The sequence below is a fragment of the Sus scrofa genome, chromosome X, assembly GCF_054392235.1.
Source record: "Sus scrofa isolate SSC_HxYL_T2T_F1_AM1 chromosome X, Sscrofa_HxYL_maternal_Yorkshire_Landrace_v2.0, whole genome shotgun sequence".
Taxonomy (NCBI): domain Eukaryota; kingdom Metazoa; phylum Chordata; class Mammalia; order Artiodactyla; family Suidae; genus Sus; species Sus scrofa.
In genome coordinates, this window is record NC_139401.1 from 117,115,499 (window position 1) to 117,259,677 (window position 144,179).

At 39.9% G+C, this 144,179-nt stretch overlaps 1 protein-coding gene across 3 annotated transcripts; it reads right to left on the reverse strand.

The window, feature by feature from the left end:
• Window positions 1-11,668: 11,668 nt before the first annotated feature.
• On the reverse strand, window positions 11,669-82,981 carry FSIP2L (fibrous sheath interacting protein 2 like). 3 transcript variants are annotated; one of them, XM_085006513.1, is made up of 23 exons: window positions 82,676-82,981; window positions 82,146-82,271; window positions 79,516-79,677; window positions 78,425-78,514; window positions 77,918-78,057; window positions 76,682-76,823; window positions 75,681-75,791; window positions 75,132-75,252; window positions 68,283-68,351; window positions 64,633-64,736; window positions 63,018-63,063; window positions 61,455-61,546; window positions 59,692-59,752; window positions 55,311-55,350; window positions 53,065-53,098; window positions 40,095-48,825; window positions 29,285-38,658; window positions 26,056-26,337; window positions 24,481-24,581; window positions 23,363-23,409; window positions 17,058-17,101; window positions 14,783-14,849; window positions 11,669-11,876 (listed from the first exon to the last, which is right to left on the reverse strand). In XM_085006513.1, exons 1-23 carry the CDS (start codon window positions 82,769-82,771, stop codon window positions 11,737-11,739), a joined length of 20,220 nt encoding a protein of 6,739 aa, XP_084862639.1. In that variant the 5' UTR covers window positions 82,772-82,981; the 3' UTR covers window positions 11,669-11,736. The 3 variants fall into 3 exon arrangements, with proteins under 3 accessions (XP_084862639.1, XP_084862638.1, XP_084862640.1); XM_085006512.1 differs by having other exon boundaries at window positions 25,852-26,337; XM_085006514.1 differs by lacking the exon at window positions 68,283-68,351 and having other exon boundaries at window positions 25,852-26,337; window positions 29,285-31,704; window positions 48,621-48,825.
• Window positions 82,982-144,179: the final 61,198 nt, after the last annotated feature.

Genomic DNA, 144,179 nt, shown 5'->3' on the forward strand with positions numbered 1-144,179 from the left:
TACTAGTCAGGTTCATTTCTGCTGAGCCATGACGGGAACTCCCAAGAGCTGTAGTTTTAACAGCTAAATGTCCTGGATTTTTGAGCCCAATCCATTGTCCCTGGGAATATGCTTAGTACTTTGGGTACTTGCCAGAGCATGTATCCTAAATTTGGATTCATAAATAGGGCCCTTGAATTTGTGACCCCAGTTTATGATGAAATGGCCAGGAAAGGGGAAATGCCAGGCAGTTCTAGAATTCCAGTCTTTGTGCTAGATATTTAGTACCTTTGCAGTGACCTTTCCAATTGGCAGGTATAACCCTAGAGTAGAGAAGCGTGGCTTAACTAGATTCAGACAGCTTGACATGAATGTGATAAGGATTCTTAACATCAGCCTTCTCCCTCTCTACCTCCCCTGTCTTTTAAACATTTTTTTCTTAGATATCTTTTTCGGTTTTGTTTTTGTTTTGGTTGGTACATTTCTACATTTCCCCCTTACAACGTATTTATTTATTTATTTATTTTGAGGTGAAATTCACATAAAGTTAACCATTTTAAAGGGAACATTCAGTGACATTTCACAGTGTTGTAAAACTACCACCCCTATCTGGTTCCAAAACATTTTCATCACCCCAAAATGAAGCCCTGTACCCATTAAGCAGCCACTCCTCCTCCTTGCCCCTGGCAACCACCAGTCTGTTTTCCGTGCTTATGGATTTACCTCTTCTGGACATTTCCTGTAAGTGGAATCGTACGTGTCACCTTTTGTGTTTGGTGCCTTTGACTTTGTATAACGTGTCTGAGGTTCACCCATATTGTAGCACATATCAGTACTTCATTCCTCTTTATGGATAATGGCCCATTTTATGGATATTCCATATTTTGTTTACTGATTCTTCAGTGGAGAGACATGTGGGTTGTTTCCGCCTTTTGGCTAACCAGCTCCCTTTTGATGTTCCAGACATACAAGGCTGCTTCTGGGCTTAGTCTTCTTTTCAAGCATCTGCTCTTGCTGAGATGGGTATACTTTGTCAGCTCCATGGTGTGTCTATCTGGTCTGCTTGGTCATTCTTTTTCATTTTGAGAGTCTTTTTTAATCAATCAATCCCTTGTGAGTTTGATAGGAACTAGTTAACAGGCCCCTAATCCCCCTGCTGAATTATTACAATGGAATTTCTGACCCTTTAAGATAGAGGACTAGAACATTAATGGTGAATGCGTTAAGCTAGATTACCTGGTGTGTTAGTATGGGTCCTAGGTTAGGTGTGCAAGAAATTTGTTGGCGGGGGGAGGATTGGGGTATTCCTATTAAAGAAAATGGACAGTGAGCTGTAAGAGTCTGGGAAAGCTGTCAGTATATGATGTAGGTCTAACTTCTGGAAGAGAAAGAGAAGGAAAAGAAGAAAGTTGGGTAGGAAAAGTCTTAGACTACTGTGCGTTCTAAGAAGATTTCAGCAAGACCAATGGTGAGTCCTTGAGGCTAAGTCACCTGTCCTAGGGGTCCTGCTAGATGAGCCTTGGTAAGCAGGAATCCTTGCTTTGGGCCTCTGCTTATGTGTCCATCATGCCACTTGTGTGGTAACCACTAATGAAGGCACATGTACATTGGCCTGGCTGAGTCATTGTGTCTGTTTGGTGTTTCAGTGCCTCTTCCATGGTAGATGCTTTCTAATGGGTGTCAACGTGTGATGCAGAAATCTTCCCACTTTGCCTACTCCCATGTGTCACACCACAGCCTTTGCACCACACCTCTTTGTCTCTGATCTTCCAGATTTTTTCCCTCTAGGCTTCCAACTGGACGGCCAGGCTGTTGGCTGCCGTCCAGGAGTCTGTAGGTATTTAATAAACATTCTCACTTCAGGCCACTTCTTCCCCATCAAGTCAAATGTCCTGCTTGGTGTTCCACCCACTGGAAAAATTTTCCATCTCTACCCTTGAATGTATCTTCAAATGCAGATACCACCCGTTTTCATTTTGTACTTACATACTCAGCTGCTGACCCATCTGTGAACTAAGCTCAAGCTGTTTCCTCCTCCTTCAGCTGGTTATACAGGAATCCCCATATGGCTCTAGGTGTAGAGATATGATAGGGGCGACCACTCTGCATCATTCAGGTGCTTAATAGTGGCACTGATCTCCATCTCCCTGGGATATAATTTTTTAATGTTTTTAACTAAACTATAATTGATTGACAGTGTTGTGCCGATTTCTGCTGTATAGCAAGGTGACCCAGCCATACACACACACACACACACACACACACACACACACGTATTCCTTTTCTTATATTCCATCATGGTCTAGGGGATATAATATTTTTGTTTCATGTATCAATTAGGGTTTTATCAGAACCAACAGGGTATACTTACATGTATGTATCCACATATGCCATATATATTGTAGAGTTGGCTTATGTAGTTGCAGGGATTGGTTAGGTAAGTCTGAAATGCATAGGGCAGGCTGGAAGCCTGGAAGCCCTTGGGCAGAACCTATACTGCAGTCTACAGTTGGAATTTCATCTTCAGGGAAAAATCAGTTTTGCTCTTCAGGCCTTCAACTGATCAGATGAGGCCCACCCAGATAATGCAGAATAATCTCCTTTACTTAAAATCAACTGATTGTGGATGGTAACCACATCTGCAAAATACCTTCACAGCAACACCTAGGTTAGTGTTTAATTGACTAATTGGGTCAGCTGGACACAGAAAAGGAAGCACTACAGTTTACTCTCTTGTCTTTGGTGGGGTGGGGGCATTTTCAGAAGTTTCCACTTGGCTTTCCTCCCTGTGACAGCTCCTGCCCTGCAGCCAAGCACGCACATGAGAGATTGCTCACAACCACTAGTTCAATTCCAGTTACACACTTGAGGACTAGGAAGTGAGCACTGAGTAGGTCTGCAGGCCATCTGTATGTCCTGTTTTAGCCAGAACTTCAGTTATTACTTGGCCCTGGAAGCCCCCAGACTAATGGGCCGTGATGGTGCATCGGGTCTCTAAGTATCAGTGTCGATTTTGATCTTGAGTTCAGTATTCCTCAAATATCTGGCTATTTGTTCCCAGTGTGCACACACCCAAGTAAGTGGCTCTAGGTTCCATTGTGGGAAGTACTGGGGGAATTGTCACATACTTGCCATTGTTCTGCCTTCTAGGGTCCCAGCTACCTCCTTCAGATCTGAAGACAGGCTGACAGATACCTGGAAATTGAGCAAGGAATTTGGACATTTTACTGGGGAAACCTCCCTCAACCCCCTGTACCTCCACTCTTTTCCAGCGTGTAGATCTTGAGTGATACCCTTGGCTCTCTGTCTGTATTGCCTCTTAGGACACCATGGTCCATTCACCATCCTGTACACCAGCTGTACCTGTGGGTACAGCTCTCTTGGTTGTCCTTCAGACTGGTTTGTTTTTATATTCATGGCCTGGCTTCTGGTGGATAAACTACTGGGCCCCAGCTCTGCGATGGTGTCTACTGCCATCCCTGGCCTGCAGAGAAGGCCACCTGTGAACCTAGCGAGGCTGGTGCTCCTTTCACAGTGCCTTCCTGATGGCCTTGGTGAATGGGGTGTCCTCTGGGCCCCCCTGAGGAACACTACTCCCGTAGGGTTTTCCACCCTGTGTAACCTCTCCACTCCAGGATGCCTACTTCCCTAGGCCTTTTTCTTTCCTCTCGCCTTTGCCAGGACAGCTCAGGTGTTTCTACTTTGTTTAGTGGTTGCCATCACTTTCTCCAGTCATCTTAAGAGCCACTTTAGTAGAGGAGTCCCCACTGTGGTGCAATGGGTTAATGATCCAGCTTGTCTCTGTGGCAATGCTGGTTCAGCCCCTGGCCTGTTGCAATGGGTTAATGATCCAGTGTTGCTGTAGCTGTAGCGTCGGTTGCAGCTCTGGCAGATTCGATCCCTGGCCCAGGAACTTCCATATGCTGTGGGTATGGCCAAAAAAGAAAAAGAAGCCACCTTAGTAGAGACTTCTTACCTGCTGTTCTATTTGCCAGGGGCTTAAGTCCTCTGTACTGAGAAAGTGCTCCCAAGTCTGAATTCTTGCTTTTCTGGTCCCCTTGATATAGCACCTTTGAAAGCCAAACCCAGCGTTTCCTTGTGCGTCTCAGTACCTACCAGTTAGTTCTTGCTGTTTTTTGGTGTTTACTCTCTTCCTTCATCAGGCCTGGCACTTCCCCAGCCAGGTAGTGCTAGAATTTAATCATTTAATCCTAGTTATCAGTTTGCTAAGTGGGGGTGGGTGAGAAGGAGGGGGGTTGGTGCGTCAGTGGCCTGGTTGGGGGAGCAGTGCAAGCTCTTATTTGGGAAGGGTGGCCCCCATTGCAGTCTGAGGGCTGGTGGCGGGTAGGGTGTCTGGCTAGATGTTCTACCCCATGTTTCAGGGTTCCGGGGTTTTCTAACCATATGAAGTCATGTGGCCTGGACAGCAGCAAAGCAGACTTGCCACATGTTAAATATTGAATATTTGATCTCCCTTGAGTTGTGCAACTGTTATGGCCTCTTTGTTGCTGCGCCGTGTCTGCTCCTGCACTGTGGGAACTAAGGGCCTCTTTGGAAGCTCCGCAGGAGCCCTCAGCTCTCACACTAAGTCTTTAGCTATTTATTAACTGTCATCCATTTCTCATTACCCTGCTGCAGGGTGTCGGTACAACCTAACAGTATCCAGCCATTTCTACTGTCTCTGTCGACCTTGTTCCTCCCTTGTTTTCAAATTACCACACCTGTAAGGCCATTCTCTGTTTTCCCAGGTCACCTCCAGAGAAATCTGTGGCAGTTGGACACACCATGCCCCCCCTGCCCCCCCGCCAGGACAGTGTCCCTTTTGCCCACCAAGCAGTGACTGGAGAGTCTGGGCCCCATTTTACACAGCCTGTCTTCCTGGACCACCCCTGGCATCGTTCGTCATAGTTTGGGTTCTCTGAGAAACAGGTACCAAGATTGGATTAAATACAGAAGATATTTCTCAGGGTGCACACCTGTGGGGGAGAAGGGGAGGGAGAGGAGAGCTGTGGGACTCGATGGTGCAGGAGAGTGAAGGAGGGTGGGTAGAACATTCTTAGGCTTTGTGGTGCAGTTCTAAGGACATTTTGCAGGGCGGATGTGTTTTTTAAGAGAAACAGTCCACCGTGAGCCCTGAGCATGCCTGCCCGTTCTCAGTGAGCATCTTTAAAGCAAAGCTTATCTGTGTCTCTGGATACTGCGCCATTTCTGTAGGGCAAGGTGATCACAGTGTCACTGCCATTTAACTGCTCGCTTCCTGAGGGAGGAGCACGAGTTTGTTTGTTCATTGCTCAAAAAGTCCAGGCCCTTGCCTGTGGTTTCCTCAGCAGTGAGACAACCCCCTGCAGGGGCAGCATCCCTCTGAGCCTGTTGCATTGCCCCGTGGGACTTGGGGACAGGAGAACTGGCAGAACTGAGCTGATACTCAGGCTGTTTGCCATGTGGTCATAAGCTGTCTTGTTCTCCCCCCTGAACGCTCACTGTCTACTTTCTGCAACTGTGAAGTAGTGTCAGGTCTGTTATCCTTTGTGAGGGTGGGCTTGTCCCCCCACCACCCAACAGCATTCTTGACCCAAACAAAGCCTATTAGGGAAGTCCTGTGTCTCGCAGGAATGACCTGTCTTAATATCTCTGCCATACTCTGTGGTTGGCTGAGAGCAGACCATTGGAAGTTTGGCCTTGGTGACAGTTAAGTGATAGTGGGAAATGCAGTAGCGTTGGATTTCAGAGCTCAGCAGCTGTGGCCATCAGTCACTCGTGCTCCCTGCAGTCAGAGATCTGAGAGGCACAAATACACCCTGCACTATGCCCAGCCTGAAACAACCAGCTTACCATTCGTTTAGTTGATCTTTGGCAACAGTGAATGTTTACTTGTTCCTTTCATGGGTTTACTTCACAGAAGACAGTTGCAACTTGGTGGTGGAAAAATCCCCAGTGACCTCAAAGCGAAACAGCCACAGTGAATGAAACGCTCATTAAGAATGCTTTTTAGTTCTTGGCATATCACTATTTCTTTCATGTGGCCTAATTAACACCCTAGTCTGCGAGTCTCTTTTTGCTTTCTCCAACCTATTGGAACATGTATCTAGTAAGTAGCTGTCTTGGCAGTTTATGGACTCATTGAATCCTAAATTGGAAATAATCCTTATCTGGCACAGGACCCGTGAACATGTTTTGAAGCTCTTTGAAAGGAATAACCTGGTCATTGTCTAAACGGTACGCTAGTGAAATGTAAAGTGCTCTGCGCTGTGCTGTTAGGACCAAAGAATAAAGTAAACATTTACTAATGTCTTTTATCTGAAAATGTAAACTTAGAAGACATAATTTGGGTGTGATTATTTGCACTGGAAGGATTTAACCTACCATCCTTCCTTCACTAAATAGGTGGCCCCTGATTTTTGCAAGTGTTACTGGAAACTGTGTCATAAAATCTATGATAAGAACAGCTCATGTTTTTTAGTAGGAAATAATTAATAGTTACATTTGTGATAAGCATTTGGTATTCTATATAAAGTATGACCAATAGCATGTCATCAAAGATACATTGGTTCCAGAGTTCCCGTCGTGGCGCAGTGGTTAACAAATCCGACTAGGAACCATGAGGTGGCGGGTTCGGTCCCTCCCCTTGCTCAGTGGGTTAAGGATCCGGTGTTGCCGTGAGCTGTGGTGTAGGTTGCAGACGCGGCTTGGATCCCAAGTTGCTGTGGCTCTGGTGTAGGCCAGTGGCTACAGCTCCGATTTGACCCCTAGACTGGGAACCTCCATATGCCGCAGGAAGCGGCCCTAGAAAAGGCAAAAAGACAAAAAAAAAAAAAAAAAAAAAAAAAAGATACATTGTTTCCTAGATGATTTTTTTTTTTTTTTGTCTTTCTAGGGCTGCACCTGCGGCATATGGAGCTTCCCAGGCTAGGGGTCTAATCAGAGTTATAGCTGCTGGCCTACGCTAGAGCCACAGCAACGTGGGGTCTGAGCCACAACTGCGACCTATGCCACAGCTCATGGCAACGCTGGATCCTTAACCCACTGAGCGAGGTCAGGGATCAAACACACAACCTCATGGTTCCTAGTCAGATTTGTTTCCACTGTGCCATGATGGGAACTCCAGTATTTTTAATAATTCATCTAGGGGAGTTCCCGTTGTGGCACAGCGGAAACAAGTCCATGAGATTGTGGATTCGATCCCCGGCCTCCCTCAGTGGGTTAAGGATCTGGCGTTGCCATGAGCCTCTGGTATAGGTTGCAGATGTGGCTTGTATCCCGAGTTGCTGTGGCTGTGGTGTAGGCCAGAGCTATAGCTCCAATTGGACCCCTAGCCTGGAAACCTCCACATGCTAGGGGTGCAGCCCTAAAAAAAAAAAAAAAAAAGCACAAACCCCCCAAAACTGGAATTATGTGCCAGGTTCTATAAAGGGGCAAAACCATATGACATGTGTTAAGTTACTCTGAGGTGTATGGTTGTTTCCCAGCTATATAGCTATTATAATTCTATGTTTAAGGCCAACGTACTCTCTATAATGAACATCAGTCCAAAATTTGGCTACCTTTTGCCAGCTTAGAATTTAGAAGAGTATCTTGGGGATAATTGGAGATGACCTACCATCGTTAAAGAAGCTGTTCAAAAAAGTGTAAACTGGGAGTTCCCGTTGTGGCTCAGCAATAACGAACCTGACTAGTGTCTATGAGGATGCGGGTTTGATCCCTGGCCTTGCTCAGTGGGTTAAGGATCCAGCGTTGCTGTGAGCTGCGGTGTAGGTTGCAGACGCGATTCGGATCTGGCATAGCAGTGGCTGTAGTATAGGCCAGCGGCTAACAGCTCCAATTTGACTCCTAGCCTGGGAACCTCCATGTGCCACAGGTGTGGCCCTTACAAAAAAAAAAAAGTCTAAATGAATGCTTTCTTTTTTCTCATGCCTCATAAGAAGTTGAGGCTTTTGATATCATTCCATTCACCTTAGGTTATGGTTAGAATTGGTTTAGGCTTTGATGTTGGTGAGGATTGTGATGATGTTTTGCCAAGAGAAAGGCATTTATTGAACTTATCTATGGAACAGAATCAGACTCACAGATTAAAAAGAACAGACTTGTGGTTCCCAAGGGGGAGGGGTGGGGGAGGGCTGGACTGGGAGTTTGGAATTAGCAGATGCAAACTATTATATGTTGAACAGATAAATAAACAACAGGATCCTACTGTATAGCACAGGGAAGTATATACAATATCCTATAATCAACCATAATGGAAAAGTGTATGAAAGGGGATATATATTATATATATTATATAATATATAATATATATAACTGAATCATTTTGCTGTACACCAGAAACTAACACATTGAAAATCAACTATACTTCAATAAAAAATTAAAAAATACATTCTTTCCCAAAGGACCTTGTAACAAAAAAAGCATTTATTAGTAAGCAGCTAACAACAGCAAAAAATTTTCATCATTATTAATTTTATCATTATTAATCTCTAAATTCTCTTTGAATTTTTGTTAGTATACCATATTATAGATAAATCATAAAGTATACTGTTTAATTATTAGAGCACACATCTTATTTGTGTTGATTTTACTTATTTTATATGTGCAGTTCTGTGTGTTTATATTGTCACTATCCTTGACATTTCCAGTGGCTGTATAGCATGGTTTCTTGACAGTACACCATGCTGGTGGCCCACTTGGGTTGTTTAAATTTTTCATCATAATTAGTAATAGTTAATTTTTCATCATAATTCATAGTACTACTATGAACATTTTTATGTAAAGTCTTTTTAACTTTTTTCGTTTTCTATTATTTCCTTGAACCGCATTCCCCAAGGTGGAGTTACCAAGTCCAAAAGTACAGATAGAACCATAGCTTGTCTTACTTATTGTTAGATTACTTTTCAGAAAGATCAAATTTGTGAGACCATCAAGCACCATAAAGTTCAAGTATAATTTTCTCCCTGTATCCTGGGAGACACTGGATTTTTATCACTTTATTCCTTTTTTTTTTCCTGCTCTGAAATGTTATTGTGATACCTTCAGGTTACTATAATTTGCATTTTCTTTCATTGCAAGTGAGGCTGTGCATTTTTACTTTTTAGTGCTTTCATCTTTTCCTTTATATTTAAATGGTTTCATCTCCAAGGACTGTTGACACCAGCTCATACCTCATATATTATTTTTTTTTTCAGCTCATATAGTCTTAATGTGTTTTGGCCAGTGCTCTTTGAACAGCTATGGCAAGTGCCTTTCCTCCCATTCTGGTGCTCACCTTTTGACATTTAGTTCAATAGACAGAAAAATTTTTAAAATAAGGACTGACTTAATTTGAAGCTACAAATGCAGCCATAGAAACAGACCCAAGAATTGACATCAGGATATAGCAGCTGTCAAACAGCATGCTTGCATTCTCTCTGTCCTATTCTCACTTCCCTCCATCTATTCCTCACTCTCTGTTTTCTTTTTGAGGGAGGATGTTCAATTAGACTTCTTTCTAAAGTCATATGATATTACCCTTGTTATCCATAGACTATCTTGGGAAGGATATTTGAGCCATTAGTAATAGAAGAGAGCGCTTCTGGAGAGTAGAGCTGGGTAGCCGCTGAGAGAGGAGGGGGAAGGAGCCTTATTTTGTACCTTTTGTTACTTTTGAATTGCAAACTGAGATTTGTGTTAATTTTTAATAAAATCAATTAAAGCCATATGTAAGATTGGCATTTCTCATTATTGTGGACCTTTAAAAAATAACTTTAAAATTTATACTGTTGCATGTGATAAACTTAAGTATGTAAAGGCAGAAATGAGTGAGTAGATGATGGCAGCCAAATCTGGGTGTATGTGATATTGGGGCAGAACTGCCTGCCATTCTATTCACTAAAGTTCAGTTAACATAACATCTATGGACTGTAGGTATATCATAAAGGAAACTTACTTACTTGCCTAGGAATATTTCCCTTGGCATTTTGGATAAGGCTGAGACCTTCCACTGACCTAAATTCCTCCATAAAGCTGGGGTATGAGAATGACTAGTTGAGTGATCTTCATGTGTGCTGAGTGGAGAGGAGGAGGCCAGACTGGTGGTTTCAGCACCAGAGTGGTATTTCAGTCCCTTAGAAGTACTTTCTAGCCAAGAACTGTTTGAGGCCAGATGGCAGGTGCATGTTCTGATTTGCTGTTTGTTATTCTTTGACTTTGGTGTTCTTGGTGGGGCTTATCCTTTCTCCATTGATTGAGTTTTGGTACGTGCAGGGGCACAGGTGTGACTGGAAACCCTGAGCATCCCTCTGGCCACATTGGTGATTCATGTCTCTCTCTCTCTCTTTTTTTTTTTTTTTTTGCTTTTTAGGTCTGTACCTATGGCAGCATATGGAAGTTTCCAGGGTAAGGGTTGAACTGGAGCTGCAGTTGCTGGCCTACGCCACAGCCATAGCAACACTGGATCCAAGCTGCATCTGTGACCTATACCACAGCTCATGGCAATACCGGACCCTTAACCCACTGAGTGAGGCCAAGGATCAAACCCATATCCTCATGGATATACTAGTTAGGTTCTTAACCCACTGAGCCACAATGGAAACTCCTGATTCATGTCTCTTAAAGGGGCCAGGAGGATGTCTAGAGGCTTCAGAGCCCCCCTCCCCGCCCAAGGAGTCAGATGTCTACAGTGCTCTAGGTGTTTGGGGATGGACTTTGGAAATGAACTTCCTGGGAATCCCTCAACATAATATGAAATGGGTGGTGTCCCTGAGGCCATGTACCAATTTGACTTACACTGTCCAATAAGGGAACATGAGGCACTAGCTCCATGTGGCTATTGAAATTAAAATAAATCAATATGAAAAATTGAATTCCTCAATCGTATTAGTGACAATAGCCACATGGGGCTAGTGCCTCCTGTACCAGACTGAGCATTTTCATCATCGTAGAACATGCTATGGGACAGTGCTAGGCTAAATCCTTCAGGCATGGCAGCATTGTACACAGCTGTGTGACCTGAGGGGCAAGGCTTCCTGGTGCTTCCTAGGCCTACCTAATCCTACCAGTCCTTTGAGGATTGCCTCAATTTCAGTTCCTCCAGGAAACTACCCTGACCACCCTGCTCACAGCAATGACTCCTTTCTTTGAATCTGTAGGGTACCTGAAATAAGGGATGGCACGCTATTTTATTGATGTCATACTTTTGCTTCTAAGTTAGTCTCATCTTCCCAGCAAGGCTGCAGGGAGCAGAACTTAAACCCCACACTGCCTGCAAGATGCATCTACACGTGAGGCTCGGCTTCTCTTTTCACCCCAAAATGCTTATCGAAAGCATCTATCAAACCCTCCTTTCCTCCAGCTGCCCATTTTGTGCTTTCTTGGCTCTTATTTTCAGTATTTATAAGGATCAGTGCGTAGCAGTGGTTAACGAATCCGACTAGGAACCATGAGGTTGCGGGTTTGGTCCCTCCCCTTGCTCAGTGGGTTAAGGATCTGGCGTTGCCGTGAGCTGTGGTGTAGGTTGCAGACGCGGCCCGGATCTGGCGTTGCTGTGGCTCTGGCGTAGGCCGGCAGCTACAGCTCCGATTCAACCCCTAGTCTGGGAACCTCCATATGCCGCAGGAAGCGGCCCTAGAAAAGGCAAAAAGACAAAAACAAACAAACAAACAAACAAAAAAAACCAAAAAAAAAAACCAAAAAAGAAAGAATCAGTGCGTAGGACACAATGTCATATTTCAAAAACCATTTATTTTTTGAGGAAGGTCAACATGCTTATTGATGTCAGGTGTAGCAGCCTCAGCTTCTATCTCCATGAGGGGGTGAGGGTGAGGAAGACTTGGGAACATGAGCAGATCTTGAAAACATTTTGGACAGAGCCGATGATACCTTCCTCATCATTTCAGACCCCTGTTTGGATGTATTGGGCTTATCAGAGTCTGTGAACAAACCAAAGAGAAATGTGGTTATTTACCGGGCTTTCTAGTTAAGGCTGTCGGGCTAGGGGATTGATAATTTAGGATTCAGGAAGAAGCATTTATATAATACAGTTTGGTTTTTAAAGTGCTTTCACAGAGTGTCTTTATTTTGCTCCTTCTTTCACCCCTGGGAAGGAAGCAGGAGAAATTCGGTAAGGTCAGATGCTTCGTCTAAGGTCACGTGGGTAGAAAGTGGCCAAATCTGCACTAGGAGCCAGGCTTTTGGATGTGCAGGACAGTGCTGCACCCCCTGCACCATGATGCTTTTTGAGCCTGCTAGGCAGTGCCTTGCCTCCCTCATGCTAGCAGATAACTATCCAAAAATCCTATGAACTAATTCCCCGTGAAAAAGTAACTTTCACCTCTCAACAGTACAAGTGTCCATTTCAAATTGTTCAGTCAAAAGCAGCAGTGCATTAACAAAGGCTATAATTTCTCCCTCACTTTGGGTAAATTTTCAGTTGACTGACCCCAAGTGATCTGTTTGTTGTGTGAGCTATAAAGGACTTGTGTGGTCAGTAAGAGTCTCCATTTAGACCCATTTTTCTGCACCACTTGTTTTGTGCAAAGGGCTCTTAAAGCATATCACAGTTTATGTTAACAAAATGATTGCTGTATCTGCAAGGACAGAAATGAGCATTTATCTATGTTGCTGATGCATCATGACAGATGTCATGAAAAGACACAGGGCAATAAAACGCATACCTTCTTATTTCCAATAAAAGACAAAGTTCTCCTATATCTCTTGCAGTTACCTAGTTTTTATCTTCTCTAGCAGTATAGCCTTGGAAACCTCAAATATCTATGATGAGAACTAAGGTAGCAGATAGCAAATGTACCCCCCAGTAAGGGGGAAAATAGTTTAGCTTTTCAGATTAATAAGGTAGTATTGCAAACGTGCTGATAGTTTAAACGAAATAAGAACAACCTAGAAATAAGTAAGGAAAAAGCCAAAATCTGCAGAGGCAAAGATAAAGACTTGAGAGATCTCATATGAAAAAGCAAGACAAAGACTTAGTTACCGGATTGAGGCATGTACTGTAAGACCATATTCTGAAACTCTCAAGGGGAAAAATAAAGTTTTGCTTTTACAATTTGTGGGATCTTGTTTAAAATGCAGATGCCTGGACACCATTTCCGTGAGACACTGACCGTACAGGCCTGCAAATAACCATCCCGGTGATCCTGGTGCAAGTGGTACCTGAATGACCCTTTGAGATGCTGTCCCTGGTTTGTGGTCCCTAACAGATTCTGCATATGGTTCAAGATTGGTGCTGCCTAGAATAACAGCACACACGAAGCTCATCCCTAGGGGCACAGGGAACCCTTTGGCTAACAAGTCGTACTCCTTTCAAATCAAAACTGCTGAAAAGAAAAATCAAGTCGTAGGTGTGGCATTCACAGTGTATTGGAAGTAGGGGTAGATACTATGTCAAAATGAAGCCAGGTTGGTGAGACCAGCTCTCCTTCAAGACACCCTGATGATGCTTTGATCAGCTTGTGGGCAGCACTGTGGGGTTCACCTGGCTGGCACTGGTCACTCTGAACAGAGAGATCTGCTCAGGGTGTTTATGGCCAAAGTGAATGGGTCATGATGCGTGCCAAATGCTATAGAATGACACTTCACACCATGAACTGATTTAGATTCCCAATAAAACCCTATTTGTAAAAAGCACACTATAAGCTGTAATGGGTATGTCTTGGTCTTGGTCCAGATGTCCTCCTTTCCTTGTGGGTTTTCATAAACAGGCATCAGAGATTTCTAATGAATTATTCTCTATGGGGCTTTTTTTTTTTTTTTTTTTACCACTTTGAGCATCTTAGCACAAGGTGAGCCATTTGTGCATTTCTTCCTCCATAAGTTCTTACTGGAGCAAAAACATGTTATCTGAATTTACACCTACTACCCAGTGAGTTCCTGTAACGTGCAGAATGCAGGGGTAGGGAGGAGATGTCCCTGTGTCAAACTGTAAGTTAAAGAAAAAGGGGAGTTTCTTCTTCAATTGGACATGCTAGCTGGAAACCTAGGTGGATCTTTTCTATTGCCAATGAACTCTGCAGGCTGTCCTTGGTCACTGGCCAGTTCAGAGATGCAGTTCTGAGATGTAGCCCCTGGCTGGCAGGAGAAGGAATGTGGGTTGAAGCCACAAGACCTTTGAGGTTTGAGCCCTGGCTCAGCCACTTGCTGGCTGCACAGCGTGAGGCAAGTCATTCGCTTCCATTTTCTTCTCTGTGATAAATGGGACTTAAGACTTGCCAAGGGAGCATGGGGTGATAAGCTCTTTCACCTTAGTGACTATTACCTTGTCAATACAATGGAGAGGAGGCTTCATAGGGTACATATGAGAATGCCTGGTACAGCTGATACCTAATAAACACTACTTGCAGTACCTGTCACCCCTCTGCTGTGAGGTTCAAGTCAGAGAACTGCAGTCTCTATACATAGTAATATTATTCCAACCTAATACTGGTGGTGGGTGGGGGTGCTGCAAGGCAGGAGCCACTCACTGCAGGGGGGTGAATGATCAAAATTCCTATATTCAAAATGACATAATTGAGGAGTTCCTGTCATGGCTCAGTGGTTAGCGAACCCGACTAGCATCCATGAGGATGCGGGTTCGATCCCTGGCCTCGCTCAGTGGGTTAAGGATCTGGTGTTGCTGTGAGCTGTGGTGTAGGTCGCAGACGTGGCTCAGATCCTGTGTTGCTGTGGCTCTGGTGTAGGCTGGTGGCTACAGCTTCGATTCAACTCCCCTAGCCTGGGAACTTCCATATGCCACCGGTGCGGCCCTAAAAGACAAAAAAAAAAAAAAAAAAAAAAAAGACATAATTCAGAACTTTATTATAAAATGGCAAATATGCTGTACCTGAAATGCCATCATTTGAAGAATGTAGGCTGGCCAGGGCACTTTCGCGTTGATAGAGGGTGACAAACTGCCAAGACAAAGATGAAATACTAGCTTAAGCCTCTGCCCTTGGACAGTGAACATGAGAAACACCTGGAAACCTCAAGGGATGGAGTGCAACCATTGTAGCACCGTACACAGTAATCTCAGTGCTCTGCAGTCTCAAGGAGTTATTTTCTGGGACTTGGCTCTTCTCAGACATGACTTCTCATAATCCTTGCCAATTATGACACCCAAGATTGGCCCCAGACTTGGACAAGAGCTGCTCTTGTAGGATAATTTCAGGGGCTCAAGTGTCCTGGGTCACAAAACATGCTAGCCATGCTGCACCCTCCCTCCTGGAGCTGGGAGTAAACAAAACATTTTAGACCCTTCTCTGAGTGAAGATAATGGCCTTAGGGAGAGAAGGATGAAGGGGAGGTCCATTTTACTCTCCCAATCTCCTTTTAAATAATTCTTAACAATTGGGAGATGTGGAGCAAGAAAGTGATGGCTAGGGTTGCAGGAGACTGGACATGGTAGGGCAGAGAAGGTGGCTCGGATGCTGGCTTTGCTGTGTGGACTTCCCATCACCTCCTGGAATGAAGAGGCAGCGTGATCGCTGAAGGGCCCCAAATAGGCTGGGGGAGGTGGCTGAAGGGTAGCTATTCCTTGCTGGTGGCAGTTAAAAAGGAAGTGGCAATGAAGCAAGGCCCCTATGCATGCCGCCTGAGAGAAGCCTGCTTCATCCTGATGGTGCGCAGAGCAGAGTCATTATCATGAAAGTTTTGGATTTGAGGCAGTTTATGGATGAAGACACTGCAAAATAGGATACTTAAAGGGATAACTTAGGGCAAGGACAGTCCAAGGAACTGGTTCTCAACCCTGGCTGCACAACAGAACCATCTGGAGAAATATTAAAAATAAGCATGCTTGGACTCCGTCCCAGTTGGACAGGAATCCCAGGGGGTGGGCAAGCATTGGCCTCTTCGGAGTTGCCCAGGTGACTTCGGCACAGCCAGCTTGAGAATTCCTTTTCTAAAGGAAGGAGGAGGACAAGCAGGTGCTACTAAATAGCCAGACACGGTAGTTTAAGTCAGTAGCCCTTAACACTGGCTTACAGTGTTAAGGGTCACTGGCTTAAAATCAGCCAGGAAGCTTTTAGGCCCAGGCTGCAACTCAGGCCAACTGAATCAGAATCTTTGGGGGTGGGCCCCGGGCATCGGTGGTTGTTAAAAGCTTGCCAGATGATTCTGAGGTGCAGCCAGCATTGAGAGCCTCTGCTCTGTAGTAGATCCCAAATAGGGCTGTCCATCAGATTCATGATAAGAGGTGCTGGGGGACTCCTGACAGAGATGAAATCGGGTTCTGATGGCTAAGGCTGTTAGTTCAACAAAGTTTGCTGGGCATCTACTTTATTTCAGTCCTGCGTTAGGTGCTGAGCATACAGCTATGAACAAAACAGACAAAACACTTGCCATCATGAAGCTTATGTTCAAGGGAACATAGAGTCTGCTGGAGGATGAAGGCAGGGATATCTGTCTGCTTTGTTCACTGCGGAACCTCCAGCTCCTGGCACATAGTAGGCACTTGATAAATATTTGATAAATAAATGATTAAATGGTGACCCGAGCCCTGTGAAGAAAAATAAAGCAGGATAGGGGGATTGTGTGTGTGTGTGTATGTGTGTGTACACATGTTGGGGCAGTTAAAGTGAACGAAGAGGAAAGCAATGGTGATAGAAAACAGAGAGGAGGACCTAGTTGGGGGTTCCCTAGGAGGGCCGGAGGGGAAAGGTATTTCCTGGGATCACACTAAGGAGTTGGCCAGGTTTCTGGAAAGCTGCCTACAAAGGGTAGCTTGCAAAGAAGTTGGAAGCAGCACTCATTGCCCTCAAGCAGTGCCCCTTTCTCTTGGAAGCTTCTGTTCCCTCACTGCCCTCATCAGGCCCTTCGCCTGGGCCTACCTGGGCGTGCGCTGGGACTCACTCCTCTTCAGCCCTTCTCCAGAGGCTGCCAGAACAGAGCTAATTGTCTTGAGATACTGACTGAGGGGCTTATTCTGTGCACTTCCACAAGGACAGTGATTTAAACCAGGGCTCAGCCTGGCTGGGAGAGATTTGGATGTGGGGCAGTGTGAAGGAGGGAGTCCTTGCTGATGCCTCTCAGAGCATACCACAGCCCCACCGAAGGCAGCCCCTCATGTCTCTCAGGGTGCTGCCAGCTCACGCCGAGGGGGGCCAGTGAAACATACTTACCTTAACACTGCTTGATTTCTCCAGATCCAGACAGTCAAAACTTTCTGGGATCAAAACACAACATTAGAAAACAGTTATTTCAGAGACATGCACACATTTTGGCACAAAAATAATGTCAACAATTTCATCAGAGAATCACAGAAACTAGGCAGACTGGAAAAGCTGAAAGAGGTGAGATCCCCCAATTCTGGGCTCAGGCCTCATCTCTCCTCAGAAACAGGGATGATGGAGTGTGCCGTGTGGGAGGGGCACCGGCCAGGACAGGAGAGGCAGGCGCTGCAACTGGCACAACCAGCCAAACTCTGTGGGCCTCTTTGCCCATCTGTAAAATGAGAAACTAGACTGTGGGTGATTTCTGAGGACCCCACCAGCTCTCTGCTTGAAGATCGTTTTTTAAAAAATGTTGAATGACAAAAAGACAAAAAAAAAAAAAAAAAAGGGAGTTCCCGTCGTGGCGCAGTGGTTAACCAATCCGACTAGGAACCATGAGGTTGCGGGTTCGGTCCCTGCCCTTGCTCAGTGGGTTAACAATCCGGCATTGCCGTGAGCTGTGGTGTAGGTTGCAGACGCGGCTCGGATCCCGCGTTGCGGTGGCTCTGGCGTAGGCCGGTGGCTGCAGCTCCGATTCAGCCCCTAGCCTGGGAACCTCCATATGCTGCGGGAGCGGCCCAAGAAATAGCAACAACAACAACAACAACAACAACAACAAAAAGACGAAAAAAAAATGTTGAATGAGGATGCCAGCTAAAGGAATGCTAGATGAAGTCAGCCATACAATGAGACACCAACATCCAATGCTTTCACTGACATGTGGAATCTGAAAAAAGGACAGACGGAACTTCTTTGCAGAACAGATGCTGACTCACAGACATTGAAAAACTTATGGTCTCCAGAGGAGACAGTTTGGGGGGTGGGGGGATGTGCTTGGGCTATGGGATGGAAATCCTGTGAAATTGGGTTGTGATGATCATTATACAACTACAGATGTGATAAATTCATTTGAGTAATTAAAAAAAAAAAAGGAATGCTAGAAAGGAAGGTGCCGGTCTCAGGAAATAGTTACTTCCTGTGAAAATCAGGAGAGGGTGAGGTCCCACCTTGAGTTCCAGGAGACCTCAGTGATTGAATTTGGCCCAAGGAAGTAGAAGTGGTCCCAAGAGAGAAGTTTCAGAAAGACCCATAGCTAGGGAGGCAGCTAGCAGTTAAAAGAGCATTGGACTTGTGTGGAGTCAGAAAAAGTGAATTTGAGTCTGACCTTCACTACTTAGAGCTCAATGAACACTAGCAAGTTACTTCTAACTTCTGTTTCCTCATATATACGTACAGTGGAGATGTGACTACTTTCTTACAAGAGGACCAAATGAAATACATGTATGTATTTGCTATGCATTTTATATGTATATAATCATAAAGGACCAAGGGAGTTCCCATTATGGCTCAGCGGAAACAAATCTGACTAGTATCCATGAGGACACAGGTTGGTTCCCTGGCCTCGCTCAGTGGATTAAGGATCTGGCATTGCCGTGAACTGTGGTGTAGGTTGCAGATGTGGTTCAGATCCCCCATTGTTATGGCTGTGGTGTAGGTCGGCAGCTGCAGCTCCGATTAGACCCCTGGCCTGGGAACCTTCATATGTCATGGGTGTAGCCCTAAAAAGACAAAAAAAAAAATTATAAAGGACCAAGATGAGAGGACTCTCTCTGGATTACCCTTTGGGCCAGGGGTTCTAGAAGGAAATATAGTAAAACCACAGTTACCTTGAATGTGTAGGAGATACCATTGGTTGAATTATCTGATGAAATTGGTTAAGCAACATCCGGTACATTTTATTCCTGGTTGCTAGCTGTTCTAAAGTGTCTGAATGTACTTCCCTCCCTTAGGAAGTCTTGTGGTACTGCACATATTTGAATTGATTTTTTTATTGGGGAATGTGTGCCCACAGTATGCAGATGTTCCCAGGCCAGGGGTCAAACCAAAGCCACAGCAGTGACAACACCAAATCCTTAACCACTAGGCCACCAGAGCACTCTTTGAATTGATTTTTTAAAAATTATTGGGGCATTTGGGTTTATCAGGGCCATCACTACAAATATCAATTTTTAAGTTCTGGGCTAAATGCACAGCAACCCTTCTGGATATATCTAGGACATTGTTTTGATAAAAAAGGCACAGAAAAAACTCCAGGTATTTGAGAGTTCTAGATAATCAGAATCAAGTTGAGATTATTGTTCATTCTGTGAAACTAATAATTTATATCACCAGCTCTGAACTCCCCACTGAATTCTAGACCTAAGTATCCAACTGCTTATGTAATTTATTCCATTCAATATCCAATGGCCTCTCAACCTCACATGCCTGAAGAGAATTCTTATCCCCAGTCCCCTCCCTGCCTTTGTTCTTCTCCGAGTCTTTCCTGTTTCACCAAATGACACCACAAGCCACTTGGTTGCTCAAACCAAAACTGTAGGAATCATCCTTGTTCTTCTATTTTCCTCACTCCCAATATCCAGTCCATCAGTAGGTCCTGCTAACTTTACCTTCAAAATATATTCTGGGAGTTCCCGTCATGGTGCAGCAGAAAGGAATCCGACTAGGAACCATGAGGTTGTAGGTTCGATCCCTGGCCTCGCTCAGTGGGTTAAGGATCCAGTGTTGCCGTGAGCTGTGGTGTAGGTTGCAGACATGGCTTGGATCCTGCATTGATGTGGCTGTGACGTAGGCTGGCAGCTATACCTCCGATTAGACCCATAGCCTGGGAACCTCCATATGCTGTGGAAGCGGCCCTAAAAAGCAAAAAAAAAAAAAAAAAAAAAAAAAAGCAAAATATATTCTGAATCTGTTCACTGCTTACCACCTGCTCTTCTCCTAGTCTAAGTCTCAATCATTTCTGGGTCGGATTATTGTGAGAGCCTCCTAACTGGTCTCCCTGCTTTAACCCTATCATTACTCAGTTCATTCTCTGAGCAGTAGCTACAGGGATTTTAAAAATTCATAATTTAGAATATGTCATTTCTTTGCTTAAAAATCCTCCATAGGGAGTTCCCGTCGTGGCGCAGTGGTTAACGAATCCGACTAGGAACCATGAGGTTGCGGGTTCGGTCCCTGCCCTTGCTCAGTGGGTTAACGATCCGGCGTTGCCGTGAGCTGTGGTGTAGATTACAGACGCGGCTCGGATCCCGAGTTGCTGTGGCTCTGGCGTAGGCCGGTGGCTACAGCTCCGATTCAACCCCTAGCCTGGGAACCTCCATATGCCGCGGGAGCGGCCCAAGAAATAGCAACAATAACAACAACAACAACCAAAAAGACAAAAGACAAAAAAAAAAAAAAAATCCTCCATAGGAGTTCCCGCTGTGGGGCAGTGGGTTAAGAGTCTGACTGCAGCAGCTTGGGTCACTGTGAAGGTGTGAGTCTGATCCCTGGCCCAGCACAGTGGGTTAAAGAATATGGTGTTGCCGCAGCTGTGGTGTAGGTCACAGCTGTGGCTCAGATTCAATCCTGGGCCCACTAATTTCCATATGCTGCAAGTGTGGCCATTAAAAAAAAAAAAATCCCCCACAGGCGTCCCACTACAACCGGAAAAGTGATCTATGCTCCTTTCCGTAGGCTGTGTTGGACACTAACATGATCTAACCCCTAGCTATCTGTCTGACATCATCTCATACCACTTTTTTTTGCCCAGCAGACCCCAGGAACTGGCTGTATTCCTTTTCTAATATGCCAAGCTCATCCCATCCTAGGGTTTTCGCACTTACTGTACCCTGTGTGTGGGATCCCTGCTTCCATATCTTCTTGTGGCTGCTTCCTTCTTGTCATTAAGGTCTGATGTTTCTAGACTTCTTGAACTGAAGTAATCTAGCCAGTCACTCTCTATCATGTGGGCTCTTTTAAAGTTTTTTTTTTTTCATATTCATTCATGAATTCCACAAATATTTACTGAGTATCCACTACATTCCTCTTTTCTGGGTATGTGGGTACACAGTGAACATACAAAAATCCCTGCCCTCATAGAACTCACTTCTAGGAGAGGGAAATAGTCAATAAGAAAAAAATATTTAATCTTTTAGTTGGTATAAGTACTAGGTAGAAAACTAAAACAGGGAGTTCTGGGTGGCACTGGGGTTGTAATTTTTTTTCTTTTTAGGGCCACACCCATGGCATATAGAAGTTCCCAGGTTAGGGGTTGAATTGGAGCTACAGCTGCTGGCCTAGACCACAGCCACAGCAATGCCGGATCCTTAACCCACTGAGCAGAGCCAGGGATCAAACCTGTATCTTCATGTATACTAGTCGGATTCATTATCGCTGAGCCCCAATAGGGTTGCAATTTTAAAGAAGGTGTTCAGGGAACGTTTGACTTAGAAGATGATATTTGATAAAAGACGTGAAGAAGGTAAGGAGTGAGCTACATCTGGGAGAAGAATGTAGTGGGCAACCCAGCAAGTGCAAAAGCCCTGAGAAAGGAGAACGCCTCCCGTGTTCATGTGGCTGGAGTGGCGTGATTAAGAGGGATCAAAAGGAAGAGAGGTCAGGGCAGGGGAAAGTGGTATCCAGACCACATAGGGCCTTGTAAGCCATTGTAAAGACCCTGGCTTTTATCTTAAGTGAGATGGGAAGTACTTATTTCTATCTAGAATTATTGTCTTTATACCACCCTCTCAATTAGAATCAAGGTGAGAACTTTGTCTCTTACTCACAGCTGTTATGTCCAGAACTTAGAATAGTATCTAGCACAAAGAACATGCTCAGTGAATCTTTGTTGAATGTGAATGAATGAATGAACTGGACAGGTGCCTTATTACCAAAGGATGTAGAAACTAAGTGTCTCAGTGCAATGAAATGGAAGAAAACAATGATACTGAATTCAGGTTTAGGAGACTTGGGATCTATATTCTGACTCACTGTAGGACCTTGGACAAATCACTTCCCTACCCTGAATCTCAGTCTCTTCAGCTTCAAAATGAAGTTATACTAGCTGTTTTATAGCTCTAATAGCTTATGATTCCATATTACAGGAAACACACCAGTGCTATATCATCCTATGACTATATCCTGTTTATGGAATTCTGGCAAACTTACCTCCATTATGTGGTTCATCTTTTAATGAATGTTATTTCCACTTACAAGTGGAGAGGATAGCTTTCTTGAGTAACTTCTTGAGTGGGTGCAGGCTTGAAATAATCAAGGCCAACTCTAGCTCTGTGGTTTTAAGTTTTAAGGCCATATTTATAGTAAACATGATACTCCTACCTCTAGGCCAGTGTTGTTATTGTTAGAACCACATTGATCCTTTGAGGTATAAAAGAATAAACCCAAAGCTTTTTAATAGGTAGTTCCTGTTGTGGCTCAGTGGTAAAAAAGCCAACTAGTATCCATGAGGATGTGGGTTCAATCCCTGCCTCACTCGGTGGGTTAAGTATCCCGCATTGCCGTGAGCTGTGGTATAGGTTGCAGACACGGCTTGGCTCTTGTGTTGCCATGGCTGTGGTGTAGGCTGGTGGCTACAGCTCTGATTTGACCCCTAGCCTGGGAACTTCCACATGCTGCGGGTGCAAAAAAAAAAAAAAAAAAAAAAAAAAAAAAAAAAAAAAAAAGACAAAAGACAAAAAAAAAAAAAGGTTTTTAATATATTTTACTAGGGCTAAGAATTGTTATACAAAGCAAGCATACACTCTTAAAGAGATGATTAAATCCTAGTAGCATGGGCTCAGTCCACAAATAAATATGATTAACCCTTATTTCCTGGATATTTCCTACAGGAGCATGGTAAATTGTGAACTCATAATTACATCATATACTTTACACCAAAATTATTATTATTATTATTATTTCTTGTCTTTTGTTGTTGTTTTTGCTATTTCTTGGGCCGCTCCGAGGCATATGGAGGTTCCCAGGCTAGGGGTTGAATCGGAGCTGTAGCCACCGGCCTACGCCAGAGCCACAGCAACGCGGGATCCGAGCCGCGTCTGCAACCTACACCACAGCTCACGGCAACGCCGGATCGTTAACCCACTGAGCAAGGGCAGGGACCGAACCCGCAACCTCATGGTTCCTGGTTGGATTCGTTAACCACTGCGCCACGACAGGAACTCCACACCAAAATTATTAATGACTCTTCTTAGTGTTTCAGAAAAAGCAAACTAGTTAGCTCATGTTAACTAGTTAACTGACCCAGTACTCTACCGATGTAGATCAACCAACTAGAAAACCCAGTATTAACTTCAGGTTTGACAACAGGAAAATTCATCAATGCAATGAAAAAGTGTCTTTTAAAACACTACAGAAATTAAGAAAAAAATTAATCCAACCTTCTGTAATTTTGGCACTTGGATCTGAGGGATGCTCTTCATTGCCACTAAAAAAAGATAAAAGACATTTCATTTTCTTTGTTTTATATGCATGAATACTAGTTAAAGGACAGTCTGTCAGTCATTATTCATATAGATGCAAACCTGGAATGGTGTGTTTCTGAGTTCTCAAATCAAATAAAATTACTACTGCATTGACTTTATTTGGTTTCATATGTTCCTCCTCTTATGCAAGGATACAAGTAATTGAGATTTGCCTGCATTACTAATTATGTATGTTAAAACAATCAGAGGGGAGATAGGGTTGGCCACTCCTAGTGGGCCAGGAGTGGATGTTCTAAAATGGCATTGGGTCAGAAAAACACCTTAATTTCAAAGTGTCAGGTGGAAAGGAATATAGTTATAACAAGGTGGATTTTTCTCCATATATCCTCTTTCTCTCATGACACAAAGTGCTACTGTTTCTAGACTGAATATTCTTATAAACACAAGAACAATTTTAGACATGTTTTGGCTATTCTAGAAAAAGTGTTAATCAGACTTCAAGCCTGCAGTGTACTTTGTTCCTCTCTGTCCCCTATAGATACCGCATAGTCCACCCTTTCTCTTATAATCTTCTCCAACCTGGATGGTCTTATTTAAATCTTATCCATCCTTTAAGGTCCAACTCAAACTCCACTGCTTTTGAGACTTCTTCCTTGAATATTCCAACTTTTATACTCTTCTCTCCATTCTTGGGATCCTTCTGACAGTGCCACACTGTTGAGCCCTAGAAACTCCTTTAGGCAGGCCTAATAATTAGTGTGGGGATTACTGACACAGGACCCATCTCCCAGGTTCCAGAACCTAACACATTAGTTAAATCTCACCATATTACAGATCACCATACCAGAAAGCAGGTCCCAGGAGAAGGAACTAGAGGCCAGATAAATAGGAATAGAGAGAAGATGGGAAGGGCCATTTGTGGGAAGTAACCACAGAGGGAAAGAAGTAAGGGAAAGCTGAAGGGCTAAACACTGGTTTCCTCACAGATTTACTTGAGAGGCCCATTCCCCCATCACCATAATCATTCAGGTGTCTATTTCCTTAGCCAACTAGTATTGCTTCAACTAACTTACCTAGAAAATGAAGGGAGATCCTCTTCATTGTATGAGCATGAACTCATAACTCTGTGTATGAAGTAATGTGTTGGTTCAGTGCTAGATTTCATTTCTATTCCCTGGAAAAGTACAAGTCAGGTAATATACAAAAGAGAATCTACAATAAATCAAGTGAAATATACTATACTGTTTCTTTAGTTATCCAGATAGCTAGCATTTCTGACCAGGCACACTTTGGTCATGAAATTTCACATGGCTTCCCAGTAAAGAAATAGATCCCAATAAATAGATCAGAGTTTGCATTAAGGCTGTTGACCTAATGAGCTCCCGAACTGGCCAGAGTTGTATCTCTCTGTTTTTTTTTCTCTGGTTCACTGCAGCTTCTTGGGTTGGGAAGTCACTGCAAATGGATAATCCAGGGAATTGTCTTACTAGGAAATTCTAAATCATACAATTTGGGGCAGGGGTAGGGCCAACCCAAGAGGTCACTGAAGCCCAGATCATCACTACAACCAGGGCAAGAACTTTCCGTCAAAGTGATAGTGGAGTTTATGGGACAGGAGGAATATTCAACATGTTCTGCTATGTTTTAATAGGCTGGATAAGTAATTTTTAAGGAAAGAGTTGGTTAAGTAACTTGCCCAAAGGTCACATAGCTACTAAGTGGCAAAGCCAGAATTCAAACCCAGATAGTTATTTGTATGAATCTTTTTACTCTCCTCCAGCCCAACTTCTGGTTCTGCCTGCTGGCATGGGTTTGTGTGCACAAATTTCCAATGAGTATTTATAGGTCAGAGTACAAAAAAGAACGGAATCCATCATTTTAAATAATTAGCTTACATTTCTCCTAACTGGATTCCATTTTCTACTTTTGTTTTCCTTATAACTAGCCTAGGACTCTTGCCACGATCTGTTTTTCTTCAACTGAGGCCCCTGGTTTCATCTGTTCATCATTTCCCCTTTGTTGTAAATATCATTAGAGTTGGAAGAGGCTGCCTGGATCCAGTTTATGCCCTTTGTTTCCTACCCAATGTATATTAGTTGGACTAAATTGGTTAAACTCTCTCCCTTTTTTGGAGTTCCCATCGTGGCACATCGGAAACGAATCTGACTAGGAACCATGAGGTTGGCAGTTCAATCCCTGGCCTCGCTCGGTGGGTTAAGGATCCAGCGTTGCCATGAACTGTGGTGTAGGTTGCAGATGCAGCTTGGATCTGGTGTTGCTGTGGCTCTGGCGCAGGCCTGTGGCTACAGCCCCGATTAGACCCCTAGCCTGGGAACTTCCACATGCCGTGGACCAAAAAACAAACAAACAAAACCAAAAAACAAACAAAACTTATCTCCCTTTTCTATAGAAACCCAATCACTGAAAGTACATCTCTCACTTACACTCAGTTGTGTCTTTGTCTCCCAAGAGGAAGAGTTTGTATTGGTCAAGAATGTTGAGGTAGTTAAATCATTAGAAACAGTTCTTAACTGTGTCTGTTCAGATTTTATCTGTTGAATTGGTGATGCCTCAGTAATTGCTGTTACACCGGGTTTGGGCTGACATTTTCCTAGTGACAGAAATTTTTTCAGATTGCTCTTGCTCACCAGAGGCTTGGGGAAAGCCAGTGTGCTTGCAGTGGGCTTCACATCTTCTTTTACTTGATCTTCAAGTGGGCCTTCTGGTAATTCTTTTACAACCTCTCCTAAAACAACTTCATCTTCATCAGAAGTTAAAATTTCTTCTGCTTTCTTTTCTAAAACTTCTTGATTAATATCATGAATTACCAACCGGATGATGAGGTCTTTTTTGGTTTGGACATCTTTTAAAAGCTCTACTTTGGTTATGTCAGGTTTTATTAAACTCTGAAATGAATTTCTGCTAGCAGTCTGGAATTAAAGAGAATGAATATTAAAAACAATTGCCTTAGTCATTTTTTTTTGCTGTGGTTTTCTATTGTAATAAGGCAATTTTAATATGGTTTTTGGATTCAATTTAGTAAAGTTATTTATCTTCAGGTATCTTTAACTTATATACTAGTGAAATATTTAAAAGAAGCCATAAGTGAAAATCACAAGTAATATTTGCTCATTTCTACACCTTTTTTGCATTCAAGAATGTCACTCCAGTCCAAAGAAGAGACCCTAAGGTTCTTTCTTTTGCTTCACATTTTACTTTTTACTTGCCAAGAAATGCAAAATGTATATATCTTTAATTACATTGTTTTCATCATTTGCTTTGAAAATTTTGTAACAGATTTAGATACAATAACATATTTTTCTAAACTTCTTAGTAGGGAACTAACAGGCCAATCTAAATACAGAACTGTTCATGAAAAAATACAAAGTGTTGGTTGGCCTGGATTTTTCAAAATGATTAATTAAATAGCCAAAATTGTGAAGGCCTTTGAATGTTCACTCCTCATCCCTCCACACGCTATAATCCTTTGAACATATTTTCTAAAGGAAGCTTCAAAGAGTAAATCTTTCTCCTCACCTCTCTAGTCAGATGTCACTGTCCATTTTGCAATGTTAAAGAGAGATCAAGGAAGAGACAGTTATAATCACATAAATGACTGTTCCCATTTCTGTAGCCTTTGATGATGCCACAGAAATTTTAAGTCAACTTGGGTTGTTAATCTCAGATCTCTCTGTAACACTGCAAACCAGATTTTCAGATAAACGTTCCTTAAAGAAATATCTTTTGTGCCAAACAAAGAATTTCTGTAAGAAATGGAAAAACAATCAATTTTGATTATCTGTGCTGGTGGAGGGAAAATGTTTCAAAAAATCAAAAATCATTCTTTATGGCTTTGGGATGTGACACTGTGTGAGCCTTTAATCGGCATATGTCTGGCATGTTGGGAATTTTTGGTTCCTCACAATAGCAGATAAAGCCCTGCTTGTGACTTTCTGACTGAGGAATAGCCTGGGAGTTGTCTGGGTTCCCTAAACTTATCTGTTCTTTCTGCAACCCCCATCCTCATGCTGAGGATGGATGGCACTGCTATCCAGATAGCTGTAAAGTATCAAAACAGATAACTAAAACATACTGTGCTGTTTATGTCTACTTTCCTTAAGATAGCTTTTGCGCCCCTTAAGGTTGCCAGGTGTAGTTGTTTTGGGTTAGCTATTCTCTTCCAACTTCCTCTGGGCTATAAAGAGATAAAGGACTGACAAAAGATGTAAGAGAAGAAAGCAGGTAACCAAGAAGAACTACTGATGGCTATTTCTGCAGATGGTTAAGAAGTAATGAATGACTTGGGGGAGTTCCCGTTGTGGCGCGGTGGTTAACAAATCCGACTAGAAACCATGAGGTTGCAGGTTTGATCCCTGGCCTCGCTCAGTGGGTTAAGGATCCGGCATTGCCGTGAGCTGTGGTGTAGGTCGCAGGCACGGCTCAGATCCCGCATTGCTGTGGCTCTGGTGTAGGCCGGTGGATACAGCTCCGATTCGACCCCTAGCCTGGGAACCTCCATATGCCACGGGTGCAGCCCTAGAAAAGACAAAAAAAGACCAAAAAAAAAAAAAAAAAAGGAAGTAAAGACTTGGGGATAATGTTCTAATGTTCTATAGTTTAGACACACAGACTTGTGCCTAAGAAATTGTTTACATACAAATGAAGACCACTAAGTAAATGCTAGTGTAATTTTGAGAACTCAGAGAGAAAAGGGCATTTTAGAAAGGACCTTCATCTAGTCCAAGAAACTAAGGACCAAGGACATTCCATCAGTGTCTACGACAGTCTCAGTATTTGAGACAAAAGAATTACACATCAATGTATTCACCAACTCGGAGACTTAGTTCAGTGAGTTGGAAAATAATGCGGAGGAAAACATGCTCCTAGGCAAATGCTCTAGGCAGGCCGCTTCTACAGAACTTTGCTCCATTTGCAAGCCACAGGTGTGTGATTGTGTGAGTGCACACCATCTGTGCAAGAGGCTCATTCATAGCTAGGGGCTTTGGTGTTAAATGAGAGAATGGGGCTAGATCAGTGTAACTCCATCTCCTGGCAACATCATCCCTAAGATCAGCAAACAGAACTACTTTTTCAATAGTTGAATTGTACCAAGGACAGCATTTTGATATTTCAAGTCCCTGCTACTGAAGTGTGTTTGGAGCCCAAATATGGCACTGCAGAGAAACTAGTTCATAAAAATAGCAGCACGAAGACACTGGCTCTAGGACAAGGGCAGAATGGGAAAGAAACTGAGTATGTTCTGAGGATGTAAGAATATGGAAACCTGGGAAAGTGTTATGTAATGAAAGTGAAGTAAGAAGAAACTAATTTGAAAGAACCTGCAGGCTAATGTTGGTTGGTGAATGTCGTGAAGTGAAAACAATATTACTGTGGAGCCTTAAGTTTGAGGATTTCAATCTCTAATTGAGGCTAGTTTAGTTGATATTCTAACTGGTCCTTTGGGACCCATATAGTACTGTGATATCCATTAAAAAGAACTGTGGTGACTGTAGAAACTGCATTTCTTCTGAGTTGCCAGATGAGGACTACAATTCCAGTCAACCCTGTTTGCTGTAAAGGGCATTACTCTGTATTCTCATTCCTCAGGAAATGGCAGTTCAGTCTGACTAGCTAATGCAACCTAGCCTGCCACTTTTACACTGAGCCACACCGCTGATGGATGGGGTTGTTAGTCCCAGAAAAGCAGAGGACCGTATTGGAGGAATCAGAGTCCCCATTTCTACTGGGCTGGGCAAGAGAAAATTGACCATGTTTTACAAATGCATTCCCGAAGACTTACCTGAGGAAGGAAATCGCAGAGCAGCCAGCGATTTCACTAACTGCTCATTTCTTTCCACCACTGCCTTTTGCACTTACCTCTAATGGCTGCACATCCAGTCGTCCCGCCTGATCCAAAGAGACTCGTCTTTCTTTCTTTTTCGAATAAGGTGCATCAGTTGAGTAACTCCTCCCACTTATTGACACTCTTCTCAGTGTTTCGATGCTATGTCCAGTTCTAGCTACGCACTCCCTCTGCAGCTTCTCAATCGATTGTGTTTTTATAGAAAGGACCCCTAAGTGTTCTGCAACAATGTCTGGATCAATATTGATTGGCTGTTTCCCACGGTGAGGAATTATCCTAACTGAAAGCTCTTCTTCCCTTAACTCTTGATCGAACCCTTTTGGCTCTGGCTCAGGTTCAGTTCTCAACACATGCTCCTGCACCTTTTCAACAATTTGACCAACATCCAGATCACCAAAGAGATTAGCACATGAAGCTTTTGGGCTAATTGTTTCTAATGCACAATTAGAAACTTTCCTGATAATGAAAGAAGCCACCTCTTTAGGAAAGATGTGGTTTGTACCTTTCATATCATAATAAAGTTCTTCATGTGTTCCAGATTGTTGTAGTACATGATTATACACAGAATCGACCATCTGAGAAATAATTTCCATATTTTCTGGATTTAAAAAGTTTTCTTCAGGATTACCAGCTATAATACTAATGTTTTTTCTGGAAATCTCAGCTGTCACGGATTTTGTCAATTGAGATGCAATTTTATTTAACTCAGGCTTTGATAAGTTTTTAGGATCTCCGCTTGAGGCACTTGGAAACTTTACTAGTTTAGCCAAAAACAAGGCAAGTGTTTCTTCTAAAAATCTGGCATCTATTACAGCCTCTTTTTTGGATGAAGGCTTTTTCTTCGACTTAAGGTCATCAATAATCTTAACCACCTTTTCCATAATCTTGACAGCTTCCAGAACTAACTCTGAACTTGATGTTTCTTCCTCTACTTGAGGATGAAATTCTGAATTGGAAATTTCCCTCACCATTAAATACCCTATTATATCTGAGAGGACACTGCTCTTACCCATTAAATCTTTATATACTGAAATATGAGATCCGGAGTGCTTTAAAACAATGTTATAAACAGAAGTAACTACTTTTTCAATAGTTGCACTGTCTGCTAAAGATACAGTGGATGATTCTTTGACCTGGGGTACTACTATAATCTGACTTTTAGAGATATATTCTTGGAATGAACTTAAGATTTTTGAGGTTATTTTTTGCATTTCAGCATATAGGGAATTATTTTGCTTCTTAACCGCTTTTGGAAACATAGATAAAAGCTTTGACAAAAAATTTACAGCAATTTCTTCTATTATGTTAAAAGGCAGTTTGTAAGCCCGTGATGGCCGAGGCTGGAGAACTTTAGTGGGCTGGATAATATCTTTAAGGATATTTTCAACAATGCAGTCAACTTCTGTACACTGATTTGGTGTTAGTTCTCCAGAAAAATAGTTCTGTAACTGATTTCCAGTCACTTCCTGTACTACTAAATTAACTATGGCTTCTGAAAGGATTTTGCAACCACTGCTGAGACACTTTTGTATGCTCTCCTGAGATCCAAATTGTGGCAAGAGATTATTATAAATAGTCTGAACCACTAATTGAATAATTTCATCATCATTAGGATATAAGGAGTCTACAAATTGGATAATCATATCTTCATCTTTGGAGATCTCTGTTATAACTGTACTTGCTAACTTCATTTGAAGGAAATCCAATTCTGTGTACAAATTATCCTCAGATATTTCTGCTTTAGCATTGGCTACTACTGAGAAAACTTTTGATAGAAGAGAAGAAATTATCCTTTCTAAAAATTCATGAGGCAGCATTACCGTATATGGCGATGATGTCTGACATTCTTTGCAGGCTGTCTGAGCCACCTTCTGGACCTTTTTCATAACCTCCTTAGATTCTAGAGGTAAACATACTGAATCTGGAACCTCATCATAAAGTAGCAAGTTTAGCCGATGCTGAAAAATTCCTTCTATTACTGCATTAGCTAGCCTTCTTGCTAGTTTTTCAACATTACTATTTATGTCCTCACAAATCAAGTCTCGAGATTGATATTCCTGCAAAATATTGCATATAGAGGAGTGAACAATCTTATTGACCAACATTTTATCCATTGTTGGTGTTTTAGCCTTATCTGAAGAAGGTATTTTAGTGGCAGGTGCATTTTTATGCATGACTGGTATATTATCCACAATTATTTTTTTCTTGGGAGGAGTTTTATCCACATATAGTTGTTTTTGCCTGAGAGGTACTTTATGAACTAATGAAACTGTATCTTCAGATGGGAAGAACTTACTTCCTTGATCTGGGTTTAATACTTTAATTTGAGCATCTGAAAACACCTTTAACAAAGAATCAATCAGTTTCATAGCCATGTCATAGAGATCAGCTTGATTTCCATCTTTGGTTACATTTTGGCATGTATCATCTATATCTGATGAGGAAGAAAAAATCAATTTGTTAACTATTTCAGAGACAACATCTTCTAAAAAGTTAGCAGGGAAAATAACTGGCTTATTTTCTGGTGGGTCCTGAGAATTGTCCTGTTTACTAGGTTTACTTGTAATCCCTTTACTTTTCTCATTCTCTTCCTCTTTTGCAGGAGCATTTTGTTTAGTTGAATTCATTGAAGCAGGCTGTGCAAAATCCTTGGCATCCGCTTGAGTTACATATGCTGCTTTATCACCTAGGGGATCTGGGGATTTTGAATCATCTACTGGTCCTTGCAAAGAAGTTATTTCTAAAACATTTCTGTAAATGATTTCAGTGACATTTTGGGCATGTTTAAGATGCAAGATCTGTCTGTCATCTGTAACCTTGTAGGCCAGAGAATCTCTCCACGTCTGGCTCTCTCTATTTCTCACCTTGGATATCAGAGATGGTAATTCAAAGGGTTTATCCCCTTTCCCTAATGCATGTTTTTTCTTGTTACTCTTCTTCTTATCATCTATTTTAAAATCTGGTTCCAGGACAACCTTCTTGTTTTCTGTATCATTGGTAGCTGGTGAAAGATGTTGGTACACCTCATCAGCTTGCCCTTTCTCATCTTTTCTAGCCAAACGGTCTTTCTTCTTGATTTCATTTTTTGTAAGTGCTCCACCCAAATCTGGCCCCTGAATATCTTTACTTTCCACACTAGTTGCTGGGGAAGTAACTTTTGATACCTTCTCATTATCTTTTCCAATTGAACTTTCCTTTTTCTTTTCATCCTCTTTCTTTTTCTTGGACATGCCTCCAACTGACTCTGATGCTAGGGTAGTTACTTTGCTCTTTATAATGCTACTTATATTGGTACATATTGGCTCATGGAGGCTGCCTGTTTTCACTAATGTCTCCTCCTTTTTGAAGTTTTCTTTTCCATTAAGTGTTCTTCTATCTATTTCCAAAGTGTCCATTTTGTCTTTTAGGCCTGAGGTTAGAGGAATAAGTGTAGGTAATTGTTCTAGGGAAGACACTGCGTTCTCCTTCAAGCTTCTGGTAATCTTTGTAAAGGTTTTAGATGGTAGGTGTTGAACTCTTTGGATGATGCTATCCACATCTAGGAATGAAAAGAAGGTGGAAATCCAGCCTCCCGAAAAAAGTGGTTGAATCTGGAAAGCAGAGATTGCCTTCTTGGCCAAAGCAGCAATCACCTCTATAACAATGTTATATCCATCATGTTTCTGAACATTTTTAGATCCATATATTTCTATGACCTCATCATACACAGAATCAGATATTTTACTGACTGTTTCTTTATCTATTGGTGGAAATGAAAACATTTTTTCAGCATTTGCTAGAACTTTAATATCACTTTTCCTAAATTCCCCTATCAGGGCATTTGCAAATTTTATAGCCGGGCTCTTGAGATCTCCTTCTGATAGCTCTTTGTCCTTAGGATTTTCAGCAGTACTTGGTAGAGAATAAAATTTGTGAACAAGGTTAATTACAACGTCTTCCAAAAATGTAGCAGAGTACACGGAGGCCTGTGGGAAGGACTGTATTTTTTCTTTAATGGGATTCAGGAGTTCAATGACCTGGTCATTTTTGAGTAAGCCACTGGGAGATGATTCTTCATCACATAAAAATGGCTGCAGATGGTAGTCCACAATTTCCTTCATAATGAAACCAGCTATTCTGCTGAGGAATGAACCTCCCTTTTTGCATGTATCTTTCTGTGCTTCATCTTCAAACTTAATTCTTTTCATAATATTGTTACAGATGGAGTCAACAGTGTTATCAATTGCCCCTGACTGCAAACTTTCCACATGCTCCTCTGCCTTGGCAAGTCTAATTTCATGTTCAGAAATTTCTGTTATAATATCATCAATTAGATTTGAAGCTGCATTCACAAACTCATTATCTGGTGGCACCCTTTCCTCACTTAGTTCCGTTTCAGTCTCAGATGAAGGAAATATATGTGCTAGAAGCTTATAAATCATATCTTCTAGAAGGGAATGAGGCAATACAGTGACATATGATGGCAAGTTAAGGCTGTCATCATTGATGGTGTTGAGTACGTTTCTGATGATTTTCTTCTCTTGGAGGGAGGAATAGGAAGAAGTTGCTAATCCTCCTGAAACTAATGACTCCACCTGATAATCATAAATTTCTCCTAACAGCAAATAATATATTTGTTTCCCAAAACTAACAGCATCATTTTGTATAACTCTAGAAATATGTACCAGAGATTGATAATCATCTAATATTTTTTCATAAATAATGTTGACAGTTTTTTTAACCATTTCTTTATATCCTTCTGAAAAATACAGATTTTCATCCAAGTGATCTGCAACTAAAATTTGCGATGTGGTGAACTCCAGCACAATTGATTTTACTAATCGTGTAACAAGGTCAGTAACATTGGCTTTTGCTTTACATGGGTTTTCAGCAGCCAAGACATTATGTGAAAATACATAGAGGATTTTGCATAAAAGCTCAGAAATTACTTCCTCCAAAAAGACAGCCGAATTCACAATGAAAGATAATTCTCTTTCTTTAGGATCTGTTGCTCTCTGTTGATAAGTCTGATCTATGGTACCTGTAGGAAGAGTTTTATTTCCAGATAAAAATGCCTGAAGATGATGGTTAAATATTTCTCTTATTATATAACTTGCTATTTTTGTAACAGGTATATTACTTATGCCTTTTTTATTTTTTGAAAGAGACTGATGTAGATTTAAATGAGAAATGTCAGTATAAATGGCATTGACCATAGCCTGAATATCTTTTTCTGGAATCACATTTTGTTTTTCACTTCCCTGTTTAGTAATGCATATCGCATGCTTAGAAATTATTGACATGATTTCATCGATCAGACTCACAACTATGTTGCTGAAGTCTGACTGCAAAAGGTTCACATCTTCTGTACTGCAGTTCAATGGGCTTACCTGAGATAAAACCTGAGTGGCTATTTTTTTCAAATGTGTATGTGAAAATACAGTGGTATATGTTGTACAGGTCTGTCTTCGGAGTCTTGATTTATGGATTGCATAATGAACTCTCTTTATCAAAACATCAGCATTGAGTTTTGAATATGATTTAAAAGGCAGCTTTGCTATGAAATATGGGGGAATTTGGAAATCAAAAACTTCAGCCAGGATAATTTTAGTTATCCTCTCAGCCAGTGTCTTTGTGTCACTGAGAAAGTCCTTGTTAGGTTCCAGTTCATATTCTTGTAAAACTTTGCTATATGCTGTGTCAATAATTTTGATCACTATGTCTCTATCTACTGGTGGCAAACACAATTGTTCCTTAGCATTTCCTAGGATGCTAACTTGAGCTTTTGAGAATTCTTCCGTTATCAAAAATATGAGTTCTTCAGCTATTTCCAACAGTTCTTTTTCTGAATCTCTTACTGCTTTTGTTTGCACAATACCTAAAACCCTGTGGAATATTTTGCTTAAAACCCCAGAAATAACATCTTCCAAAAAGGCTAAGGAGTAAACACTGGCAAAAAACCATTGCCTTCTTCTCATATCATCAGTGTACATACATGATGAAGGAAACGGCAATTTTCCATACACAAATGGATGAAGATGTTGTTGACAGATATTTTTAATGATAAAACCTGCTATTCTATCAATAAGAACATTGTCACTGCTTGTGATAGCGTGCACAACTGCTTCTTGAGACCCAGAGTTTTGCAAGATATTTCTGCATATGGAATCAACGAGATGCTGAGTATCATCCTCTGAATAAACAGATTCGGTTTCATCTTCATCTTTTGAAAATCGAATTTCATGTTGAGAAATTTTCATCCTAATATCACTGATAAGCTTTGAAGAGATTTCACTGTGATTCATTCCTGATCTATCTTTTGGAGTTTCACTGTATGGAACCATGTTAGGTGCAGAAGGAAAGATTCTAGATAGTAGTACTCTGATCATGTCTTCTAGAAACATGTATGGCAGCAAGGTGTTATATGGAGATAAATGCTGGCTTGGCTGGGTAGGTTCAGTGATGCCTCTAAAGATGTTCTGAATAATTTTCTCTGCTGTTAAACTAGCACAGGAAGAAGCTGACAAATCCCCAGAAAACAGTGGATGAAAAAGATAATCAGAAATAGCTGCTACAATTAAATTGGTAATATTTTCTGCAAAAATATCACTGTCTTTGAGTTCTTCATTATCAACCTCAGGGGCCAGCCCATGCCGCTTCAAAACATTCTCATAAAATGAATTGACAAGTTCATCCACTGTGTCTATATCTACAGTGGGGAATGGCTGCTCTTGGTCATCACGAAGAATGCAGATTTTAGCTTTGTTAAAATGGTTGTTTATTGCCTTTACTATTTTTTTGGTCATTGTATCCAAATCACACTCAGTGTTATATTTTGGATTGAAGACTTTTGATAATAGTCTGGCAACAATGTCTTCTACAAATGCGTTAGGATAAAAGTCCCTGCCTAGTAATGATGGCTTCTGGGGTCTGTGTGATACTGTGACTTCACTGAGGACCTCTTCAACCATATTCAATACTTCATCCAATGGAGTCACTGAATGAGATAAGCTTTCTCCACACAAAAACGGTTGGAGATGACTTTCAATAATTTCTTGAATAATAAGACTGGCCATTCGGTCAACCATAATTGGGCTTTGGCTTTCTATACTTTTCTGTATTGACACAAGAGAGCCATACATCTGCAAAATATTGTTATAAACAGACTCTACCATATTTTGAAGGTTTTTTCCTGTATATAGATATTGACAGTCATATTTAGTGAGCCAAATCTTGTGCTTTGAGATGGCTAACAAAACCTTATTTATTATACAAGTGGATCTCTCATTAAAATCCAAAGTCATTAAGTATTTCTTTCCTAAGCATGAAGCCTCGCTAGGTGGAGGAATGAGTTGAGATAATAGTCTTCTGATGACATCTTCTAAAAATGAATGTGATAGCAGGGTAGTATAGCCTGTTGAATGTTGACCTTGGTAGTTGAGTTCACTCAGGTTGTTCTGAAGTTTCTGCAGTATATTTTCAGCTTTGAGAGGGTAATATGAATTGGGCATGAGCTTTCCCACAAAGCACAATGGGAGTTGGTGGTCTACACTCTCTTTCAATATGCCATTAATTATCTGTTCTGCTATTGATCTGGCAGCATGTGCCACATGACTGCCACAGGTAACCTGCAATGCATATTCCCACAATACATCATTATAAACAGAGTCAACAATCTTACTAACAATTTCTTTAGAGATTGGTGGAAAGCATCTCCTTTCCTCAATGTCCCGTAAAACAGTCACTTGAGCATTATTAAACTCATTCACCACAGAGGTGACATCTAATATATTCATGTCATTGAGCCGATCTTCAGTGATGTTTACATTTTTGCCCTGCAGTGAAGTGGTAAGATTAAGAAAAATGTCTGCAATTACTTCCTCAAGAAATGTGGCGGAGTAAACTCCTGTGTTCGTGCCTCCTTGATGCTGCATGTTAAGAATGGCTGTAGCATTTACTTCCTTTTTACCTGGTCTTCGAAGAGGAGGCAGAAAAGGGAATTTTTCTGAAGACTGCTTACCAAATGGGGTTTGCATTTTGGAATTAATCACCCTAAGATTATTCAATGGTCCTGTCAGAGGCCTGTGGTTATAACTCCTGTATCTTACAGTGCCTTTACCCTGTCTTGATTCTTTTAATTCTGGCCTTTTTGCTTTTGGTAAACTAGGTGGTCTCTCTCTTGTCCTGTATGTAAAATGCTTTTTTGTAAGAGGTGGACTTCTGGGAGGTTGCTGTATACTGCATGACAGTTTTTCCATTAAGGATTTTACCAACCTATGGGAAATAATACTAAGCATAGATTCTTGATCTATTTCTGCCAGATTTTCCAAAAGGTCTGACATGTCATTTCCTTCAAATGGTGAGCCATAGTCCATTGTTCCCCTGCAATAATCCTCTACAATTTGAAGTATGTTGAACAGTTGATGTTCTGTTGATATTTCATCAGAAAGAGGACCATTTGTAAGGAAGTTGTTGGTTGTGCATTCTTCCAAGAGTATTCTAACAAGTTTCTCACACACGACATTCAGAAGAAAAACTGATTTGGGTGAGAGCCCTAGGTTATTTCTAGAAATTCTATGACTTTGCTGGTTACTTGAAGATAGGGACATGTTTCTTGCTATTTTACCAGAATCTGTGTTCCAATTTGGGCATTCATCTGGTAAAAACAAATGTACAACAATATTGAAAATTTTGTTGACTACTTCTTTGGATTCATGAGTTCTTAGGCTGCCAACCAGAGTGTCTAAGTTACATGCTAGAGAATTTAGTTTATTTTTCTGTACTAGTTGATTAATTTGGTGAGTAGGAGCTGATTTCCAACCTCTGGAACCTATCTGTCTTTTCATTGTTTTGGTTTTGTTGCAAATAGGTAAACTATGGCTTTTAAGTGTGGCAGGTGGTTTGTTTTTTCCTTTGCTGTCAAGGTGATGATTTATTCCTAATTCTTTGGACAGAACATGGATCACTCCTATTAAGAGATCCTGAAATAGATCACTGAAGTCAGCCACAGGTCCCTTTGGGCAATAACTGTATTTTGTTTTCACAGAAACCACTTGTTGTGTAACGTCCGCCTTTAAAATGTCACTACTGAAAAGGATTTGAATAATGATTTCAGAAATTCCCAAAGCAAGTCCTCTGATAGAAACTGACCGGCTCTCAAACACTTGGGAATGAACTAAAATAACCTTGCTAAAATTTGCATCTTGGCTCTCCTGTGATTTCTGTTTTGTTTCATCATCTTTGGTGCAATCAGAAATGCTTGAAATTATATAGAAAATAACTAATTCAGTGAGATGTTCACAAAACTGATTAAGAGAAGAATCACTGTTTATGCTTCTTAGAGGCTTTTTTGATTCAGATTTTTTGTTTAACAGCGTGGAAACAACTGACACATTTTCATCAAGAGGACCTTAAAACAGAAAACATTGCTATTTTTAACATGCATTAAGGAAAAATGTTGACCATTCAAAATACTGGCAAAATTTTATAATATGAATTTCACTCTGGGTGTACTCCACTCAAGAAATAGAAAAACCCAGTCAAGAAAGGAACTGGGTTTTCTTCAAATCTCTATTTCCCAACTGTGGAGTCTTTACTTCTCCTGGGAAGTTAAGAAAATAGCCCATTTAGAATTCAAATCTTTGACTGCTGCTTTCTTCCTTGGATAGCTATGTTGCTTTAAGAAGCAGGAAATCCTGGGGCAGAGAAACGACTTCTAGCTTTTAGTGCTGTAATGCTCTAATGATACCTAGATTCCAGTGATATCTAGAGATCTCATATAATACTTGAAAACATTTTTGTTCAGCTCATTATCCTGTCTGGGACTATGTAGTATATAAAAAATTGAACAGAATGAAACTGCAGATGTTTGACAGTTTTTGACATGTAAAAATGGCTATTTCCTATGGTCCAACCCAGTATATTCATAGAAAGGGAGTGCAGATATCATATGCATAAGCATGGGTTTCTTCTTCTTCTTCTTCTTCTTTTTTTTTGCTTTTTAGGGCTGCACTTGTGGCACACGGAAGTTCCCAAGCTAGGGGTTGAATTGTAGCTGCAACTGCTGGCCTACACCACAGCCACAGCAATGTGGGATCTGAGCCGCCTCTGTGACCTACATCACAGCTCACGGCAATGCCAGATCCCCGACCCACTGAGCAAGGCCAGGGATCGAACCTGCATCCTCATGGATACTAGGTGGATTTATTTCCACTGTGCCACAGCAGGAACTCCGTAAGCATGGGTTTAGAGTATTATACCTAAAAAGAATTTAAGTCAGAACACTGGAACATGAACCGAACAAGAAGTTTAACGGCACTGTTGTTATTAACTCTATCATCAATAACTGCAAAGATTATAACTGTAAACCTCAAAAAGAAATCGGATCATTATAGTCAATTAACTATGCATGAGGTCTGACTATAATGTAAGAAGTCTTTTTAAAAATAACTTTTAAAAAACCCTCTTGGAACTTCTGTTTGGGAATTGCCTTTAGAACAGCTGTATATCACAAGCAAGACATCATTTCATAGTCATACCTCATGCCCAACTGAAATATCCCACTTTAAATTATGCCCATTTAATCTCATCTGTAGATAGGGAAAACTGAAGAACACTCCTCCATATGAAAATTATGTAAATGCATAACATTTTTTCTTTTAGCATACTGACCAGTTGAAAAATACACAAGTAGATAAACAGCCACTTCAAATGGGAGGCTGTTTTCAGAGAAGCAGTGAATGCAGCTTCTTGCATGTGAGGGTTAAAAACAAAAATCTTAAAAATTATCACTGACTTTTTCCCTCTCAAATGATGCCAACTCTTTATAAATCATCCCTCACTCACCTCTGATTTCAAAGTTCTTGAAATGTGTGACCACAGATGTAGTAACATATCTTGCTACTAGATGGATTTCATGTGGTCCCAGTTCCTGATCGGCAAAAGCAATGACCTCAGCCTCTTCGAGGGTTGCTGCTTTCTCTAACTTCGGGTACTTATTTTTCCACTTTTCCAGTAAAGTGGAATCTTCTCCATTTGCCACAAGGCTTTTGTTTTCTTCTTTGGTTTCATAGCTGTTTCTTTTTTCCCATATTTTAAGCAAGCTTTTCTCGGCCTTCTGTTCTTCTATAGAGAAAAGCCTTTCCTTTGATATAAAAAACGGCTTCATAGTTTCTGTACTTTCATTAGTGTGTGTGGTTTGACTTGGAAGGCCATAACTCAACAGTATGGTATTGACAATGTTTTCTGCAGCCAAACATATTTTGAGTGGAGAAATGGTTGTCTGTATTTGGTTTGGCTTAACAACTGGTTTAGGGGACTTGTAGTGAAGCACTCTGTGATTTTTGCCTTCTTCCATTTCTCTGAAGGACATGGGGTGCTCTAGGGATGATTGTGCAGAGTCACTGGATTTCTGAGATGGTTTTTGTAAGACAGTGCCTTCTGGGAGAGAGTATTTTCCTTTCACAGAGTGTCTGACATACGTAGGTGTATTTGAGGAAGGCTTGTCCTTTATTTTCATATCTTCCTCTGAATAAAACAACAAGCCAGGGATTTGTGGAGGATCATCGCAGCAGCTAACTCTCACTGACTTTGAAGTGGACATTCCCATTCCAGTTGCAAATCTGGACCAATTAACAATGCAGGCATTTTCAGCTCCTTGAAGGGGATTTTCCTTTGGATGGCTTTTGATCATCAACTCATAGAAATCAGTGCACTGGTCCACCAGTGTGCTGATGATCTGACTTGCTCCAATGTTTTCTTCAAATAGGCATTTTTCTTTGTCTAGTTTGTTCTTAATTACACCAAGCATGTCGTTGACAGTATTAACAGTATAAGTAAGCAATTCTGAATGGAATGAGTGAAGCTTTCGAAGGATATTCTGTATGTTTTCCTGGGAAATCGTACTTGATTTAGATTCATCAGGAAATTTATTCAGTGTTTGTAACTTGGGCAATATCGTTTTTTTTAATGATTTCTGTTGCACAGCAAAAAAGTTTTTGATAGGTGTTCTCACAATTTCAGAAAAAGCATAAGTAGAGACATGTTTAAACTGTAAGTCTGTAAATGACTCTAAGGTGTTCAGAACCCCTTCCAAAATTTCTTGAGCGATTCGGTGGCCAGAGCTCCCCAAGTTGTTGTATTTCAACTTTGCATTATAAGCTGGTATATCGTTGAGGCTGTTTGTTCTTAAGGAAGAACATATACTTCCAGCAGTAGTTTCTTTCTTGCTTTCTAGGGTCTCTTTACTATATGCTGTGAACATCTGAGTCAAGAAGTTCAACTCTAATTTTTCAAATAGTTTTTCAACAATTTCCTGGCCAAATATATTAATTTGTGATTGGGAACCCTCAGCTCTAGAAGCATGCCTTTTAAAATTAATGTGTCTGCTTTCACAAGCCTCAAGAAGTGACAAATTTAAAAGTGAAACAGATTGTTCTAATTCTTTTGCTTTCATTGAAATTTCATTCAAAACAGTCTCAGCTATCATCAGTAGCTTATGTTTTTCATTATCCATGTCACCTGACTCTGTTTGCCATTTATCAAATATTTCTTTAAACATAGCTTCTTTAGGAAAGGTTTTTTCTATTTGTGAAGAAACACTCTTCAAAGGGAAATGGGCTTTTGGATTCGCAAGAGAGATCGCACTAGAATACCCCTGTGAAAGTTTGAGATCCTCTGAGTATGAGCCTTCGGCTGGATCAGCCAAATTGTTCTTTGTAGCATATAATTCTTGCAAAACTGCTTTAACAATTGCACTTGCTGTCTCAATTTGATCAGAAGGGAAAGTGTTTACATTTAACATTACTCTGTTTTGCTTCACCTCTTGACATTCATTCACAATTGTTTCCAGAATTTTACTTACTATATTCTTGGCATGCATTTTTAGCTCCTCAGTGGGAAGTTTTGCTCTCACTAAGAGATTTTTGGCATCCCCTATTGATAGCAGGTATGGTGGCCCAGTGGCAGTCTTGGACTGGCTGCCTCTTAAAGTCTTCTCTCTAGGACTTGGCTTGGTTTTGTTTTTGACTTTAGCTCCACTGGGTCCCAGCTGTGGTTTTGTTCCAAATTTAGCTGGAAAGGTAACTTGTGATTTTGTTTTAAAATTTGCTTTAAAACTTGCCTCAGGGCTACCCTTGGGGCTAGCATTAGAACTGCATGGCCCCAGATATCGAATTTTATCAGATTGACCTTTAAGGGATGAACGCTCTTCTAGATTCAGCAAAGCAAAATCTGTGATCTTGTTGAGAACTTTTTGGGCCAATTCCTCACCCACTCTCAATGGAGAAAATTGTAATAAGGTGTTTTCCAGTGAGGTGACACTTCCAACGCCTGTGTGAGGTTGAACTTGTGGTATCACAGGTTCAGGGGGAACACTTCTTTTTTCTGCTTGTTTCAATTCCCAGAAGCATGATGGATTCATCAGTAACTCTTCAATGCTAGATGCTTCCAATCCTCCCCTGGTTTCACTGTTTTTATATAAAGATGCCATTATTATTGAGAGCATTTTTCTGAACACACTTTCGACTATGTCATTTGCAACACTGCTTATATGTGATTGGAAGGATTTTTTTTGTATTGATGTTTTAATTTTAGAATCAGATGTAAAATGGGGGAGTTCATTAAATGGAGGCCAATGGTCTATGTCTTCCATAACCTTTTGGTATACCTTCTTTAAAATTTCCTTAATTGCACTTAACAAAGTTTTGTTTTCCTGTCCATATTCTCCATTTCTAAATATTTCTTTGAAAATCCTTCTCTGATTTTCTGCTTCTGATATTTGGTTTTCATCTGAGTTTTCTGAAAAGAGAGACAGTTCAGTGTTGTCTTCCGGCTTTCTTTGACCTGGCAGCATTTCATTTTGTACAGTTGCTTGTGTAAAAAGACTAGGGTCCTGCTTTGAGTAAAAACCACTTGCCTTTAAAGATGTTTTATCATGTAAACTCTTTAAGAGGTTGCTGACAGTTTCACTTGCCATGATGTTTTTTTGGACTGAAGTATCATTTTGATATGTATATATATTTTGGATTTCTAGGTCTATGTCATTTTTTATAAGTGTCAAGATGGTACTGGCAATTATGTCAGCATATTCCTTAAGACTAGCTTGTGATATATGAATCGCAGGTTCATGTTTTTCTCTGTAATTGGCAAATGTGTAATGTGTGACCTCTTGACTGCGAATGGTTTTAGCTGTTGATATTTTCAGGATATTCACATCTAATGGCATTTGGTTTGATTCAAGAAATATGCTGTCGTCTTGTTTATAATTTGTAAATTCTGGGCCAACATATGTTTTTTCTCTCATCTCAGTATCAAAAATAGGTAGCGAATTTATTCTTTCTGTAGCAAAAGAGTTTAATCTATTCAAAATAGTTTTAGTAATGAAGTGAGCATTTTCCTTACATGGGTCAGGAGCAGATTTCTTGGCGGTTGTCTGATTATCATCAGAATAAGCTGATTTCAGCTGTATATCGCTTTCCTTTCTTGCAAGCAGAAATCTCTCCCTTGTCCCTTCATTCACTGAATCTGTAACAGGAGATTGTTGATGCTCTGCTTTGGGAAATGAGTCGGAGAATCTTAGGGACAACCTTGGAGAAGTAGAAGCCTTTGCATTTGTGCCAAGCATGATAGCAGAAGTGAGATTGTGAAGAACAATATCCACCATATCATTGGAAATCATAGCAACACACTCTTTAGGAACTAGAAGTCTTAGAATAGCCTTATTTGCATACTCAGGGTCCATTTCAGAGTTTGCTTCTAAATGTCTTCCACTTAAATTACATTTAAGAGACGATACAGCAAGTGGGAGATTATTCTCATCTATTGCTTCCTCACAGATGTCAATTAAGATATCTTCAATGGTATCTAGTATTTGAAATTGAAGTTTTTTTCGATAATCAATTTTACTCAACAGTTTTTCAACAATATCTTCTGACCGACCTGGATCAGTCTCTCTGTCAAATATATTTTTTTCATATTTGCCTTTAGTAGATATAATATCTAACATTGTATTAACAATCTGACTTGGAATACTTTCAGAAACCACATTATGAGTTAAGAATGGACTTATTTCTTTATCTAACTTTTGTTTGATTCCTTGTAAAATTTGTCTAGCCACTTCTGTTGCATATCTATTTAATTTAGAGGCACTCAGTTGACATATTGAGGTAGTCTTTCCCAATTTATTATGATCCACTAAGCAACAGGAGAACTGGTCATCAGAATATGAATCTTTGGTTAATAACCATGGTTGGCTTAAAGCAGTCTCATCCTGCTGTAAAGGTAAAACCATTGGGACTGTTAAACTGATATGAGGATAAAAGAGAGCTTTTACTTTGGATTTAGCAAATGTTTCTAAATTTTTTAATACTGACTGTATAATATCTTCAAGTACATTTGTTTTTGTCAGTTTATCAATATTGAACATGGACTGAGGTGTGCATGGATTTCTGTCCAGTGCGGCAGAACAAATAGGGGCCTTTCCTCCACTGGTATGTTCAGGAAAGGAGATATTTGCTGGAAAGGTGAGAGCATTATACCTATTTTCCTTTTCATTTCTATCTGTCACGGCAGCAGAGTAAAGTTTTTGAAATATGGTTCTAACAACATTATCTGCAACAAAGGTTACATCTGCTTCAGACACTAAAGGGCCCATTGTCTTATCCAGGGACTTAGTAGCTGTTTGAGCAATTGGCTCATCACCAGCATGAGAAATGTCACATAAATGGGACTGGGGAAGAGGAAGCACATTTAGTTGATCAATTAAGTGACTCTGAAAAATTTCATTCAAAATATTTCTTATAATGGGCACAACTGGGGACTTTTGTGGCTCTTTGAGTTCTACTTCAAATTTCTTTAATGTTCTTTCTAGTTCCCTTTGATTAAGAAAATCTGATTTGGTTTCTTCTTCTGTTGGGCTTTGCTCTGCAGCACATTCTTTCCCTGTATCTGCAGGATCTTCCAGATGTGACTCTGGGTCTGCTCCCCCAGGAAGAAAATTTCCATAGATTGGCCTGTATCTATACTTCTCAATGCCTCTCTCTTCTGGTTCAATTTCATTAAACATATCTGGAGAAATCACATCTAAAATGAAATTGACTAGATTCTTAAGCATTTGTTTCTCTTGTAGTGGCTTGCTTATACATGTTTCCAAATCTGACAAGCTTGGATTTAGTTCAGTTTGAATAGCTTTCAGAATAGTACTTGACACTTTCTTTGCATACGTGTATAAAGTCGACTGCAATCGTTTTTCATGTGTGTTAGCACAAATGTTGGCGTTTTCACTTTCCCAGTATGTCATGTTGTTCTTTTTATTTCCACTGATTATAGTGCACAGGGTTTCTAAATTTCTATTGGCAAATCCTTCCAATTTAGCAAAAACCATTTTAAGGATATCTGAAGCCATGGTTTTCAGTTTATTTGGATGCTTTTCTTGTGTGATTCTTGTTTTTGGGGCACCAGTTTCCCCCTTGTTGTTAGTCGCCTCTTGGCTACCTGGCCAGGTCACATTGGACACCATGCTGGAGATTATGTCAGAGCATCTGCTCATCTCCTCAAGAAGCAAAGCAAATGACACACTGTCAGTGTCAATATACTCTGATATAGCTTTACATTCTGGATTTTTGAAAATGCAATCTATCTCAACACCACATAGTTTTGTAATGATGCCTTCTAGAATTGTCTGAGAAATAAGCTTAATATTGGACTGCAGTGTACTGGTTGTTCTCAAATCCTCATTGATCCACTCTGCATTATGCTCTTCAGATAGGGGAGAATGTAGATGGTCTCCTAAGAGCTTGTATAACATGTCATATAAGGCATCTCCAATCCTATCTAATACTTGCAAGCTGGAACATTTGTGAACGTCCTCCTGCAGGTGAGGACAATGAGAAGGCAAAGGTTTCTGTTGATCAATGCCAGAAGTTCTGTATGAGATTTTAGACCTTAGCTTATCTGCAGGGGGTAAAATATTGCTTTTATATGTGTTTCCACTTAACACCTCACAAATGCAAGTTGCCAATGAACTTGTCATAATGTCATTATTTAGTTTTGTGACTACAGAGTCTAACTCCTTTTCAGTGTCAGCAAAAAATCCTGTATCTCTAAAGTTCTTAGGAGAGCCACTCTTCTTAAGATTTAGATTTTTCTTATTGTATTGTAGTTCTTTCTGGATAGCATCCAAAACAATTTTTACCACTTTAATTGCATAAGAACTAAGGTGAGATTGAAAGGATTTCTTGTCTGGTGCACGCCTTGAATGGGCAGCATGGCTCTGTGATTTGAAGCAGTTTTGTAATTTTGGACAAATAAATGAGTTCAACATCTTAAAAATTGTGTGAATGATCTTATCATTAATGTGATCCAGGGGTTCAGATGTTGATGCACTTGCTTCAGGTTCTAACCAAGGATGTTTTGTAGGATCTACACCAAGTGCAGATAAAAATTTCACCTTCCTTCCACTATCAAACCATGTTTCTAATGGCTCTTTATTTGGTACATCAGCATTATCTGGAGAAGTTTGATGTACTGATACAGAATGTTCGACAATGTGAGCAGAAGCTATGTTAAGTATTTTTAATATAGCATCCACAATTTCTTGAGCTACTGTACGGATTTCTGACACAGAGAACATCTGGTCCATCCGTTCTTGATGTGACAGACCTTGTGGTTTTTCTGAGCTAAGAAGTGAAGCCTCTCTATAATTTTTATAATCTAAGTGATCAGAGGGCCCAGAAGAGAGATCTTTGAGTGTCTGTTCTATAATACTTGTAACTATATTTTCTGAGGCTTTTTGTATTTGATGCATTTCATCTTGGCTGAAAACTAAAATGTCTTTATTCAAACCTGCCTTATCCTTTAAAATGTCCTCATTATTAAAAGCTGGAAGGTCAGTATTTAATCCCCAATCATGAAATGCTACTTTGTCTTGATAAGCAGGCTTTGTAGGTAAGTTCATATTTCTTTTGTATTTAAAAGCAGCATTTTCCTTTGTTAACCAGTGATCAGGAACCTGTTCTTGTAATTTTGCTTTTTCATCTTTGATAGATGAAATCAGTACACTCTCTATAATTCTGTCTACTTCTTCATTTTCGTCTTCAGAATAAAGGACCATGCCAGGAACATTAATAGGTGGAAATAGGTGCCCATACCGAGGACCATTGGCTATTCCAGTGCAGCTGAGTCTGTTCTTTTCTTCAGTGCCAGAAGGACTGCTCACTCTGGCATGCCCACTCTTCTGAACATCTGTTTTCACTGGTTTCTGATGTAGTTGAGCCAAGATATCATCAAGTAGCTGAAGGATGATCACTGCTTCTTCAGTTGCAATGAGCCTTTTACTATTAAGTCCAATTTGTATATAACCTAGTATAGTGCTAATTGCTTTCTCTATATAACCGACCAGAGAGGGCTGGGAAAAAATATTTGACACTAAATTTTGTATTTCTTCTTTGGCAATTAAATTGGGAGCACCAGGGTCAGCACTGGATTTCCTTTTGCTGGCTCTTTGAAGAGACATAAATGTTGGATCTTTCCTGTGTTGCTCATAAACTGGTTCAGTTGTGATTTCAAGATGAGCAAGTTCACTTTGCTTAGAAGATGTAAGAGCTGTCAGCTTTTCGAAGATCACATGAACTATATCCTCTGCAATATCATTCATGTTCTCTAATACATAAGGCAGTGAAGCTTTTGACGTTTTTTCTTTTGGAGGAATGAAATGTTCTCCACTGACTAAGTTTGATTTAAAGCGAACTGACAGATTTTCCTGTGAAAATTCCTCAGTACATTTTTTCTCAACCGCAGACTGTATCTTCTCAAGCACATTTTCTATAATTTCAGCAGCTGCTGAGGAGATATCAACATTGGAGAGCAAGTCTCCTTTGTCAGTGTCAGTTTGATCAGCCAAAGCTTTGGCCGTAACAGAGGAAAGGGTGGGGATGGTCTGCTTTAATTCAGACACCATCTCATGATAAATGTTTCCTAAAATCAACTCAGTTTCCTCTTTTAGGTGACATTTAAAATCAGCAAAAAGATTATTTAACTCCTGCATCTCATTTACAGCTTTTGCTTTTTCTTCAGAAGACAGTAGGCATTCCAAGCCATCTGTTTCAGTGGTAGCATCTTTACATTTCTCTGTGCCTGTTTCAATTGGTGCAACAGGGTTACTATTGGATTTACAGGTTTTCGGCTTGGGAGATTTAGAGGTCATCTTATATTTAGGTTTGGAGGTTTTAGGTTTCTTTTCTAAGTGTACTTTCTTGTAGGTTTTCCCCACATCTGTCCTTTCTTTATGGGCAGAAGATGATTTTAAAGGTGCCACTGGTTGCCCTATTGACTTGTCAGCTGCCTCTACATGGGGCTCTGCCTGAACCATCTTACTTGTTTCATATAGAAATGTTTCACAGCATGTGCTACAGCAATTTGAACTATCAGAAGACAAGGTGGAATCATCAGGCATTGGGTATGTCATATTTCGAAACCTTTCTTCATATTTTGTGATGGCTGGGTATAATACACTGGTCACTGCAGCCACAACCCAGGTCATTATATTTTGAATTATGTTGTTCAGTTCTTCAGAAGTTACCTGGAAAGGAGGCGAGCAGGTATATAATGGAAATCACAGACGTATTTACTCAATTTTAAGCACAAGGACTAACCTTTAATCCTTATATCAAACAATGCATAGCTAGAATCCAGCCATGGTGTATAGAGAAGACATAAGAAATCTATTTAGAAGACCAGATTAATTTCAAGTTGGTTTATTTGTCTATGGCTGTGATTTTGTGGGTTTGCTTTTTTTTTTTTTTTTTTTTTTTTTTTTTGGCCATATCCATGGCATACAAAAGTTCCTGGGTGAGAGATCAAACCTGCACCACCACAGCAGTGACAATGCTGGATCCTTAACCACTAGGCTATCAGGAAATTCCTGTGATCTATTTTTTTTAAAAAAGACTTGAATAGACACTTTTCTAAGGAAGATGTACAGATGGCCAACAAGCACATGAAAAAATGCTCTACATCACTGATTATTAGAGAAATGCAAATCAAAACTACCATGAGATACCACCGCACACCAGTCAGAATGGCCATCATTAATAAGTCCACAAATAACAAATGCTGGAGGGGGTGTGAAGAAAAGGGAACCCTCCTGCAGCGTTGGTGGGAATGGAAGCTGGTATAACCTCTATGGAGAACAGTATGGAGGTACCTTAGAAAAGTATACACAGAACTACCATATGACCCAGCAATCCCACTCTTGGGCATATATCGGGACAAAACTTTCCTTAAAAAAGACATATGCACCCTCACGTTCATTGCAGCTCTATTCACAATAGCCAAGACAAGGAATCAACCCAAATGTACACTGATAGATGATTGGATCAGGAAGATGTGGTATATATACACAATGAAATACTATTCAGCCATAAAAAAGAATGAAATAGTGCCATCTGCAGCAACATGGATGGAACTAGAGACTCTCATCCTGAGTGAAGTAAGTCAGAGAGAGAGAGACAAATACCATATGATATCACTTATATTTGGAATCTAATATACAGCACAAATGAACCTTTCCACAGAAAATAAAATCATGGACTTGGAGAATAGACTTGTGGTTGCCAAGAGGGAGGGGGAGGGAGTGGGGTGGATGGGGAGCTTGGGGTTAATAGATGTAAACTATTGCCTTTGGAATGGATTAGCAATGGGATGGTGCTGTGTAGCACTGGGAAATATGTCTAGTCACTTATGATGGTGCATGATAATGTGAAAAAATAGAATGTATGTATGTATGTGTAACTGGGTCACCATGCTATACAGTAGGAAAAAAAAATTGTATTGGGGAAATAAAAAAAAAAGATTTCCTTTGATTCTAAATCTCTTGGAACTTTTATTTCCAGTATGTATTGCTGAGGGCAAATGGCTTCCTGGTTAAAAAAAAATAGCCAAGTGGGTGTCTAGGCTCATAGAAAACAAATGCCCCGGCAAGAAGTAAGACTGTGTTTATGACCTAAGCAATATTACTTAAAAATAAAAACCAGATTACCTGTAACAAACCATTTCATGAGACAGATCTGCAGTTAAAACATTTATATGCCTTTGTGGAGATAGCCTCCTTTTAGCTAGGAGACGAGGGTGAAAAATAAAGCCCCACAGTGGAGGAGTCAGCCTGTGGACTCTTTAGCCTGCCTGCCTTTGTCAATTGTATATTCAAATGACTACAGCTACTTGTTAAAACTTAATTGATAGGCAATAACTAGCACTGATGATTTAAGGGAAATGAACAAGCTTAGATCCAACAAAGGATTATCAGTGCAAACTATCCTGGATTGGGAGGCAGAGACAGCTCAAGAAATAAAGGAACACATTAATTTCGGAAAGAAAAAAGGTTGAGCTAGAACTCAGACTCAAAGAGCCAGAAGGCTGAGAAGTAGAAGGAAGTTTAGGTTTCCTTCAATATGAGCTGAAGCAGAAAGCCGGGGACCAGACTTGAATGGCATTTCCTTATGGTTAATTGAGCTCACTGTTACAGCTTAAACTGGACTAGGGCAGATGCAAAGTGCACCTGCCAAACTCTATAACTGTTTATGTACTTCTACTTATTGCAGATATACTTTGGGATCATAAAAATCCTTTTGCCTATAATAATTGTTGTCATCCTCAAGATAGCAAGGCCAGGGAGTTCCCGTTGTGGTGCAGTGGTTAACGAATCCGACTAGGAACCATGAGGTTGCGGGTTCGATCCTTGCCCTTGCTCAGTGGGTTACCGATCCGGCGTTGCCGTGAGCTGTGGTGTAGGTTGCAGACGTGGCTCGGATCCCGCGTTGCTGTGGCTCTGGCGTAGGCCCGTGGCTACAGCTCCGATTGGACCCCTAGCCTGGGAACCTCCATATGCCGTGAGAGCGGCCCAAGAAATGGCAAAAAGACAAAAAAAAAAAAAAAAAGATAGCAAGGCCAAGAGTGTGTACCTTCCATGGGAATTCTACTTCTCAAGGCTATGGCTACAAGTCAGTGGCAGCAAAGGCTGGTTGCCTGGCATTCTAGCTGTGCATTGTTTGATATCCTGGTATTTGGGCACTGGAATCCCTATTATGTGGTTATTGTGTCACAATTATCTCTAAAGTTAGCTCCCAGATTATTCAGGTTTAGGCCAACATTCAAAGAAAAAGTAATACCTTCTTTATGAAGCATATTCTTTTCTGACCCATTAGAGAAGGTTTGAGGGACATTTCAAGGAAAAGCCATTTTATTTGAGTCTCTTAATGCATTTTAAAAATCTTTTTAGGGCCACACCTGTGGCATATGGAGGTTCCCAGGCTAGGGGTCAAATTGGAGCTACAACTTCTGGCCTACGCCACAGCCACAGCAACACCAGATCTTTAACCCACTGAGCAAAGCCAGTGATCAAACCTGCGTCCTCATGGATACTAGTCAGATTTGTTTTCCACTGAGCCATGATGGGAACTCCTTAACTCATTTTTTATTGTGATAAAATACGCATAATGTAAAATATACCATTTTAAAGTATGTAGTTTAGCAACATTAAGTACATTCACAGTGTTGTGCAAACATCACTACTATCCCCTTCTCATAGTGCATCTTTTTCACCTACTGTGCAGACCAGAAAATGGCTACTGAATTTGAAAAACATAGTTTGAAATGATAGCATACAGTTGAAAAACTCTTGTTTTGCATAAACATGTCCTAAATCAAACACTTTAACACTTACACATTAATAAGTTACTTACCTTCTTGGTCTAAATTGGTCAAAATCCATTCCAATACATGTGAGCTAAGAATTTCAATATGTATTATTTTCTTATTACCAGAGATCATGTACAAGCAGACTTGCATTATTACTCTTAGGGTAGCTGAGAAGAAGCATTTCCAACTTTGACATGTAAAATTGGGACATTCGTGAAATTTCGCTCTCTTTCTTTTAGCCACTCCTGCAGCATGTGGAAGTTCCGGGGCCAGGGATCAAACCTATGCCATAGCAGTGACAATACCAGATCCTTAACCACTAGGCCACCAGGGGACTACTTCGTGAAGTTTTTTTAATGAAGTGAAATATGATAAATAGACTTTTGATTTTTCAGCTTATTTTCACTATACTATTAACCAAGAAATATTCCTTTGGTGCCAGCATGTCTCAGTCTTTGTGTTTGCTGCATATTCTATAACTTGGTCAGGTACATGTGTGAAAAGGTGTGTGGATGTGCTACTCTCCTGAACCTCTCTCTTGTTCATGATTCCTTTGTGTAGACCCAGAGGTGGGACTTACCAAGTTCACCCTTTTCTCTTTGTCTGGTCCAAGCTGCAGCTCTCTTGTGACCAGGTCCCTTCTTTTGATAGAATAGCCATCTTAAGATTCCTTTTACTCTCAAAAAATTAAGAGACAGATCTAGGCATCCTGGCTCACCTGACTGAGTGGCAGGATACTCAGCACAGAGCCAGATCTGCAGGAGTCTGCAAAGACATTTCCCTCAATTCCTTCCCATTATGGAGTAGGTTTGTGGTATATGATGCCTTCCCCATGATAGTTAAAGCTCCTAAGCCTCCCCAAATCTACCCTCCTGAGCTCCCTGAGCAAAAGGACAATAACAGTAACTTTGGACCCTTCTTAGCAATAACTCTTTTAGCAATAATTTTGGACCTTTACAAAACTCTTGATTAACTGAGAGTGAAAGTCAAGGAAGAGAAAAGGCAGAGGGAAACTGACTGATATCAACAGATAGCTTTGCTGGTTGTCTGATTCAGAGTTTTCTCTAATAACACATTAGAAAATATCCTTAATTGCTTTATCAGTGAATTTCATTGTACATACTTTTTCTTGACAGTGATTTTGATGGTACTCTTGTCTGAAAAAGTAAAGAGATATTGGTTTTTATTATTTCTGGTTAATAACTTATATAACTTTCCTCCAAATTCCTAATCCTGAATCAGATTACCTACTTCGTGCTTGGGAGTTTTTTTCCCCCCCAGCAATTCAAAAAGAAGAATAAGCTTTGTTTAACTTAATTTTATTTGTTTGTTTATTTTATTAGAGTATAGTTGACTTACAATGGTGTGTTAGTTTCAGGTGTACAGTAAAGTGAATCAGTTATATCCATTCCTTTTCAGATTCTTTTCCCATATGGGTCATTACCCAGTATTGAGTATATTTCCCAGTGCTTTACAGTAGGTCCTTGTTATGTACCTATCTCATATATAGTAGTGTGTATATGTTAATCCCAACATCCTAATTTACCCTTCCTCCCAACCTTTCCCCTTTGGTGACCATGAGTTTGGTTTCGAAATCTTCAAGTCTGTTTCTGTTTTGTGAATAAATTCTTTTGTATCATTTTTAAATTAGATTTCACATATTAATGACCACATTCAAATCCAGGCAGAGTCCCAGAGAGGATAAATCCAAGGAGGAACATGCGGAAACACACATTAATCAAACTGACAAAAATTAAATACAAAGAAAAATATTCAAAGCAACAAGGGAAAATCAACAAATAACATATAAGGGACAACACCAAAGGCTTTGAACCTGTGTTCTTTTCTGATAAGGTAAAGGAATGTGACATGGTTGCAATGGGCAAAGCCATACCAGATGGGGTTGTGGTTATGTTTTCTTGTGCTTTGGCCTGGAATTGCCCTAGGTATAGCTAAAGGTATTTTATTTTATTTAAATTTTTTTATTTTATTATTTTCTTTTTAGGACCACACCTGCAGCATATGGAAGTTCCCAGGCTAGGGGCTGAATCGGAACTGTAGCCACCAGCCTACACCACAGCCACAGCAACACCAGATCTGAGCCATGTCTGTGACGTATGCCACAGCTCATGGCAACACCAGATCCTTAACCCACTGAGCAAGGCCAGGGATCAAACCTGCATCCTCAAAGATACTAGTTGGGTTCTTAACCTGCTGAGCCACAATGGGAACTACATAGCTAAAGGTATTTTAACTCCGTGTATTTGAGAGGAATGGGAGAGAAGCTCTGGGTCATGTGAGGAGTTCTTCATCTTAGCTGATTTGTTAATAAAAGGGTATTCAGAGCATTTGCTATTGAAAATTCTCAAGTGATTCCATAGTTCTGTAGTCTAGTGTGGGAGCGGGGTCAGGAGGAAGAGGGAGGCAGGAATTCACACTCTATAAAACTACACATAATCATTATTCCCTCATCTTTATTTCTTGAAACTATCTTGATATTGAGCTAGTCAGTTTCCTTCCTTCAGCATCCTTGTAGCCTATGAGCACCCAGTAAATCAGACAAACTGACTTCTATCACTCCTAGCTCAAAATCCTTTTCTAAGAAACTTGATCTGAATGTCAGCACCATTCACTACTACATACTACTTCACTTTACCCAACCATTTTCATCAGAGTTTGGGATTTATAAAAACTATCCGATCCTCATTTAGTTTGTTGAGTGTTTAAAAGGTCATGGTGTTGGGCATGTGGGTTCCATATGTATGGAATATTTTCCAAGTCTGAAGGGAACAGGACATCAGCAGAATAGGTGGCCACCAAGGTTTGAGGGCTGGAAGGCTCCCAATACCAAAAAAAAAAAAAAAAAAAAACCCCAAAAAAACCTTCTCCACTGGTCCTTATTTTGCATCATTAAGTATTATTAAGAGACATTACTTCAGATTACAGCACAAATATCCTTGTGGGGTAATGGATTAAGTCATTAGTACTATACAGTAAGCTGATTATCATCATTTAAAAAACCAATAACCTCAAAGCACAAGTAATTCATTTTTGAATGAGGACAGGGGAAAATAATAGATTTAGATTCCAGAAAAAGTAGTGCTACATGAAAGGGGAAGGAAAGTACTCTCTATTAGGGGAGCACAGAACTAAAGTGAGAACAAAGAGAGGAGGAGGTGGAGGAGCACAAGTGACTGACTTTGCCTACTTTACAATTTTAGCTAGTCCTGAGAGGTTGCAAAAGGTGACAGTTTCACTACATACAAGTAAAGCTACAAGAATGGAGGATTCAAGCAGCACTCCTGTATAATTATTCAAATGTTAATTTTAAAAGACATATTAATTTATTAAGTTTTCTTAAATACTTACTGAGTTGGTAAGTCATGAGAAGAGTATTTAAGTCTGTCAACTGTAGGTAGATTTTCAGAGAGAAAAAGAAAATTACTATTTGTTGGTACCCTTCACAGGCTACATGTAAGATAGTAATTAACAGATCTGAATAGGTCTTTTAATCCCTACTGTCACTGCTCTGTTTTAATCCTCTAGGGACTACCAGGGAAGTATAAAATATACCTTAAGATTTGGGGTGATTGCCTATCTCGCCAACCTCATTTCTGGTCACTCTTCTACAAATACTCTACTGAACATGCAATTCCCTTTGCCTCTGTCCACACTATTACCTTTGTAACTCTAGTGTTCTTCTTTTGAATTTCTCATCCTTTAGGACTCATTCAACTTGTGTCACCTCCTTCAGAGAGCTTTCCTTGATGTCTGCCTAGGTAGACAGGCATTCTCTGTCAATGCTCCTGAAGCACCCTATACATCCTTCTGTTATAGGACTTGCTATGCAGTGTTGTGAATAGTAGTTTACAGTGCCTGGCATATAGTAAGCATATCACCAATTAAAGCCAGTTCAAAGTCAAGGTGAAGAGCTGTTTATTTTTCTTCCGATAATGTAAAGTGTATTGGAGTAACCAATAATTTCCAACAATCTGCTTAAAAGTTTTACTTTAATTCTTTGTACCCTCTAGCATTTGTATTTTTGAATGTGTACAGTTTTGGAAAGGAAGGAGCTGGAAATAATAGTGTGCAAACTGGGAAAAAAAAGTGTGAAGATAATACTGTTGTGTTTTTGAAATATGCCTACACATTATTTGATAATACCCCCTCTAAGTGGTAGAGGTTAATTCTTTTCTCCTTGAATGTGGGTTGGACTTAGTGACTTGTTTCTAATGAATATAAAGTGGAAGTGATGGTATATAACTTCTGAGACTATGTTATAAAATATACTGTGGCTTTAGCCCCTCTCTCTTGGATTACCCACTCTGGGGGAAGCCAGATGCCATATCCTGAGGCTATTCAAGAGATGTATGGAGATGCCGACATGGTGAGGAACTGAGACCTCCTGCCAACAGCCATGTGAATGAGCCACCTTGGAAGTGAATCTTCCAGTCCCAGTCAAGCCTTTATATGACTGCAGCAGTCCTGGATGACATCTTGACTGTAACCTCACGAGAGACCCTGAATCAGAACCATTCTGCTAAGTTGCTTCTGTATTCCTAACCATAGAAACTGTGAGAAAATAATGTTTTTTGTTTGTTTTTCTGTTTTTTAAAAAATTTTTGAATTTTATGGCTGCACCTGTGGCATATGGAAGTTCGTGGGCCAAGGATTGAATCCAAGTCACAGCTGTGATCTATGCTGCAACTGTGGTGATGTCAGGTCCCTCTGCACCTGGCCAGGGATCAAACCCACACCTCTGCAGTGATCCTAGCTGCTGCAGTCGGCAATGATGTCTTTTTTTCCTTTTTTTTTTTTAGGGCCACATCTGTGGCACATGGAAGTTCCCAGGCTAGGGGCAAATTGGAGTTGCAGCTGCTGGCCTATGCCACAGCCACAGCAATGCAGGATCTGAGCTGTGTCTGTAACCTACACTACAGGTCATAGCAACGCCGGATCCTTAATGCACTAAGCGAGGCCAGGGATTGAACTCGCATCCTCATGGATACTAGTCGGTTTCATTACTGCTGAGCCACAGTGGGAACTCCCAGCAATAATGTTTTTTTAACCTGCCAAGTTTTGGGGTGATTTGTTATTTAGCAATAGATAACTAATGCAACAGTTAAAAGAATAAGGAACACTTCCGTGGTTTCTAGCAACATGGTGGATTAAGTATTCTAAAGATCCTAACTGTGTAAAACCTATTAAAAATGCAATGGGAATTTTATAAAAATACAATCATAGTGTAGAACTTGAATACACCTCTTTGATGTATTAGAACATCAATACACCTCTTTGACACATCTAGCAGCCATTAAGAAAAGAGTCTAGTAGACAAAAAAATCAGTAAAGACATAATAATTGAATAATACATCATATTATTAAAATGAATATAATTTAAAATTCATTTAGAGCCTTACATCCTTCAATAGAGAATATACATCTTTTGTATGTCCTTGGAACCCTTTCAAATATCAATCACCTATTTGGCCATAAAGAAAACCGTAACAACTTCATTGCGTTAAAGATTTACAGGTTATGTTCTTTGAACCCAATTTTAAAATGTGACCCATGGAGTTTCCGTTGTGGCTCAGTGGTTAACGAATCCGACTAGGAACCATGAGGTTGCAGGTTCGATCCCTGGCCTTGCTCAGTGGGTTAAGGATCTGGCGTTGCCGTGAGCTGTGGTGTAGGTTGCAGACGAGGCTCAGACCTGGTGTTGCTGTGGCTCTGGCATAGGCCAGTGGCTAGAGCTCCGACTCGACCCCTAGCCTGGGAACCTCCATATGCCATGGAAGTGGCCCAAGAAATGGCAAAAAAAAAAAAAAAAAAAGACGGAAAAAAAAAACAAACAAAAAAAATAAAATGTGACCCAAAATATTAATTTCTTGTTAAGTAAGAAACATACTTATGGATGACTCTTAGATCAAAGGAGAAATGAAAAGGATAAAGTGTAAACTACCTGAAAATGGATGTTTTATATCAAACCTATGGAAACAGCTCTTGTTATTTCCCATAGGTTTACATATAAGGCTTTTTTTTTCTTTTTTGCCATGCCAGTGGAATGTGGATATTTTTTGGGCCAGGGATTGAATCCATGCCATAGCAGTGACAATGCCAGATGCTTAATTGCTAGGCCAGCAAAGAACTCCTATAAGGCATTCTTTTTATTGCTTTCATGAGTCCCAGACCAATATCTCTTAACTGTTCCACTCAGAGGTCCCACTTAAATTCCCTCGGGTACCTCAAACTCAATTTATTCAAAGCTCAGTTAATTTTTTTTCTTCTAAACTTGTTCATCCTTCTGTAATGCCTATCTACTGAATGGCACCACTATTCATTATCCATTAAGTTGCCCAGATTAGAAATCTGAGGTGTTTTCAATTCATTCTTCTCCCAGATTCAATCAGCAACCGAATCTCATCCATTCGACCTTCTTGAGTGAGTCAAATCTCTGCCTAGCTCTTCATCCTCATTGCCACTGACTTTGTTCAGGACTCATTGCTAGCCTTGACTACTGTAACAGCCTCTTAACTGTAGCAAGGAGCGGCATGGTATTGCGATTAGGATTGGTTGAGTAAGATAGATCTGGGTTAAAATCCTGGCTTTGCCAATATTATGTGAAATCTTGGGCATGATAATTTACCACTCCGAGACTTAGTTTACTTATGCGTAAAGTGGTGAATCAAAATAGTTTTATTGTTGGGAAGGTTAAATGAGAGAATATAAAGAATTTAGCCTTGTCCCTGGTACATAGTAAGTGTTCAATATGATGTTATTTTTATTGTCTCATTGCCTCCAATCTCTTCACCTCTAATTTTGCTTTCCTTTTTTAGAAAAGGCAAATTCCCTTTTTTTGGTCATTTAAAAATAGAAGTATAGTTGATTTATAATGTGTTAGTTTCAGGTGTACAGCAAAGTGATTCAGTTATACCTTCTTTTTCAGATTATTTTCCATATATTCCATTATATAACCTATAATCATTATATGTTAATATAAAATGTTGAGTATAGTTTTCTGTGCTATATACTAGGTCCTTGTTGGTCGTCTGTTTTATATACAGTGGTGAATATATGTTAATCCCAAATTTCTAATTTATCCTTGTCCCCTTTCCTCTTGGTAACCATAAATTTTTTTCTATGTCTGTGAGTAAAAAAGGCAAATCATGACCATATTACGACCCTGCCAATATTCTTCAATAGTTCCATTTGATAACAGGATAAAAGATAGTGTTCCTGGCATGGCCTACCAGAATCTTAATGATCTAACCCTCATCTACCAGTCAAGCCTCATCTTCTTCAATTCTCTAACTTGAACTTTTAGCTAAAGCAAATCTGAAAAAAACTGTATTTCCACAAACACATTATGCACTAATGTATACATCTTGGTAAACGTATTCTCTTCTCCTGGAAGATTCTCCTTTCATTTGTCTGCTTAGAAAATTCTTTCTTATCTTTCATGTATCAGCTCAATTGTGGCCTCTTTTGTAAAAGCTTCCTTGGCTTCCTTATGCTTCCACTGGACTTTGTATATACCTCCTTTATTGCACTCATCATATTGGGTTGTGATTACTGGCATGACTGTTCTACACTAAAGTGTAAAATCCAGGGTTGGGACCAGGACTTCTCTACTTTGTAAGTTGAATAATTAGCATAGTGTATGGCACATAACAAAAGCTCAATAAGGGTTAGTTGAATAAATGCATTAATAGATTGTAGGATTTCCTGAATAACTATTGCTAACGTTTACCTGACTCATTTTTTATGTTTGATTTCTTGGCCTTTTCCCCATTGAAATCAGCATATGTCACCTATACATGCCACAGAAAAAGAGAAACAAAGAAAATTCTCAAAAGAAGTTTTCAGAGAATTTGAACATCATCTATTTCTCACAGAAGTTTAAAAATGATTTAAAAATCCCATTTATAATATATATTTCTGGTTTATATTACACACATTACTTACAGAATTCAATGGTTTATAGAATTCATTAGTATACTAAAATTAACTGAGGAATGCACTTATCAGCATGGAAGGTAATCAGTTGAATAGCTAAAAAGAATATGTGTGAGTGATTTTTTTAAGGAAAGTTAAGTGTAGGGGAAATGTTTTGAGAGGGGTGGAGGGCAGAGAGCAGGTTTTCTGCATAGGTGGGATAAGACTCTCTGATTTGGCCAAGAGCTCTACCAGCTTAGGTAATAATATAGGAAGATAAATCCAACAAAGTAGACTGAGAACTGAACACGAGCCACCCAGAAATGCATTTCCTGACACTGATGGGATGGGTGAAATAAATTGGAAAATAGTATTGGATTCTATTGCAATCAAAGTGGTCATGCTATTTTTAAAAATAAATTAGGTATTTTTGACTATTTGATGTATTCATATTGTCCAGTATATTTTAAAGCCTTCTTTAAAAACAGATGGTCTAAATTTGTTACTGCCCTTTTTTTTGGGTAACATATGTAGTATTAAGTTTTCCATCCATGCTACACTCGGGGAACACTTTTTTCTGACTCTACAGTGAGGTTAGTGAAAAAAGTAATTCCTGATGTGCACCTACTGAACTATCTTAAAGTAATTAAGAAGATTCTTTTTTTCAGATACTAAGCATATAGATTATGGACGTTAACACAATAGCACAGTGCCCTGGACACAGAAAGTGTTTCATAAACATTTGTTTATACAGAGACAGCATTTTGTGGCTAACATGCTACATTTGAGCAGTTATACATAATTGAGTCTGTCACTTACTATGCATTTAACATAGGCTATGGCAAACCATGTTAACTCTTTAGAACAGCTAAGCCAGTTAATACAGTGCTAACAGAGCCAAGGATGTGGATTTGATTCTTATAATGAATGACAAATTGGCAATCCACAGAGGTGATATATGTTGTGACCAGAGGCTGTACCCTGAATGTTTGTTGCCAGCTTCCTATGAGTGATCACTGATCACAAAGGGGACAGGGTGAGGCAGTATGGCTGTCTCTATACAGCCAGTCAGCAGTAGAAGCGAAATGATTCACAAAAGCCCAATATGTTGCTTCCTCTGCAGGGCACAGGTATGAACCTCGAAGCTCTTGAAGCTCATCATTTAGGAAGCCTATGACCTAAGGGCTAAGTGGGAACACTCAAGTTGTTTCTGGTAAATCTCTAAGAACTGAGACAAATATTCAAATTTTTGGATCTATTTAACACATTTAAAATCTCAGGCTCACCATTTTTCTTGTTAGCTTACAATATGTTACTGATAATTCCCTACACTTAAGAGTATGGCAGCACTAACACAACTGATATCCATGAACATTGGAAGTCTGAGGTAGCACAGGATTATTACTGTGGGTTAGTATTTCAATTTTTATAAAATCTTGTTATGGGGTGTTTACTTTCAGGGAATAAGGCTGTTCTGAATTGTCATTTAATGAATGAAATTGTGTTATGCCAATCTCGATCATAATTTCATACTTCATTTGTCCTGTTTGTATCTGGGACAAAAGAAATGTTACTTGCCTCTCGTTTCAAAATATCCTGTATAGAGTGTCTGTAGGCTTTTTTTGTGTTTGCAGAAACACCTGGAGTTTGAAGTGAAGTACTTGTAATTTCTGGGGAAAGAAGAGGTACCATTAGATATGAAAAAATGATATAGTTCTTGCTGGGATACCATAGTATCTAGAATTACTATAGTCAAGGTGTATTGGTTCATGGATGTTAAGACAGTATCTCCAAGTATAAGATACCCTTTTTTTTCTCTTTATGGAAGCACCTGTGGCATATGGAAGTTCCCAGGCCTATGCCACAGCCACAGCAATAGCAGATCCGAGCTGCATCTGTGACCTATGCTGCAGCTTTGCAGCAAGGTCAGATCCTTAACCCACTGAGCGAGGCCAGGGATTGAACCCCCTTCCTCACAGAAGCAATGTTGGGTCCTTAGCCTGCTGAGCCACAACAGGAACTCCAAGATGCTTTTTTGAAGTCCCCTGCTTAAAGCTTCCAGTGGCTCATCACTGCCCTCATGCATAAGCCTGAACTCCCTAATTTCTGGCCCTAAGTCACTTTGGTAGCTTAACCTCCTACCACTCCCCTGTCCAGAATGAACTGTTTTGCACTTTATTCAGTACGCAAGGGGAACCACTGCAGACTTTTGGGTAGAGGAATTATATGTCCAAAGCTGTATTACAGGAAGGTTACATTCACAGCAAAATGTAGGATAGATTAACAGGAAGAAGAGATGGGAGACAAATTACTGCAGTGCTTAAAGGCACAGGTGGCATGAATGGAAAGGAAGGGAAAGTTATGAGGGAATTTAAGGGGGTAGATTGGACAGAAGGCAGCAATAGGAAAGAATAAAAAATGACTCAGGTTTTATGCCTGAATAAAATTAGGAGGAACAGAGAAAAGGTTTGGGGGCAAGTAGAAGATGATGAATTCGGGATTTTTTAAACTCTTTTTAAAAATTTTTTATTATAGTTGATTTACCATGTTCAGTGAATTTCTGCTATACAGAAAAGTGACCCACTTATACATTTATATATATTCTTTATTCTTTTTTTTTTACATTTGTGCATATTGGATTTGAGATGCTCGCGGGCTGCCCAGGGGGAAATGTCCTAGTGCTTTTGGGGTGTGTTCAGGATATGCGTGGGAATCTTTTGTAGAGACTAACAGAGATTTAGCTAATCTCTAATCCAGTCCTGGGAGATGAGAAACAGGATGTGTTTTTATGTCCTGGGGAGAAAAGATGAGATTAGAGGGTAGAGACCTTCCTGGGGAGAATACTCTGCACTGGGACTCCCTAATCGCAGTAGGTCAGGAACTTATATAAGTAGCCTCAGCAGAGACTCTAACTTCACCATGTTTTCTTTGCCAATTCCAAAGGGCCTATTCACCCAGCAATCCTCAAAAATGTGGGATACTAATATTTACAGTCATGAATACTTTTTATATCATCCTTTATCAAAATAATCATAGGTTTTATAATCAGGGAAAATAGCAAAACTTGGAAAACTATATGGCAAAATTAGGTATTTAACCGAAAGATGTCAGAGCAATTATAAATATTGTTCACTTTCTTACCTCCATCACTTGTGGGATGTGATGTCTTAAACATTAATTTATCTTTCTGTATGGTTTAACATTCAAGAAAAAAAGTAATTAGTAATTAGCCTTCTAAAAGAAATTTTTGCTGACTCTAGAGCAATCAAATTAATATAGTATCTTCCCCTTCCCCTCATCCCCCTACTTCTCTCCTAAGCTCTGGTCTCAATGCTAATATATATTATTAATCTCTTACTGGATATCTTTTACAGGTACCTAAACTTTAGTTTAAAATGAAGCTTATTATGTGCCCAGGTACTCCCATATTTCCCAACTTGCTACTTCTCTGTCTTCCATACTTTCCTTAAAGGCATAACAGTCCATCCAGTGCTCTATTCTAGAAAGCTTAGAGTTATTCCATTTATTTCAGCTAAGGCCAGTCTAATCCAATCTAATGCTTATTGGATTAGAACTGAAATAGCTTAGAACTGAAATAAGATATAGAAATCCTGACCTCAATAAGCTTATTATCCAGTAGAAAAGACAGACAAATATGATAGAGTACAATGAATTCTCAGATAGAGGTAAGCTTGGGCACTATGGGAGCACAGAGAAAACACACCCCCTATACAAAAATTAAATCATCATCATTATCATTGCCATCCCCCTTTCTCTGGATCCACACATCTACTGAGTCACCAAATCCTGATAGAGTCAGCTCTTAAATATCTTAAATCTGTGGCCTCTGGTTCACCCTCATTGTCACTACTTTTGTGTGGCCTTTATCATTTTGACCTGGACTATCCCGGTGGACTCAAAACTATCTTACCTCTAGTCTCTTCTGTGTATCTATCTCACACACTGCAGCCAGATTATCTTTTTAAACCCAAAGCATTCTTATTTCACATCCCTACTCAAAAACCTGCAATGGCTTCCTACCACTGAGAGAATACATTCATACTTTAGCAAATTATACAAAGTTCTGGCTTCAACCTACCTTTTTAGTCTCCTCTCCTGCACTGCCCTAGCTTTGCTGGCTTAAGCTTTCCTGCTTTCACTTAACACTTTATGTCTGCCTGCAATACTACCTCGTATATCCTCACATCTATTCATCTGGAAACTTCCCAATCATGTTTCAAGACCTAATTCAATCAAGCCCTTCTTTTATAAAGCTTTTTTAGATTTCTCTAAATAGTAGGACTATTCTCTAAATCGTCTGTGTTTCCACATTTTGTACAAATCAAAACTCTCCTCTCATTTGACTGTAAGAACTTTTGTTTCTGTGTGTCTCCCCAGACGGTGAGTTCTCAAGAGCAGTGATGATGTTTTTGCCATCTTTGTATCCTATGCCACCTACTTTCCCCCTTTTCCTTTCCTTCTAGCTTAGCATTGGACCTGGCCCACAGGGGGTTCTCAATAAATGTTAGTTATCATCATCAAATATGTGTTAGTTTCTGTTCAACTACATGATATATTTAGCATGACGCTGACCCAGAATCTTCTCTCTACCAGGGAGAGGCGCCAGACCCGTATGGAACCCCACCACTTCCAGTCAGTCAGTAGTACGTTAGCGAAGGGGCCATCCCATAGAACGAAAAGTTAACCAGGTAAATGAATGATCAGTACCAAGCACCCAAGACAAACAGCTTTCTACCTTTTGTTCTGTTGTGTTACTCTGTATATCCTGCTGAGAAGGTAATGATGTTGATAATTTTTTTTCAGGAATTTTTACGTAGCTATTGAAATGGTGAGATGATCCTAAAAGCAAATGAAAGAGAAATCATATATTTTAATCAGCTTTATTGAATTATAATCAAAGTGAAAATAAACTGCACATATTTAAAATGTACCATCTGTTCAGTTTTGACATATGGATAAACCTATGAAACAGTCACCACAGTCAAGATAAATATTTACATCACCCTCACAAGTTTCCTTGTGCCCCTTATAGTTCATCCCTCTCTCTACTATCCCCCAGGCAATCACTGATCTGCTTTTCTATAAATTAGTTTGCATTTTCTAGAGTTTGCTATAAATGGAATCAAACAGGATGTACTACTCTTTTTCTGGGTGGTGGTCTGTCTGTTTTCATTGAGCATAATTATTTTGAGATTCATCAATAGTGTTGCTTGTATTAATAGTTTATTCCTTTTTGTTGTTGAGTAGTAGCCCATGGTATGGATGCATTACAGTTTATTCATTTGCTGGCTGAAGGATATTTGGGTTGTTTCCAGTTTTTTGTCTATTATGAATAGTGCTGCTATGGACACTGATGTACAAGTCTTTATGTGGACATATATTTTCATTCCTCGTGGGCATGTACCTAGGAATGGAATGACTGAATCACATGGTAGATATAAGTTTAAGCTATCAAAATGTTTTCCACAGTGATTGTATCATTTTACATTCCCATCTGCAATGTCAGAGACTTCTAGTTGTTTCATATCCTTGAAAATACTTGGTATCTTCAATTATTTAAATTCTAGATATTTTGCTGGGTGTGTAGTAGTATCTGATTATGGTTTGGTATGTATTTCCCTAATGACTAATAATGTGAAACAGTTTTTTGTGTACATATTTGCCATCTGTATGTCTTCAGTAAGATGGTTGTTCATGCCTTTTGCCCATGTTTATTAGGTTGTCAATTATATGTTACATGTTTTTCTATAGTTTACATTTTTTACAGTGATTATGCCTTCTAGATAAAGGTCAGAGACCATCTTTTGTTATGCTCACTTTGGGGGCTTGACAGATGTGAAACAATCGCTATGCAACAGGGCTATTGTTTTAAATTTTTACATTGCTTTTTCATTTTTGACTCTCTACAAGAAGTCTACCCTAGTCTTCCATAGGCATCCACCTGCCCAGACGGGAGGTTAGAATTTTTAATAGGAGGAACACCACGATAAACACTTAGATAATATTCAGCACCTGTCATCCCCAAGTAGGAATGACACAGCCAAGAAAGATGGCATGCTTTGCAAGCTATGCAGCTGTCTTAAGAATTTCCCTAAATTTTGTCTTCTTTTTTGTGTAGCGACAGCCTGGAATACTTTGCTCAGAAAATTCTACCTTAGTGTACTGGAGATACCCTTAGCCCACCAGTAAGAGCTATCTAGGATCAGGAAAAAGGATATGACCTAAGAAAAGTTACAGGGGAAAAGTCCACTCCTTTAGCAGCTCAGAGATGGTGGGAGAATGGAAAGGTAGTGGGAGAGGCTAGAGAGCAAAGGAATCAGATGGGGCTTCATTTTTCCTTACTTTGGGCCTTGGTTGCTTCAGATAACTAAGGTTAACATGGAGGGAAAAGAAGAACTATTGCTCTGCTGTCTGTTTAGGACTCTAGAAAGAGATTTCTTTGGCTCCCCGCTCACCCCTGCCTCCTCCTCCTCAGCTGGGATGTGGTCCAGAAACTGCAGTACAGTGTGGTCAGGCAGAGCACTGCTCTGAGATTTTGCTTTCTTTTTCTTTCATTTAAAAAAATTTAGCCTTATTGACATATATAATTGACACATCAAATTGTAAGATAGCTAAAATGTACATGGTGATGATTTGATATAATGTATACCTTGAAAAGATTCCCCCCTTTAATTAATTAGCATAGCCATCACCTCACATGTTTGTCTTTTGTTGTTAGCGAAAATATTTAAGGTCTACTCTCTTAGTAAATTTCAATTAATACAATTAATACACTGCTATCAACTATAGTCATGTTATACATCAGGTCCTCAGACCTTATTCATCTTACAGCTGAAAATTTGTACCCTTTTATCAACCTCTCCCTACTTCTCCTTGAGGTTTTGCTTTCTTAAGCCACTCTTGGTTCCCACGTGGTATACACATGGCCCAGAAGGGCTGAGGGTCTAGCTGGTAAGCTTGCCAAGGGGAGTCACTGTGGTGGAGGTAAGGGGGCTCCACCCCAAATGTTATGTAGCAGCCAGCCAGAACTGGAATGGGAAAGCCAGAGTCCTACTAAGCCCAGTGAGACCAGAGCATGCATCACTGCAGGGATGGCTAACTTCAGCTGTGAATGCCAACAGGCCAAGCACTATCTCAGTGGAGATAAGGGCACCTCTCTGGAGACCAGAAGAAACAGAGGACATTTCATCCAAGCACCCTGAGTTTGTTCCACCTCGACGAGGTCATGGAAGCCAGTGTTTCCCAAAAGTTAATGAACATATAATGCACTGGGAATCTTGTGAAAATGCAGACTCAGATTCAGTAAGTCTCGGGTGGGGCCTGAGAGTCGGCATTTCTAATAAGCTCCTAGGTGATGCCCACACTGCTGACACTTAGAGGAGTAAGAACTTAAGCCACACCTCTTGCCCCCAGGCATCTAGACAGCATCTTTGGGAAAAAAGCAGAATGATGGGGAGGCTCCCTGAATGTCTGAGCCATTTGGGGGGCGCCACAAAGGGAGACTATAGAGGAGTATTTTAGAAAAACCGATGATGGAGCCAGAAAGCAAAAGGAAGAAGGGCACTTAGATCTGGCAAAAAGCGCTAGCCCTACATGTGTTAAAGAAGCCAACTCAAGAAATAGGTTGAAATGTTAAAATGGCAGCAGCCTCAACTCAGTTGGGAACAGGGGAATAAGTGTGTGTGATACCGACTGCATGTTCCCCTGCCACAGAAAACATGTGGCAGGATGAAATATTCTGCTGCCAGATAAGTGACAGAAGGCCGGAAAAGTGCAAAGCCTAAGGAAGGGCAGGGTTTTGAGAGAAAGCATTGGTCTAGGTCTTGGTCCTCACTAGGTCCCTAGGGCCATAGGCTTCAGAAACATCAGTAGCACCTCCAGTCAGCACTTTGCAAGGATGATTCTTTCTCCAGGTGAAACAAATGAGATGCAGGTAAAAGCTTCCCTTGGAGGCAGAACTGCTGAGCAAGGTGTGGCAGCAGTGGTGGCAGCAGCCAGTGAAGCACAGACTAAAAAAAAATGCCTCAGGGTCTTGTCAGGAATGGGAAAGAGAGAGATTGGGAGTAGGGAGAGAGAGATTGGGAGTAGAGAAATGAGATTGTGGAGAGGACAGGGCTCTGCACTGGGCTTGCAGACTTGTCAGCTGCAAAACATGGGCTGTCCTGTTCAGAGGCATGTGGGGACAGTGACACCAGCTGAGTAATTAGGGAGCCTAATCTGGACCACGGAGAGGCTGTAGCATTGTTGGTAAGCATTCATCAAAATCCATCAGTTATAACAGAGGACAGAGGATTTATCTGCATTATAAGCAGAAGAGATCAGTATCAAATCCAGTCTTTACATAAATTACGACTTTAGTATTTCTAATCATAGTATTTCAATTACGTTGTTGTCCTTGGTGTGATTTCAGGTGACTGGCAGAAATAGTCGTTTTCTTGATCTTTGGATAAGGAGCTTCAAAAAGAATAAAATAAAACATTTATTTCTAATAGTGGAGATTACAAAGTTATACAAGACAGATTCTATTTACCGTTTCACACCCAGTAGGAGGGGAGCCATATCCTAATCTGTGTACAGGGTTGTGGGGAGGAATTGGAGGGGGTAGGTAGTGGGTCTCAATGGGATGCAACTTTGTACCCCAGGGGATGTCTGGAAATGTCTAGAGACCTTTTTGGTTGTTACAAACTGGAGAGGGAGATTTGCTCCTGGCATCTAGTGGACAGAGGGCTAGGGATGATGCTAAACATAGTACAATGCACAGGGCAGTGTTGACAATGAGCAGCTATCTAGCCCCCAAATGCCAACAGTGGCAAGGTTGAGAAATCCTAGGATAGATGTGATGGGGAGGCAGGACGATCGCTTTTATACTATCTTGCCTAATTAAAGCTACATTGGAGGATCAGAGTTGTCTTCTGGCAGAGGGGAAAAACTCCATCCCTCCATCCTGCTCAAGGAGAACATGGCGTTTTCTTTGTGTGGGGATGCAGACGGGCATAATGACTGTGCTGGAGACCTGTAGGCCACAGTGGCCAGGACAGGTCTTGGTTGTGCCTCAGAGGCCAGCAGAGGCAGCCATATTTATATAACTCGTCTGTGAAAAAGATGACTACAGTTCCTATTTCTAATCATTTAGAAATAGACGGGAGGTTTCCAAACTATATGTATGCTAATTGGCTTTTCATTAGCATTACGTGTATCCCTTGGGGTCCACATGGTAGATCTGTAGTGGGGTAAGTTCATTTCAGACATGAACCAGACACCTTCATTCTCCTGTCAGCTCTGTAATACTGTGAACGTAAATCCTTTTATACGTTCTTTTTCAAAAAGCATTGGAGGTAGCCACTCTTCAGTAGGAAGAAAGTAAGATTTCTTCCTATTGAGTAGAAGTTAACAGTTGAAATTGGAGGGAGCAATCTGGCTGCTAAAGTGATGTCCTATCCCAGAAGCAGAGGTTACAGCCCATCTTCTCACTGAACTCAATTGTGAACTTCTCATGTTGACTCCTCCTTCGTAAACCTATCACCTGCCTTGCTCTCGTCCTCTGTCCCTCCCTCCCTCCCTTTCTTCTCTCCCAATCTTCCATCTCCTCCCTTGTTCTTTTACTCTCTTACTGGCTTATTTTTAAAACTTTTTCCCCCTTCTCTCTCACTTTCTATAATTTTTGTCCTGTCTCAGTACTGGCTTAAAAATCATCCATGAGTTCCTGTTGTGGCTCAGTGGTAACGAGCCTGACTAATATCCATGAGGATGCAGGTTTGATCCCTGGCCTCCCTCAGTGGGTTAAGGATCCGGTGTTGCAAGCTGTGATGTAAGTTACGGACACAGCTTGAATCCCACGTTGCTGTGACTGTGGTGTAGGACAGCAGCTATAGCTCCAATTCGACCCCTAGCCTGGGAACTTCCATATGCCTTGGGTTTGGCTCCCCCCACCTCCCCCCCAAAAAAAGGTTAAAAAAATCATCCATCTATCTAGTGATCTAGGTATCTAATCTAGCTACCTTCCATCTAGCTGTGATCCTATCTTTATTTCAATTTTTATCTGACTTTTAAAATCTCCTTTACCCTGTCCTCTACACTGTATTGGCTTTTCTTAATTAGCTCCTCCTTTTAAATACCTCTCACTCTTACATTGTTTTTATTATACTGTTTTCCTGGCCTCACCCCATTTTAGAATTCTTCTCTTCCTTCCCTCCCTCTCCTTCCTTTTGTACCTCCCTCCCTCCCTCCCTGTTACCCCTCTGCCCTCTCCCCTTCCTTCATTCCTGGGTCTGCATCTCATTCTCATCCTTTCACTCTCCCTCTGGATTTCTTCGTCTTTTCTTTGCGAACTTAAATTCCTTCCCTCCCTCCCTCTCTCCCCCTACTTCCTACCTCCCTTACCTCCTTCTTCCCTTCCTTCCCCCCTCCTTCACTCTCTCTCATTTTATCTTTTTAATATTCTTTTTTTTTTTGGTTACCAGACTTTCCATTATAAAATCTTGTCTACTTACGTATCTGGCCATCAGCCTACCGAACTACCTCACTGGCATCCATCCATCGTCTGTCATTCTTTTGTTGGATTTTCACTGAGTTCTTCTGTTTTAGATCCCTCTGCCTGCTCTCCACTTCCTCCATTCCTTCCTTCCTTCCCTCCCTCCCTTCCTACCCTTGCTCTGTCTCTTCCTCACTCCATTTCTTTCCTGGCCTCTTTCTCTTAGCTTTCCCAGCCCGTAAGCATGCCTGCCTTCCTCTCTTCCTCCCTCCTTTTAGTCCTCCCTGTCTCCTTGTCTCCTTCTTACTGCTTTCACCCTCTCCCTTGGCATTTGTCTTTTCTTTGTGAACCTACACTCCGGCCTTCCTACCTCTTTCCTTTGCTTCCTACTCCATTCCCACTCCTGCCCTTCTTCCCTGCTCCCTCTCTTATTTTACTCCTCCTCTACTTTTAAAACCGGTTCCTCCTCTTTCAAACTTTTTCATTCCTAACACTCTCTTTTTAAAATCTTCTTAATATCGTCTTTTGTACCAGGCCCTCCTTTTAAAATCCTGTCTACCTATTTATTTACCTAGCTGTCATCCATCCACCTTTATTTCCCTGTATTTTTTTCAGTTCGATTATATATTTTTAATTGGAATATAGCTGATTTACAGTATTGTGTTAGTTTCAGGTGTACAGTAAAGTGATTCAGTTATTCAAATATACATATATATATATTTCATTGTATTTTAGCAGCCCCCCCCCCTTTTTTGGGCCATACCCGTGGCCTGTGGAAGTTCCTGGGCCAGGGATCGAACCCGCACCACAGCAGTGATCTGGGCTGCTGCTGCAGTGACAATGTGGGATTTTTAAGCTGCTGCACCACACAGAACGCCTTAACGGATTTCTTTTTCTCTCTCTCTGCTTGCCCTCTACTTACCCCCTTCCTTCCTGCCTGTCTTTATGCCCATTCTCTATCTCTTCTCACTCTGCTTCTATCACTTGTCTTTCTCCCTCTTTTCTTTCCTGCCAGCATGGGTGCATGCTGACTGCCTTCTGTCCTTCCCTTTTCATTCCTTTTTTATTCCCTCCCTCCTTTCACTCCTGTCTCTCTTCCTTCATTTCTTCCTTCCTTCCTCCTCCTTCCTTTCCTTTCTCCATCCATCCATCCACCTGCCCTTTCTCCCTCTTGTCTTCCTTCCTTTGTTTCTCCTTCCTTCCTTTCCTTCCTCTTCACTCCCTTTCTCTCCCTCTTTTACTTTCCTGTTACTCCTCTATTTAAACTTTTCCCCCTTGCCTTTCCCCTCTTTATACAGCCTTGTCTTGTCCTTACTACTGCCTTATCCTTTTAAAATAATTTTTCTTTCTACCTAATTTTCTGTCTACCTATTTATTTACCTAGCTGTCATCCATCCATCTACCTTTATTTCCCTGTATTTTTTTCCTACCTACTTAGCTGGCTATCTATACAGCAATCGGTCATTTACCCTTCTGTCTTTAGCTTACTGCCTTCTTTACTTCCACTTTCTTTATCCTTTCTTTCTTGCTCTGTTTTTTTTTTAATTCATTCCTCCTTTTAGAGCTTATTTATCTCTATTTTTTTATTGCAGTGACATTTCTTATTAATGCTTCTTTGTTAAACATCCTCTCCCCCTCCTTTTTTTGGTCTCTTTAGGGCCATACCCGTGGCATATGGAGGTTGCCAGGCTAGGGATCAAGTTGGAGCTTCTGGCCTATGCCACAGCCACAGCAACTCGGGATCCGAGCCATGTCTGGGACCTACACCACAGCTCACAGCAATGCCAGATCTTTAACCCACTGAACAAGGCCAGGGGTCGAACCTGTGTCCTCATGGATACTAGTCAGATTTGTTTCTGCTGAGCCACGACGGGAACTCCTTCCCTTTCTTTTCTCTTTCTTTCTCATAATCACTATCATTTTTGAAGTCTTTCCTTTTCATTTTTTCACTTCTGGCTCTTTTTCTCAATCTCATGCTCCCATCTTTTAAATTTATTTTTGGCTCCACCTTCCAAAACTTTTCTTTCTCTCTTTCTATGTTATGTAAAATCTTCTTAGAGACTTTTTTTGTTTGCTTTTTTAGGGCCGCACCTGCGGCATATGGAGGTTCCCAGGCTAAGGGTCAAATCAGAGCTACAGCTACCGGCCTACACCACAGCCGCAGCAACACAGGATCCAGGCCGTGTCTGTGACCTACATCATAGCTCACAGCCACACCAGATCCTTAACCCACTGAGCGAGGCCAGGGATCGAACCCGCAACCTCATGGTTCCTAGTCGGATTGGTTAACCACTGAGCCACAACGGGAACTCCATATGGGCTCTTCCTCTTAATCATTTGTCTTTTATCTATCACCCACCACGTTTATTTTTGTCTTTTTTTCCCCCTCTCAAGTCTCCTTTTAAAACTGCCCCATCCCCCAAATTGTACTTGAATTTCCTACTGGCTCCTTCTTTTCACACCTCTCTCTTACACATTTATAGTCCCTCTTCTTTTTTATTTTACTTTTTTCTTACTGCCACATCCTTTTATTTTATTTTATTTTTTTATTTTTTATTTTTTTAATTTTTTTGTCTTTTTGCTGTTTCTTGGGCTGCCCCTGCGGCATGTGGAGGTTCCCAGGCTAGGAGTTGAATCGGAGCTGTAGCCGCCAGCCTATGCCAGAGCCACAGCAACGCGGGATCCGAGCCGCGTCTGCAACCTACACCACAGCTCACGGCAACGCCGGATCCTTAACCCACTGAGCAAGGGCAGGGACTGAATCCGCAACCTCATGGTTCCTAGTCGGATTCGTTAACCACTGCGCCACGACGGGAACTCCCCCATCTTTTTAAAACCTCTCTTTTATTATTTTTCTTTTTCTGTTTTTTCTCTTTGTCTTTTACTTGATCTTTCATTCTGTTTCTTTACATTTTGTTTTCCCTCCTCCCTCCTTTTCTCCTTTCCCTGCCTTTTAAATTCACTTTTTAGGGCTCCTCTTCTTAAACTGTTTTTCTCTCCTCTTTCCTTCTAACTCTCATCTGCTCTCTTGTTTTGTACTCTTGTTTATTCCTGGCTTATGCTTTTAAAAGTTGGCTCCTAAATATCATGTTTAGTTTACAGGTTTTTAAAATTTTTTAGTCTTTTTCCTACTGACTCATCCTTTAAAAAAACTTTTTCTCCCTTCCTTTCCTTCTTTATTCCCTTTATCAATACCTCCTTGTCACACCTTTTCTTTCACCCTCTTTTCTTTGCTGGCCTGCATGCCGACCTTCCTCTCTTCCTTCCCTCCTCCCTATTTTATTCTCTTTATAGGCTTCTCTTTTCAAAGTGTGTTCTTTCCTTATCCCTCTGACTAGATCTTCTTTCCCTTCTATATTTTTCGTTCTGCCTTTTTACTGGCTGTTTTGTAACCTCATCTTTTTTTTTTTTTTTAAATCTACTTTCTATGTTTCTTTTATCTCTCTGTCCCTCCTTTCTCTTTCATGGTTTCTTTCTATATTTTCCTGCACTGCCTTTCATACTGGCTACTGGGTCTTTTTGAAGTATGTTCATATTTCTTCCTTCCATCCACCCTTCCTCCCTCCCACCCCCTTAGATCTTTTTCTTTTATCCCTCCTCTCCCTCCTGCTGCATCCTTTTCTTTCATTCACTCTATCTTCATTGTACTATTTCTTACTGGCTTCTCCTTTTTAAACTCTATTTAAGTCTCTTCTTTTAGTAACTTCTCGTTTTCCCCCCCTCTCTCACTGCCCCCTCCCTCAAACTGTATCTGATTTTCTTACTGGCTCTTCTTTTTCAAATTCTCTCACGCTTACATTCTCTCTTTTTCTTTACTTTTTCCTAATGACTTATCCTTTTAAACTTCTTTCTTCATCTTCCTCTCTCTCTCTCTCCCTCCTACCTCTTTGTTCTTCTATTTTTGCCTTCGTCTTTTTCTTGCCCCCTTTCTTTCACTCTTTTCTTTGTGTTTGTCTTTCTTCCTCCCACTCCTTGTCTTTTTGTGTCTCTTGTTTCTTTGCCCTGTCTTCCTTCCACTCCCTCATCCTATGTCTGTGTGTGTGTGTAAGTTGTGTGTGTTTTCCTACTGGATTTTTCTGCTCAATACTCTTTTTCTCTTATTCATTCATGCATTCATTCTCTTCCCCTCTCCATTTCATTCTTTTTTGTATCTTTTCTTACTGTATCTTCCTTTTTAAATTTTTGTTCTTTCTATCTCTATTTCTTAGGATATTTTAAGTGTCTATTCTTTTTCTACTTAAAATGGTTTCTTTCTCTTTCACTTACTAGCTTATTCTGTTTTGTATAATCTTTGCTTACTGGACCTCACATTTTTTTTCTTCCGTTTTTTTCTATATTTTTCTTTCATTGTCTCCCTCTTTGTTTCAGTCTATTTTTTGGTAAAAATCTTACTGGTTCCTTTTCTCTCTATATATATAACTCTGTCTTATTTTGTTGTTCTGTCTCTTCTTACTGGCTCTTTTTAAACTTCTAGTAAAGGCAGTCTTGTCTACTAAGACTCTTTACTGAAGTATTTAATTTGTGATAATGTCTAATATAATAACATTGTGTATATGTGTGGGGGTGTCTGTACATTCTCTACAACTTGACCTAGAACTGGGAAGTGCCTTGCACAAGTAGTGTGAGCTTCTAGGACATCCCTTTGCAAGGGCCTTGTGACCTCACTATATAAACACAGAGGGATTTTACAAAGCCACCGATATGTAATATATAATTATGCATCTTCTACTTAGGTATTTTGTCTTTTATTGTTTCTCTCTCACCTTCTGTATCATATTGATCCTTGTTTTCACATATATTTTCTTCCAATTCTTCTCTCTGAAGGTCATTCCTTTGCATTTTTTGTAAATGATAACTGATTTTTTTCTCTAGAAGTGCTTGTTTCTAAAATATTAAAAAAATACATTTAATATGTTTAAAGTTTTAATGTCAACTTGCCACTGGAAATTCAAAACAGATATTTCAAATATGATGGTGTTTTTGAAGGGAGACCTCATTGCTGTCTTGAGATTTCTAAAGTCACAAAGAGTACAAAACTAGGAAGGTAATAAAGGTTTAAGTTTCCTTTTGTTGTCCAGCATGAAGAATATATTTTAATACCCAGATCAAATTTAACTCATTGCCTACTTTCTGGAGACTGGTCCCATTTCAGATCAACCCTTTAAGTTGAGGTTCAGACTAGACTGGGTCTCTCCATCAATAGCTATCCTCTTGAGTTTAGGCCACTTCTGAAATTCACACTTTAAAATATCAAAATTGGCAAAAAGCCTTTCCTCAAAATAGCCCAAGTTATTGGTCAAAGCTCACTGTACCTTCCGGTGAGCTTCTTCTCTGACTTTTCGACGTTGTTCCTCAACCCTTGCTTCTCTTTTTACTTCTTCTCCAATTTTTGACAGAAGTAACATTTCTTTTGTTTTCCACTCCTAAGGAGCAAAATGTCATGGAAGTCAGTAGGGGTTCTATTTCATAATCTTTGTTTTAATTTTTGTTTTGATCAATAAGCAATTTAGGTCAAATCAAAGGCCTTATAGAAATTTGGATAACCATAATGAAAATCCTACATTGGCTTTAGAATGGGCTTATCTTACTGCTTTTATTGGGAATATACTGGTGGATGCAACAGAATGGCAAAAGGAAGGAAATTATCTTGCTTTTGGAAACTTAATTCAAGTATAAGCCTAGTATCTAAAAAGATGACGTGAGCCAGTAATTTCACTTCTGGGAATTCCTTTGTTGTGCAGTGGGTTAAGGATCTGGTTCTGGGTCACTGCTGTGGTTCTAGGTCACTGCTGCAGTGTGGGCTTGATTCCTGGCCTGGGAACCTCCGCATGCCATGGGCGCAACCCAAAAAAATTTAAAGAAAAATTTAAGAAAGTAAAAAGAGGCTGGCAAGAGGGTTATCTCTCATGGAGTCAGGGGGTTATCATATGTAATATGTTGCCCTTAAATGTATTTTGACAGAGAACCTAAACAAATAGCCCTGTGTTAATTTTGAGGAGTGAGAATACAGACATCATAGTTTTCACTAGAACTAAACTCTAAAACTTTAAGAGCAGATGAGGTGTGACTGTACTGCTATAGATACATAGTTTGTTGTATCAGTGTCACTATTTTAAGTAAAAACTTGTCTTTTATGACTGATACAAGATCAATAGTGGTTTATTATTTTGAAAAAATATGATTTTTTAATAGTAGTTTCTTTTTTAGACCTGAAATAACTTTAGGTAATATGGTGGGACTGCTAAAAATGTTTATAAACAACACAATCATATAACAATTCCCCCATCAATATTTAAAATTTGGTGTTTCTCACCTCCTCAATCTGTCTACGGAGACTAAGTTTTCTTCTAATGTGGTCCTGATGTCGTCTCTCTTCTTCTTTTATTCGGAATTTTCTCTGCTTTTCTGCTATGTGCTCAACCTTGTTTAATTCCCTACCAATCATAGCTAAATATCTAAGTAAAAGCACAAATAGAAGTGAAGATAAATTGGGTGTTTCCCTTATGATGTTATTTATCTATTATGATACTCCCAAACCACCTTCTGGGTTGCTTTCTATTTCTTGAACTACAGAAATATAGAGTTTTTCAGGAACCTTTAGGCTGGCCTGATTCACCAACTCACCATGCTCTACTCCTTTTATCAGACTCTCTGTTATTACGGCTGGGACAATGGCAAAATGTAGAGGACAATGATTAAAAGCATTTTACACAGTGATTATTCATAACTCAGGAGTTTGGGGACCATGAGTTTCCAAGGACAGCTGAAATCAACTTAAGGACTGACTTCAAAAAAACAAGCAGATTTGAATTTCCTTAAAAAATAAGTGGTGCTAGACTCTGTAATTCCCAAGTCTTTGAACAACTTCTCATGTGTAGATAAGTCTGCAGACTACTAGTCTGCTACTCTGGTGAATCACTATGTATTCGGGCATATTATGACATGAATCCATGGAATAATATAAGAGCCAGGTGATGAGGATCTGGTCCTTACCCCGATAAAGGAGAAAGATAAGAACTGTAATTCATCCCTTTGCCTCCTGGAACAGAAGCTTGGCTGCTAAATGGTAACACTGAATATGTGGGTAATAGCTAAATAAACACACACAGTTGGTTGGGGAATATCAACTCTTTATACTCGCATCAGATGAAATTATAGCAACTCTCTCTTTTTGATCTTGCAGTAATTTCCTTATACTAAGGTTTGAAATCTGGTAAAGACACCTTCTTTTCCTCTACTATAGACTCAGGTTTGTACTTTGGAGAATTTGTACTTTGGAGTTCTTCAAGTATCAGTTTGTCTTACCTCTTGGGCTCCTAGTGATTCCAGTTTCTCAGATAGAAACTCTCCTCCCTAGCTGTGGTACCAAGGTTTCCAATATGTGTCATCTCTTAATCTCCTTTCCTTTCTCCCCACAGTGAAGATTACAAGTTGTTAAATAATGTCTAATGCTTTTTTTTCCCCTTCTGTTCCCAATTATTTATAGTACTTTTACAATTGTCTGGGGTCCACAGTATGTCTGCAAAAACATGATTAACTTTGATCATACCTCTGCTTTATTAACAGCTCTTGGTCTGGAGTTGTTTGTGTACTTTCCTGTAACAGCCAGTCTTGAAACTGTGTATTGTCATAATTGTCATAGGATCTCTTGGTTTCATACAGTTTATTGGCTTGTTTTTCAATCATTTTCTGAGAGGAAAAAAAGAATTAAAATTTTTATATTAGCCAGAAATAACCCTGTCCTTCGATATGCCTTCTTCTGTTTAGGGCTTGGTAGACTTCCTACAGTTTACAAATGGTTAATTCTGTTAACCTGCATTTAAGTCTAGTGTGGCTCCACTTCAGGCAAGGGAACATTTATCTCTAATAAATGAAATGCAAAGATCTAATTTTAATCTCACGGATATTTAGAGATTTTTTTTTATTTCTTACCTTAATACTTCTAGGTCAGAATATTATAAGAAAATATTCTTCAGAGGTCCAAACCTTTCTTCCAGACCCCACATAAAAACTTTCTTACAGCCTCAAATAAAACAAGTTTGAGCATTTAACTTACTTGTTCTCTTATATAGTTTCTTTCAAAGTCTAATTTTAAACTTGTCAGATACTGCCTGTACTTATTCAATTCCTTCAAGGTACATATGACCTATAAAAACAAAAAGCAAAAAACCAAATACATAAACAAAAAGTTGTAACAATCATGAAACTTCGCAAAGAATAGAGTCAAAAGAACATTCATTTTTTTACGGGAGTTCCCTTCGTGGCTCAGCAGTTAATGAACCTGACTAGTATCCATGAGGATGTGGGTTCGATCCCTGGCCTCGCTCAGTGGGTAAGGATCCGGCATTGCCATGGGCTGTGGTGGGGGTTGCAGACGTGGCTTGGATCCCTTGTTGCTGTGGCTCTGGTGTAGGCTGGCAGCTGTAGCTCCAATTTGACCCCTAGCCTGGGAACTTCCATGCTGCAGGTGCGGTCCTAAAAAGCAGAAAAAAAAAAAAAAGAACATTCACTTTAGTAACAATTTTGGGATCAAGGGTAGTGATAGCATATTTTGGTAATACTCTGCAAGGCAATCTCTCTCTCCAGTGGCTATATTATCAGAAAATTTCTATCTAAATATTATTTCAGTAGTATGTTTCACACTACAATCAGGAATTTACTATTTTCAATGAATTTACTATTTAAGTACCAGTATAATAATGATGTTTAACCTTCAAAAGAGTTTATTCTATCAAGCAGTATTCTGCTAGGTTTACATTTTGTTTCTAGTCTTCTCAAGGGATACAGGAAATATTCCTTACAGGTATACAGTGGCATTATTGCTTTTCGAGCCACGGGAAGGCACTATAATACAGCTGAGAATAAATAAATAAATATGTATGTATGTGTCTTTACATATTCAAATCATTCGGTGCTTATCTTTTACTTTTATCAAAGAAGTCAAGTGGGAAACAAGTAGTTTTATTTAGAAACAGTCACCTGATTTCTCTTTACCCAAACACTAAGTAACTCATCGAGTTTTCTGATAGACATCCTTTATTGCTCAATTAAAAGCTGACATATGCTCCCAGTGAAGTACAGACATGTCTATCAAATCCATAGGTTTCCTTTTTTTTTCTGGGTAACAGGAAGCAGGCTTCGACCTACCTTATTATTGCTGGTGACATAGCCACCTTTCTTTAATCTCCTCAGGATATCTTTTCGTCCATAGTATGCTTTTAAATGTGGATCATGCAGGCTTTTATAGCTTGTTTCCAAAAGTCGACAATAAGGATCAGTCAGGTTAAAATCATAAGAAGGTTGATAAAGCTGCAAACAAAGATTCAAAAGTATTACATATATAAAATGAATGAAATCACATTTTTAAACCTCAATTTGTTGAAATGATTAGGCTGTTCATTGAAAACAAAACATGCAAGAAGAATCCGAAGTGAGGGACTATAGGCAGTGGGCTGATTTGGGTAAATCTAATGGTCTTCCCTTCCTCTCTAGCAGAGTTGCCTTTAGGCTGGAGGTGGCAGTCTCAACCTAAGTCCCACTCCTGGACACTGAGGTGTGGCCCTAAGAGTTCCTGCAACATAGGTAGGATACTAAACATGAGCAGAGGGGCAGACAGGAAGAGGTGTGATGAGTTCTAGCTTTGCTTTTCCATTTAAAAGCTTCTTTTGTAAGTTTCTGACTACTTGTTTGATGCCAGCCTCTTGATTCTCCCAGGAGACCTATATCAGGAAGTTGGATTCCCTACCAGTGTTTCCTTAAAATGACAAAGTAAGACATCCTTCTGGGCAATGAGTTAATTTACAGTGAAACTAGACAAGAAGCCCGTATCTTTCCTAGAAGAGAAACAATCTACAGTGATAGCAATTGAAACAATACTGCAATTAGTGGGTTATTGCTTCTTCTTTTAGATATAGACTTTTGTTGGTGATGATGCTGTGTGTTGACCAAATCTTGGCTACTGATCTATCAAGAAAGAACAAATTCATTCATTAAGGCCAGGGTAAGCTTTCCATTGTCAATTACAATAAAGCCAATTTAACAAGTTTGTGAATAGGTATTACCCAAGTATGGTATACTAATAAGCAAATTAATTTATAGATAAATTATTTGAGAATAAGTTTAGTATCAAAATGTTGAGGGAATATAGTTAATATCATAACTATAAATGGAGTACAACCTTTAAAAACTGTGAATCACTATGTTGTACACCTATAACTTACATAATATTGTATATCAATAATGTATATCAATATTCAGTAAAAAAAGTTGAAGTATAGGATCAGTTGTCAGGTTTGGATTAATGCATAGCTAGACAGGTAGATTACATTGCTACATTTTAATCTTATTGAAAAGAAGACAGTAGAATACTATAATTTCCCCTCCACTTGCATTCAAAACAATATGAAAGACCTTTAAGTTCCGTTTCCATAGTTCTCTGCTAAAGTGATCTACAGTTTAGGAAGCAGCAAGGTCAGGTGAAGGAGTGTGGCCTGAGAAATCAGGAGACTGTGGTTCTGGTCTGAACTCTGCTACCATCTACCTGTGACCTTAGATAAATCATAGCTTCACCTTACAAGGTGGTCATGGGGGGTAAAGTGAGTTTAAAAAAAAATTAAATATGTAAATATAAAGTCTTCCTTGAGATCATGCTAAAAGACAAAGAAGGATCCCATTAAGTTAGTCTTCAAAGGAGTTGAATGTAGTACCTGATCATGATTAAATGCATACATTTTGGGGGAATCAATATAATATAGAGAGATTCATACAATTAAGTATGGAAAAAAATCAGGAAATAAATAGCTAACAAATGAATAATGGAGTAACACAATAGAAATATGGCAAATAGATATTTCAAGAAGAAACCAACAGAGAGGGCTACATTTACAAGCTAAAAGGAGAGTTATCACCAGTAATGAAATAGGCTTTGTGTATATTTTAGGAAAGCTAATTTGTGAGAGTGTGACTCAGTCAATTTCTGTGAGGTTGGCATATATTTAATAGACCATATTGGTTTTGAAAATGGAAATTGTATGATTTTCCAGCAATAAAAACTTTAAAAATCATATATATTAGACAAGTATCAGAAATACTGAGGAACCCTACTCATCCTGGATGACACCCCAGAGAGTGGGAGGGTAAGGATGTCATAATTATCCTTGTAGAACACTTGGCTATTGTGACCAAAGCACACACTTGACCAGAAAGTTCTGAACCTCCTTCAGGTTTGGGCTAAAGCTAATGACAGGGTGGGGTGGGGGGAGTGCTAGGCAGAGGACTTAACATGTGTAACAATGTGAGTGCAGCATCCTGAACCAGTAATAGTACTTTCATTAACAGTACTTTCACAACCAGGGATAGTGCAGACCAAGGGCAATGTAAATTCTAAGGAAAGATGAGACAATTGGGGGTTGGCACACTTGAGAAAGGCTTCATATAGTAGCTCTTGAAAGATGGCTCAAATTGAAGGCAGGTTTCAGGAGCCAGATGGGCAAAGGCACAGAAGTAGGAATTAGCACGGCATGTGTGGATAGGCAGAAAAGACCTTGACCATTCCGAGCTGAGGCCCTGGGTTGAAGCTAAGGCTGAAGTGGGTGGCTGAGGCATATCATGGGGTCTTCTATAATTAAAGTGAGGTTCAGACCCTCAACACTTCAATTCATACAGCTTCACTTGGTCTGTGAAACTGAAGTTGACTTAAAGCAAAATTATAGCTGTTTTGAGTATCAAGCTGAAAACAGTCAAGAAAATCACTTAAGAACTATTAAATGTTAGTTTACCTTTTCACTTAAATTTGTAGTATAGAATACATTATTACTTCCAGGGATAGCAGGCAGCTTAACACCCAGAGGAAGATCCAATAGATGAGAGGCTCCGACCTCCGGAATGGGGTCTTTGTGCGAGCCCTGTCCGATAAAATTAGAAAGTTTGTCTTTTTTTTTTTTCCCCTAGAACTATTCTCCTAGTTTAGACTGATCTACTTAAACTTCAATGGGCCAGTACCTCCAAATAAACTAAAGAATCCCACAAAGTTGAAAGGACCCGCCCGGCTGACAACCCGGAAAGCCTCCTAGTTTCCCCGGGTCACTAGCCCTATCTCTGAGCCTGGTTCAAAGACAGTTCCGGCCAGAGGCAGCTCTAGTCACTAATTCTTGGGGCCTGGGAGCCGGAAGCTGAAAGTCAAGGACCCGCCCCCGCCCTGCTGAGATCTCCTCCTCTTCCGTCTGCCCGCCCCGCCTTCGCTTCTGGGATCCAGCCCCGGAACCGGGAGGAGGAGGAGGACGACGACGACTGATTGGCCGCCACTCACGGAGTCGCACTGCTCCCTGTCGGCAGTTAGGCTGCTGGCGGCCGCCTTAGCGGCGGCTTGGGCAATCTTATAGCAGTTGCCGAGGTACAGATCCATGGCCACCCGTCAGCCCCCAGGGGGCTGGGGGCTGGGGCGCAGCAATCCGTCTTCGTGTCTTCTCTTCACACTCGCCTTTTGCTCTCTAAGCCCTCATCACGTCTGGGCGGCCAAGGCGGTAGTCGCCCGGGTAACGCGTCTTTCAGGTCATCCCCGTCATAAGGCCATGTTCTACGCTTGAGTGCTGACGTCCTCAAAGAGCGTCTCTCCAAAGGGCGTCGCCCTCAGGGGAGGGGAGGGGGCACTGTGACCACTCCCACTGCAGGGCTGGGTCTTTGGCGCAGGCGCAGGACCCAAGTCTTTAGAGACGGGCAAGAGGTCCAAAAGACCTGGTGTGTGAGGAACAGAGTTGAGATTACCGTTCTCTCTGAAATCAACACCTTTTCATTTAAATTAAACCAGAATGTATCAAGCTTTGTCAGTGGGTAGTTGCCTGTAATTCTTCTACTTCTTCTTGACCCCCAAGGAGCTATGATTTTGTTCAACACGTGCCTACGAGTTATTGCATAGTCTGCATTAGAACCAGAGGCCTGGCTTTACACATTTATAGATACAGGGACACCTCTTTCCCTAGGCGTACCCCCCCGTCCCATACACACCTGGGTCCCATTTAGGACATACTGTTTTTTCCAGGACTCAAGGCTTTCTTCCTTTGTCTTTCTCTTTCCTGTCTTCGTCTCTCCATTAAACGACTCATTTTTCCTTTCCACCCAGTCCCTGGTAACCACCATTGTGTTTTCTGTTTCTATGAATTGGACTATTTCAGATACCTTATGTAAGTGGCGTAAGTGGAATCAAGGAGTGTTTGTGATTGGCTTACTTCACATACATATTGTAGCAGTGGTTATGATTTCTTCCCTTTTTAAGGCTGAATAATATTGTTATGTGTATATATCACATTTACTTTGTCCATTCTACCATTATTGGACATTTAAGTTGCTTCTGCCTCTTGGCTATTATGAATAATACTGCTATGAACATGGGTGTGCAAATATCTCTTTGAGACCCTACTTAAAATTTTTGGATATATACATGTAAATAGGATTGCTGGATCATATGGTAATCCTAGTTCGAATTTTTGAGGAATCTCTACTGTTTACATAGTGGTTGCACCATTTTACAATCCCACCGACAGTACGTAAGAGTTTCAATGTCTCCACATCCTTGCCAAGACTTGTCATTTTCTTTCTTTTTTCTTTTTGGATAGTAGCTCTACTAATGGGTATGAGGTGATACCTTCTTGTAGTTTCAATTTGCATTTCTCTGATGATTAGTGATGTTGAACATATTTTCATATGCTTGTTGGCCATTTGTTGTCTCCATGTTTTTGGTCTACTTTGTTATCTCTTGGTCATTTAGTAATAACTTCTACCACCTATTGAGTACTTAGTAATTTCAGATACTATGATAAACCTTACGTCATTTAAATCTCACAACAACCCCATCTGTATTTACGCCATCTTTGTAGATGAAGACTTTGTTCACAATGGCAATGGCTAATATGTGAAGGACCAGAGATTTGAATCCAAGTTAGCTGACTCCAAAAGCTGTATTGACACTGCACTCTTACGGATGTTCTCATTTTAATTCCACGTATATGATTATACCTCCTGCATTTAAAACTAGCCTGTTGGAATTCCCTCATGGCTCAGGAGGTTAAGGATCTGGAATTGTCATTGTTGCTTGAGTTGCTACTATGGGCTCAGGTTCAATCCCTAACCTGGGAACTTCTGCATTCTGAGGGTGCAGCCAAAAAAACAAAACAAAACAAAAAAACCCTCTAGCCTGGTTATATACACTACTGCCAGCCAAACATCTCTACATGAATGTCTGACAGACAGCTAAAATTGACATGCTCAAAACTCAACTCAACCTCCTTTCACTGAAACAGAACAAAGCAAAGGCCTTATTACTCTTCATGTATTTCCTCTCTCAGTGACTGGTGCTAGTTCTACCCAAGCCAGAAACCAGAGTCTGCTCCTAAATACTGCTCTTTCTCCACAACCTTGACATTCAATCCCTCTCCATATTTTACCGCCTAAATGTTTCCTATATTTCTCCCCTTCTTGCCACTTCTACTACTGCTTTAATTAAGTCACTCATCACTTCTCGTTCACACCATTGTCTCAGCCTCCTAATATCTCCCAACTTTCACCTCTCTCATCCATCTTTCATTCTGCCACCAAAGTGATCTTTTTAACTTGCTAACTGATCGTGTCTCTTCCCTGCTTAAAACTCCTAATGATCCTAAGGAAGAAAGAATGAAAACAAAACATAAAATGTCTTTGTGACTTGGTCCCTGTCTACATCTCCAGGACCTATGGCAATACCACCTCTCAAGCTTTACCCTATAGTTATATAGAACTGCACACACCCTGCTGGTTCATGACTCTGTGCCTTTACTCATGCTGTCCTCTCTGCTTTGCATAACTATGCCCTTTTTTTACCTGGTTAATTCTGGGGCCTCAGCTGGAATGATTGGGATATTTGGGCTCCCTCTCCATCAGTTTTTTATCCTGTAGGACCTAAGGCCATGCCTCTTCATATGGTGGTCTTAGGGTTCCCAGCAGCAAGAAGGGGAAGCTGCAAAGTGCAGCTACTTTTAAGATTTTGCTTGTATCACCTTGGCTAAAGCAAATCTCACAGTCAAGCCCAGAGTCAGTATAGCAGAGGATTAACCAAGGGCATGGATACAGAGAGGAAGTGATTTTCACTGGAAGTGATTAATATGACAATATAACACAGTCTACCCTCTGGTCCATATGATTCATGTTCCTCCTCTATGCAAAATATACTTAACTTCTCCCAAGACTCCAAAAGTTTCATCCAATTATATCATCAGCTCAAAGTTTAGGCTTTTGTCATCTATAGTCATAAGCAGAGGTAGCTTGTTATTCCAGAGACATATGAACTGTAAAACAATGTGCATTAGTTATCTATTGCCATGTAAAAGTTATCCCTACATTTAGTAGCTTAGAACAATACAAAAATAATGCATTACCTCCTTGGCTTTTGTTTCAGACAAGGCATCAGAGGTTATAGTTTGTTTCTGTTATATGATGTCTGGGCTTTAGTTGAAAGACACCTTCAGTTGAAGGTGAAGGCTAGCATCATCTTGAGGCCTTGTTCACTCACGTGTGTGGCTTGTAGCTGTTGGCTAGGAGCCTATCCAGGGTTGTCAGCCGGAACACCCATACTAACCTCTTTGCATTGACTGGGCTTCCTCACGACATAGTACTCCAAGGTCAAGGGGAGACAGAGAGTGAGAGCAAGAGCAAGTGAAAGAGTGTCAGGTGAAATCTTTGTTGCCTTTCATGACCTAGCCTCAGAAGTCATGCAGCATTACTTTTACCATATTTGATTGGCTGACACAGTTACAAAAGTCTACCCAGGTGCAAGGTTCAAGGGAAAGGAACATAAATGCCACCATCTTGATGGAAAGCTGTCAATGTCACATTGTGAGAACAGCATGTAGGATAATCTATATGTTGATGTGGCCATCTTTGGAGAAATACAATCTGTCACATAGGTTAACTCCACCATCCCCCAACATACAATGGTAATTCAGGAACAAGATAACTAAAATAAATACTCCCATTTGAAAACAGACATACAAAAGAGTGACTGGCCTATAACAACTGTGGAATCCACATGTTGCCAGGTCCTCCTTTTTTTTGGAGCAGAGAGATCCTTGATTAGATCATAATTCTACTCCCTAAAAGTGGCTTCCAAGTTCACTGCTGCTATCCATAGCTCTTACTTCCATTCTCTGGACTCTTAACCTGGCCCCATGGTTCATACTTTTATATAAGAAGTGGCCTGTGTTTGCAGCTTAATGGCTTGCTCCCTCTCTGCCTACAGAAATTCGAGATCCAGTCGAAATGTGAAAATTGAGCAGTCTCAGTCCCTCTTAGATCAGTTTGAAGGTTTTTCTGCTAGTTCAACTCAAAAAAATTTGTGGGTAATCTGTGTAATAACCTATATGGGGAAAGAATCTGGAAAGGAATGGATATATGTATATGTGTAACTGATTTACTTTGCTGTACACCCGAAACTAACACAACTTTCTGAGTCAACTATACTCCAATTAAATTTACTTTTAAAAAAATTTGTGGGCTCATATGAATCTGACTTGAGTCTACTCCAGTGAACAGAAGTTATGCCCACAGCATTTTTTTGAGATGGGCTTCTCTACTCTGGTTAGCATGTTAAGGGCTGTGGGACAATGCCCTTTTTCTTTTTCTAAGTTCAAGTATAGTGATTTACAATATTATGTTAGTTTCAGGTGTACAGCATAGTCAGTATTTTTAGGGATTATATTCTATTTCAAGTTATAAACTATTGACTATATTCCCTGTGCTATACAATATGTCCTTGTAGCTTATTTATTTTATACATGGTAGTTTGGACCTCTTAATCCCTGACCTCTATCTTTCCTCTCCCACTTCCCTCTTCCAACTGGTAACTACTAGTATCTCCTCTATATCTGTGAGTCTGTTGCTGTTTTGTTATATTCATTCATTTTATTTTTTTATATTCCACATACAAGTGATAACATACAGCATTTGTCTTTCTCTGTCTTACTTAAGATTCACTAAGAATAGTATCCTCCAGATCCATCCATATTGTTGCAAATGGCAAAATTTCATTCTTTTTATGGCTTAGTAATATTCCATTTTATATATATATATATATATATATATATATATATATATATATATATATCTTATATATTTATCCAGTCATTTGTTAGATGGATACAGGTTGCTTCCATAGCTTGGCTATAATAAATAATGCTGCTGTGAACATTGGGTGCATGCATCTTTTTGAATTAGGCTTTTGTTTTCTTTGGATATCTATCTAGGAGTGGAATTGCTGGATCAAAGTAGTTCTATTTTTAATTTTTTAAGAAACCTCCATATTGTTTTCCATAGTCAATGCACCAATTTATATTCCTACCAACAATGTTCTAGTGTTCCTTTTTTTCCACATCCTTACCAACATTTGTTATTTGTGATCTTTTTGATGATAGCCATTCTGACAGGCATGAGGTGATATCTCATTGTGGTTTTGACTTGCATTTCTCTGATGAGTAGTGATGTTGAGCATCTTTTCATGTGCCTGGCCATCTGTATGTCTTTGGAAAAATGTCTTTTTAGGTCTTCTGCCAACTTTTTAGTCAGATTGATTTCCTTTTTCTTTTTAGGGCCACACCCATGGCATATGGAAGTTCCAAGGTTAGGCCTCCAACTGGAGCTGCAGCTGCTGGCCTGCGCCACAGCCACAGCAACATGGGATCCAAGCTGCATCTGTGACCTACACCACAGCTCATGGCAACACAGGGTCCTTATCCATGGAACAAGGCCAGGGATTGAACCCACATCCTCATGGATACTTGTTGGGTTCATTACTGCTGAGCCACAACAGGAACTCCCAGATTGTTTTCTTTTTTGACATTGAGTTGTATGAACTGTTCATATATTTTGGATATTAACCCCTTATGGGTCATATCATTTACAAATATTTTCTCCCATTCAGTAGGTTGTCTTTTCATGTTGTCAATGATTTCCTTTGCTAGGCAAAAGCTTTTAAGTTTTATTAGGTTCTGTTTGTTTATTGTTGCTTTTGTTTCTTTTGCCTTAAGAGAAAGATTTAAAAGAAAATTGCTACAAGGAGTTCCTTTGTGGCACAGTGGGTTAAGGATCTGTGTTGTCACTACAGTGGCCCAGGTTGTCGCTGTGGTGCGGGTTTAATCCCTGGCCCAGAAACTTCCACATGACACAGGTGTGGCCAAGAAAATATTGCTACGATTTATGTCCAAGAGTGTTATGCCTATACACAAGGCTTTTTTCTATCTGAAAGGCATCTTTCTGGGATCTTACATCTTTCTGGGGTCTTCACAAAAGGTATTACAGTTATACTCTTAATCTTTGCTGGCTTGGAAATCTAGAAATGTGAAGCAGTTTTATTTTCTGACCCAGAAAATCTTAGCTCTTCTATATTTCTTTTAAAATTCTGTTTGCAAATTCTGCTAAGCTTACTTCACTATTTCTGTGCATTATGATGTGCAACTAAATGTCAGATAACACTCAACATTCTTCATGATTATATATTCCCCTTAGCTAGATACACAAGTTCATTAGGTACATTTTTTCCATTTCCAAGTTATTGCAGGTGACAGTTTTGCCAATTGTTTTGCTACTACATGACATGGAATGTCATTTTCCGGCCTTCTATTGAAGTTTCCTCACCATTTTTAGAGCTTCTATTTTTTTTCACCCATTTCCCAGCCTTTACTAACATCTTCCTTGCTGCTTTTCTAGCCTCCATCCACCACTTAGCCCCAAAGTTGATGCACCTGTTTTAGTTTTTTGTTTTGTTTTTTACAATAGCACATTACTTATAAGTACCTATTTCAGTGTTTAAAGACAGAATTACTCATGTATGTGGGGCCTTGGCTATGAAGGTTGGAATAGCTGGAATGTCTGGGCTCCTCTCTCCACTTGTCCTTTTATCTTCCTTTAGGGTTCAGCTAGGGAAGTGATAGAGCCACCATGTTTTATGAAATAATGGCCTTTAAAAATGAGCATTGGACCTTACACACTTTTGGAAGAGTTGGAGTGTCAGAAGATCTGAGAAACTATCACTAAGCAACCATGCTGAAATGCTGGTATAGATAGGAAAATAGGAGTTTGCAGGGTCATCTGGGAAGCTAAGCATGTTTAGTCAGTGAAGTGAGACGGTGAAGGGAGAATTGGTGGAGAGGTTTAAGGAAAGCTGGATCTCTGAGTCATTAATGTTTTTGTGCATTCACAGTTAAGAATATGTTGGTGGTCATGGTGGAACCTATAAATAAATCAAGATGGAATCTTAAAAATATGTTCAAGTAACCCACAGAAAGGTAAAAAAAAATGAAATGAAGTAAGAAGAGACAGAAACAGAGCTTCAAAATACATGAAGCAAAAACTGATAGACATGAGAAAAGCAATACATAGACCCGCAATCGTATGTGGGAGGTTCAATACTCCTCTCTCAGTAATTGAAAGAAAAAGTAGATAGAAAATCAGTAAAGGACATAGAAGACCCAAACTAATCTGTCAACTATCATAACCCAAGTGACATTTATACAGCACTTCACCCAACAGCCCCTAAATGCACATTCTTTTCAAGTGCCATGTAATACAGGTCAAGACAGATGGACCATGTTTTGGGTCATAAAACAAGTCTTAAGTTCAAAAGCATTTAATTGATAAAAATATGGTCTTGGATAATGGTATTGGTTGAATTGTGTTCTCTCAAAACATATGAAATCATACCCTAGATACCAAATTTGGAAATAGATCATTGCAGATTAAATTAGTTAAGATGAAATCATCCTGGAATTGGGTGTCCTATATGGCTGATGTCCTTCTAAGGAGACACAGAGACACATGAAGGGGAATACCATGAGACAATAGACAAAGAGACTGAAGTGCTGAAGCTGCAAGCCAAGGAATGTCAAGGATTGCCAGCAACTACCAGGAGCTAGGAAGAGCCAAGGAAGTGTTTTCCTCTATAGGTTTTAGAGAGAATGTGGCCCTGCTAAAAGCTGGATTTCTGGCTTCTATCCTCCACAACTGTAATACAATAAATTTTTCTATTGTTTTAAACCACCCAGATTTGGGTACATTGTTATGGCAGCCCTAGGAACCTAATACAGACCGTAATGGAAATAAATTGGAAATCAGTAACAGAGGTGAAGATTTCCACTACTGGAAAGGTAGGCTAAATATACTTTCCCCTATTATTTCCACTAAGTATAGCTAAAAACCTTGTATATTACATATAAAACAAATATACAACTGTTCTAAATTAGCTCTGAAAGAGTAGAAGGAAGACCTGCTAGAGACTTTGAAACTTGAGGTGATTTCCCTGGTTTCCTTTTTGCTTCATATGACCCAGACTGAAGATGGAGAAAACAGCAACCCAGAAATGCCAATGGATATAAACAAAAAGAGTCTCAAGAAAATCATGTTCTCTTCAGCCAAAGACAAGGAAAGGGGCAGCCTATCAAGATAGAAAATGTTTACACAATAACTGTGTAATACCCAAACACTTCAGACAAAACTGTGGCTCTATCCCTACCCATAGCAGCTAAGGCTGAGTGGAGCACCTTGCATTCTACCCTTGACAGACTTTAATATGACGTTCCAAACCTTGCTGCTTGGGTAGTGTCAGAGAAGCTGACTGAGGAGCTGGGATTTTTACCATCACTGAGCAAAAACAATCTTTCTTTATTCTTTTTTTAGGGCCACACCCATGGCATATGGAAGTTCCAAGGCTATGGGTCAAATTGGAGCTGTAGCTGCTGACCTACACCACAGCCACAACAACATGGGATCTGAGCCACATCTACAACCTACACCACAGCTCATGGCAACACCAGATCCTTAACCCACTGAGTGAGGCCATGGATTGAACCCGAGTCCTCATGGATGGTAGTAGTAGTCGGTTTCATAACGAGCTGAGCCACAGCGGGAACTACTTTCCCTCTTCCCTTTTACCTTCTATTCCTCCACCTTAGTGGAAGTGGAGGCCACATGGGAAGCCTGGACTTCCACCACTGTTTGATAGTAACAAGGCACCTTTCCCCTTCTCTGCTAGAGTGGTGACTGACGTAGGAGGCTTAGGACACCCCTGACCTTGAAATGAGGTAGAGCCCCCTTCACCTATTTCCTTACTAGAGCAGAGTCAGAGGAGGCTTGCTAAAACAGAAAATATAAATAAGATCCAGATCTTATAATACTTAGAATGTCCAGGTTAAAATAAAAAATTTCTCATGATACCAAGAACCAGGAAAATCACAACTTGAATATGACATCGACACCGAAATAAATTGGATGTTGGAATTATCTGACAATGATTTTAAGGAACTTATCAAAAATGCTTCACCAAGCAGTTACATATTTTCCTGAAACAAACAAAAAATGGAACTCAGCAAAGAAATAGAAGTTTAAAAAAGGACTGAAATAGAAATTATAGAACTGACTAAAAAGTATGATAAAATTTTTTTTTACCCACTTGTTGGATGGGCTCAATAGAAGAGTGGAGATGACAAAGGGTGAATTCAGTGAGTTTAAAGACAGATCAATAGAATTCACTCAGTCTGAACCACAGAGAAAATAGAATTTAAAAATGAACAGGTCTCAAAGAACCTGTGGTACTGTAACAAAAGGTCTAAATTTGTGTCATCAGAGTCCTGGAAGGAGAGGAGGAAGACAGTGTTGCTGATAGAATATCCAAAGAACTATTGTTTGGAGACATCCCAAATTTTGCAAAAGATATAAACCTTTGGGTTTAAGAAGCCCAAGAAGATGAACCTAAGACACATCATAATTAAACCTCTGAAAACTAAAGACAAAAAAATTCTTGAGGAGTTCCTGGTGTGGTGCAGTGGGTTAAGAATCCAACTGTAGCAGCTGGGGTCGCTGCAGAGGCACAGCTTTGATCCCTGGCCCGATGTGGTGGCTTAAAGGATCTGGCATTGTTGCAGCTGTGGCGTAGGTCACAGCTGGAGCTTGGTTTCGATCCCTGGACCAGGAACTTCCTTATGCCATGGGTATGGCCATAAAAGGAAAAAAAAAAAATTCTTGAAAGCAGCCAGAGATAAATGACACATTACTTACAGGGGAACACCAATGTGAGAGTATTTATTATCTGAAATCACAGAGGGTGGAAGGAAGTGGCACAGCTATTTTCAAGTGCTGAGAGAAATGAATTGTCAATTATGAATTCTATGCCTCATGAAAATATCCTTCAGCAATGAAGAAATAAAGACATTTTTAGATTAAGTAAAACTAAGAATTTGTTGCTAACAAACATATCCTTAAAGAATGACTAAAGGAGTTCTCTGTTTGGAAAAGAAATTAAAACAGAAGAAGGCTTAAAACTTCAGAAAGGAAAGAACATCAAAATGGGTAAAAATAGGGATTAAAAACAATAGACTTCTGTTTTTCACGAGTTTCTTAATTCATAGTTGATGGTTGAAGCAAAAATTATAAACCATCTGATGTGGTGGTTGTATATGTAAAAGAAATATTTAAATCAATTATATAAGATTATAAAGATGGATTCCTAAAAATGTTCAAGTAACCCACAAGAAGGCAAGAGAAACAGAATAATGAGAAACAGAAGAAACAAACAAAATAAATAATAAAATAGCACAGTGATTACCTTAAATGTAAATGATTACCTTAAACATAAACACAGTAATTAGGGAAAGGATAGTCTCTTCAATACATGGTGTTGGGAAAATTGGGCAGCCAACTGCAAAACAAAGAAACTGGACTGCTTCCTTATATACAAAAACAAACTCAAAATGGATTAAAGACTTAAATGTAAAACCGGAAACCATAAAATTCCCAGAAGAAAACACAGCTTGTATAGTGTGCTCTTTGACATTGGTCTTAGCAATATTTCTTTGGTTATGTCTACTCAGGCACGGGAAGCAAAAACAAAAATAAACAAATGGGACTATATATATATTTTTTTTTAAAAAAAAAGCCTTTGCATAGTGAAGCTTTTCCATTAAGAAAATGAAAAGTCAGAGTTCCCATGGTGGTGCAATGAGATCAGCAGTGTCTCTATAGCACCAGGATACAGATTTGATCCCCAGCCGAGCACAGTGGGTTAAGGATCTGGCATTGCTGAAGCTTTGGTGTAGGTCACAGCTGTGGCTCAGATCTGATTCCTGGCCCAGGTACTCCATATACTATGGGGTGGCCCAAAAACAAACAAACAAAAAATAACAACAACAATAGCAAAAGAAAATGAAAAGTCAACTACTGAATGGGAGAATATATTTGCAAGTGGTGCATCTGATAAGGGATTACTATCCAAAATATGGAAAGAACTCACACAACTCAATATTTTAAAAAAAACCCAGGAGTTCTCTTGTGGCACAGTTGGTTAAGGATCCAGCATTGTCACTGCAGTAGCTTGGGTTGCTGTTAAGGTGCAGGTTTGATCTCTGGCCCTGCTCAGTGGGTTAAGGATCTGGTGTTGCCATGAGCTGTGGCGAAGTTCGCAGATGCACCTCAGATCCTGTTTTGCTGTGGCTGTGGTGTAGGCCTGCAGCTATAGCTACCATTCAACCCCTAGCCTGGGAACTTACGTATGCCACGAGTGCAGCCCTAAAAAGACCAAAAAAAAAAAAAAAAAAAAGACAAATGAAACAAAACAGAAACATACTTATAGATAACAGAGAGCAAAAGTGGTGGTCTTCAGAGGGGAGGAGAGTCAGGGGTTGGATGAAATAGGTCAAGAGGATTAAGAGGCACAAATTTCCAATTATAAATAATCAGGGATGTAATGAACAGCATAGGGAATACAGTCGATAATATTGCAATAATTGTATGGTGACAGATAGTTACTAGAATTATTGTGGCAATCAATTTGTAATGTATATAAATGTAGAATTACTGTCTTAAACTAATATAGTATATCAACTGTACTCCAGTAAAAAACTTAAAAAAATGCAATTATTAAAAGACAGATTGGCAAAATGGATTAAAAACATTCTCCAACTATATACTGCCTGTAAGGTATGTACTTTGAATACAGTGACATAGTAGGTTGACTATAAAATAATGGAAAAAAGTATTTGAAGCAAACATTAATTTTTTAAAAAGTAAGAGTGACCATGTTTAAATCAGATGAAGTAGACTTCAATTGCTAGACACAAAGAAGCACATGACATAATGATGAAAAGATCTATTCACTAGGCGGTATCATGATTCTAAATGTACATGCACCAAACAACAGAGTCTCAAAATAGATGAAACAAAAATGATAGAGATGAGTGGAGAAAAAGACAAATCCAGAGCTATAATGCGGGACTTAATAAATGCCTATCATACATGTAAGGATAACTTGATCCCCTTGCTGTACGGTGAGAAAATAAAAGAAAAAAAATGCCTATCAGCAGGAGATTGGATAAATAAAAGTGACGCTGTACTTATGCCTATACAGTAGCTTAAGTGAAAGACTTGGAGCTAAGTATATTAACAACATGCACTTTAAAAACAACGTTGAGCAAAACCCAGTAACCTGTAGAATGATATAATTTGTTCAAAGTTTGAATCACATTTATAGACAGTCATTTATATAGTAGTAGTATAAAATCCTACATGCAAAAGGGAAACATTTAGGATAGTAGAACTGGGGGAAAAGGCAAGTGAATGGGATCATGAAGGAATATAAAACAGACTTTGACCTCATCGTTCATATTTTATTTATTGAAACCAAGCCTGACTCTTCTTTTACCCCTTCCTTTTCCTTTTCTTTTGTTTCCCATCTTTTCTATAAAAATTTAGTCCTAAAGTCAACAGATGGGACAGAGCAAGGTAGGTGTCCATGCAGAGGAGCAGCTGTGGGTGGAGGTGGTCAACTGGGGGCAAGGAGGAAAACCACAGATGAAGGTAGCTTGGAGTGGAGTCAGAGTCTGAGGAGAGTAAAAAGGTGGTTTTCCTATGGGGGTTGGTTTCATGTAAAGAATCAGAATCCAGGAGGAGAGAGGAAGGCAACCACATTTAGGAGCAGCTCAATGTGAAGTGTCAGAGCCCAAACGGGTCAATCAGCATGTTTCCCTGGAAGGGTGGTGTTTCCATGGAGAGTCAGAGCATGAGTAGCAGGGGGGGGGGGGTTAGCAATCTGTGGGACAGGATGGAATATCAGAGCCTGTATTAGTTTTCTGGGGCTGCTGTAACAAAGTACCACAAATTGGTTGGCTTAAAACAACAAAAATTGGTTGTCTCAGAGTCTTGTCAGCTATAAGGCTGAAATCAAGGTGTTGATGGGGTGCTCCCTCTGAAACCTGTAGAGGAATCCTTCCTTGACTCTTCCTAGCTCCGGATGTTTATAGGCAATCATTGGTGTTCCTTGCCTTGCACCCACATAACTCCAATCTCTATTTTCATTGTCACATGGAATTCTGATGTGTGTCTGTCTTCACGTTGTTGTCTTCTTATAAAGACACTGGTCACATTGGATTAAGGGCCCACTCTACTCTAGTATGACCTCATTTTAACTTAACTAATTATATCTGCAATGACCCTATTTCCAAATAAGGTCAGACCCTGAGACACCGGGGCTAGGACTTCAATATATCTTTTTCTGGGGACACAGCTCAATAACAGTCTGCTCTTTGCCTCCCCGCCCCCCACTGCCAATCCATGTCCTCCTCACATGCAAAATATATGCACCTCATTCCAATAGGCCCCAAAATCTTAACCCATTTCAGTATCAACTCTTAGTTCAAAATCTATTCTAAATATCATTTAAATTAGGTATGAGTAAGATATGGTCCATCCTGGGGCAAAATTCCTCTCCAGCTGTGGATCTGTGAAACCTAGTAAACAAGTTATATGCTTTCTGAGGTATTGTGGGTTAGGACTTAAAAATAGCTTTTTTTTTTGTTGGAGGGGAGGACACAATTCAACCATAATGGAGCCTAAACAAGGTAAGGAGGGTCTTCTTGTGTGCAATGGGCTGGAATGAGGAATCAGAGCTGGAGCAGAGTGAGGAGGGCATTCACACATGGGAGTGGCCTAGTGTGGTGTGTCAGATTTGAGCAGTGTGAGCAGGGCATTTATGCAGGGGAAATCCTGGTGAAGGAGTCTGAGCCCAAGCAGGATGAAGAGAGCATCTGTGAGAGGTGTGTCGGGCTTCTGAGCCTGAATAGGATGAGCAGAGCTCTGCTTTACATGGAGGTGGGTGGGGAGGAGTCTGATATAGATTGTCAGAACCTGATGGGGTAAGAAAGTCATCCTTGTAGGAGGGATGAACTAGCCTGGAGTTCTGGGGTCCAAAAGAGTTGAGAAAGGTTAACTATCTGAGTGGATAGCCTGGCATGAGTGGTTGGAGCCGTCATGGGACATTATTGAGACAATTGGCAGAACTTAAATGAGGTCTGAAAATTTTCATTGTTTTATTGTGGTTATGTAGGAAAATGCCTTTGCTCATATTAAATACTAAAGTATCTGGGGCATCATATCAGCAAGGGGAAAAAAAAAAGCTCTTTTAATTTTACTTGTAACTTGCCTATCAATTTTAAAATAGAAAATAATTTAAAATTTTGAAGCAGATGCTGAAAAATGTTATAATTTTAGAGATCTGGGTGGTATATTCAGAGGTATTTATGATAGCTTTAGTTTTTCATTTGATTATAACACTTCAAAGTAAAAATATTCATTTATTTATTTATTTGCTTTATAGGGCTGCACCTGTGACATATGAAAGTTCCCAGGTTAGGAACTTGAACAGGAGCTCCAGCTGCCGGCCTATGCCACAGCCACAGCCACACGGTATCCTTAACTCACTGAGCGAGGCCAGGGATCAAACATGTATCCTCATGGATACTAGTCACATTCATAACCCACTGAGCCATAATGGGAACTCCGAGCGTAAAAATATTTAAAAGTGATAGGTAGTGCATACTTATTATAGAAAAGAAGAAAGTAAATCACTCATGAGCTCATTGTGCACAGACAGTGTTTAACACTGGGTATATTCCCTTTATGTTCAAAAAAGAGAATTGTAAAAGTAAACTGAATTTATGGTATAAGCTTTTGAATGGAGGGCGGTTTTTAAAGGTTAAAATCAGATAGGTCAATTCCCTTTTTTCACCCTTAGAGGAAAATTTGAATTTTCTCCAGTTGGTGATTCCGACTTAAGGTGCCTGTTCACTTGCAAGTCATTGCTGGAGTCACTAGAGGGCGCGCTCCTACCAAAGACCATACAAAGTTCTGAAAATAAAATATTGTAACATTTAAAAATCTAAAACAAAAATACAAAAAAAAAAAAACCCCACAAAAACCAAATCAACTTCCATCCATTTTTTTTAAACAAAAACACCAGTGTTGTATCCTGGTATAGTTTTCATTTGTCTTGCATTTGCCTACTTTACTTGTAGAATTAGAAGATGTGGAATCTACTGTTGCCTACATCAAAGCTGTCAAAATATTGGCTTTTCTACTTAAGGCTAATTCTACCTTTTTGCCCTAGCTAGTAGCATGAACCCTCTTGGGGGTCAGTAGGTTCTCACTAAAATTTGCTCACACTTCCACAGAGGTGAAATTGTCACAACTACCTTGTCAGTGGTCCTGCAACACTCCCTTTGGAGTTTTATGAGATCAGCTTTTATGTTTATAGATTAAAAGTTTTCTCTTGTGGAGTTCACATTGTGGCTCAGCCGGTTACGAACCCAACTAGTATCCATGAGGATGGGGATTCGACCCCTGGTCTCCCTCAGTGGGTTAAGGATCCTGTGTTGCTGTGGCTGTGGTGTAGGGCAGCAGCTGCAGCTCCAATTTGACCCGTAGCCTGGGAACTTCCTATATGCTGCAGGTGTGGCTCTAAAAAGCAAAAAAAAAAAAAAGTTTTCTTTTGTGAGTTTGATGGTTTTTGAGGAAAAAAAAAAAGCAAAGGATTCTCTCCCTGTTTGAAAGCCAAATCAATTGTGATATTGGGGTGCGTGGGAGGGGGTCAGGAGCTGGGTTTATTTGAGGGGTTATTTGGGGGTGGCAGTATTCGCTGGGGGAACTTTTCTCATGAAGAAAGCCCATTGCCAGGCCCAAGACTGTGCCAGTTCGTTGTTGCTATGATGCGTATATCACTGAGACACAAAGAGTGTCGGAGGTGAGAGAGACCCAAGCAAACAATAACATTTCCTGTCCATATTTGGTGAAGTCCTAGGGTGTCACAAGTGCCTGATGTGAATTTTGTTATGAACTTTCTAAGCCCAAATTTTTACTAAAGGAAAATTTGTCCACTTAAATGCCAGGTTAGCTTATTCTGAGTTATATCTCAAAATAATTACTCTTGGTATCTCAGGAGTCATATTTCTTTTAAATTCCATTGTTTAATAATAATAATAGCAGATATTTACTGAATGCTTACTATGTAGCAAGCAAGCACCTTGCATGCATCATTTGATTTAATAGTATAGTTAACACTGTTATTTTACCTACCTCACAGATGAGAGAATAGTGGCCTGGGGCTGGGGGGGATTTTTTTTTCTTTTTAGGGCCATGTGGAAATTCCCAGGCCAGGGGTCTAATTGGAGCTGCAGCTGCTGTCCTAGACCACAGCCACAGCAACTTGGGATCCAAGCCATGTCTGCGACCTACACCACAGCTCACAGCAACATCAGATCCTTAAGCAGGGCCAGGGATTGAAACCACATCCTCATGGATGCTAGTTGGGTTTGTTACTTTTGAGCCACAATGGGAACTCCCCATTGCGGGAGTTTAAAATTAAAATCAGATTTGTCATTTTTATTTTTTTATCTTTAAGTGATTTGATCACTTAGGTCTGTTGGACACTAAGTCTTATTTACTTTACCATTAAACAATGTGGCCTTCCCAGGTAGGTGGTTTGTAACACTGTACTTTTTTTCTTCCAATACTGACCTGTATGCATCTGCTTATGTACAGTTGTGTAAACAAATAAGCCCCAAAGCACAAATAGGCCACTCTCAGCATCTTATGTGGAAGTTTGAGGGGCAGCAAAGTAGGCTCGTGTGGCTAAATTGAGGGAAATGAGGCAGAGAGTAATGTAAGGGACCGGATTAATAAAAGAAGACCAGATTTTATAGGAGCTTATAGATCTTTTACTTATGGGCTTTTGCTCTGAACGAAAAGTACAGCTATTGCAGAGTTTTGAACAGATTGGACTGAAGGGCTTAGCAGTATCTTTCCGGCTACTGGGTTGAAACTAGACAGTGGGAAGTCAAGGGTAGAAACAGGGGAACCATTAGAAGATATACTAATTCCTTAGGACCATAACAAAATGCCACAAACTGGGTGTCTTAAAACAGTAGAAATTCATCTCACATTTCTGAAAGCTAGGGATCTGAAATCAAGGTGTCCTTAGGGCCATTCTCCTTCTGATTCTTTGGTTAGAATCCTTCCTTGCCTCTCCTTAGCTTCTGGTGGTGGCTGTTGATCCTTAGAATTCCTTGGCTGGCATCTGCAGCACTTCTGTCCGGGCCTCGCTCATCACACGGCTTTCTCCCTGTAGGTTTCTGCCTTTGTGTGACTACCTTGTCTGTGTCTCTCTCCTGTTCTTTGGAGGATACCAGCCATATTGGATTAAGGGCCCATCCTGCTCCAGTATGACCTCATCTTAACTTACTGAATTACATCTGCATTGATTCTATTTCCAACTAAGCTCACATTCTCAGGTATTGAATGTTGCAACTTCAACATCTTTTGGGTGACACCTGTAAGCCCTTAACAGGAGGATATTGTGGTACTCTAAGCAAGAGATAAAGGGAAACTTGGCCAGGGTGGCAGCAATAGTGGTAGAGAGAAATGATCTAGTTATGAGAATATGTTAAATGTAGAGCCAAAAAGCTTTGCTGATGAATAGAGATTGAGGCCTAAATAAAGAAATGATCAAAGATGACTCCAAGGTGTTTGACTTGAGGAACATGAAGGATGAAGCTAGCAACGACTGAGCTGGTAAATGCAGAAGAGTCAAATTAGGGGGAAATCATGATTTGATTTTGGACAAATTAAATTTGAGATGCCTATTAGGCGTTCAAGTGAATATGTCTAGTATAGTAGGCAGTTAGCTCTATGAGCCTGGAATTCGGGAAAGACTTCCAGTTAGAGACAGAAATTTGGGAGTGATTTCTAGAAAGCATGAGAGCCCACTTAGAATTTGAAGTCATGAAGCTTAAAATGAAATTTATGGCATCTAGGATCAGTTGCTAGGGTGCGTATTTAGAGATGGAAAGTTGAATTTAATCTTGGTTCAGGTGTTTCCAGGTAAGTATGATGGTGGGAAATGGAGTTGGGGAGCTGAGGATGGGTTCCTAGGAGTGATTATAATAATGGTCCATGCAATCTAAGCAGGATAAACATGGAAATGAGGATATAAGGGAGCAAAAAATGGTGGGGAGGATTGTTGGAGAGGTGGCATTAAAGGGAATTAGAAAAAGAGGAGAGTGGCAGGCTTAAAACTGAGATTTTGGAGAGTTCCACCTGTGGTGCAGTGGATTAACAATCTGACTGCAGTGGCATGGGTTGCTGTGGAGGTGAAGTTTCAATCCCTGGCCTGGTGCAGTGGGTTGAAGGATCTGGCATTGCTGCGTAGCTGCAGCTGTGGCTTCATTTGATCTCTGGCCCAAGAATTTCCATATGCTGCAGGTGCTGCCATAAAAAGAAAAAAAATGAGATTTTTAAGGTGATGTGCTAATTTGTAATGAAAAGGGCTAGGAAATGAGTATGGGCATGGGTGGCTGGGGTTGGTAAGAGGACAAGATCTTTGAGTAGAAGTCAAGCAATTGAGAGCCCAAGGTATTATATGGATTGTTTATAATGTAGACAATGTATGTATGTAGACTCCACATCGATATTGAAATCTCCAAGAATGATTACATGAGCAGTTGTGAGAAAGAGTGAGCTCTGAACTAAAGTCATCAGTGGGTAAGGGAGCTTGAGCAGTAGGAGAGTGGATAACTGCAACAAGGAGGCACAGTAGGCCGTAGAGTCTGATAGCAAACCGACTGAAAGGAGCCAAGCCAGGGGGTTTAGGGAGGATCCATGGACAGAAAGTGCCAAGTAGGAGCAGGGGCACATACCCCACCTCTGTGTTCAGTGGTACACTGGGCATGAGAAAAACATGGCCAGCACTTGAGAGGGTTGTACAGGAAGCAGGATCCTCAGAGGGGAGCCAACTTCTTGATAAACCAAGAAGTTCAAGGGAAGTTTTGGAGACGTTAGGGATGTTGGGGATTTTTCCAGAGAGCAGGAAAGAAGGGTTTGGAAGGCTTGGGGAGGGGTGGTAGACTGAGCCAGATTAGGGGATGTACAAATTCATTTTCAAGTGGAAAAGAATGTGAGTGATAATGGGTGATCCAGGTGGTTTGAACTTTTTGTGATGATTGAGGGGAACGGGCATTTAGAGCATGATGAGTCCTTGTGATCTCTTGGCTGGGGACAGATGGTCAGTTTGAAATGTAGCCTCTTCTTGAGAATGGTGTCTTTTGTAGTACCTAGTGGTTGATAACAGCTACTATGGGGGAAGTGGAGTGGTGGTGTCACAAGGAGCACGCGGAACAGTGGGCCCCTCTTTAATCTTTTCCAGAGAGGTGTCAAACCTGGAGGAGGCTTGATCTTACCAGGAGGGATTGTAACCCTCAGGGCCTCCCTTTTAATCCTGTTGGATAATTGCAATACTTCCTTTATTTCTTTTATTTTTCATAGGCTGCTCATCACTTTAAAATAGTACAGTAGCACAGTGGTGTTTGTTTTTATAAATATGATACATGATTATTATAAAATATTCATGTAATTGAGAAAAATGAAGTTAAAAAAAAAGCCCTCCATAAATAACCATCACTAAAACTTGGTGAACATCATCTCAGACAGCTGTATGAATTTTACATTTGTAGCTATTTTATATGTTTGGGGGTTTCTTTTAAATAATATGGATCCGTTGTTATAAACAGTTTGAATTCTATAGATTTACTCTAATTCTCTTTACAAATGAGGACATTGAGTTCTAGAGATAGGAAAAGACCCGTCCAAGGTCATTCATTCAGTCAGTTAGATCTAGGTCTCTTCACTCCCCAGTTCAGTGGGTTTTTTTTCCCCCCATTAAACTGTACCCCTCCTTTCTTTATTTACCATTTACATGACAACCACCTGCTCTCTTATCATATAGATATCTGAGTGGCTCACTTTGTGTTTTGATCTGAACATTCATTTATTTAGTTGTTCAACAAATATTTATCGAACACTTACTATGTGTCAGGAAAAAATGACAGCTGCTGGGGATGTGGTGGTGAACAAAGCAGACAAGATCTCTGACCTTGTGACACTTATGTTCTACAGAATGCACAGAAAGTTTATGCTTCACTCCCCAACTTTTTCCAATCAGGCCAAGACTCATATAACTATGATTTGTTTATAACCTGAAATCCTCCAGTGATGGTGGGAAAACAAAATGGAAGATGTTTAGACTTAAAATCATACCACTAGCACGTGAGAGTAACAAATGATTACCTGCAAGTAATAGATAGTAACAAAATTTATGAGGTCTAAAACACTTTTCTGTAACTATGGTTCTTTTTAATGTAATTTAAAAGTTTGACCTTAAGATGCTGTAGTATTTTTTGATACTGACTTGTGTGGTTTCTTTATATAATTTGGATATTAACCCCTTATCATATATATCACTTGTAAATATTTTCTCCCATTCAGAAAGTAGTCTTTTTAGTCATGCAACTCAATATACCAAAAAAAAAAAAAAAAAAACCCTAAACAACTCAATAAAAAAACAGGCAGAGGACCTGAATGGACGTTTCTCCAAAGAAGACACACAGATGCCAACAGACACATGAAAAGATCTTCAACATCGGAGTTCCTGTTGTGGCCAAGTGGGTTAAGAACCCTACATGGTGTCCATGAGGGTGTGGGTTTGATCCCTGGCCTTGCTCAGTGGGTAAAAGATCCAGCATTGCTACAAGCTGCAGTGTTGGTTGTAGATGTGGCTCAGATCTGGTGTTTCCATGGCTGTGGCAAAGGCTGCAGCTGCAGCTCTGATTCAACCCCTGGCCCAGGAACTTCCATATGCCTCAGGGGTGGCCATAAAAAGAAAAAAAAAAAACCCAAAGGTGTTCAACATCACTAAGCATCAGGGAAATGCAAATCAAAACCACGATGAGCTAGTACCTCACATCTGTCAGAATGCCTATCCCTAAAAAGACAACAAAATCAAAAGTTGGCAAGGATGTAGAGAAAAGGAAACCCTTGTGCAGTGTTGAAGGGAATGTAAATTGGTACAACCATTCTGGAAAATAATACGGAGGGGTGTCTCAAAAAATTAAAAGTAGAGCTATCATATGTTCCAGCAATTCTACTTCTGGGTATTTGTCCAAAGCAAAGGAAAACACTAATTTGAAAACATATATGCAACCTTATGTTCATTGCAGCATTATTTACAATAGCCAAGATATGGAAGCAACCCAGCTGTCCACTAACAGATGAATGGATAGAGAAGATGTGATATATAACTATATTTATAATGAAATATTACTCAGTTATAAAAAAGAATGAAATTGTTCCATTTGTGATGACTTGGGTGGACCTAGAAGGTATTATACTAAGTGAAATAAGTCACAGAGAAAGACAGGTACCATATGATCTCATTTATATGTGGAATATAAAAAACCAAACCAATTGGGAGTTATTGTCATGGCTCAGCAGAAATGAATTTGACTGGTATCCATGAGGACGCAGGTTCTATCCCTGGCTCCACTCAGTGGGTTAAGGATCTGGTGTTGCCGTGAGCTGTGGCATAGGCTGGCAGCGGTAGCTCTGATTCAACCCCTAGCCTGGGAACCTCCATATACCACAGGTGTAGCCCTGAAAAGACAAAAAAAAAAAAAAAGAACAAACAAAACAAAACAGAAACAGACTCATAGATACAGAGAGCACACTCTTGGTTGCCAGAGGGGATGGGGTGGGGGTTGGGCAAAATAGGTGAAGGAGATTAAGACGTACATACTCCCAGTTATAAAATACATGCCAGGAGGATGTAATATGCAGCATAAATAATGTAGTCAATAATACTGTAATAATTTTGTATAGTGACAGATGGTTATTGGGGTTGTGATCTTTTTGTAATGTGTCTGATTATTGGATCACTATGTTGTATATCTGAAGTTAAAATAATATTATATGTCAATAATACTTATATTAAAATAAAAAAAAATCATAGTGTTACATATATAAAAAGAAAATCCAACTGTTTATCCAATCACTTAAAATTTACAAATTACAGAATCTATAAAGAGGCAAAAGTCCTTTTCTCTAATGTTATCCTCCAGAGGTAACAATTCTAAACACTTTGATGTGAGCCCCCACCAACTTTTTTCTGTGCTTAGATATATATTTTAGTTTTTTTTTTTAAATAATGAGATGATTGAGTGATTGTTATAAAAAATTCAAACAATACAGAAAATCCTACATAGTGTAAAGAATGAAAATTCCTCATATCCTCACCACTAAGCCCAGTCTCCATGGGTAACCATTAACATATTGATGTGTATTTGATGTGAATAATTTCAGATCTTTTTCTGTGCACTTAGAATCAAATGGGTGTGTGTGCACACACATGTGCATATGCATACACACATACACAAACACATGCACATTCAAACAAAAGGGGCTCTTTATGTTTTTTGTTTTAAGCCAGCAGTGGTTGGAAGCTGAAAGTTCAGTAGTTGAGAGTGCATTCCTGTGTTTTCATTTTCTACAAGTAGAACAATGCAGCCATATGCCAGTCCCTCCCTGGATTTAGTACTTGATGCTTGGAATGTGAGCAGATGCTGAAAGCTATTAACGAAGGCTTGAAGGGAGGCCCATTTGTGTATGCTGTAGACACAAGGCCAAAGTTGAATGTAGTAGCCAACTGAGCAGCTGGCAAGGGGGTAGAAAAATGAAGAACATGCCAACATTGGTTGCAAGTTGATGGGCCATGGGAACCACATCATCTGGATCAGTGTCCCAAAATTTCTGTAATTTTGGAAATGGAAGCAATACTTAGAACCTCGTGGTCTTTTAACCTCAGTTGTTAAATTAGTGTTTTGCAAAATAGATAAACAAAAAAAAATACCCTGATATAGTCTAAATAAGACTCATTTCTATCATGCCTAAAATCGGAAAACTTCAAAATTTTCATTTTTAAATTCCTTAGATACAAATAATAAGCTGCAGTATTGTATGTTTGATTAATGCCAACTCTCTAAACCCTTTACTGTCAACTCACTACTCTTCATTGCCAAACACCACATGTGCTCTTCTTTCAGTTTAAGCATACCGACCCAGCTGCAGGAGACACGCTGGTGGTCCCTGTTATGCCAACAGTCAGGTATTTGCCTTCTAATCAGTTTTCACAAGAAGCCTCAATGAAGTCATTATAACCAGACATGAAATAATTAACCTTTTTCTAATTTAAAAAGCCTAACAGGGAATGGTCCCTGTGACAGGTGTAAAATTCCATTCCTTCCAGAAAATTACTTGTCCAACAGATGCTTCTTTTAACTGAAAAAGAAATTTCACTTTAAGAAAAGTTTCACCTTTTATTATGAATATTCCACAGGCACAATGTATGAAGGCAAGGGTTTTCCACATAGCAGTTCATGACCTTGATCTTCTGATCGCTAATATTCATTGTTCCCAAACAAATTATAAATATCCACTTGCTTCCATTTTCCATAAGTGTACTTGAATTCTAGTGCTTAGAGTTCCAGGAAGTCTTATAATGTATCATAGTATTAGGCTTTCTCAGAGAAAAGGAAAGTAGGTAAGGCTTGAATTGAAAATAGAGATTTTTCTGGGAAAAGTAATTGTATTTTCACTGTCAAAGAGAAGAATCAAGAGCAAGGAGAAACTACTCTTATATCATAGTTTAAAAAGATAAGACATTTTTGACCTATCATTTGGGTGTGACCCTGAACTTAATTTAGTACAACTTGAAGCAATTTTCTGAGTTTCAAGCCTTCTCCTCCTACACTGCCTCACACATATAGACAATTTCTTCAAGTCGAGTTCAACATGAATGTTGCATGAACTCAAAAGGGGCCTCTGGATGTTAAAAGGCCAGTCCCAGGGCCCTGAGATAGCCTTTGAGAGGGTGACATGTTTCACACAGAGACCTAGTTTTCAGGGGGAGGAGTAGGGTGGAGGGTGTATATGGGAGAAATGATGGCATATTGGGGTTGAGCAAGATTGAGAGAAAGTTACTGAAGGTGGGGGTGGGGGGGTTGCTGATCTCGAGTACGTCAAGCTTGCTGAGTGCTGACTGGAAGTGACATTAGGGTGGCAAAGCCAGAAGGAGCATAAGTGGTAAAGGCTTCTGAAAACAGTGGCAAATAAATAAATAGCCAGGCAGAGCCTGACGGCTGTTCCTTTGCTTTTCTTTCTTCTTGGTTTCTCTTCTCTCTCTGGCTTGATTTCCTTCTCTCTCCCTCTTCTTCCTGAGGAAGGAGTGCCAAGGATGGGCTTCAGAGAGGTTAAGAGCTCATTGAAATTCCGCTAAAGGGAAGGACCTGTCACTTGTGTAAGCTCCTCAGAGTGTCCAGATCCAGAAGCCCTCAAAGACTGGGAGCGGCTTCTCTGCTCTGCCTCCCACTAATCCAAGGTCTCTCCATATGTACCTCTAGAGCCCTCTTCTTTCAAAGTTCCCATTTCCTTGAGTCTTTTCTTTCCCTTGGTTCTTTTCTCATTTATTTAAACATGAAATGGAAAGCAAGGTTTTCTTTATTCACTTTTATGTATTTAACAGAGTTTTACCTTTTACTGTAAAAGCAAGTGAGTGAGATTTCTTATATTTCTTTCCCATAAAACCTCACCTAAACTTTTTCAAGTGTTTTTTTTTTTTTTGGCCCACTTTGGGACAGTTGCTCTTAATAGAAAAAAAAGATTGCCTATCCCTTCTGTGAGGGCTTTGTAATTTGTAGACTTATCGAGAAATAATATTCATAATAAGAACTAGCAGTTATTGAGCTTACTCTGTGCCAGGGACTTAATATACATTATCTTATTTAATAATAGTATCCACACCACAGGGTTGTTGAGAAGATTAAACAAGCTCATGCATATGGAGTGCTTAGTGCAATGTCTGACATATAGCAAACTTTCAATAAGGGTGAGCTAATATTACTGTTATTGTCACCACTACTACTATTTCTACTCTTGTGTTACCAGAATAAGACAGAGCCAGTGGACTTGAAAAAGTAAATTTCAGGGTCTAATAACCAAAACTTGCTAGATACATCAAGACAGCTGAGAATAGGAATGTATTCTTTTTAAAAAATTGAAGTATAGTTGATTTATAATGTTGTATTAATTTCTGATGTTGTGTGTGTGTGTGTATATTCTTTTTAAAGATATTCTTTTCCATTATTATTTATCATAAGACATTGAATATAGTTCCCAGTGCTATACAGTAGGACCTCGTTTTTTATCCCCTCCATGTATAATGACTTACATCTGCTAACCCCAACCTCTCACTCTATCTCTCCTCCAAGTCCCTCCCCCTTGGCAACCACAAATTTGTTCTCTATGTCTGTGAATCTGTTTCTGTTTCATAGATAGATTCATTGGTATCACATTTTAGATTCCACATATAAGTGATATAATATGGTATTTGTCTTTCTTTTTCTGACGTACTTCATTTACTATATGGAGGTTCCCAGGCTAGGGGTCAAATCAGAGCTGTAGCCACCGGCCTATGCCACAGCCACAGCAACACAGGATCCGAGCCGCGTCTGCAACCTACACCATATCCCACAGCAATGCCGGATCCTTAACCCACTGAGCAAGGGCAGGGATCGAACCTGCAACCTCATGGTTCTTAGTCGGATTCGTTAACCACTGAGCCACAATGGGAACTCCACTATAAAAATTTCTAGTTGCATCCGTGTTGCTGCAAATGGCATTATTTCATTCTTTTTTTGTGGCTGAATAGTATTCCATATATATATATAAATATAAATTTCTCTCTCTATATAAGTAGAATATATATATATATATATCTCCCACATCTTCTTAGGATAATATTCTTGAGATATGGCAGAGGAACAATGGTCTGGAGACAAGAGCAGGAGTAAGGACTAGGCTGAGAACTGTTCCAATTCCCAGCCCTGGAGATAGGTGTAACTACATTTGACAACAGCCTCAAGCAAGGCTGACTGCTGTAAGGAAGAGCACATCCAGATTTGGGTTTCAGTCCTAGCTGTGTCATTCACTGGTTGTATGATCTTGGAGAAATCACTTAACCGTTCAGAGCCTCTCTTTCCTCTTCTGTAAAATGGAGGAGCCAGTAGAACTTCATTCAGAGGGCTGTGTGGTAACACATGTGAGGTAATAGTGTATGCGAAGTAACCTTATAGTGCCTGCCACCTAGTAAATGCAGTTGTTATTATCCTTTCAACCACTCTGCTAAATATGTATGATTACCCCTATTTTATAGGTGAGAAAACTGAGACTCATAGGTCTTAAATAGCTTGTCTAAGGTCCAGTTAATAAGCACAAGGCAAGAATTTGAACTAAGATTGATCTGCCCCAAGGCCGGTAATCTTTCTACCACTCCATGATCTTTCCCAGAATCATTGTTCTTATTCCAGAACCAAGAACCGCAAGGGCAGCTATCACCTTAAAATAATAACAGTAACAAACCCCATGCATGCTCCTTAGCCCTTGAGATACTCTGGCTACGCATTTTACTTGCTTTCAACTCCAGGGAAAAGGAGCTCTTTGTTACTTACATTTTTGGTGGAGCTATTTTTCTTCTTTTCTAAAGCCCACTTCCTCTCTCCACTAAATTAGTGTTTTTTCCACGAAACAAAGGTGTTTCTGATGTTTCAGCCTTTTCATCTCCTGCTAAACATCCACTTTCTGGCGGCTTTTTATTTTCAGTTACATTACTGCTGCCCCAAACACAAGGGCCTCAGGTCTAAGGATTTTTCTAGAGTCTCAGTATCTTTTTGAGGATGATGCACCTGCTGGGCTTGGATTATATAGGAAATTCTAGACATATTTTCAGAAGACCTACATACTTTTCTCATCCCCTACATGATGCTGCACTCTCACAACTTTGGCTTTAATGTTTGGCATATGGCATTGCTGGCTCTGGAATCTGATCATCTCTGCAGCTTTGGTGTTGGTTCTTTTTTTGAAATAGCATGCCCTTTTAAGGTATCACTCACATATGTCCCATTTAGTATTGCTAGCATATGGTGTTCCTAGAGCCTCACTATTCTTAACCCGTAGAGGGGTGAATAGGAGCACATTTATCTTGCTGAACTTGGGGAGAGCGAGGATTCAGGAGGATTAATGTCTCAGGGAAATTATTGGAATTGTGAGTGGGAATCATTATTAATTGCATGGTCTGAATTTATTTGACAGAAAATTATTGAAAGTGTATTCTGAAGATGCATTGGCTAAAATACCGCAGGAATACAAAGACGTGGTTTCTGTCCTTATGGAGCATGTGAGTTAATAGTGGGCTAAAACAATCTTTCAAGTCTTTGTAGAGTTTGAAGTTCTACAAGGAAAATACAGAAAAGAAAACCAAAATTTTATGGGGATCCACCGTCTGTAGGACCAGGTAAGTCTTCACAAAGGAAGTGATGTCTAATCTGGCTCTGGCTCAAAATAGGTGCTCAAGAAATATTTCTTAGGAGTTGCTGTCATAACTCAGCAGGTTAAGAATCCAGCACACTATCCACGAAGATGCAGGTTCAGTCCCTGGCCTTGCTCGGTGGGTTAAGGATCCAGCATTGCTGCAAGCTGTGGCATAGGTTGCAGATGCAGCTGGGATCAGGCATTGCTGTGACTGTGGTGTAGGCCAGCAGCTGCAGCTATGATTTGACCCCTAGCCTAGAAACTTCCATATGCCACAAGTATGGCTGTAAAAAGAAAAGAAAAGGAAATAATAATTATTAAATTGGGGTTATATAGATAAAATATGGGAAAGGGCATCATAAATGGAGGGAATCACATGAGCAGTATTATGGAGTCAGGAATAAGTCACAAGGTCAGGATGGCTATTATCAAAAGAAAAAAAAAAGGGCAATCAGTGTTGGCAAGGATATGGAGAGAAGGCAAGCCTTGAGCTCTGTTGGTGGGAATGAAAAATGCTGCAGCTATTATGGAAAATAGTAGGGAGGCTCCTCAAAAAATTAAAAATAGAACTGTCACATGATCTAGCAAGCTCACATCTGTATATTGATATAAAAGAATTGAAATCAAGGTCTCAAAGAAATATGTGTACCCTCATGTTCATTGCAGCACTAGTCACAATAACCAAGAAGTGAAAACAACCTAAATGTCCCTCAACAGATAAATAAAATGTGGTACATATGTAAATGGAATACTGTTCAGCCCTTAAAAGGGAGAAAATTTTGCAATGTGACAACATGAATGAACACCAAGGACATTATACTAAGTGAGATAAGCCGGTCACAGAAAGAGAAATACTACATGATTCCACTTATATGAGGTATCTAAAGTAGGCCAAGTCATAGTATCAAAGAATGGAAGGGCAGTTGCCAGGAACTGGAGGGGGTGAGAGAATGGAGAAATGATGGTTAAAGGGTACCAAGTTTGTGATGCAAGGTGAATACATTCTGGAAATCTTCTGTACACCACTGCACCTAGAGTTAAAAACACTGTAGTATATATACACCTAAAAGTTGTTAAGATGTAGAACATGTTAACTGTTCCTAGCAACATAAAATAAAGTAGAATGGTCACAATGTGTACTGGAAACAGGAAATGGCTTAGGTCAAATTAAAAGGTATATGTCAGGGAGGATTAGGGAGTGAGGCTAGGAAGGAAGATCATGGCCTGGAATGCCAGAGTAGGGAGTTTGCCCTTTGTTTAGCAGGCATTAAGGAGCCACTGAAGATTTTTACGTACCAGAATAATGACATCAATTTATTTCCTAAGATAGCTCTGATGACAGAATTGGTAGCCAATTTTTTAAACAGCAGTTGGAGAGAGGTCAAGTGAATGAGCATAAAGAAAAAGGCCACTACATTTGGTGATCTAGATGCACTCAGGACCTCCCTACACAGTACTTTGGGTAGAATGGTGGGGACAGAAGCCAGATTTTGAATATGTAAAGGGATGAGTTTGGCAATGAGAGGGAGGTGAGTAAGTCTTAGCACCTCGAGGGCACAGAATCCTGAGGGACAGGCTTGTGGAGTTGAGCATCTTTGAAAACAGAGAGGAAGGAGCCTGTGGAGAGAGAGACTCTGGAAATGTGGGAGAGACTGGCTAATTCATACCATGAGTTCACAGAGCAGGAAGGCTGAGATGGAAATTAGTGGCAGTGTTTTCCTAGGAAAGGAGCATTATTTTCTCTTTCAGATATGGGGTGAAAGGAAGAGATTGAAAGGAAATGTGTAGTTCCCATTGTGGCTCAGCAGAAATGAATCTGACTAGTATCCTTGAGGTTGCGGGTTTGATCCCTGGCCTCACTCAGTGGGTTAAGGATCCGGTGTTGTCGTGGGCTGTGGTGTAGGTTGCAGACGTGGCTCGGATCTGGCGTTGCTGTGGCTGTGGCATAGGCCAATGGCTACAGCTCCCATTCAGCCCCTAGCCTGGGAATCTCCATATGCTGGGGGTGCAGCCCTAAAAAAGACCACGAAAAGAAAAAAGAAACAAAGGAAATGTTTCGAGGAAGAGAATGAGCCGCAAGAAAAGGAGAGTAACAGAAGTTCGTTCAGGCCTGCATATAGAGCCTTACGCTCTTGGCAGAATACTCAGAACACACTTCTCAAAGACTGCCCATCACCTAGGCTTCTTGCAAAAGATCTATGGCCTCATTGCTTCTCCTTAGCCTCTGTCAGAGCCAAGCTGACAGCTGCGGTCAGCTCAGCCCTTCTTGCAGTGAGTTGACACCATATCTGGTGGGCCTCAAAGACGGTATAAATGGCTCTCCCCCGAGAGCAGGTTACACTTGGCGCCTCGGCAGCCTCATTACACAACCAATTAAACCACTATCACTTGAAAGCAATCGATGGCAGTTCAAGGTCTGCTTGAGTAGACTTTGCATTTCCACGTTCACACATATTACAATCTTACAGTCAAGGAGCTCCCAAGCACTGTGAAGGCACCGTGACCACATTACCTTTGAAGCAGTAGATTCTTTCATTTTCTCTAAGAGAGAATCCCAGGAGATCTTATTTGTTGGACAGTAGGCAAGGTCCCTTTAATCTTTCTGAATAGAAAAGGGTCCAGGCAGTTCTTTAAACAGTGGGAAGCTCAAGCTTTTTGCTCTGTTGCACCTTCTGGACACAGGCATGTCAATTCTTAGTGTCGGTCCCTTCCAGGAATTCCTAAGTGAGGTTCCTGGGTGTTGAGCTCAGTTAGCCAAAGTCTGGGTTTTCCCCCTAGAAAGGCTGAAACCCTCCTGAAAACATATCTTTCAGAAACCAATTTAGCTGGTTCCACTGAAGTGAACTGGGAAATGACCCAACAGAAAGACTGAAGTCGGGGTGGGCAGGGGGACGTGTGCCAGTTATATTATTGCATTAGGAGTGGCCACGCTGGGCCTTTTGCTTTCCGCAGGAGAATGTTGACGTTCTGAATGCAACACACTTTCCCATCTACTTAACTGTGTTATTTAAATAAATTGCTTTGCTCTTGAGGGACCTTGTACTCTTTGGCTCAGTGAGAAGCTGGTAGATTGGAGTCAGAAGGAGCTGTCAATGTGGAATCTAATAGAGTTTCAATGTGGGAATATCAGGGGTCAGGCGCAAACTCACATTAGTTATCACATCTTGTCATTAGATGACATGGATATTACTATAAAGAGTAAATCTGTGGGGAGCACGAAGATGAAAGTGATAAATTGGCTAGAAGAAGTAGATTTTAATATGAAAGCATGCGCTTCTATTCAAGATGCGAACACCCAACCACTCTGCACACTGCTCAGACTCCCTGCCTTACTCTGACCTCATATCGCTTTTTACTCTTTGGAATACTGTCAAGTTTGGATTATTCATTGGTTCTTTTAAAGCAAGGTCAGGCCTTCTTCCTTAGTGGCCCCTGCTGACAAGGGTTCAGCACCAGCAGACTAATTTTAATGCCGACCTAAACAAACTTAATTAGGGAGGCTGTTCTGCTGCCAAAAATCACTTACTGCATTTCCAAAGCCAAACCTACAGGGCTTGTGAAGTTTCTGTTGTTTTCTATCAGCTGTATTACTGCTTTCCTTCTTTCTTGCAGGGCCAGGCACACAGGAGCTCATTACTATCTTGGCTCCCCCCACTGACTGGCTATATGACCTTGGCTGAATTACTTAATTCCTCTGAATCTCGGTTTCTCCTGCGTAAGATGGACATAATAATGAGACTTACCTCTGAGGACTGTTGAGAGTGTTCAGTGAAGTCATGCATTTGGAGCAGTTGGCACAGTGCCTGACATACAGTAGGCACTAAGTAAATTATACTTTAATGATAACACTAACAGCCATTTAAAGCAAATATGTAATGAGTCAAATATGTGTGTACTTTGGGGGTTGGTTCATTTTATTTGGTCTGATTAAAGGTGTTTTGAAAAGGACAAAAAATGTGAGGACAGTAGTATATATTCACATGTCTGTTTTCTTTGCATCTGATGGCTTCATTGTTAAGATTTTCAACTAATTTAAGTGAGAAGAGGGTGATAATCTGCCTTGTCAAAATCCTCAAAACACAAGAGAAGACTGCAAAGAACTGTGTTTCATCACCCATAACTTAAAACATCACTATGACTTTTGGTGACAATACATATATTTAAAAAATATGGTCAGGTGATGGGACCTAGGGCCTGATACTTTGTATTAGCTGAGCTATGCGACATCTCATTTCTCTTTGATCCATCATTTTGTTAGTGGACACATCAGAAGAACTGGCACCTGCATATCCTGTACAATATTCAGTCTCTTGGGTCACCATCTTTCGAGGTTCAGGTTCAGGAGGATTAGAAGGGGGCCTAAGAATCAGAAGCACCACAGATGATTGAGATGCCAGGGTCCAAAGTCAGACTTTGAAAACCATGGGCCAGTGGGTTGTATTCTCTCCCTATCCCAATGGCATCTCTACCCATTCCATGCTGAAAATTACCCTGTAGGCTGAGATCCCTTTGTATCCTTTAGTTGGCATGGCTTTGCACTCCCAGTTCACCATGACTTGCCTTCTGCAGAGGGAAGCTGAGTTCTTAAGCAAGGTTTGCCCTCTCCTGATACTAGCTCCCTCCTGCACCCTGCATCATTACCATAATTGTCTCCCAACTTCTGATTAGATACAAACATGACACCAGCAATCATGTTTCATCTTCAACTTGTAATTGGATGCAATATGGTGATTATGCATCCTGATCAAAGGTCATTTCCATAGGATAATAAGTGCTCACAATGACAGTCTCCTTGGGATGTTTTTGCTTTTGCCTTATAGCTGCATGTCCTTTATCAGCTTCCCTTCCCCCAAAGGGAGAGCATGACTTTAGCATCTGCTGCTGATTTTCCCCTCACATACACACACACACATACACTCACACTCACACACAATCTCTTTTGGTGCATCTGTTGTTAATTGGCTGCCTCTCATGGCTAGTTCTCCTTGGGCTAACTCCTTCCTCCAACAATCTCTCTAATCCTCATGGTCACTTAGAATGGAATTGATCAAAGTGATCAGTGAATCACTTCAATAGATTATTTTATTTCCCTCCATTAGTATGGAACATCTCTTTTCCTTCATCTTGTCCTTCTCATTGTCTTTTCTATTAACAGAATCAAGTCCATGATGTTTCTCTCTCTGTCTCTGTCTCTCTCTCTCTCCATACCTCGTCTCTCCTCATCTGGAAATGAGGAATTAGCATGGTACAATTATAAGGAGCCTAGGCTTAGAATTCACACAGCCCAGTTCTGCCATTTACTAGCTGTGTGAACCTGAGAATATGATCTCAGTTTTCTGAGCCTAAGGTCCTTTGTCTATAAGATGAGAACTATTGTGCTTACAGAATTTTGTACTTTGCAGTATTCTTTGGAGGAATAAATTATGCATATTAAAGTGCCAGGCTCAGAATGAGTATTCAATAAATGCTAGTCATTGTTTTAATACCTACCATACAGGGTTTTTAAAAAATGAGATAATGTGTATAAATAGCTTAGAATGGGGCCTGGGTAGTTGCAAAGCAATTAACTGCACCCTTCCCAGTTGTTTTGTGGGGAAATAGGATCCAAGATGGAGAGGAGGAAGAAATGTCATTGGATCCAAGACCAGGGGTTTAAGGATTCTTCACAATCAGGCCATCTTGCACTAATGTGGTCAGATATTTCCACTGTACCTGACTTAATCAGTGCAACAGACCACATTGCCTGCTACTCTTTAGAAGACTCCAGAAACCCTTACATTTATTCTGCATCATCCTCTGTGTGGGCTGCTCCAGGGCTTGCTGATGGTTAATAGAGAGGTTATTTTGGGAAATCATTGTTCACCCTCTACCTCTCTCTTTTCTTATCCTTGCCTCTCTTTACCCTGAATAACTCTACTGGTGGCATTCAAGACTGATGAGAGTGCCAACCCAAATGCTATATTTCTATGCTACCCACCATGCTTTTTTACTGAATTTGATTTTTAGTTTACTTTCCTCTAAATGGAGAAATCCTAGCATGTCAGAGTTTGGAGGATGTTTAGAGACCATAAGTCCAAGCCACTCACTTAAAGGGAATTGACACTGAGAGATGTCAGCTTATTTGTTCAGGACTGGGCAGGCAATTCACGATACAGCTGAGGCTAGAGGCTAAGTCCCTGACACTGGTCAAGTGCTTATCCCTCTATTTCACACTGCTTTTTAAAGATTTTTTTCAATATATTAAGCTATAAGTTATAGACAATTCTGCTTTTTTAAATTTATCCCAAAGTCCTCAGTTTTGTTTTTTCTATTGTTTCTGGCTCCCACACTATTATGGCTTGAATTGTGTCCTAAATCTCAGTACTTCAGAATGTGACCTTATTTGGAAATAGGGTCTTTGCAGAGGTAATCAAATTAAAAATGGGGTCATTTGAGTGTACTCTCATCCAGCATGTCCTTATAAAAAGGGAAAACTGGGCATAGAGATCAACGTGCGCAGAGGGAAGATGGTGTAAAACACACAAGGAAGAGATAGCCATGTGAGTGGTATGAAACCAAGGAATGCCAAGGATTACTGGAAAATACCAGAAGCTAAGAGGCAAGGAAGGATTCTCCTCTAGAGCCATCAGAGAATGCTTGACTCTGCTGACACCTTGATTTGGGGCTTTTAGTCTACAGAACTGTGAGATGATACATTTCTATTGTTTTAAGCCACCCAGTTTGTGGTGGTTAGTTATGGCAATCCTAGGAAAGGAATACACTCACCTCGGATACTCTTGTAATCCCCAAAGGGTAAATATTATTAAAGCCAGAGGGAGGAGCTCCCGTTGTGTCTCAGCGGTTAATGAACCTGACTAGTATCCATGAGGATGCAGGTTCAACCTCTGGCCTCGCTCAGTGGGTTAAGGATCCGGCATTGCTGTGAGCTGTGGTGTAGGTTGCAGTGTGGCTGGGATCTGGTGTTGCTGTGACTGTGGCGTAGGCTGGTGACTACAGCTATGATTCGACCCCTAGCCTGGGAACTTCCACATGCCATGGGTGCGGCCCTAAAAAGACCAAAAAAAAAAAAAAAAAAAAAGCCAGAGAGAGAAATTTGTCAAAACAGCAAATATCTAGCACACAAGACTTTTCTATTTTAGAATCCACTGTATTTATACTTGGGAATCAAATAAAGTGTCTGTGATATCACTGTTATGATTGTTGCCCAAGCCTTCTGTCAAATCTGTAAAATCATTTTGTTTGCTGTTTTGTTGCTTGTGCTTATTCTGAGACTTGGAGGATTTCTGAAGAATACCTTTTGGTTGGTGGTTGCATAGGGTGGATGTGCTGGCCAACACTGTTCCTCTAGGCATAGTTATAGTTTGTGAGGATTGTTATAAGTTCCCTACTTGTGTGGCACCCTCAAAATATACCTTTCTTCTCTTATCTTGCTTTCAAGCCAGTGTATCTGGACCATTATTATAGAAGTTTCTTTATACAATTGCCTTGGTAATACAGCTATCACTGTAATCTCACAGGACAGTGACAGGGTCAGCGGATGATTTTTTTTGACAAGCATCAATGTCAAGAAATTCATACCAGTAACCACCCTCTTCCCCATCCTAGCACTCGTATAGTTACTAGGAACTCTCAACACACATGTGCTGGTAATCTACACTGGGAAATATCCAAGCCAGATCTCATGGCAGGTGCTTGGAAATTTTCATAAATAGAGATCTTCACTTTTAATCTTCTTTAAAAATTTTTTTTATTTTAAAATTTATTATTTATTTTTTATTGAGGTATAGTTGATTTGCAGTATTAATTTCAGATGTACAACACTGATTCAAAGTTTTTATAGATTATACTTCACTTAAAGTTATTATAAAATATTGGCTATGTCCCCTGCACTGAACAATATATGCTTGTAGCTTACTTATTTTATATATAGTAGTCTGTGCTTCTTAATTCCTTATGCCTATCTTGCACCTTCCTGCTTACCTCTTCCCACTGGTAATCACTAGTTTGTTTTTTACATCTGTGAGTCTGTTTTTTAAAAAATTATATTCACTAGTTTGCTTTATTTTTCAGATTCCACATATAAGCAATAATGTAGTATTTGTCCTTCTCTGACTTACTTAGCTAGGCATAATACCCTTCAAGTCCATCCATTTGCTGCAAATGCCAAAATTTCCTTCTTTTTTATGGCTAAGTAGTATTCCAGTGTGTGTATATACATATACATATATATCTTCTTTTTTAATGTTTATTTTTTATTGAAGTATAGTTCATTTACAATGTTTAGTTTCAGTGTTCAGCAAAGTGATTCAGTTATACATACATATATACCTATTTTTTCCAAATTATTTTCCCTTATAGGTTGCTACAGAATATTGAGTATAGTTCCCTGTGCAATACAGTAGGTCTTTGTTGATTATCTGTCTTATATATAGCAGTGTGTATATGTTAATCCCAAACTCCTAATTTATCCTTCCCCCCAGATTTCCCCTTTGGTAACCCTAAGTTTGTTTTCAAAGTCTGTGAATCTGTTTCTGTTTTGTAAGCTTGTTTGTATCATTTTTTAAGATTCTACATATAAGTAGTATCATATGGTATTTGTCTTTCTCTGTCTGACTTACTTCACTTAGTATGATAATCTCTAAGTCCATCCATGTTGCTGTGGTGGTATTATTTCATTTGTTTTTATGGCCTAGTAATATTCCATTGTAGCATATAACACATCTTCTTTATCCATTCCTCTGTTGATGGATATTCAGGTTGCTTTCATGCCTTGGCCATTGTAAATAGTGCTGCTCTGATAATTGGGGTTCATGTATCTTTTTTTTTTTTGCTTTTTAGGGCCACACCCATGGCATATGGAGGTTAGGGGTTGAACTGGAGCTACAGCTGCCAGCCACAGCAATGCAGGATCCAGGATCTGAGCCTCATCTGTGACCTACACCACAGCTCACTGAGTGAGGCCAGGGATTGAACCTGTGACCTCATGGTTCCTAGTAGGATTCATTTCTACTGTGCCATGACGGGAACTCCTAAATATATCTTTTTGAATTAGAGTTTTCTTCAGATATATGCCCAGGAGTGGGATTGCTGGATTGTATGGTAACTCTATTTTTAGTTTTTTGAGGAACCTCCACACTGTTATCCACAGTGGCTGCACGAATTTACATTCCCACCAACAGTGTAGGAGGGTTCCTTTTCTCCACACTCTCTCCAGCATTTATTATTTGTAGAATTTTATTTATTTTTATTTATTTATTTTTTTTGTCTTTTGTCTTTATAGGGCCGCACTCGTGGCATATGGAGGTTCCCAGGTTAGGGGTTTAATCGGCGCTGTTGCTGCCGGCCTACAACAGAGCCACAGCAATGCCAGATCTGAGCCTCATCTGCGACCTACACCACAGCTCATGGCAATGCCGGATCCTTAACCCACTGAGCAAGGCCAGGGATCAAACCCTCAACCTCATGGTTTCTACTCAGATTTGATTCCACTGCGCCATGACGGGAACTCCTATTATTTGTAGACTTTTAAAAGATGGTCATTGTGACTGGTGTAAGGTAATACTTCATTGTAGTTTTCATTTGCATTTCTCTGATAATTAGCAATGTTGAGCATCTTTTCATTTGCTGTAGGCCATCTGTCTGTCTTCTTTGGAGAAGTGTCTGTTTGTCTTTTGTCCATTTTTTGATTGAGTTGTTTGTTTCTTTGACATTGAGCTGTATGAACTGTTTCTATATTTTGCAAATTAAGCCCTGTCAGTCACATCATTTGCAAATATTTTCTCCCAGTTTTTAGGTTCTGTTTTTGTTTTGTTTAAGGTTTCCTTTGCTGGGCAAAAGATTGTAAGTTTGATTAGGTCCCATTTGTTGGTGGGTGCTTTCTAATCATCCTGTTGGTTTCTACGTCTTCAATATATACACTTAGCTGTATGTACCTTACACCTTATGTCACTCCTTAGTGCAAAAACTCTCCATGACTCTCTCTGTTTATCAGGTTAAATAAAAAAATGCCTTGGCCTAGCATTCCAAGCTGTCCATAATTTTCCTGTTCACTACGTCCTTACACTCCTATACTCCAAATAAATTTATCACATACCTCTGTATGTAACTGTTCTTAAACTTAGATGATATCCACTCTACCCCTGCATGTCTTAAACCCACTTGCAGACAAATCCTACCATGTTTCAGATTCTCTCCTAAAAGCTGAACATTTATGGGAACAAGACAGATATGATTCCTGTTTTCATGGAGCTTATACTCTGGCGAGGAAGACAAAGAACAAAGAAATAAATGAATAAGCAAATATGATCATTTCAGATGATGCTTAAGACTCTGAAGGAACTGAAGTAGGGTAAAATATAGAGAGTGACTAGATTGGTGTACCAGATGCTCTCACTGAAAGACTGAGTGACATTGTAGCAGCAATGGCTCTCGCCCTCATAGTTCTCACACCTAGTTGGGGACACAGGGAAGTAAATAGAACATATAATTTGGGTGCATGAATGTTATGTGGGAGTACAAAGAATGGGTACCTAACATGGGCTGGGGTGAGGCAGACAAGATGTCCTAAACAAAGTGACATTTGGGCTGAGAGCTAAAGCATAAGTAGGAGTTATGCCAAAAGAAGGGCGGGAGGTGTTGAGGAGAGAACATTCTAGGCAGAAGGAATAGTTTGTATGAATATCCAGAGGCAAGGAAGAGGAGGAAAGGCATGATTTTTGAGGAAACAAAAAGAGTTCAGTGATTTGAAAGTTAAATATGAGCATAGAAAGATGAATGGTGAAGCTGGAAAAGTAAGCCAGGTCAGGTTGTAAAGGGCTTTGTAAGTTCTGCTACTAATATTGAGGTGATGAGATGGGCATTATTTCTTTCTACATATGAGGAAACTGAGTTTCAGAGAGGTTAAATAATTTGCCCATGGTTTCACAGCTACTAAGTGACATTACTGGGGTTCAAACCTAGATCTTTTTTATTTTATTACATCATGCCACATTGTAAGATTCTTTTTTTTTTTTTTAAGGCCACACCTGCAGCATATGGAAGTTCCCAAGCTAAGGGTCGAATTGGAGCTGCAGCTGCTACCCTACACCAGAGCCACAGCAACACAGGATCTGAGCCGTTTCTGTGACCTACACCACAGCTCATGGCAATGCCATATCCCTAACCCACTGAGTGAGGCCAGGGATCGAACATGGATACTAGTTAGATTCGTTACCTCTGAGCCACAATAAGAACTCCTCCAGTGCTCTTTTCCTCTGCACTGTCAAATAGGGAAGCACTCATTGGTAATAGAAATGCAATGCTGAGCCATCAGATGGATGCCAGCTACACTAAACACACAGACCAGCAATGGACCATTTGGGAGAGAAAGAAACTCATGCTGTTTTAACCTACTGAGATCTTGAAATCGTTTACTATTGCGGTATTACCTGGCATATCTTGATTTATAGTCCCCCAAAAGTAAAATCAACGTGTCCCTTAATTTAATACTTAGTAGTATCTTTGAGGACACAGTATGAGAAGTGAGGATAACGTTAATGTGGCCGATTTTTAACAACTTGCCAGAATTTACAGTCCCCCAAATTAATGTTCTTGCCTTCAGAGTAGTCACTGTGGGATTATATAATAATTTAAATGATGTTAAAAAAAGTTATGAAATTACTTTTACAACTCAGCCTCAAAATTGATTAATTTAGTCATTTACTATGTGCCGGGCACTGGGGATACAGAGAGGAAAAGACATGTTCTTTCCCCTTCAGGAGCTCATAGGATTGTAGCAGGAAATATGTATGTGTTCTAAAGTGTCACAATTCATGGTGAGGCCATAGATGAGGAAATGGTCAATTATACCAGAGAAATTCAGGAAAGGCTTCATAAATGAGAGATGACTGGGTGTTCACCAGGCAGATAGACTGGGGTGGAGGCAAGGCTATTCCAGGCAGAGGGGACAACAGAGCAAAGGCATGGAGGTTTGAAATAGCATGGTACACTTGGGTAAATGCAAATGCTTCTATGTGTCTGGACCTAGTGAGAGAATGGGATTCTAGAACACACGAGGCTGGAGAACATCTATGCGTGGATCATGGAGGGCCATCCATTGTGCGAGCAAGGATTGTAGCATAGGCAGTGTGGCCTTGGGGCTGGTGGTTCAAAATCCTCTTCTGCAGAAGAAAAAAGACAATGACACCAGTGCTGGTTTAGTGGGATATTGGTGGTGGCTTCCAAATGCCTCAAAGTTTCTAACTATTCTGAAAAATGTTACCTTGATATTTGTCTCCTTAAGTTTCGGATAAGCACGAGTCATTCTGCTTCTTTAATGGTCTCTGCTTTCACATCTTAGCTCCACCCCACTTTGCATTATGTTTGATCTTAAAACACATTTCAAATTATTTGGGAAGCAGGTATGCATTCCAAATCAGAATATCATAGAAACATTGAAGTCTAGACATAGAAGAGGCCTTTGTATTTAACTGAGGGCAAAGTATATGGACATCAGTACAACCCACTCTTACATGTGGGACTTTGTTCTCAGGTCCTTCCAAATATTCTCTCATGCTTAACTTTCCCCATGTTTTATGTATGTGAGAAGGTGAGGTGAGGGAAGGCATGGAAAGTCACCTAAAACATGATGCTATTGTCTCAGGTCTCTGATTCTAGGAATCCAGTTCTCATATCCTGCATGGAGAGGCCAACCCCAAATGTCAAATTAAGTTTCAGTTTAGTCCCTCTAGTATTGACTAGTGTTTCTCCTTAAGCCTTACACAAGATACTTGTTTCTCGTCCTTTTGTATTTTAAAGCATTTATTCAGAGTTCTTCTCTTGCACTATACTTTACGATGGGCAAAAATTCTTGATGTATCAGGCAGAACGGTGATTTCTAGGAGTCAGTTTATATATGCATTGGGTCAAGTGTCTTAATGTCTACATCTTAGTGAAAAATGCCAAAGGATGTGCCATTTGCTCATATAACAAAAGCATTGCAGTTATCAGTGGTTGCTTTGGAGACCCAGTAGAAGAGTTGAGTAAACATTTTGCAAAGTCTGTTGCTGGTGTATGCTATTTATAAATCAATGTCAAAAAATTCAAGAGTCGGAGTTCCCGTCGTGGCGCAGTGGTTAACGAATCCGACTAGGAACCATGAGGTTGCGGGTTCGGTCCCTGCCCTTGCTCAGTGGGTTAACGATCCGGCGTTGCCATGAGCTGTGGTGTAGGTTGCAGACGCGGCTCGGATCCAGCGTTGCTATGGCTCTGGCGTAGGCCGGTGGCCACAGCTCCGATTGGACCCCTAGCCTGGGAACCTCCATATGCCGCGGGAGCGGCCCAAGAAATAGCAAAAAGACAAAAAAAAAAAAAAATTCAAGAGTCATTTGATAGTGAAGGAGCAATACTCTATTAAAAGCTTTATTGTACAGAGTTCCCTGGTGGTGCAGCAGGTTAAGGATCTGCCATTGTCACTCTTGTCATCACTGCTGTGGTGTGGGTTCGATCTCTGCCCTGGGAACTTCCACATGCCATGGGGAAAAAAAATCTTCTTTGTAAAGATTGTTAATGTAAATTCTTGTCTTCAGAATTAGAATTAGATAAATAAATAAACTACAAAACTTTTGATAAAAATATCGAAAGTTCTCAATGATGGTCAGTGCAATATTCCTTATAATAAAAAAATTGGTAATGAAACTAAATGGCATACCATAGGAATTTACTAAATAACTCATAGTACAATCATGGAATGAAATACTATATACATATATAGCTATGGTTGGCAGAATGCTAAGTTGGCCTCCAAGTTTCCAGCCATGGTGTATACACTTGGCATAATTCCCTCCCCTAAAGTGTGGGTAAGCATATGAATATGATGGGATAATTTCTCCTTTCATTAGATTTTATCGCATGTGAAAAGTGTCAAGATAGTCACTCACATAATTACATTGTAGCAGACTGCATAGGGATTCTCTTGTGTATTTTGAAAAAACTTATGTCATGAGAGGGCCATGTGCTAGGACCTAAGCATGGCCTATAAGAGTTAAGAGTTGGGACATTCTAAGTATAAAAAGAATAATGATTGTTGATAACATTAATTTTTTTAAAAAAATCTATGAGTCCTTTGTGATATCTATATATTTTCATCGATCTATCACCTAAAAGAGTAGCAGAGAAAAGAAAAGCTCTTCTTTGTAGCAGAATGTCAAAGAATGATAGAATTAGAAATATCATTTTTATAACAATGTAATAATTATTGATTGAATCAGACGGAGATCATCATGTACTTGAAAGCCATTGGATAAAAGATTGTTTGGAAAAAACATATTCACACAGTGCTGAAGAATTACCCTACATTTACTTAGTATTTACAAAAGGAAAACTGTACCTTAATGTTAGAGAGATATCTGGAGGTTACCACCTTAACCTAAACATCAAATTATTAATAGTGGAATGACCTGACATTGTATGCCTCTGTTATGGATTGAATGTTTGTGTTTCCCCTCCCCAAATTCATATGTTAAAATCCTAACCTCCAATGTGATAGTATTAGGAGGTGGGACTTTTGGGGAGTGATTAGGTCATGAGGGTGGAGCCCCCATCAATGGAATGAGTGCCCTTATTAAAGACACCCGGAAGAACTCTCTTACCCCTTCTGCCATGTGAGGACACAGCAAAAAGACAGTCATCTATGAACAAGGAGGTACATCCTCACCAGATACAGAAGCTGTAGGCACCTTGATCTTGGACTTCCCAGCCTTCAGAACTGTGAGAAATAAATGTCTATTGTTTAAGCCTGTGGTATTTTTGTTATAGTAGCCGGAATGGACTAATATAGAAATTAATAGTGAAAAGTGGGGTGCTGCTGTAATAAATACCTAATTATGTGGAAGCATCTTTGGAACTGGGTAATGGGTAGAGGCTGAAAGAGTTTTGAGGTGCGTGTGAGGAAAAACCTACTTTGCTGTGAACAGAATTTTAAAGGCAGTTCTTGTGAGAGGTCAAAAAGAAAAGAGGAGAGCTGTAGAGAAAGCTTCTGTCTTCGTAGGAAAAAAACCCTAAATAATCATAAACAATGTTGATAGAAATATGGATAGTTAAAGCCATTCCAGCGAAGTCTCAGAAATAAGGAACATGTTATTGGATGATGGAGAAAAGGTGATCTGTATTATAAAACGGCAAGGAACTTGGCTGAATTGTGTTGATGTTCTAGTGTTTTGTGGAAGGCAGAGTTTGCAAGAGATAAAACTACTATTTAGCTGAAGAAATTTCTAAGCAAAGTCTTGAAGGAGTGGTTTGGTTCCTCCCGACTGCTTATATGTGAGAAGAGAGAGATGATTTGAAGACGGAATTGTTAAGCCAAAAGGATCCAGAAAGTAAAGATTTGGAAAAATTCTCAGCCTGTCCATATTGCAAAACAAACAAAAGAGGAAGCATGTTCAGAAGAGAAGACCTAGGGGAGTGGACAAGTGATGGTTTGGTAACATTAAAGTGGATACGAACCATGGATCTAAATAGCCGGGTGCTATTCTTCAAGACAAGCAGGGAATGAATGCTCCCTCCCTGAGGTGATTCAGAGATAGTGGAGGTGATATTCCCATTAAAGCCCAGAGTGCAAGGGCCTGGGGGGAAGAGCAGTTTCAAAGAGTGAGACTGCCTCTCTGTTTAGGCCTCAGGAGTGGGGCCCCTGCAGACAGCCTTGAAATGGGCAGCATCCTGCCAAGTGGTAGGGGTGATGTTGCCACCCATCTAGGTCTGGAAGGCAGATCATCAAGTCCAAGAGGTTGATTCTCAAGCTTTAAGGTCTAAAGGAATTTGCCCTGCTAGGTTTGGAACTGACTTGGGACTAATTGCCCCTTCCTTCTTTTCTAATTGTCTTTTATTAGAGTGGGAATGTCTACCCTATGCCAGTCTTACCATTGTATTTTTGAAGCACATAACTTGCCTCATTTCACAGGTTCACAGCTGGAGAGAAATTTCCTCAGGGTAACTCATATCTCAAGTCTTATTCATACCTGATTTAGATGATATTTGGGTGAGACTTTGAACTTAGACTTTAGAGTTGATGCTGGATCCAGTTAAGACTTTTAGAGCTGTTGGGGTGAAATGAATGTATTTTATATGCAAAAAGGATGTGAATTTTGGGGGACCAAATGTTACTGGATGTTTGTGCCCCCTCCCAATCCATATATTGAAATCCCAATCCCCAATGTGATGCGAGTGGGAGATGACACCTTTGAGGAGTAATTAGGTCATGACGGTGGAGCCATCATCAGTGGAATGCGTGTCTTTATGAAAGACACCCTGGAGAACTCTCTTGCCTCTTCTACCATGTGGGGAATGCAGCAAAAAGACAGTCATCTATGAACAAGGAGGTGTGTCCTTACCAGACACAGAACTGCAGGCACCTTGATCTTGAACTTCCCAGCTCCTGACTGTGACAAATAATGTTTCAAAGCCATCCAGGCCAGGGTATGTCTTTACAGCAGTCTGGTTGGACTAATATAGTCACCTTATGTGATGCAGCATGAAGTACACAGTAGTACCAGTGAAGATTTCTTGCCCAAAACACTTAACCTGAATTCAGTCAAGCCTCTTCCAATGTTATCCAAAAGAGACATAATGCAAGCCACGCATGTCATTTAAAATTTCTATTAGCCATATTAAATGTAAAAATAAATAGATGACATTTAATGTTTAATGTATTTCACTTAACCAAATATATCCAAAATATTATTTCAACACAGGATCAATATAAAATTATTAATGAGATAGTTTATACTTTTTTTATTCTTTTTTCTTTTTCTAGATGTCTCCTGCATGGCTTGTCTCTCTCCAGTTATTGTCCACAGGGAGATTGTTTATATTCTTCTTTTTTTTTTTAAGATGTCTTCAAAGTTTATTGTGTGTTTTACACTTACAGTGTATTTCATTTTATTCTAACTGCATTGCAAACAGTAGTCACACAGGGCTAGTGGCTAACATATTGGACAGAATAGCTCTAGATCTAACTTCAAGTTTATAAGAAATTCAGAGGATAGAGGAACAAGTTAAAGCCATCAGAAGGAAACAACTAGATGAATTGAGAATGTGGGACATTCTATAAGAAAATGTGCTTAGACTCTACAAAAAGTAAATATAATGGAGAAAAAGGTAGAGGAAGTGTTCTTGATTAAAGGAGACTAAAGAAGTACTGCTATGGGAGTTCCCATCATGGCTCAGCAGAAACGAATCTGACTAGCATCCATGAGGACGCAGGTTTGGTCCCTGGCCTTGCTCAGTGGGTTAGGGATCCGGCGTTGCTGTAAGCTGTGGTATAGTTCGCAGATGTGGCTCGGATCTGGCATTGCTGTGGATGTGGCTGTGCTGTAGGCCAGCAGCTACAGCTCCGATTCGATCCCTAGCCTAGGGAACCTGCATATGCCATGGGTGTGGCCCTAAAAAAGACAAAAAAAAAAAAAAAAGAAAGAAAAGAAAGAAGTACTACTATGTGAAAAATAAATAAGCCTCAAGGATATATTGTACAGCACAGGGAATATGGACAATTTTATAATAGCTGTAAGTGGAATGTAACCTTTAAAATTGTGAATCACCATGTTGTATGCCTGAAACGTATATAATATTGCACATCAACTATATCTCAAAAAAAAAAAAGAGAAACTAAAGAGACAGAAAACAAATGCATTTCACAAACTTTGATTATATTAGGTTTTTACAAAAAAATATAAATATTTTTGAGACAATTGGGGGAAATTTTAATATGAACCAGATACTAGATATTACCAGGGAAGTAGTGTTAATTGTCTTGGGTATGAAAATATTGTAGTTATGCAGGAGAATGTCTTTATTCTTAGGTGATGCATGCTGAAAAATTTGGGAGTGAACTCTCACGATCCCTGAAATTTTCAAATTGTTCGGCAAAAAATAAAAGGTGTTCATCTACTATCTATCTACATAAAGCAAATATGGTAAAATTTTTAAACTGTAGGTAGAGGGTATGTGGCTATTCATTGTAAAATTCTTTAACTTTTTGGTTTGAATTTTTTAAATTGCGGCAAGATTGTTATACAAAGAAATTTCTGGACTAGATGGCTCCACCAGAGTTCTACCACATATTTAAAGAATCTAATTATGTATGCAAAGTAAATAATTTTCCAAGTAACCTTTGAACACAGTACTTTGAAAATACTTAGGCATATTCTAAGAAAAAAGAACTACAAAGACATCTTAGTTTTCCTCATTAGATTTATTGCTACAATTTTAACTTTTGAAACAATTTTATGTGTATCATAAAATAAAGCAAATAAGTATGCTAATGCTATTAAGATCTGAGCTTTTCACTGAAAAGGAGTCAGAAATATAAGTTTGTGTTGATGGGAGCTACCCAGTGGTTCTTGAGATTCACGGTGGTTTCCAGGTGAGCACCTGCTTTGGTGCTGTAGGCTGAAAACTGGCAGAAGCTTCTCTGACCTTTCTCCCCCTAGCCCTTTCCACAGGTGAGTAGGTCTCTGTTTCCTTGTATTAAAAATCTTCAGGAGTTCCCGTCGTGGCGCAGTGGTTAACGAATCCGACTAGGAGCCATGAGGTTGCAGGTTCAGTCCCTGCCCTTGCTCAGTGGGTTAATGATCCGGCGTGGCCGTGAGCTGTGGTGTAGGTTGCAGACGCGGCTCGGATCCCGAGTTGCTGTGGCTCTGGCGTAGGCCGGTGGCTACAGCTCCGATTGGACCCCTAGCCTGGGAACCTCCATATGCCGCGGGAGCGGCCCAAGAAATAGCAACAACAACAACAACAACAACAACAAAGACAAAAGACAAAAAAAAAAAATCTTCATACTTGGAGTTCCTGTTGTGGCTCAGTGGTTAACGAATTCGACTACGAACCATGAGGTGGTGGGTTCAATCCCTGGCCTTGCTCAGTGGGTTGAGGATCCGGCGTTGCCCTGAGCTGTGGTGTAGGTTGCGGACGTGGCTCGGATTCTACATTGCTGTGGCTGTGGTGTAGGCTGGTGGCTACAGCTCCAATTAGACCCCTAGCCTGGGAACCTCTATATGCCGTGGGAGCGGCCCAAGAAAAGGCAAAAAAAGACAAAAAAACAAAAAGCAAAAAACCTTCATACTTGGAATTCCCACTGTGGCTCAGTGGTTATAAACCTGACTAGTATCCATGAGGATGCGGGTTCGATTCCTGGTCTCTCTCAGTGGGTTAAGGATCCAGCATTGCCATGAGCTGTGGTGTAGGTTGCAGACATGGCTCAGATCCCCTGTTGCTGTGGTTGTGGCGTAGGCTGGCAGCTACAGCTCCAATTCGACCCCTAGCCTGGGAACCTCCATATGCCGCAGGTGCAGCCCTTAAAAGAATAAATAAATAAATAAATAAAATAAAAATTTTCATACTTGGTATACACAGAGTGATCTCTGTTTTCTTTTTTTTTTTTTTTTTTTTTTTTTTTTTTTTGCCAGAGTTCTTATTTTATTTTATTTTATTTTTTTTTATTAAATTTTATTTTATTTTCCCACTGTACAGCAAGGGGGTCAGGTCATCCTTAGATGTATACATTACAATTACAGTTTTTCCCCCCACCATTTCTTCTGTTGCAACATGAGTATCTAGACATAGTTCTCAATGCTATTCAGCGGGATCTCCTTGTAAATCTATTCTACGTTGTGACTGATAAGCCCAAGCTCCCGATCCCTCCCACTCCCTCCCCCTCCCATCAGGCAACCACAAGTCTCTTCTCCAAGTCCATGATTGATTTTCTTTTCTGAGGAGATGTTCATTTGTGCTGGATATTAGATTCCAGTTATAAGTGATGTCATATGGTATTTGTCTTTGTCTTTCTGGCTCATTTCACTCAGTATGAGATTCTCTAGTTCCATCCATGTTGCTGCAAATGGCATGATGTCATCCTTTTTAATGGCTGAGTAGTATTCCATCGTGTATATATACCACATCTTCCGAATCCAATCCTCTGTCGATGGACATTTGGATTGTTTCCATGTCCTGGCTATTGTGAATAGTGCTGCAATGAACATGCGGGTGCATGTGTCTCTTTTAAGTAGAGCTTTGTCCGGATAGATGCCCAAGAGTGGGATTGCAGGGTCATATGGAGATCTCTGTTTTCTTGACTGCCCTGATTGATATAGGGAGGCTATTTTAGTTGTGGTTTGTCCATACCCTAACTTTCAGCCCTTTGGAGTGTCAGCTTCATGTGTGTTGGGTCTCTTTTAAGACTTCTTGCCTTAGGTGGACCCTGGGCCTTGCCATCTCTGTACTTAGCCCCTTGAGACTGTAGAAGTGATGCTCGAAGTGTGAAGTATCAGCAAATGCTCTTTCAGGGTCCTTGGTGTTCTGATACTCAGTTTACTTCTCTGGGATCAGGCTTTCTCCTGAAAATATGACCTGTCGGTTCTCACATTATCTTTTAATCACATAAATATTTTCACTTTTTTTTTTTTTTTGCTTTTTTAGGGCCGCACCCTCGGCATATGGAGATTCCCAGACTAGGGGTCGAATGGGAGCGGTAGCTGCTGGCCTACACCACAGCCACAGAAATGCCACATCTGGACCACATCTGCCACCTACACCACAGCTCATGGTAATGCTGGATCCTTAACCCACTGAGCAAGGCCAGGGATCAAACCTGTGTCCTCATGGATACTAGTCAGATTCATTTCTGCTGAGCCATGACAGGAACTCCAAATCATGTAAATATTTTTAAGGGAATGTTTTTATATAGTATCCAGCATTTCTCTTGCTTTTGTCGGGAGGAAACTAAAGTCTCCAGAAGCTCTTGAACTTAATCAAAGGAGGCTCCTACAGGGCTGGGCTGATAGAATTTTGGGCACCCTGGTAAACCAGTGGAAAGGATATCTTTAAAGCAAATGGCCTCCACTTAAATCACTTATGCTGCCCTCTAATCCAGGTTGCTGGCCCTCCTCATTATGCCTTTAAAAATCCAGTAAGATCTCAGTTTTTTTTCACTTATAAACTATACCACTGGCAGATGTAAAATCACATCTTTTAGAGAAGTGCCTGCGTCATGGTGTCCTTTGGAAATTGATGAAAGCACATACACACAAAACTGAGCATACAGTTTTAGCGGGTTCATAGAACCCCTGAAGCCCATCAGTGGGTCCCACTTTAAAAGTTGTTACCTAGGAAGTATCTAGGTCACTCAACTCTGGAAACTAGTGATCCTAAAGACAGGGAAATGGAAGAAATGGGCTAATGTATTTTATAAACCTGTTAGGCCACTAGGGGCATTGAAGTCCAGCGATGCTCAGGCACCTGCAGTTTCTGTGAGCAAAGTCGCCTTCTCCCCACTGCATCAGCACTTGAGAAACACAAATAAATTGATGTAGCACTAGCCTAAAAGAACTGTTTCCTGTCGAACTTGCTTTCTTGGATACTGAGGATGAGAAGATCAGAGTGTGAAATTGAGCTTGTTCGCATGAGCAGTTCCTGGAATTCCAAGCAGGCTGGAAGTTAATTCTTCAGCTGGAGAATTCTGTTTGCATCGTTTACACTTCCTACAAGGGAATGAGTTGAAATTCAGAAATCCTATTTCTGAATAAAATGAATGAAGATACTGTCTTTAAAATTTCTCTCTCCTGCATCTTAGACGTTATGAATTATAATCTCTGAAAATTGGGAGCGTCATATCCAACCTGGTGTTTCTTCCTCTAACATTGTATCAGAAAGAGGTCAGGAGAGATGAAGATTTTATTGTTGGGAATTCACAAAATCTCTTCAAAAGATGATTTGGGTGAGGATCTAAAAAATTAGGATAAGATGGTCCTTCTAGATGGAAGGAATAAATTTCACCATATAGTCTTTTCACACAAAGTATACTCACTGTAGAAAATTTAGAAAATATTGCTAAGCAAAAAGATATAGAGGACACATATAGTTAATAGCAACTACCATTTATTGAGCACTTACTACATCCCTATACGCTATCTCATTTAATTCTCAAAGCAATCTTTGATATAAGTACTCTCGTTATTCTCATTTTACAGATGTAAAAACTGGGGTCCAAGGTCACACAGCTAAGAAGTGGTGGAGCTGAGATGTGAATGCAGGCAATCTGAGTCTAGAGCCCAATTGCTTAACCACTATGGTTTTTCATTGAAAAATAAATATATTTTAAAATAAATATTGATTTATAATATTTTGTTCATTTCAGGTGTATAGCTAAATGATTCTTTTCCAGATCCTTTTCTATTATAGGTTATTACAAGATATTGTATATAGTTCCTTGTGATATACAGTAAATCCCTGTTGTTTATCTGTTTAATATATAGTAGTTTTTATCTGTTAATCCCATACACTTAATTTATCCCTCCTTCCCCTTCCCCTTTGGTAACCATAATTTTTTTTTAATGTCTGTGAGTCTGTTTCTGTTTTGTAAATGAATTTATTTGTATTAGTTTTTATATTCCACATATAAGTGATATCATATATTTGTCTTTCTATGCCTTATTTCACTTAGTATGATATTCTCTAGGTCTGTCCATGTTGTTGCAGATCTCAAGACTTCATTCTTTTTTATGGCTGAGTAATATTCCATTGTACATATGTACCACTTCTTCTTTATCTATTCCTCTGTTGATGGACATTTAGGTTACTTCTATGTCTTGGCTGTTGTACATAGTGCTGCTATGAACATTGGGGTGCATGTACCTTTTCAAATTAGAGTTTTTGTCTTTTTTGTATATAAGCCCAGGAATGGGATTGCTGGATCATATGATAGTTCTATTTTTAGTTTTTTAAGAAACCTCCATACTCACAGTATTGTTTTTAAGAGTAACTACATATAAAGTAATTAAAACAATGCCTGACACACAGTTAGTACTAAATAAACACTAAAGGTTTTTCTTGAAAAAATAATATTTTTATTAAAACAGTCTTGCAGAAGCATTAGCCAAACTTACTAATCAATATACTTAAATAAGATTATATGTGGGGGTTTATTTATGGGCTCTCTTTTCTGTTCTATTGATCCATATGTCTGTTTTTGTGTCAGTACTACACTGGTTTGATTATTGTAGCTTGTAATATTGTCTGAAGTTTGGGAGGATTATGTCTCCAGCTTTGTTTTTTCCCTCAGGATTACTTTGGCAATTCTGGGTCTTTTGAGGTTCCATATAAGTTTTAGGATTTTTCTTATAGTTCTCTGAAAAATGTCATGGGTAATTTGGTAGGGATCACATTAAATCTGTAGATTGCTTTGGATAGCATGGCCATTTTAACAATATTAATTATTCTAATCCATGCTCATGGGATATCTTCCCATTTGCTGGTGTCATATTCAGTTTCTTTTATCAATGTCTTATAATTTTCAAATTTTATATGTTTTTAGGTCTTTCACCTCCTTGGTTAGTTTTATTCCTTTTTTTTTTTTTTTTTTTTTTGCTTTTTAGGGCCACACCCATGGCATACGGTGATTCCCAGGCTAGGGGTCAAATCGGAGCTACAGCTGCTGGCCTATGCCACAACCACAGTAACACGGGATCTGAGCCATGTCTGTGACCTACACCACAGCTCACAGCAATGCTGGATCCTTAACCCACTGAGTGAGGCCAGGGATTGAACCCACAACCTCATGGTTCCTAGTTGGATTTGTTTCTGCTGTGCCATGATGGGAACACCAGTATATATATATTTTTTGATATGATTTTAAATGAGATTGTTTTTTCACTTTCTCTTTCTGATATTTCATTGTTGACCACTTTGCTTTTATATTCCTATACCAAGTGCTATTACTTAGAGAAGCAATCAAATACAGAGAAATTGGACTCAAGGATCTTGATTTTAGCTATGGTTTAGCCATTAATTAGCCAGTAGAGCTTAGACACCTTGTTTAATCTCTTCCTGCCACAATTTCAGTGGCTTTAAATTGCTTTTTGGGATGAAAATCAAAGTTTCATAGTCCCCTATTCAATTCTGTTTGTTCACTGTTTTTGAATATCAGACTCACTTGAAACTTCCTATCTTTGTTAACCTTTTGAGGTGAATTTGCTCATATACAGATTCATCCCTAACCAAACTATGCCCTCCTTCCATATATAAGCTCTGATTAGGCTCATTAATTACTTATAAAATTTATTGAGTGCTTACTATGTTTTAGACACTGGGCTAAGTACTAGGAATGTGACAGTAAATACGATGGTCAACATCTCAGGCCTCAAAGACTTTGCAGTCTGGAACAATAAATAGAGGCTAAATGAATTTTTAAAAACCAATTAGGATTGCAAAGTATAATTAGGTGCCATGAAATAAAATGATGACAGAGGAGCCTACCTTAGGTGAAATGGTCAGGAAAGGTCTTTCTGAGGAGCTGACATTTAAGCAGAGAGATAAAAAGAATGAGAAGGAACCAGCATTGTTACACTTTGAGGAGAGAGCATTCTAGAGAGAAGAAACAGCAAATGCAAAGCCCTGAGGTAGGAATAAGCTTGGTTCTGTGTTGTGGAACATAAATAAGGCCAGTGAAGCTAGAGAAGAATAAGCAAGGGGAAGAATGGAACAAAATGAGGCTGGATATGTAGGGATCAGTTCATGTAGGGATCAGTTCTATGTATAGATTTCTAAGGTACCTCCATACTGTTCTCATAGTGGTTGTACCAGCTTCCATTCCCACCAACAGTGCAGGAGGGTTCCCTTTTCTCCACACCCCCTCTAGCACTTGTTATTTGTGGACTTATTAATGGTGGCCATTCTGACTGCTGTGAGGTGGTACCTCATAGTATTTTTGATTTGCATTTCTCTAATAATCAGGGATGTTGAGCATTTTTTCATGTGCTTGCTGGCCATCCATATATCTTCTTTGGAGCAATGTCTGTTCAGGTCTTTTGCCCATTTTTCAACTGGGTTGTTGGCTTTTTTGCTGTTGAGTTGTATAAGTTGCTTATATATTTTAGAGATTAAGCCGTTGTCAGTTGCATCATTTGACACTATTTTCTCCTATTCTGTAAGTTGTCTTTTTGTTTTCTTTTTGGTTTCCTTGGCTGTGCAAAAGCTTGTCAGTTTGATTAGGTCCCATTGGTTTATTTTTGCTTTTATTTCTGTTGCTTTGGGAGACTGACCTGAGAAAACAATTGTAATGCTGATGTCCAGGAATATTTTACCTATGTTCTCTTCCAGGAGTTTGATGGTGTCTTGTCTTATATTTAAGTCTTTCAGTCATTTTTTTTTCTAGAGAGGATTTATTTTTTTAAAAATTTTTTTATTTTTTAAAAAATATTTAAAAATTTTTTTATTTTCCCACTGTACAGCAAGGGGGTCAGGTTATCCTTACATGTATACATTACCTTTTTTCCCCCCACCCTTTGTTCTGTTGCAACATGAGTATCTAGACAAAGTTCTCAATGCTATTTAGCAGGATCTCCTTGTATATCTATTCTAAGTTGTGTCTAAGTCCAAGCTCCCGATCCCCCCCACTCCCTCCCCCTCCCATCAGGTAGCCACAAGTCTTTTCTCCAAGTCCATGATTTTCTTTTCTGAGGAGATGTTCATTTGTGCTGGATATTAGATTCCAGTTATAAGTGATATCATATGGTATTTGTCTTTGTCTTTCTGGCTCATTTCACTCAGTATGAGATTCTCTAGTTCCATCCATGTTGCTGCAAATGGCGTTATGTCATTCTTTTTTATGGCTGAGTAGTATTCCATTGTGTATATATACCACATCTCCCGAATCCAATCATCTGTCGATGGACATTTGGGTTGTTTCCATGTCCTGGCTATTGTGAATAGTGCTGCAATGAACATGTGGGTGCATCTTTCAGTCATTTTGAGTTTATTTTTGTGCATGGTGTGAGGGTGTGTTCTAGTTTCATTGATTTGCATGCAGCTGTCCAGGTTTCTCAGCAATACTTGCTAAAGAGATTTTTTTTCCCGTTTTATATTCTTGCCTCCTTTGTCAAAGATTAATTGGCCAAAGGTGTCAGGGTTTATTTCCGGGTTCTCTATTCTGTTCCATTTGTGGGGAGCCAAGGAGATGCAAGGACTCAAAAAAAGGACCTTGCCTGATGGCAGAAAAACCTGAAGGCAGGTTCCTAACCAAGGAAAGGAGCTCACCTGAATGGTACATGCTGAAGGTGGGCTTCTGGTCAGGATGAAAGCCTGCCTGTACGGTACAAGCTGAGGGCAGGCCTCAGGTTATACAGCTCTCATTTTGATGTTTATGGGGAAGAATTGAGGCTTTCCTGGGAAAACAATTTCCATGTTTGCGCCGGAGAACATGGATTGTTTCTCAGGTGACCTAGTCTTTCCTGTTGTTTTATTTGTTATTCAGTTTTCCCCAGTCTTTCCTATTTGCTTATTATTCTTATTTCCCATTCTTATTTTCCTGTGGTGATTTGTGATTTAACAAAATTACAACAATAATATAATAAGAATTTCATTCTAAAGGACTTTCCCCTATTTAAATCCAACTAAATTAAAACATAGTGTTTATCTACTAACTAGTTATACAGTAAACTTTAGAGTTAGGATTTTAATGAAGTCTATAGAAGTTAGACACATATTATTCTTGATCAAAAGAAACCCAGCTGTGAGTTTTGTCCTTGAGTTTAGAAAATTTTAGTGGTAGCTAGCTAAGTTGGTTTCTATTTTCTCACACTGTCTCCCTGCCAAGGACACTTTGAAGATAGACACTAGTCTGAAGATGTGATTTTTTTGTGTCTGTAACTTCTTCGGCTTGTGGGAACTGGCTGGCTATTAGATGGTTTGTGCTGGATATCCTCTTTCCCACATGATATGCTGTGCCTGTTTGTCCTTGAATTGTGCTCACTAAATTTAGTTAAAGATTTTAAAACATGACATATTGCTACTATACCATGTGATCAAAAAAACAAAGCCTAATAGTTAACCAATGTACTTTTAACACTATGATGTAATCTGTAGTGAAAAACTGTCTATATAATTAACCACTTATGCCAATAAAATTTGAGCAGTCCAACGCCCTGAAAGAAGGGACAAAGAGGCTGTCTCCATATGTACATTCGCTGACACTGTCCATATCCTATCGGGAAAGTGTACACTCCCTGGCCGCTGGAGCTGGCCTCTGGAATCCATTGGTCTCTCTGTTTTGGTACCAGCACCACACTGTCTTGATGACTGTGGCCTTGTAATGTTGCCTGAAGTCTGGGAGAGTTATGCCTCCTGCTTGGATTTTGTTCCTCCGAATTGAAAGAGAAGAGGTAAAACTGTCACTATATGCAGATGATATGATACTGTATATAGAAAACCCTAAGGACTCAACCCAAAAACTACTTGAACTCATCAACAAATTCAGCAAAGTGGCAGGATATAATATTAACATTCAGAAATCAATCACATTTCTGAATATTAACAATGAAATATTAGAAAAGGAATACAAAAATACAATACCTTTTAAAATTGCACCCCAAAAAATCAAATACCTGGGAATAAACCTGACCAAGGAGGTGAAAGACTTATATGCTGACAAGTATAAAACATTAATCAGGGAAATCAAAGAATATACAAAGAAATGGAAAGATATCCCATGCTCATGGGTCAGAAAAATTAATACTGTAAAAATGGCCATACTACCCAAAGCAATCTACAGATTCAATGCAATCCCTATCAAATTACCCATGTCATTTTTTACATAACTAGAACAAATAATCCAAAAATGTATATGGAACCACAAAAAACCCAGAATTGCCAAAGCGATTCTGAGGAACAAAAAACAAGCAGGAGGCATAACTCTACCAGACTTCAGGCAGTATTACAAAGCACAGTAATAAATGTTTTTTGCTTGTTTGTTTGTGGCCATGCCTACTGCATGTGGAAGTTCCAGGTATAGGGCTCAAACCCACACCACAGCAGTGACCTGGGCTGCTGCAGTGACAGTGCCAGATTTTTTATTTTGGTGGCACTTGTGGCATATGGAAGTTCCTGGGCCAGGGATTTTATCAGAGATGCAAGTGTGACCTACACCATAGCTGAGGCAATGCTGAATCCTTAACCCACTGCACCATGCTGGGGATAGAACCCATGCCTCAGCAGCAACCCAAGCCTCTGCAGAGACAATACCAGATCCTTAACCCACTGTGGGACTAAGCAGGAACTCCAGAAGATTTTAAATAGAGGAATGATTTGATCTGCTTTGCTTCTTGGAACCACAATTTTATCAGCTGATGTGTAGATGGTGATTTTGAGAGAGCTAGATGTGATGTGTAGAGGTAAAAAGATGTCTTACCAAAACTGACTCAAGAAGGACAGAAAACCTCAATTTTCTTATAAGCATTAAATACATTGAATCTATCATTAAAAAATATTACTGTGAAGAAAAATCCAGGTATAGAGGGCTTTACCAGTGAGTTTTACCAAATATTCAAGAATAAAAGAATTCCCAACTTGCACAAATGTATCCATAGAATAGAAAAGGAGATGATTCACAACTCATTTTATGAAGTTAGCTTAACTTTGATAACAAAATCCAAAAAAGAAACTATGAAAAAAAGTATAGGCCAATCTCATTTGTGAACAGAGATACCAAAATCTTAAGCAAAGTATTAGCAAATTGAAACAACTGACATTTGAAAATATAATGACCAAGTTGGGTTCATTCTAGGAATGCAAAGTTGGCTTAACACACAAAGAGAAATGAATGTAATTCTGGCACCCTGACAAATTCAAGGAGAGAAATCAGATGTAATATCAACATATGAGAGATGGCAATTCTTCCTCAAGCCAATCTACTGTTTTAGTGTATATTACAAAACTGTAGTAATTAAGACAAGTGGTATTTTCATAAGATGAAACAAATAAACCAACAGAACAGAATAGAGTCCAGAGATACATACAGAGACACATTCACATATTGATATTTCATATAAAATTGAAGTGGCATGAAAAGTATGCATTTTTCAATTAATAATGCTGTAAAAATTTGGTCTCCATAGGGGAAAGTGAAAATTGACCCCTAAAATACACCATATATAAAAATCAACTCTAGTAGGGTAAAAGAACTAAATGAGAAAGGTAATATTTGTAGAATTTAATGCAGGGGGCTACTTCACAACCACAGGGTGAGGAAGAGTTTATAACACAAGAAAAATTAGTAAGCACAAAGGAAAATATTAATGTTCAACCACATTAAAATTAAGAGCTTTTAATTGAGAGATATCATAAGAGTTTTAAAAATCTGACCACAAAAATAGAGATTTTGCAACACCCATAAACCAATGAAGGATTCATGTCCAGAACATATAAAGAGCTCTTACATATCATTAAGAAAAAGACAGCTTAATAGAAAAATAAGCAATACACTTGAACAGGCACTGAATAAAGGAGGAAATTCAAATGGTCAATAAACATGAAAAGGTGCTTAACTTGATTGGTAATCAGGAAAATACAGATGAAAACTATAATAAAAAAACACTACATACCCATTTGACTGGCAAAATTTAAAAATCTGTCAGGAGCAAGACTTCAGGCTGTGGAAGACTGAGGAGATAGGCAAATCCATTCCCCCCAAAGCAACTATATAGCTGGATAAAATGATAAAAATGACCATTTTGGCATTCTGGAAATTAACTAAAGGCATGCAATAATCCGAGAACCACTTATACTTGAACAACTGCTGAAGTCTAGTCAGAAACAGCAGGAATCTGGCCATTCTGGTCCAGGGATGCTCCTATCTTATCTCAGCTCCATTGGTGTGGAAGTTCTAACAGATTTCGACATGGAAGATTCTCTGCCAAGTTCAAGCGGCAGGGCTCACTCTATTTTGAGAAGAGGGCAATGCCCATGCTTAACATCACATCAGTGGAGTTGACTTCTAGGAGGCTGGCCAATGGGAGAAAGCCAATGACTTGGCTCTTCCAGCTTGAGGTTGTGGTTGTAGTTGTGGTTAACATTTCTAGCTGAGGATGCTCACATGCATATCAAAGAACTTAAGAAGTCCCAATCTATTATTGGCCAAGTCTGAGACTGTGTGCATACTTACAGGAGATTTAAAAACTCTTGCAGGAAATAAAGCCATTGTTAGATCTGAAGAACAGTCTGACCTTTGAATGCAATCTTCTACCAAGGCACAGACCACGGATGATACTTGTTTGAATAGAACCTAAGACCACTAAGTTACACAGATGCAGAGGCAACCTCTAGGAATCCAGGCTTAAAAGTAAAGCCAGGAATATTGAAACACAATTGAGCAGAGACATCAGTGGCCACACCCTTGCAAAATATAAGGGTGACAGTTTTGCCTGGTTTATCCCAGGCACATTACTAAACAAAGAAATGAATAAACAGGAGTTCCCGTCGTGGCACAGTGGTTAACGAATCCAACTAGGAACCATGAGGTTGCGGGTTCGGTCCCTGCCCTTGCTCAGTGGGTTAACGATCCGGCGTTGCCATGAGCTGTGGTGTAGGTTGCAGACGCGGCTCGGATCCTGCGTTGCTGTGGCTCTGGCGTAGGCCGGTGGCTACAGCTCCGATTCAACCCCTAGCCTGGGAACCTCCATATGCCGCGGGAGCGGCCCAAGAAATAGCAACAATAACAACAACAACAACAACAACAACAACAAAAGACAAAAAAAAAAAAAAAAGAAATGAATAAACAAACAAGCAACATGACAACATCAACCTTCAGGAGAAAACTACCAGAGTTAAGAGTGGCTACAAAATTTATCTAAGATGTTCAGTTTTTCAAGAAAAAAATTACAAGATGTACAAATAAACAGGAAAGTGTGACCCATACCCAGGAGAATATACATCAGTGGAAATTTTGTCTGGGTTTCCCAGAGGTTATATATAGCAGTCAAAGAATTTAAAGCATTTATTATAAATATGTATAATGAACTAAAGGAAACCATGTTGAAAGAATTAAATGAGTCCGAAAACAATGAATCAATAGAAATTCTCAATAAGGAGATAAAAGTGATAAAAAAAGAACCAAATACTAATTCTGAAGTTAAAACTTAGAATAACTAAAACGAAAATTTTATTACAGGGGCTCCAGAGCAGATTCTAGATGGCAGAAGAAAGAATCAGTGGATATAAAGACAATTCCAATAGAAATTATGCAGTACAAGGAATAGAGGGGGAAAGGATTAAAGAAAAATGAACAGAAAACTGTGATACAACATTGTCTATGAATAAATATGTAATGGGAGTAATGAGATACAGGGACAGAAAAAGAGTAGAAAGGGAAAGGATCCAAAATATTTGAAGAAATAATAGCCAAAACCTTTGCAGAGCTGATTAAAAAAAAAAATGATACAGGAGTTCCTGTCGTGGCGCAGTGGTTAACGAATCCAACTAGGAACCATGAGGTTGCGGGTTCGGTCCCTGCCCTTGCTCAGTGGGTTAAGGATCTGGCGTTGCCGTGAGCTGTGGTGTAGGTTGCAGACGCGGCTCGGATCCTGTGTTGCTGTGGCTCTGGTGTAGGCCAGTGGCTACAGCTCCGATTCGACCCCTAGCCTGGGAACCTCCATATGCCTAAAGGAGCGGCCCCAGAAAAAGCAAAAAGACAAAAAAAAAAAAAAAATGATACACAGATCCAAGAGCCTAAAAATCTCAAGTAGTATAAATACAAAGAGATCTTTACCTAACTCATCATAATCAAACTATTTAAAGACAAAGAGAAAATTGTGAGGGCAGCAAGAGAATAAAAGACTCATTATGTACAGGGAAACATCAATACAATTATCAGCTTTCTTATCAGAAACAGTGGAAGCCGGGAGTCAGAGAGATGATATGTCCAAGATGCTGCAGGGAAAAAAAACCTATCCAGTAAGAATTATATTTCTCATAAAATGTCCTTTGAAAATGAAATAAAGTCAGTTTCAGATAAACACAAACTAAGATACTTTGTTGTTAGCACACTTGCCTTACAAGAAATCTTTAAGGACTTAAGGAAATCCTTCAGGTTGAAAGAAAGTGACAAGTGGTAACTCAAATCCACAGGGAGAAATAAAGTGCACCAGAAATGGTAAACATGTGGGGTAATAAAAAAGACTATATTTTCTCATTTTTCCTCTTCTTTAAGAGAGAGGTAAGATCATATAAAGCAATAATTATGATATTGTATTGCTGGGCTTAAAATATACAGAGATGTATATATGATGATTGCACAAAGGTGGGAGGAGTAAATGGAATTATACTGAAGCAAAGTTTCCTACTTTGTCAGAATTTAGTATTAATTTGAAATATATTGTGGTAAATCAGTAGATTGTGATAAATTTTGTGATCCCTAGATTATCTAGTTATAAAACAACAAAAAAATGTAGTAACAAAAACCAATAGAGGGACTAATATCTACACACTAAAAAATATTTAACACAGAAGAAGGAAGTCAATGAGACAGCAAAGACCGGAGTAATATAGAAAACAAATTTAGAATGGCAAATGTAATTAAACTGTAACAAGAATTAAATTAAATGGGAATAGTCTAAATACCCAAATAAAAGGTAGAGATAACCAGACTGGATAAAATGAAATAAGATCCAACCATTTGCTGCTTATAAAAGACATTATTTATTTTATTTTTTCTTTAACATTATTTGGAAAAAACCTTCATTTTTCAATAGGTCTTTCCATTTATCATGCTTCTTTTTTTAATTAAAATTTTTTTTACTACTCAATGAATTTATTACATTTATAGTTGTACAATGATCATCACAGTTTTATAGGATTTCCATCCCATATCCCCAGTGCATTCCCCCCACCCCCAAACTGTCTCATTTGGAAACCAAAAGTTTTTCAAAGTCTGTGAGTCAGTATCTCTTCTGCAGAGAAGTTCATTGTGTCCTTTTTTTAGATTCCACATGTCAGTGATAGCTTTTGATGTTTGTGTCTCATTGTATGGCTGACTTCACTTAGCATGATAATTTCTTCTTGTAACCAGGAAAGTCATCATTTTTTTTAAGATACTGGTGGATTGAGTCACAGGCAACGGAAAGGGACTAAAAGTCATGATCTCCTTGTTTCCCATTCAATGTTCTAGCCACCAGAGTCCAAAGCTTATGGAGCCAGGCAATTATCATAGGAACGTCACTCATATATTTACCCTTTATTTTTATTCATTTATTTTTTTGGTGGTAACATTTAGCAGCAGCTGGGAAGTATGTAGTAAAATCCCTACCAGGGAGAAACAGACAGTTGGTTTTGCCTGCTCCCTCTGCATGAGAAGTACTTCTGTGCCTGTTTAAAGACTATGTCCTTGTTTGCTATGGTCCTGTGGAACTCAAGAATGCTAGCCTTGTTGGCTTCCAGAGTGGGGTGATTTGGGGGTTTGTCCCTCAGGTGACAGCCATAAAAGTAGATGTGTGGACAATCTCCTTCAAGGGAAATACTGGCAAGCTTTTTTTTTTTTTTAAAAACAGCTGCACTTGCATCATATGGAAGTTCCCAGGCTAGGAACTGCAGCTGGAGTTGCAAACTGGAGCTGCAGCTGAGGCCTGTGCCGAAGCCATGGCAACCCCGGATCTGAGCCGCATCTATCACCCATGAGCAGCTTGTGGCAATGAAGGATCCTTAACTCACTGAGGTCAGGGATGAAATCCACATCCTCATAGAGACAATGTTGGGTCATTAACCTGCTGAGCCACAATGGGAACTCTGGCAAGGTGGTTTTATTGTTACAGAGAGCCAAAGGGAGAAGGTGAGGGAAGTGCCCACCAGCTTTTTGGGGCTCTAAGGAAGAATGCAGTCATCATCTCCATGCTAATTAGAAGCTTGATCCTCAGGCAGCAGCTTGCAAAATAAGCAATGAAACTTTCCAGGGAAAGACTGGGAAAGAAGCATTTTTACATGCCGTTTTAAGAGCTAGTTCTTTGTTTTCCATAGTCCTGTGGGATTCAGGAATGCAGGCCCCATTGGCTTTGAGAGCTAGATGTTTTGAGAGCCCATGCCTCAGGTGGGGCAGTAGATGTGTGTTCCAAACCTTTTGTTCTTCAGGGAGGAGCTGGAAGTTGGGAGTTCCCTCCCAATTCTATGGTGCAGTGCTGGGGATGGAGATTATGGCTAGTGTCTCAGCTTTTCCTATCTGTTCCCAATGTCATCAATTCCTTAGTCACTTGATATTTAGGAGTCACTCAGCTTGTTTCTGGATTTCTCTCAGAGGGAATTTCTCCATGGTAGCCGTACATTTGGTGTGTTCATGGGAGGAGGGAAATTAGGATCATCTTATGTCACCATCGTGGTGTGGAATTGTAGCCAAAACTAGCTTCTTTACACCGGCGCCAATTAAGTCTTTGGAGACCAGAGTTTTGAGT

Bases quoted from the DNA above. Each gene is read 5' to 3' on its own strand.
- FSIP2L (XM_085006512.1), bottom strand. From the start codon at position 82,771: ATGGATCTGTACCTCGGCAACTGCTATAAGATTGCCCAAGCCGCCGCT. The intron at 78,058-78,424 runs GTAAGTTAAATG...TTTTCCTCTCAG, and splicing joins GAAACTATATAAGAGAACAA to AAAATGATTGAAAAACAAGC. The intron at 26,338-29,284 runs GTAAGTGCAAAA...CTTTAATTCCAG, and splicing joins TGGATGTGCAGCCATTAGAG to ACTGCTAGCAGAAATTCATT.